The 139,801-nt window shown below is 44.6% G+C and overlaps 2 protein-coding genes across 3 annotated transcripts; both read left to right on the top strand.

Moving 5' to 3' along the window:
• The first annotated feature begins 20,377 nt into the window (after window positions 1-20,377).
• On the top strand, window positions 20,378-123,569 carry LOC133135152 (membrane-associated guanylate kinase, WW and PDZ domain-containing protein 2-like). The gene is made up of 23 exons (XM_061251946.1): window positions 20,378-20,884; window positions 52,918-53,034; window positions 77,523-77,642; window positions 78,599-78,814; window positions 79,400-79,619; window positions 85,228-85,307; window positions 90,822-90,879; window positions 91,691-91,809; window positions 93,388-93,522; window positions 97,620-97,802; window positions 98,308-98,946; window positions 103,920-103,951; window positions 104,359-104,551; window positions 107,706-107,747; window positions 108,120-108,235; window positions 109,067-109,259; window positions 111,522-111,782; window positions 112,783-112,968; window positions 113,640-114,000; window positions 114,625-114,844; window positions 115,476-115,619; window positions 117,848-117,986; window positions 120,079-123,569. The coding sequence occupies exons 1-23, from the start codon at window positions 20,587-20,589 to the stop codon at window positions 120,723-120,725; spliced, it is 4,719 nt and encodes a 1,572-aa protein (XP_061107930.1). The 5' UTR covers window positions 20,378-20,586; the 3' UTR covers window positions 120,726-123,569.
• Window positions 123,570-125,341: 1,772 nt separating this feature from the next.
• Window positions 125,342-130,452, top strand: LOC133134685 (uncharacterized). 2 transcript variants are annotated; one of them, XM_061250967.1, is made up of 3 exons: window positions 125,342-125,499; window positions 125,641-125,746; window positions 126,997-130,452. In XM_061250967.1, the coding sequence occupies exon 3, from the start codon at window positions 127,636-127,638 to the stop codon at window positions 129,454-129,456; it is 1,821 nt and encodes a 606-aa protein (XP_061106951.1). In that variant the 5' UTR covers window positions 125,342-125,499; window positions 125,641-125,746; window positions 126,997-127,635; the 3' UTR covers window positions 129,457-130,452. The 2 variants fall into 2 exon arrangements, with proteins under 2 accessions (XP_061106951.1, XP_061106950.1); XM_061250966.1 differs by having other exon boundaries at window positions 126,993-130,452.
• The last annotated feature ends 9,349 nt before the right edge of the window (window positions 130,453-139,801 follow it).

The raw sequence follows: 139,801 nt of genomic DNA, 5'->3' as shown, positions 1-139,801 counted from the left end.
GTTTTGAAAAACTGAACCGAATTAAGGGAAAGTGCTGTCTGTCAGAGCACAGAGCACAGGCACACTGCTGTTAGAGCACAGAGCACAGGCACACTGCTGTCTGTTAGAGCACAGAGCACAGGCACACTGCTGTCTGTTAGAGCACAGGCACACTGAAGTGTACTGCATGTGTTCCGTACAAAGGCAAGACTTGGTTTTGTGAGGTAGGAAAACCTTTCTTTATTACTCTTGTAGTTCCATAGTAATTTCAAATCATTTCAATCAAACACTGTGGTCATATTGTGATGGGAGTTGGGACAAACTGTATTGCTTCCAGGGGGACCAGTTCTCTGGTGATGGAGTTTATTGGTGAATATGGGGTTAAAAGGCGTTTCTGCAGAGCTTATGAGATCAGTGTCCAGACATCTGTCAGCGTCGCTGATGGCCCTGCGTTAAACGCCACGGGGAAAAACCCCGGTGCTGTAATGAATGTTTACAGTGACACCGAAGCGGGGCTGTAATTAATTAGCAGCATCTGCATTATCAGTGCAGTGCGGGAGCCGGAGTCCCCCCTGATCGATCATTCACCTCCCACTTCCCCGCAAGACCTGCGTGAGCCAAGCGCTGAATGCTAACCACCCAGGCAGTCCAGCGCCAACTGAAAACACCCTTACCAAGCCTGGTTCCCCCAGTACCTCCGACCCTCAGGTAGACGTTTCTCTGTCCTCCTGGGCAGGAATAATGGATAGACACTAATTCATCCCTGCCGTCATATATTTTTTAATTAGCAAATAACCACTCCAGTCAAAGTTTAATATTTTCAATGTAATACAATGTTTTGTATTGTTGTTTGTTTCTTAGACTTGTTTGGCTGCAAGACACGTTTCCCCATGAGGGATAATTAAGATTTTTACCACTACTACTTAGAGCAGTGTTTTTAATAATTTCTCTTTATGAGGACAGTCTGCTAAATCATTCTACAGAAAGGGAATCTTCCCCCAATGTCACACTGTTCCAATTGTGTCAGTATTGGTATAATTGGTAACGTTCAGCTCTCTGGAAATGAAGTTTGAGAGAGAGATTGTGTGTGTGTGTCCATATTTGTGTGCAAGAGATTGGGTGTGTGTGCATACGTGTGTGTAAAAAGAGAGATTGTGTGTTTGCATGCGTGTTCGTGTGTGTGTGTGCTATGTACATACACTCCCTGGCAATTTTTTTTATTTTTTTTACTCTTTAGTTTTCTGCTGCTGTAGCCTATCCACTTATAGGTTTGATGCATTGTACCACTGTTGTAATGTGTGGTTGTTTGCTTTACTTGCTTTTCCTGTCAGCTCTGACCAGTCTGGCCCTTCTCCTCCAGTCTGACCTCTCTCATTGACAACACGTTGTTGCCCGCAGAACTGCTGCTCACTGGATGTTTTTTGTTTGTCCCTACCATTATCTGCAAACTCTAGAGACTGTCGTGCATGAAAATCCCAGGAGAATTTCTGAGATACTCAAACCACCCTGTCTGGCACCAATAATAATTCCCCAGTCAAAGTCACTTGGATCACATTTCCTCCCCATTCTGACATTTAGTCTGAAGAACAGCTGAACCTCTTGACCATGTCTGCGTGCTTTTACGCATTTAGTTGCTGCCACATGATTGGCTGATGAAATATTTGCATTAACAATCTGGTGTAAAGGACTACCTAATAAAGTGCTCACTGAGTGTATGTCACAATATTTATTTGATTGGTCCACTATGAAAGGACTGCAATAAGAAGCGTACACAGAAAGTTTCATTAAAATAAAACTGGTCTGTTATTGGCCCCTGCCCAGTGGGGGAGGGGCAATGTAAGAGAGGGAATAGATTAAACCTCTTCCGTCCTGTCAGAGAGGGCAGTCACAAAGCCAACGCATTTCTCTATACCTCTCATCCATTATTCATACATCCTCACAATTCTTGCCGCAAAGCTTGTGTTCATTTTTATGCTTCTCCTGTGCATTTCAGCATAATCACCTGTTGGCATTATTAATTTTCCACCGCGATGCTCAGACTCCGTGTTTGCCTTTGAGATCTGAAACATTACACTGTTGTTACCTGGGCATCAAATCTTCAATTACTTTCTCAAATGTGTTTGCAAAGTGTTCTCAGTTCTCAGAATGCAGTTACAAGCAGTTAAACTCATTTTATTTTACCGTCTGGTGAAAAAGAGCAAGTTGAGAAGGCCTCTGTTTTTGAAAGTGTGTTGGGATGCAGATAATAAATAAATACAGAATGTGTGTTATTTGCTTGGTAAATGTGTGAGTGATTTCTGGGTTACACAAATGTACCAATCTCTGGTTAAAGTAGCGACTGATCATGTTTGGTTGCATTGCAGTCCAGCTGGGTGCTCATGCTGGTAGTTGGCTTAGAGACCAGAGTGACCTTGCCACGGGTCTGCCACGGTTGGCTCCCATAAAACCATCTGCTGGTGGAAATGGAGTGTGACTCTCAGAATGCCAACATTGGCTGCTGTCTGATTGTGATTGTTGAGAGATGTAGTGTGGCAGTACTAGACCAACACAAGCTGCTGATAGACTGGTGAGTATGTGCTGCACTCTCTCTGGTGTTCTCTCTCCCTTTCACACGCTGTCTCAATCTTTTCTCTGTCTCCCTCTCTCTCTTGCTCTCTTCCACACACTCTCACTCTGTTTTGCTTGCTCTCTCTCTCTTGATTCTTGTTCATGGTGGTTGAGGGCAGAGGTGAGCTCTCTCCTTTTCTTCTTCATGTGAAGAGCGGCTTCAATGGGAGACCACAGGTCCTCCAGCCCTAATGACTTATTCTCTCCAGAGCCTGAAAACACATCTCACTGCAGCCAAATTCTCACTGCGGCCAAATTCTCACTGTAGCCAAATTCTTTCTGCATCCAAATGTCACTGCAGACAAATCTGACTGCATCCAAATCTCTCTGCATTTGTCCTGAGTTTCGGAGAAGCAGGTGTCTGCTGTTTGAGATGGGTGACACATACTAATGAGAACTATACTATCACTGTATAGTAATGCCAACATTGCAGCAGAACAATTCATTTAATAAACCGATCCCATCTTGCAATGTTTTTTAAAGGGGCCTTCATCCAAAAATGAAATGTTTCCACTTACTCAAATTATTATCTATCCATCCAGATAATTTGTCAAGTCTCAGTGAAAATGTCTTGATTTAGATATTCACTTGTTCAACAGAGCTTTTAGGTGAACTGCCCATTTAAACAGATATATAAAAATTGTGTGGGCATGAACTAGGCACATTTTTAATAAGTAAATTTAACAATTATCTGTATGATATGGTTTTACTCATATAGAGTATTATTCATCATTCAATCAAGGACATTCATCAGTAGGGAATTTGATTAGTATTTAATTAAATGTGGAATTCCACTCTCTGCCACCAAGCAGCTGGTGGTGGAGCTCTGAACTGGGTTTATGGATGGCAGTTACTGTGTGGCTGGGGTACACAACTCCGGTCCTGGAGGGCCGGTCTGTGAGCTGGTTTTTGTTCCAACCAATTACCTTAATTTTATTTTTCTGACAGCTCTATAAATGGTTCTCTCCTGTACTTGAGCACAGTACAATCTTTAGGCTACACTAGCAGTCTCCATATACAAATGTCTGCTCAATACATTATTTAGCTAATTGCAAAATTAAGAGCAGAAGTTGGCACAAAATCCTGAAGCGGATCAGCCCTTGCTGTGCTCCCCTGGTGTATGGTCATTCAGGTGTGGAATGGTTGCTCTCATCGCATTTAACCTTCCTGTCAAAACTCAGCAGGCAGGTCAGCAAGTATAAAAATAAACAAAATGTTATGTTTGCCATTTAAATTTGGTCAGCTGAGCACAAGATTCACAGCAATGACACAGGGAGAAAAAAAGGAGTGATATTTGAAATATCACGTTTGACTGCAGCTGGCTTCTATTTTCATTGGTATTCATGATCAGAATGTTCCTTTGATTGAAATAGACTTGTTCCCTGTAGAGTTTCTGCCCTCTAACAGTAGAGGTTTAATCTCTGTTTCTGCACTCTAACACCAGGAGTTGGGCCATGTCTGAAACAGGCCAACTACTGTATCCTCAAAATAACATACTGCCTACTTATTGTATATTAGTACACAATGTGGTCCCGAATGCAGAGCAAGAGAGATACATAGAGTGTATCATCTAGGGATTTTAAGTACAATACATTTGGAGAAACCTTTGCCTACTTAATGACTTTCTCATCCAGTGAACTTGATTTATGTATGCTAACAGTTAATTTCTGTTTCTCTACACTAACACCAGGAGTTAGTCTCTGTTTCTGCTCTTGGAAAGCAGGGGGTTAGCCAGATTGCTTATCTAATAGGAAGGAGTAAGTCTACTAGAAGTTAGTTGGTCCATGTATATATTTGAGGTTTGTCAATCTGTTTCTATAATGGGGGTTAGTCTGTGTTTCTATACCAGGGGGTAGTCTGTCTGTGTCTCTTACCTTGTGCTGTTTGATGCTTTCCTGTCTCATTATTTTCCACAGATTTTCCACTATTTCTTTCCACAGACAGTGCAGTGACATCCACAGACACCAAAAGCATGAGAATGAATTAAAAGCATGATCACTTTTTACAGTGAAGCACAGTCGAAGAGAAATGTTGACTGAATCCTGACCAAAGCCTTTAAATTAGCCGGATAATTACAGTGGCAGATTTGGCTCTGCTGTCTCCCATGTTCAGTTTTTCAGTGCCTGAGCATCAATCATATTTCACATGGATACTATGTTACTCCACTCAATTTCCCTCTGCTGTGTGAGAAATCAATTGGATATTAAAGCTGATATCAAATGTATGGTTTTATTTATGAGCTCTGAACCAGAAGAGTGGACCCTGGTCTTCACTGCCGCCCTTAAAGACAAGCTGAAATGACGAGCTGAACTTTTTCTTCAATTTAGTCAATTGTTCATTACCATACGAACACATCTTAAAGTATACAGTACTGTGCAAAAGTCTTAGGCACCTGTATAACATTCTGTACAGATAAAATTCTTTCAAAAATAATGCAATGAAGGGTCCTAAATAAACATACTATACATTTTACATTACATTTTATTAATTTGACGGAATAGTTAAAAACTGAATCAAATCAAAATTATTTGTGACTACCCTTCGGTGTTAAAATTGCATCACTTCTCTGAGATAGCCAATGCTGTCCTGCAGTTCTATAAGACAATCAGCAGGGAGGTTGTTCCAAGCATGTTGGAGAACTTGCCACAGTTCTTCTGCAGATTGGCTTCTTGCTTCTGATCTCAGGCAGCCTTGATTAAGTTTTAATGTAAAAAGTAATCAATTGCTTACAGTAATATGTTACCTTTTAAAATTAAATACAAAAATGACTAAAATTAAATCTCTTGGAAGATAAATATTTGGAAATCTCAAATGTGTTCTTTTATACTAACACACATGCAAAAATTAATATATATATATAATCAAGTCTAGGGTGCCTTCTGCACAGTACTGTATATTCTAACAAATGTGTGGAATTGTAATACTTGTCCATTTTTGCCCATCAATCTACACTCAATAGATTGCTAATTTATAAAAGTCAAAAACTGAAATCTCATTTATATAATGATGAAGGGTATTCAGACCCTTCAAGGACCTCTTTGCATTAAGCTGCATTACCCTTCCCTCAATTCTGACCAGTCTCCCTATCCCCTGAGAAGCACCCCCATAGCATGATGCTGCCACACCATGCTTCACCGTAAGGAAGGTATTAGTCAGGTGATGAGCAGTGCTTGGTGTTTGGCAGACATAGCGAGTTCAATTTTTGTCTCAACAGGCTTCATGCTCTCAGGCTTCTGTCTAGCTACTCTATCATAAAGGCCTGATTGATGCAGTGCTGCTGAGATGCTCATCCTTCCGGCAGGTTCTCCCATCTCTGCAGAGGACTTCCGAAGCTCTGTTAGAGTGACCGTTGGGTCCAAGGCCCTTCTTGCCAGTTTGGCTGGAGTTCTGGTAGATCCAAACTTCTTCTATTTCATGATTATTCAGGCCACTGTACTTTCTGAAGCCGCTGTATGTCAATATCAAAATGGCTGTAAGTTTTCCGTTCCCCTCCAATCAATATCCTTTTCTGACAGCGGTGTGCATCCTCATTTGACGTTCCCCTACTCATTTCTCCGCCCCTCAAAAATTCCACCAAAAGGTCAATATCACTCCTGTATACGTCATATCTTGGAAGCTAGTGCTGCTCTAACTTTTGTTTCAGCCTTTAAGACTGCTAGTCTGATCAGTTAATCCATGTTTGATGTAGAGATGAAATATGAAAATAATCATCTTGTATTAATAAGAGGAGCATACTGGAGGGCTACATCTCTGCTGTGGGGCAGGGAAATGAGATCTGACTCTCACCTGGAGCAGAGATCAGGGCCCTGTGGAAGCTGTACACCCATCAACACCTCTGCAAGTACACCTGCTGTGTGTGCGTGTGTGTGTGTGTGTGTGTGTGTGTATGTGGAGCTCTACAACCCTAAACACACAACCCACCCCCCTGAGCTCTCTCCATTATTGCATCCTGCGTCTTATTTAATAAAAGCCACCGATGTGAACTAATGAAACCAATGAGCTCTGCAATGCTGTATGTGGACTTCTGCCTTAGCAACCCGACCCTCCTGCCTTAGCAACATGTAACCTCCCCCCCTAATGATTAGGCTCTGTGTGTCTTTGTTTTTTTTTTTGAAGGATTTTGTGTTGAAAGAGCCGTCAAGTAAAGGGCCTTATACAGCTGGGGGGCTGAAACCATGAAAGCATTTTAATGAAATTAATTAAGTATTAATTTTATTCCCTTTTTTTCAAAAGAAAAAGAATAAACGGCCTTCGCCTTTCCCTCCATCTGCAGGCTCTGTGTCGGGGGAATTACCGCAGCGCCTGAAGGGGTTAAAGCAATCTGTCAGCTGCATTACGGCTCCTCAGTCAGGGGAGGGAACGCACTGGGCATGTGCGGGAAGCCAGCTGCAGAGGCAAGTCGGGCTAACGTATGGAATCACACCGCAGATCCGGCCGATTCTCCAAAACTCACATTCAGAATGATGCCCTGAAAGGATCTGCAAATGCAGAACAAGGGTCAGTTATCACATGCAGAGCAGGGGATCAGTTATCACATGCAGAGCAAGGGTCAGTTATCACATGCAGAGCAGGGGATCAGTTATCACATGCAGAGCAAGGATCAGTTATCGCATGCAGAGCAGGGGTCACTTATCACATGCAGAGAAGGGGATCAGTTATCACATGCAGAGCAGGGATCAGTTGTCACATGCAGAGCAGGGGTCAGTTATCGCATGCAGAGCAGGGGTCACTTATCACATGCAGAGAAGGGGATCAGTTATCGCATGTAGAGCAGGGATCAGTTATTACATGCAGAGCAGTGATCAGTTATCACCTGCAGAACGGTGATCAGTTATCACATGCAGAGCAGGGATCAGTTACTGCATGTAGAACGGGTCAGTTATCGCATGCAGAGCAGGGATCAGTTATCGTATGCAGATCAGGGATCAGTTATCGCATGTAGAGTAGAGGTCAGTTACCACATAATCGTAACAGCTTTTTCCACACATTAAAGCATCTCCTTTGGGCTGAGGAGAATCTCCTTAGATCCTGCACAGGCCCATGTGTGTCCTCATCAGCCTGTTTCTGTGGGAACGGGATCTGGTGCTTAGCAATGATATGATGACACTCAATAAAGTAAACACTGTGGAGGATAATTACAGCTTAAATCACACATGCATTTACTCACAGATCTCATTCAGTCGGTCGGTTTAGCCACAGTGGCTGAGTCATGTGGACACGTCTGATGAGCTCACCTCCCCTCCCCCACAATTATTTATGATCTGTGACCTCTGATCTTTGAGAGGATGGGCAAGAGGCATGAGTCACGAGTCACTGTACATGTGTCAATAGTGCTGCGGCAGGGCAGGGGTAGAGGCAGGGATACAATCTCTGTCCCTGTGATTGACTGCTTGTGCTTTCCCTGTTGTGTAACTGTGTCTGTTCTTCATTGACTCGGTGCTGTACTGACCCTTTCTCTCTCTCTCTCTTTCTCTCACTCTCTCTCTCTCTCACATACACACACATATACACACACCTGTGTGAGAGAGAGAGAGCAGTGTGTGTGTGTGTGTGTGTGTGTGTGTGAGAGCAGGTGTGGGTCACTACAACACTGGCAAAAAGGACAGCCACTGTGGCACAGAGATGGGAGCACAGGCATTCAATCACACTGACAGAAATGTTATATCTGCCACCTTCCCCTTATCCATGCCACTCCCCTATTAACACACGTACAATTGGGGGGTAATTGAATTGGCCCCCTGCTTCCAAAACGTCACACACAGAGGAAAGCATGATTTAATATTTGGGTCACCTGAACAAATCTAATCTTGGCAAGGAAAATATTTATTGAACAGAGAGGTGACTGGCTGGTGCGGCTTGTCGCTGTAGCTGGGATATTGCGGAGCGTAATTGAGTTATCTGACAGAGTGCAGACTCGCATTAATCTGCTCTGGTGCCACGAATACCGCGGGATGCCACACCTCCGATGTCTGGTGTCACTACCCAACAGCAAGCAGGACCGAAATAACTGCCATTGCAGGAAGGCGTCACAATTCCTTCGACAGGGAACGACAGAGTTAATAAAACCACGCGTTAAATTGGTGCAAATCAAGTCTCTTGCGCACCAACCTATTTTCAATATGTCCAAGAAAATATGATACCCTTTTCTTGGCTATTTTCAGACACAGATGTAGACAGCGCAGTGTGGTTCTAGACTTTTCCAGACTGAAATCTCTCACATATAAAGGGACAAAAAACACAAATTTTTGATCAGTTTCTGAGAACTGGAATGTTCTGGGTGTGAACCAGACAGGGGAGGGGAGTCCTCAGTGTGGCCTGTGTGTCTCTGTCCTTTTGAGGGAAGGAGAGACTCGCTTTCTCCTCTTTTAGCAGGATAAGCAGCCGTATGAGAGCAGCTCTACAGAAGAAACCGTATTACAGATGCGGTGAAAGATTTACGGACTTCATGACTCATCGCTGAACAGAGGAAAAATGGAGTAACTGAACAGGCAGTTCTCTCACAAACCACACTAACAACACATTTCAACTAACAATTCACAACGCACTGGTAATTACAGTTACAATGACAATGCATTGTCAGGTCATGATTATACTGTCGATGTTTTATATGGTCTGAGATATTCATACTTTCACAGACTATAAATGTGCTAAAGGGGAACAGATTTCAGGGCAAAATGGACAATGTGGTATATTTTCAAAAATAGCAAAGGCAGCTGACTGTAGTCGCACAGAGAATAGGAGAGCAGCATTTGTACATTACTTAAAGGTACAATAGGTAATTTCGGACTTCTAACAGTCAAGAGAGGAATACCAGAAACAAACACCTTCAAACAACAACACTGTTATCCCTCCCCCTTCTCTGTACGTTGACGTTGAAACACCATTGGCTGTGGAAATTAGAACCAATTTTCAGCCAGTGAGCTTGAATTATTGTAGTTCGGCAATATTTTGGTCCGGCCGTGAACTGTATATTTTTAAACCCGAATTTAAGGACTATAAACACTGGCAGAGGGTGAGTCAACATGTCAGTGAGCCTTTTCCAATAATAGGAAGGGATTTACAATGGTCTTGTAACAATGTTTTAACACAAAAATCTTACCTATTGTACCTTTAATGTTATTTGCACACTACACAACAATGTTTGTGCATTTAAGTACAGTTACACTGGAGAATGGCCTTTTGCTTTTTGAAGAGCAATATTTGGACTGCATAATATTTTTAATTGATAATAGAGAATCTGAGAACAATATTTGTGCATTAGGGGAAGACACAAGTTTTTGCGTTTTAGGTAATTGGATTTGAGATCAGTATTTGCACATTGGAGAATAGTATGTGTGCCTTTGAGAACGGTATTTGCTTACTGGGGAACAGTATTTGTGAATAAGAGATCAGTTTGTGTAATGTTTCTGTATTTGTTCTGTATGTTTTCATGTTTATTCTTGTTTATCATTCAGTTCTCATAATACCTGGTTTATGTTTTCCCATTACAGTTCTCCATTGCCCTCCCCTGTTATGTCTACGTCTGAATGTTTATCAGTCTAGTCACTCCCCTGTCTGCGTGTTCCACTATTCGGGTGGTTACGGTAGTTTTCGGGGTTCAACATTTTTTCTAAACTCGCGATTCTTACTTCCTGCTTTTTCTTGATAGTTAAATGTTGTAAAGCACGATTCTTACTAACTACTACTAATCTAGGTTTTGTACAGTACTAATCCGATTAATACACTTACTGTCTGTCTAACTAACTAACTAACAATCACTTTTATTGGGTAGTTTAGAAATATTCACGCAACTAACTCACTAACGCTATCTCTTAGTATTTCTGCACTGTTCTATAACTCCGCCTCCCTATGCTATCCCTGCTTACTCGTTTAGTTTCAGCGAAGTGTTCGCACCTGTCTCTAACTATCACTACATCTTCTAACTATGCAAATGTCTACTCCCTAATCCGGAGCCGTATGTTTTACATGTTTTGTTTCGTGCATCCAGTCCGCGTTTTCGTCTCTCTCCCGTTATTATGTTATTACCCTATTGTGTTTCCCCACCTGTTGTCCATTCGTTTAGCCCACCTTTTCCTCTGCCCCGCCTAGATTGTCACCTTCCCTCTTGTATTTAAACCTCAGTCTCTGTATGCTTCGTTGTCAGAACGTTGATCTTGATAAGTGCCGATTGTTTGTAAGCCTTGTTATAGAGATTCTTGAAAGACACCCCTTTGCCTTGACTTCGACTTTGCTTTTGCCCTGCTGTACCTTCGCCCTGTGATTTTCTGGATTTTGACCTCTCGCTTGTTTTTTCGACCATTCTTTTGCTTTTCGTTTTTGGCTGTGTATTGGATCTCTTGGCTTGTGACTACTGGACATTAAAACTACTCTTTTGGATTATCCTGTGGTCTGCGTCTGGGTTCCCTGCACCGTACATAACAGTTTGTGCATTAGAGAACAGTTTTCATGCATGAGATTTTTCTCCTGAAGAGGAGGCCACAGGGGCAGACTCATTGCCCTTTATAGATTGATGCATTCCTCCTCAAACATAGCTGTGCTTATTCAATATTAACACTGAAAACACACAGACCTATGCATAGGCACATGCAGACACATTAACATTAACACACAAATTACCATGGTGACCACTGTCCTCCATTTTGAAGTTAATATTTAATCTGGACATTATTCTGCTTAATCTTCTGCTGCTTGAAATTTGCCCTCATTTAAACCCATTTTGCACATTGAGACGAGATGGAACACATTGCCGTTACCTGTGGGATTTCACACTAAAAGTCGGTCAGTTCATTCTATCTCTGATTGGCCATCCAGGATGGGAGTGACCGTGTCATTTCTGCATATGCAGTCCTCTGATTGGCTGGTGTGTTGTGTGGAGCTGTGAGATTTCTGTACCTGTTGTCCTCTGATTGGCTGGTGAGGAACATCTCCTTTGTCTCTGGGCTATTTCACCTTCTTCTTTTCCTTGCTCCTTTTTTCCACCTAGCTCCACCCATCATGGGAGGCAAAGAATGAAGTGAGAAAAGGAGGTGAAGACAACTTGAATTAGGCAAATAGAATATCCTTGCTCCTTCAAATGTCAATTCGAAGCCACGTCAGTTACAGACATGGCAGACGCATATCAATTAAATTTACATTTTTATTTGCATTGCACTTTTAACAAAGGGGCTTTACAGAGGATCGGCCCCCAAGAGTACGCCTAGGGCAACAGTGGCATGGAAAAACTCCCTGGCTGACAGGGAGAAACCTTGAGCAGAACCTGACTCAGCAGGGGAACATCTGCCGCTGGTTGACACCGGTTTGTTGTGAAAAATATTTGTACATAGAAACAAATGAATTATAGCACATAAATGTCCAATCCGAATGAATTAAGTCCAAGCAAAGATGACTCCGGTCACATAGAGGCATGGCAGGAACACCATTGGGTGGCACTGTCAGGCAAGGGGACTGGCTCGGCGCTACAGCTGAATCAACAGTGGCAGAAGGGGGTGGCAGGGTGCGCAGCTGGTATCTGATGTGGAGTGGTGGATCCAAAGGATGATCATTCATTCCAAAAAAAAACTTCCGCAAAAGATGGGCTCATGTTTTCTTGCTCAGGAAAAGTTTGGGAGCCTTCTAACTTTGCCTTCTTGCTCTTGGAAGGAACCTTTAAAGCGTGGTATTTTCTTTAAAGAAGGTGGACCTCGATTGATTTCCAGGTCAGGCAAAGAACAAGGACATAAGCGATTTGAAAGAGCCCGGTGTCTCTTTGTTCAGGTTGAGGGCGCCCTGATGACTCTGTGTCTGACACAGGATCATGAACTGCCCTCAGTGACAGATATTTCTCAGCGTTGATGACCCCCTCTATAAAGGCTCCTGATCCATTATGTCTCCCTCATTAGCTTCCATAATGCTTCCTGCACCCAGGGTCAGCCTCTCTGATAAAACCTGCCACTCACCAAAAAAACAGATTGTTCGGTATACATTCACTGGAAATTGCACATTCAAACGCTAGTGCTTATAATGACGTCTTTGACCCATGCCAGCTTAACACAGAACAGAGAAATAGACCGGCATTTATAAAACCCATGACACTTTTAGAGCACAGGATGAAAAATGACTCACGACTCGCTGGCGGTTTTAGGAGTCCAAGCAGGAAAAGACTGCGGAAATGATCTCTGTTACTTGAGCAATATAATATTGCACAGGAAGTATTCAAGGGCATATGGAACTAATGCACTTATACAGCTCGCAAACCCCACCCACTGCTTGTATGAAATTAGGCCAGTCTCAGATCTGAGATGCAAAGAACAGGCATACAGTTCAAACAAAGATATAGCAATGCAGACCCACCCTGCCTGGCTCCCATGGTAAAGGTGTAGAATGGGCCAGCCTGGTCCCAGTTCTACAGTGGGAATGGGCCAGTCTGGTCCCAGCTCTACAGTGGGAATGGGCCAGCCTGGTCCCAGCTCTACAGTGGGAATGGGCCAGCCTGGTCCCAGCTCTACAGTGGGAATGGGCCAGCCTGGTCCCAGCTCTACAGTGGGAATGGGCCAGCCTGGTTCCAGCTCTACAGTGGGAATGAGCCAGCCTGGTCCCAGCTCTACAGTGGGAAAGAAATATAATGAGCCAGCCTGGTTCCAGCACTGCAGTAGAAAAGGGATATAATTATTACCTTGTCTGGGTCCAACTCTGCAGTGGGAAAGGGATATAATTATTACCCTGTCTGGGTCCAACTCTGCAGTGGGAAAGGGATATAATTATTACCCTGTCTGGGTCCCACTCTGTAGTGGGAAAGGGATATAATTATTACCCTGTCTGGGTCCAACTCTGTAGTGGGAAAGGGATATAATTATTACCCTGTCTGGGTCCAACTCTGCAGTGGGAAAGGGATATAATTATTACCCTGTCTGGGTCCAACTCTGCAGTGGGAAAGGGATATAATTATTACCCTGTCTGGGTCCCACTCTGTAGTGGGAAAGGGATATAATTATTACCCTGTCTGGGTCCAACTCTGTAGTGGGAAAGGGATATAATTATTACCCAGTCTGGGTCCAACTCTGCAGTGGGAAAGGGATATAATTATTACCCTGTCTGGGTCCAACTCTGCAGTGGGAAAGGGATATAATTATTACCCTGTCTGGGTCCAACTCTGCAGTGGGAAAGGGATATAATTATTACCCTGTCTGGGTCCAACTCTGCAGTGGGAAAGGGATATAATTATTACCCTGTCTGGGTCCCACTCTGTAGTGGGAAAGGGATATAATTATTACCCTGTCTGGGTCCAACTCTGTAGTGGGAAAGGGATATAATTATTACCCTGTCTGGGTCCAACTCTGTAGTGGGAAAGGGATATAATTATTACCCTGTCTGGGTCCAACTCTGCAGTGGGAAAGGGATATAATTATTACCCTGTCTGGGTCCAACTCTGCAGTGGGAAAGGGATATAATTATTACCCTGTCTGGGTCCCACTCTGTAGTGGGAAAGGGATATAATTATTACCCTGTCTGGGTCCAACTCTGTAGTGGGAAAGGGATATAATTATTACCCAGTCTGGGTCCAACTCTGCAGTGGGAAAGGGATATAATTATTACCCTGTCTGGGTCCAACTCTGCAGTGGGAAAGGGATATAATTATTACCCTGTCTGGGTCCAACTCTGCAGTGGGAAAGGGATATAATTATTACCCTGTCTGGGTCCAACTCTGCAGTGGGAAAGGGATATAATTATTACCCTGTCTGGGTCCCACTCTGTAGTGGGAAAGGGATATAATTATTACCCTGTCTGGGTCCAACTCTGTAGTGGGAAAGGGATATAATTATTACCCAGTCTGGGTCCAACTCTGCAGTGGGAAAGGGATATAATTATTACCCTGTCTGGGTCCAACTCTGCAGTGGGAAAGGGATATAATTATTACCCTGTCTGGGTCCAACTCTGCAGTGGGAAAGGGATATAATTATTACCCTGTCTGGGTCCAACTCTGCAGTGGGAAAGGGTTAAGGTGGTGTTGATATTGATCCCTTTGACAGCAAGACCAACGCATTAAGGGGAAAATGGCAACATGAAAAAACAGGAGATAAAAGAGGGGAAGATGTAGAGAACAGCAGAACCTACATCAGAGAGGGCAAAGGGAAGAACACCTGTCTCACTCGTCTCCAAAGCGCCTCGCGTCATGACGTGTGACTCCGCCTAAATCACACTGTTTCGGGTCTAAATATATCCCCTCACTCCAAAAGTCTGCAAGCTTGCCTTGGGTTCACGGTTTGAAACACCAGCCCCTGCAATACAGCTGCCGAGTGATCTATTTTTATATATTTCAGTTACCTGTCACTCTTCAATTTCATTCTTTCTAATTCTGTAGACACTAGAACAGATTGTACAAACCACATTATGATTAACATAATAGTAATTCGAATACGCACAAGAACGAAGTACAGAAAGTTAAGCTACCTGAATGTGTGTTTTGAATGAACAATATAATATCAGCATGACAAAATATAACATCCATACACTAATTACAGATCTTCAATATTGCAAAATGAATGATTTTCCACATGATATACGGCAGTGAGAATGAATAATCCAGCAAACAATTCTAATAAAGATGATACAGGGCCCTGTATCACAAAACAGGATTACTGAATTAGGTGTATAACTGCACTGAGTATAAAACCCAGAACCTGTTCTGGTTTTTACTAGGTGCAGCTATCCAGTTAGTAATCTTGCTTTGGGAAAAAGGATGCAAAATACAAGTTGGCCAAACATAAATGAGGGTTCCAGGGAGATGTAGAAGAGAGTGGATGTCTGTTGCGAAGCGTGTGTTTTACACAGTGTGATGATGTAGGATGTGCATTTTCATTCACAGGCAGAAGCACTAAATCACGCTCTTATGCAGGATTCATGCTGAACTGAGTCATGCGCTGTGCTGTGATTTGCTCTTCAACTTTTATGAATCATGAGTTTCCATCTCTATAAATGTACTGAATATAGCACTTTTCAAAACGGTGTTACATTACATAACAGTTTTTTAGCTGATGCTTTTATCCAAAGCAACTTACATTGATTAGACTAAGCACTAAACATCACAAATTAGGTTCCATATTGGGAATTAACTAGATTAAAAACTAAAAAAAACAATTAGTCCATATTTTGTTACTCCAAATTATTGAGTGACCAGTAGGATTGCGATTGGTCTGTTCTTTGGAATTCGCTTGAACATGGAGTGCTCTTCTTCTCTGTAGTGAATGTTTCCAATCAGCACTGTTCGCTCTACTGCCCCCTACCTGTGCTGTGCAGTCACTGCATCAAAGGTGACCTGCTGGTTCAGCCAGATGAGGGGTGATTATTGCACAGTGAGCCAGGCCAGTCCGGCAGCAGACTCCGACCCTCCCCCCATACATGTGTGCAGTAGACCACGGAACTCCTGATCACAGTGAAAGATCCTCTGTGCAAAGTACAACTGCTTTAACTGGACACCCAGTGGAAATTAGAAGTAGGCTGCTAATTTTATTTGTCATTTGATTGGATTTGTTTTAGTCCATCTGTTCTGGGAATTATAGATTTGGCTTTGTTGCTAAAGAATTTAGCTTAGCGGTGCTTCTGCTATCTGTCAAATCTGTCTCTGCCTCAGAAGGTCTCCTGTGGTCCGTCCTTAGGCTGAAAGGGTTCCGGTGGAGAAGATGCGGCCCTTATTAATGTGGCCAAAGGTCTGTGCGCTTCACGGTCCCGGCGAGTCTTACTGCCACACAGAGAGAGGCCGAGTTCTGGAAGGTTCTGGCAGCACTGAGGTCTCCTTGGCAGGTCTGAGCCCTCAGGGCTTGTCAGAGAGGGCGGAGCCTGTTTCAGGGAGCGGGGTCGAACAGATGGCATCGAAATAAACACACGTCGCAGAGCACACCGGCACGCCCACAGACCGGGCCAAACCGGGCCAAACCAGACCAAACGAGATCTCGTTCAATTGTGCTGCTCTTCCTGGCTCTGCTGAAGTGCCAAAAAAAAACTGATGCTGCCAAAAGATTAACAGACATATGTAACACTCTGAAGTGACAAGAAACACAACTGTTTCCTACAACACAAAGCAGACACCGTGTGCTGTGATCAAAGCTCCTGTTTCAACTTGTTCTATAGCATGAGAACAAGCTGAATGCATCCGTTACTCTGGTCGTCTCAAACCACATAAAGGGGCTTTGATGTGAGCTCTGTGTTGTAGGGTGGGGCACAGGGTACCCCAGAGTGTGCTTCACTGTACGTCTACACATCTGCTTCCACTGAACTGTACTGTGGGAGTGAATGTGTGGGAGATCCAACCGTTGGCTGTCTAGATATAAATGTACAGATATACTGTATCTGCACAGTAAAAATGCTTAGTGTTAAATCAACTGTGACCAAGTTTATATGGGTCCACTATGGCCAGAGAAGACTCTTATTAACTTGATTAGAATTGAATTAACACTGGCCATCTTTCTGTGTGTGCTGTGACACACGTGCCTGCTGTCTGTTCACATGGAAACATTACTGTAAATACAGCAAAAGAAGAGGTAGGTTAATGTCAATGGTTATTTATTTGACATTGCAATTTATTGAACCAAGGAAATGAAAATGGTCATGTTTTCAAATTTAGTTTTGACCTTTTTTTTTTACCACCTTTGGATGCAATTTTGAAACTTCTAGATATAGTACAGTTGAACAGTTCTACAGTATGTTAAAGAAGTCATTTAAAAGTTTTATTAAAAGCATTTACAAACAGTGCGCTTTTAGTGCCTAAAAAGGTACAAATGCTTGTTGCTGGAGCGGTACCCTGTAGGTACATAAAATTTTACCCCTAGCCAGCAATATATAATTAATTTGTACCTTTTTTGCTTGGCAAATGTACTCATTTGTACTCAAAGAGAACATTACTGTACTTTCAGGGTTGGGAAATGTGTTCCTTGAAGATCAAAAATATACCTCCGCTGTGACATTATTACTGAGATTGTGTTGTTTGTGCAGTTTCTTGGCCATCTCTGATTGCAGCAGTGTTTCTGACAAACCAGGGGTTACCAGCTCCTACCACCCTCAGGTCCACTATCGCCCTCACTGTGGACCCACTGAAACCCAAAACATCTGTTGGCTTGTGACACACCATGACTATCTCATTACTATCTCCTTACTCCTGGTGTTTGTAATGGTTTACTCTCCCATTACAGCCTCATGTTCCCAAATCACACTGGTTTTTATTAACAACGTTTGTTCACCTCTCAGAACACGGCCAGAGCAGAGCTTAGCACTGTTTCTAGATCACCAGAGAATGCACTACAAAGTTAATAATCTCCAAAGGGACAATTAGCTTGTGCCACAGTTAACAAAATTGCTTAAACACAGACAATCAAACAAACAAACCCATAGAGGGAGGGAGGGAGAGAGAGAGAGACTACTCAGTGAATTCCTCTCTTCTTGTTGAAATTCTCTTGTTTCCTTTTGACTCCACCCCCGATTCACTGCCAGGTCTGTGAAAATGAGCTCTTCTGCCTGTTTGATAGGCATTAAAGTAGGGCTCTCATGTTCCACTATTTCACTGGCATGCACGCTGATACTTTTTGACAAAATTACCCATAAGCACAGCATGTATCTGTACTTAAGGAACACAGCCTTCATAACCAAACCATGAAACAACAACTCTTCCCCTGATGCCATTTTAATATTCCCAAAAAAACACTTTCTCTGGGTTTCATATCCCGTGCTTAATATCAAACTCCAATAAGACTGCAGGACTGTACGCTTTCAGTATTTACTGCAAAGAAAATAAACTACCAACAATAATGAACCTGGCAGAACTTCCCTTATGCCATCGCTGACTCACTCATTTGAACCAGTCGTTGTGATTTACTGCAGCGATACAATCTTTTGATTCATATGATAATATTGCTCCACCCCCAATGGGATTCATGAAATCGAATTGTCCAATCATTAACAGACAGTGCAAAGGGGTGGGTTGTGTTCCGGGCTGCCAGGCAGAAATAACTGCGTGGAATGAGCTTGCGTCTGACCCAGCTCCGGCACCACTGTAAGGGTCCCATCATTACCCCTGGCACCGGCCACCAAAAGGTAATCCCATAATCCAGCCTGAAACCAGGATTACTGTCTATCCAATTTGCTGTAATATTTAATCCCAAATCTACACTGCGATATCCTGCTTTAATCTGCATTATTAAATTACTGCTCATCTCAGATCGGTTTACTTGATATTAAGAGTCGATGGTGGAATATGGAGACCCACAAACGTGCAGATCCATGCCCTCCCAGATTTAGTTCACCTGGACTCACCTGGATTTTTGGGTAGGATTGTCGCATTTTGCGCCATAACTTAATTATGATAACATAATTTCTGAGTGGTGGCACAGATTCTTTAGATGCACCAGATAGTAAGTGCTTCATTCTTAATATTGAAGATTCTGTCTCTGAATACAAACATTAGAATTTGAGAGAATCTCTTTAGCCCGTAACCAAGTACCATACAGTGAATGATCTGTACTGCAGTCCTGCTATGGGCTGAATATGAAGCAAGTCTGTAGAGTCTGTGGAGTGAAGCCACTTCCTGTGAAAAGTGTGTGTCACAGTTCCAATCCTAGCACATAACAGCCCACTCACACATCTTTAACCTTCCAATAGTCTGGCTCAATATACAAACCTAAAACCTCCTGGGAACTGAGTGGGCCAGTTTCCCACACACCCACTGCTGGGTCATTATTAGGACATGCCCAAAACTGACTCAATATTAGTGCATAATATAACATTACAGTAGACTACTGGATCATTATTAGGGCATGCCTTCTTCTGGGTCATTATTAGGGCATGCTCCCTGCTGGGTCATAATTAGCACACACCCACTGCTGGGTTATTATTAGAACATGCCCAAAGCTGGGTCAATATTAGTACACACTGTAATATTACTGTAGCTTGCTGGATCATTACTAGGGCATGCATTCTGCTGGGTTATTATTAGAACATGCCCAAAGCTGAGTCAATATTAGTACAGGCTGTATTGTTACTGTAGCTTGCTGGGTCATTATTAGGACATGCCTATAGCTGGTCACACCCACTGCTGGGTCATTATTACAATATGAGAAATGTTTTTCTCAAAAATAGTCCCTCATTAATCCATATTTGCTTAATGCTAGTCATATAACTACAGAAAAAGTACTACTTTATTGCAACACAAACATGTGAAACATAAACAATCAAAACACCTTGGAACCATATTTCATATAATAACCCAAAAACTGTTGAGGGTTTCTGATTAAATTAACTTCAAAAAACAAAGGAGACAATTAATTCTGGTGCAATAAATTCTTGACTCCATAATTATAATCTATTTCTGCCATGCCAAATTTACAAAAAGACATATAGAAGAATTAATGTAGCACATTTATTAAAGGTACTTATTAGGTAAATGACGGGTAACATTTTTAAAATAATTCTATGGGAGGGGTGATGCGCATAAATAGCTACACACGAATAATAATGTAGGCTATTTTTTCCTCTTTGACGGGAAGCGTAGAAGCCAGATTAATTACATAGGCTATATAATTGGTTTCCACTCTCGGTTTTTCGAGGCGTGATGTAGCAGGAAGCTCGACAGAGGTAAACTCGAAGATGGTTCGTCTGGCTGACGTTCCTCTGTGCGTTTTCCGCGGCGCATGCAGTGTCGGGCTGGTTGCCGTGGGTTACTCTTCCCGCCGCTCAGCCTTTTTTCCTCCGCTGTTTTCCCTGTGCGGTGAGATTCAGAGCCCTGTTCTCCCCTCCTCCAGACATCACATCCGGGTCACTTCCCTGCAACTGCAAGAGAATCTGCTCCTCCACCGTTACAGGGAAACGCAGCCGTAGCCAGCTGCTGTGTGCGATAGCTGGCATGGATATTAACACTGGCATCCAGCGTTTTTAAAAACGTCAAGCATCTATTCAGAGGGCAAGCGATACCCGGAGCGAGGGGAAGGCTAAGAACTTATTGCATGGGCGCCCTCATGTAATATTCATCTTTTTCCAGCAATGTCCAAAACCTTGAAAAAGAAAAACCACTGGACCAACAAAGTCCACGAGACCGTCCTTTGCAGGAATAAAGAAGGCGAGCTCGGGTTCGAGCTGAAGGGAGGCGCCGAGAACGGCCAGTTCCCGCATCTCGGAGAGGTGAAGCAGGGCAAAGTGGCCTGTCAGAGCGGCAAGCTGTCCCAGGACGAGCTGCTTCTGGAGGTCAATGACACGCCGGTGGCCGGACTAACCATTCGGGATGTGCTCGCCGTCATTAAACACTGCAAGGACCCTGTCCGCCTCAAGTGTGTCAAACAAGGTGAGCGAGCGAGCAGCGTAAACACGGCTGCTACAGGGGATCTGCCAGTGTGCCTGCGCGACCCCGCCGTGCCAAGTAGCCTATCATTCATGACACGTAGTACCATTGTTTTGTTTTTCCCCGAAAAAACTCTCCCGAGTCAAGAATCCAAAATGCTGCGTAGCGTTATGGATATGATAAACTTTGCCTATTGTCTACCGCTCATTGTTGTTATCAAGGGGCGTAGTGCTGCGGAGCGGCGTTGGGGTGTCCCTCTTGCCGCTTCATCATTCGACGTTTAAACTCGATTGTAAAGTTGTTCATTGTTGCCAAGTAGCGGGATCGATGCCCTGTGCAAAAGGGGGTGTGTTCAGTTTGTGTGGTGTAATCCGATCCCGACGGGAAATCTCCGAGGAATTCCTGTTTCCAACGTTTTGTTTTGCGTTGTTGTAAATCGCACTGTCTGTGATGTGTGCGTACCTCCGTCCTGATGTGTGTTTTATTTCGTTAACTGTCATAAAACGGAAAAGTATCGGACTCTCTAGCAAGTGTGCTATTGCTTGACACGTTTGCTCGTGGGTGTGGCATTTTATTTAATTTGTTTATTTGGACAAGTTTTGTGTGGATTTGGTTCACTCCGTTTTAAAATAGTAGCGCTGCTGGCTAGCTGCGTGATTCTTTGACTCGGGCCTAAAACGACTGCCCTTTTTACTTAACAGCCATAGTGTGTAGGGTACTGTTTTAACTGGCCATTAACCAAGAGCATTTCACATGTCATGCGTTTATATAGCAGGCTGGATACGGTTATTTAGGCTGCCAAAGGAATTCAGAGGAGGAACAGTAATGTGATGTAGCCTACCCTGTGCACAAAAGCAGTGTCTCAACTGGCGGCTGCAGTTCCCACTCCGCACTGTTGCCCGAACGGGGAAACATCATCTGGCAGCGTTTTGCAAAGCACTTGAGACAAACGTGTTTAAAATAGACACCTTTCTGATGATAAAATTCCAAATGCGGTTATTATAACATTTTGAGAAGTTTCCGGGGATTAAGATTATGGGTGACATATTTCAATTTACATTATTGATAGTTAATGTTTTCAGAGGTCTAATGATTATGGGCTGTGACTCAGTTTTTGTGGGTTTAATTCCCAGTTGGACTGTTGCAGTCTTACCAGTGAGATGAGTGATTAACCTGAATTGTGTCATTAAATATCTATCTGTGTGATAGATTGTATGTAAAGAATGTAATCTGGTTATGGGCTCAGGATAAGAGTATCTGCTAAATGTGAATGGAAATATCAGATAAGCACCATTTCCAGTACAGTAGAATACAGTGTGGTGATGAGTTTATGGGTGTTGAGTGCAGTACAGGGTGGGGATGAGTTTATGGGTGTTGAGTGCAGTACAGTGTGGGGATGACTTTATGGGTGTTGAGTGCAGTACAGGGTGGGGATGAGTTTATGGGTGTTCAGTGCAGTACAGTGTGGGGATGAGTTTATGGGTGTTGAGTGCAGCAGAGCACAGCGTGGGGATGAGTTTATGGGTGTTGAGTGCAGCAGAGCACAGCGTGGGGATGAGTTTATGGGTGTTGAGTGCAGCAGAGCACAGCGTGGGGATGAGTTTATGGGTGTTGAGTGCAGTAGAGCACAGTGTGGGGATGAGTTTATAGGTGTTGTGTGCAGTTGAGTGCAGTGTGGGGATGAGTTTATGGGTGTTGTGTGCAGTTGAGTGCAGTGTGGGGATGAGTTTATTGGTGTTGAGTGCAGCAGAGTGCAGTGTAGATGAGTTTGGATGTTGACTGCAGTATAGTGCGTGGATGAGTTTAGGGTGTTGGTGTGGAGCGTTTATGCAGAGGCTGTGAGATGTAGGCGCGTGTTTGGGCTGTGGGTCCGTGCTGACTGGCACTGATCCATGACATGGATGTTTGCAGTCCAGCCAGGGTTGTCATGGTGACCCACTTCTGTCAGTTTCTTTGCGCAAGAATAATATTATTGGGACACAGGCACACACATGCAGACATGCATACACATGTGCACACACATTTCACAAGCATACACACATGCACCCACACACATACATACAAGCAAACATACACAGTTTTGATTAAACTGGAGGATGAAGAACTCCGCTTTAACAGTCTGGCAGTTTCTGTAGCTGGACTGAAGGCGCTGTGCTACTATTCAGGGAGAGGCTCTCGGATGCATGGTATTATGTGCATTATGGAAAGCAGGGGCACTGGGATGTGTGATACTATGTGTATTATGGCGGGGGTGAGGGCACTGGGATATGTGGCTCTATGTGCATTATGGCAGGGGTGGGGGCACTGAGCTGTGTGGTACCATGTGCATTGTGAGAAGGAAGGACACTGGGGCGTGTGGTACTATATGCATTAAGGTGGGAGGGGTACTGAGATGTGTGATACTATCTGCATTATGGGAAGGAAACCCCCTGGATTGTGTGGAGCTACGTGCATTATGGGAAGGAGGGGCACTGGAATGTGTGGTACTATGTGCATTGTGAGAAGGAAGGACACTGGGGCGTGTGGTACTATGTGCATTAAGGTGGGAGGGGTACTGAGATGTGTGATACTATCTGCATTATGGGAAGGAAACCCCCTGGATTGTGTGGAGCTACGTGCATTATGGGAAGGAGGGGCACTGGAATGTGTGGTACTATGTGCATTAAGCAGGGAAGGGCACTAGGGTGTGTGGTACTATGTGCATTTTGTATGTGTAGTGCGTTTCTCAGTATGAGAGGAGTTACAGTCTGGAGGACAGCGGAATGTTCCACAGAGTCACAGAACAGAGAATAAACAGGAACTGCGGAGTTTCACCCAAATCACGTCACTCTCTCTCATGGGACAATATACCTGACCACAGTTGTGCTCTGATTGGACAATATACATACCCATTGCAGTTCTCTGCTTGGAAAATATCTATTCTTATTTGAGTTCGCTGATTGGATATAGGTTCTGCCACTCATTATAACTTGTGTCTTTCATGCAGTTTTAAAAAAACATTCATCTAAAGCAGCATTTACATGAAACAACGTAATGCTGATATAATATAATATAAATTAGGTTATTTAAGGTAAGGCTCTTGCTGTGATTGGGTGTTGTTCATTTTCAGTTGGGTTGTCTGGAGATGGTAGGAAGGTGTGAGTTTTATTGACTTTTTCTTTCTATTGATTATTTATAGTTTTCTGGAAGAAACAAAAATATTTTACCATGATGTGTCCTAGACCCGTCGTCTCAGTGCAGATATCCTGAGACTAGGCAAGTGCCGGCAGGGGTTTAGTTACAGGAACAGAACAAAGTTATTTGAATTTAGCACACAGTGACATTTTGTAAATAATGTATCTTCACGTCACGATAGGAGAGAGCTGGCGTTGTGTTGGAAAGAGATATGTAATCATTCTGTCTGTCTCGCAGCTGAAAAATACAACCGTTGCTGTATCAGTCTTGGGAAGTTGCTGTGCAGTTGAGAAGCATATCATGTCACCCCTGGGTATTTACCAGTATTAAAGAAGATGAACCATGTTTCCAGTTTGGGTACCTCGGTGTTACACTCTCACTGTCATATAAATGTTGACTTTTCTAAGGCTGTGTCTGTTTCTATGAGTCCTCTCTGTTTTGTTATCTTTACACAAACGGCTGAAACCTCTGTTGAGCTGCTGTTTCATTAAAATGCACAGAGTAAAAATGCTCTCCAACTGCAAAGCCACAGGCACAATTTTTTCCTCTATTGAGAGAAAAAATGGAATTAATATTTTTATTCTGATTAATGGTTAATTAGTCTATATTATAGAAACATTAAGCTTCTATAATATAAGTCATATGAGGACATCACTCCTCATCATTCCTCATATCCACAGCAAATTTGAGTTATGATAACCAGCCTATAGCCACTGCACAGAATAATGCTAACCAGCCTATAGCCACTGTACAGAATAATGCTAACCAGCCTATAGCCACTGCACAGAATAATGCTAACCAGCCTATAGCCACTGTACAGAATAATGCTAACCAGCCTATAGCCACTGTACAGAATAATGCTAACTAGCCTATAGACACTGTACAGAATAATGCTAACCAGCCTATAGCCACTGCACAGAATAATGCTAACCAGCCTATAGCCACTGTACAGAATAATGCTAACCAGCCTATAGCCACAGCACAGAATAATGCTAACCAGCCTATAGCCACAACGCTGATTAATGCTAACCAGCCCATAGCTACAACGCAGACTATTGCTAACCAGCCCTTAGCCATATCGCAGAATAATGCTAACCAGCCCATAGCTATATCGCAGAATAATGCTAACCAGCCTATAGCCATATCGCAGACTAATGCTACCAGCCCATAGCCATATCGCAGAATAATGCTAACCAGCCTATAGCCATATCGCAGAATAATGCTAACCAGCCCATAGCCATATTGCAGAATAATGCAAACCAGCCCATAGCCATATCACAGAATAATGCTAACCAGCTCATAGCCATATCGTAGAATAATGCTAACCAGCCCATAGCCATAGCACAGAATAATACTAATGAATCAAAAGGTTGCTGAGTCTAGTTTTTTGTTGAAATAATAAGAGGTCAGTTGAGGAGAGTGGTGTATTGTCGGAGTGTGCGTTCTCTTGCCCTTCATTATGCAGACTCAGTCTGTTGGCCCTCAGTGATTCACTGCGTGAATAAACTCACTTTCTTAGCCGGGAGGCAGTGCCTGCATCTGCCAGGCCACACGAGGGGTGTCTTTAAACTCGGACTCTTTGCGGCCTCTCAACCCCCCCTCTTATCTGCAGTATAATAGAATCAAATGGAATATCCTAGAGCAGAAGGTAAGAGAATGGAGCAGAGTATAATAGAGTGGTGCTTATTGATCCACAGGGGGAGTAGGGCTGTTGCTTGCAGCAGGTTTGCAGTTAAGAGGCATACGTGATGGTTATCGCCAGAGCCACCGATCAACGCAAAAAGGGTACGCACCACAAATGGCAAGTTCAAGCGTGCACTCCTGTATCCCACAAGGCACTGTATGGCACTGTGCATGGCTGGAGGATCTGCGGCCAGGGTGCAGTCAGGGTTTGTATGTGACTCAAAGGAGAACCTTACATTTGTGAAGTGTGAATTTGTGTACCACAGTGGACTATCTGCCCAAAGCAGAGTATCTGTAGCATAGTGCTAACCTCTCCAGAGCATGGTCCCAGTAGCATAGTGCTAACCTGTCCAGTGCAGGATCTCTGTACTACAGCATTACCTGTCCAGTGCAGGGTCTCTGTACTGCAGAGCTAACCTGCTCAGAGCAGGGTCCCAGTAGCATAGTGCTCACCTGCTGAGAGCACGGTCCCTGTAGCATAGCGCTAACCCATCCGGTGCAGGATCTCTGTACTACAATGCTAACCTGACCAGATAAGGGTATCTGTACTAATAGCTGCTAAACACAGACTGCAACAGCAGCACCAATGAGTGGTCTCAGCTGTTCTTATTGTACGCGGAAATGAAAGCGCAGGTAGTAAAGCTTGATTTGTGCTTTTATTATTCCATTCATTCATATTTTATTTTGATTTAGAGTGGCAAAATAATTGTAATAAGCCAATTGAATATTATAATCATTCATATCATAAAAAAAATGCAACAAGATTCAACTTTAATAAAATGGGTGATGAATTGGACGTACAGGTCATACTAGCTTAGACCTTTCTTTCTATGGCTGACCTATCTTTACATTACATTTACATTCATTGCTTTAAATACCGACTTCAGAAAGGGCACATCTTCAAAGACTGAGACGATTTCTTTGGTGAGGCTCACGAGCGGGTTCCAACCACAGATCGTATAAAAACACCTTCTATTTGAGTGCCCATACATTTTCTATCTTCCCAGACTTAAGTCTTCCCAAACCCTGGCAGTCCACTGCTTACGCTATTTTACAGATGCAGAACCTAGGATGCCGCACCACATTTTACACCGTTTGTTTTTATTCCAGTCCTATGTGGCGCATATGTAGTTTATGAAGCCTATATGCACGCACTGAGCACTTTATTAGGAACCTGTACACCTACTTATTCATGCGACTATCTAACCAGCCAATCATGTGGCAACAGTGCAATGCATAAAAGTATGCAGATACGGGTCAGGAGCTTCAGTTAATGTTCACATCAACCATCAGAATGGGGAAAAATGTCATCTAAGTGACTTGGAATGATTGACTGTGGAATGATTATTGGTGCCAGACAGGGTGGTTTGCGTATCACAGAGACTGCCCCTGTGATTTTCATGCACAACAGTCTCTAGAGTTTCCTGAGAATTCAGCAAAAAACAAAAAACAAAAAACAGCCAGTGAGCGGCAGTTCTGCATGCAAAAAAGTTAATGGTAGGGGCCAAAGCTGACAGGAAGATGACAGTAATGCAAATAACCACACATTAATACTGCAGCAGAAGACCAATAAGTAAAATAATAAGTCTAATAAATATGTAATAAAGTGCTCACTGAGTGTATATAAACAAAAGTAGCAAAAGTAGTATAGCTATGCATTTAATGGTGGATTGTGCAAATAAGGGGCGGAGATATTATAAGTGTGGCTGATAATGTATTTTAATCTACTGAAATTCACTCAATTAACGAGGGTTGATTAGTGCACAGAATTTATCTGTCTCTAAATAGCAGGCGTAAACCGAGGCGTAAGCAAGACAGAAACACAGGCTCTGAATCTTGAAACAACTTTCAACAAAAATCACACTATTTCAACACCAAGAAATCATCAAACAGATTATTAATATTAAATATGAATTAATGATTGCAGCCAAGCAATAATTATGGCTGGGTGTTGGTCACATAAAATATTTAGAAAATAATTTAAGATGTTTGAAGTTTAAAAAAATTGTGTAGACTGAATGCATTTAACTGCTGCTTTTAATAACTTTTGTCCATTGCGGAAAAATATACTTTTTGCTTTTAACAGAACATTGTTAGAAACAGAGCACGCTTAACTGGCGTTGCTAAAATAATAAAAACAGGGTTTGTTTGTATTAGTTATCCTCAAAAACTAAACTAAACACGTGTTTTAACTGCGCTGTTTATGATCTCTTTCGCAAAATGCGGTTCGTAGGCAGTCCCATTAGCTGATTGCTTAAAGAGCTGTAGCCTTCGTAAAATACGATGCTAATATCAGGCAGACTGCATTTTGGCCGCATTTGCACTGCGAATTTCATGTATGTAAATCTGGCCCTATGTTTAGATGTTAGTTTGGCACAACTCTTTGTGTTTCTCCACCAGGACAATCAGCATAATTTCCTCATCAATTTTTTAACAGAATAAACACCAAACAATAACAGCAAGTTCAAGTTTACACCTGCAAACATCATGGCATGATGTTAGCAAACTAACTAGCTCAGTAACATAGATACAGATACAGTTCATAAAAATACATTTTAAAAAAGCTGAAGGAAGGAAATTGTTTGCCTCCTGTCTAATGTCAAACAATTTTCTTTTTACCAGTTGCATAGTGCGTGGAATTGAGAAGGAGTTTACAACAGCTAGGCTATATCTTGCCAGACTTTAGTCTTCCCCAGCTCTGACAATTCAGTGCATACGCTACGGAATAAAATTTGTTTTTGGCCTGGAGTTCCATTAACAGAACTTCAATCTCTGCTTCAGAGAAGCTTTTTTCTCTTGTCTTTTTTCGGCTATCTTTTTAAATAGCCAAAATTCCAAGCTCCTTATTTTTGTGGGGTCAATTTATGGTAATCACATATTTTGTGAGCGCACTTTTTGTGTCTACGCGTGTTTGATAAATCCGCCAGACTTTGTTAGTTCAGTTCCGATCATACATAAATTTGCACACGGATTTCTGAAAATACTGATAAATGAGGCCCATTGTGTGTACGTGTTACAGGGTGTGTGTGTGTGTGTGTGTGTGTGTGTGTATGTAGGTATTTGCTCAGTCAGTACTCTTAGGCATTTAGTGCTTGTCTTGTGCACAGTGACAGCTCTGAAATCACTATTCATCTGCATGCTCAGTGTTAAAGGTCCCCTGTTACACGCTTTGCAGCATATATTGATTTTTGGTTCTCTGGGTGCGGGACTGCAGGTCCAGAAGGCCAGCCTTCCAGGGGCATTCCCTGTGTCCAAGCACTGGGGTCCCTTCAGCTAGCCTCAGAGTGGCCAGCCCCTCTGTGTGTGTATGTGTGTGTGCGTGTGTCTGTGTTTTATAGCATCCCTTCAGCTAACTTCAGACAGGCCTGCCCACTGTGTGTGCAAACACTATGTGTCTGTGTGCATGTGTGTGTGAGTATGATTGTGTGCTTCATAGTATCTTTTCAGCTAGCCTCAGACGGGCCTGCCAAATGTGCGTGTGCAAACACTGTGTGTGTGTCTCTGTGTGTGAGAATGTGCGTGTGAGTGTGTGAGTGTGTGTTTTATAGTATCCCTTCAGCTAGCCTCAGACTGGCCAGCCCAGTGTGTCTGAGTGTGCGTGTGAGCGTGCATGTGAGTGTGCGTGTGAGTGTGTGTTTCATAGTATCCCTTCAGCTAGCCTTAGACTGGCCAGCCCAGTGTGTGTGTGTGTGTGAGTGTGAATGTGAGTGTGTGTTTCATAGTATCCCTTCAGCTAGCCTTAGACTGGCCAGCCCAGTGTGTGTGTGTGAGTGTGAATGTGAGTGTGTGTTTCATAGTATCCCTTCAGCTAGCCTTAGACTGGCCAGCCCAGTGTGTGTGTGAGTGTGAATGTGAGTGTGTGTTTTATAGTATCCCTTCAGCTAGCCTTAGACTGGCCAGCCCAGTGTGCGTGTGTAAACACTCTGGGTCGTAACCATGGCAGCTGCACAGACACTGAGACACTCAGAGATTCCTGTGCTCCCCAAGCCATGCTGCCATGGCTCTCCCCCCTCCCCATTACAGTACCCAGTCAGAGTCCACTGTGACCTGTTGCCTGTGACATCATGTCACATCATGTTTCTTTAATGCAATATGTATTCACAAAAACATTACTGCATTCAAATATTTTCTATTTTTCTCCACTGTTTTTCTTCAGTTTTTCCTTTTGTGTCTATACATATTTGAACACACTTTTTAATATCTGTGTGGCCCAGGGTCTGGTCTGATTTATTGGATTTAGCGAATCTTGCTGCAGTGGCTTCATTAGTTTTCTGTTGAAATGTTTTTGTCTTACTGGATTCAGGGGATACTCAGTAATGTTATGAGATATGAATGATGATGAGATATGATAACATCTCTGTACTGGCTGGATGTTGCTGTGTGAGTGTGTGACTGGCTGCTTCTATAAATTTCACAATTCACAGCCAAATGTATGCAGTCATGCATCAGCCAAACACACCTCACTTTACACCACAGCAGGATATCATTGAGATAAATAAATAAGCACAGGACATCATTGAGATAAATAAGAACTAGAGACTGTTTCTGCTTACCGGTTCCATGAATTCCTATGGGAGCCAGTTCATGGAGGTTGCCATGTTTGACTGTAGGGCTTTTGGCACCAGATGTGCATGCGCTCTCAACGCACTGGGTCCCTAAATGCGAAGGGATGAATGGAAATGAAAAATAATCTCATATCTTCTTCTGTGCGGCTCAGAAAATAATGGTCCCTGGAGTGCAATTAGTTTGGTGTAAAGGAATTTTACGATGTAAAAGTACGGTCCAAAATAGTAGCCTATAATATGGGCAGGGTAAATTTATAGTTTTGAATAGGTTTCAATGGGATCATTGCATTTTGGCACTAGATGCTTACTAAATTGCAGTTCCTCCAATAACCATGTTGTATCCTCTCAATACATTTGAGCTTTGTACATACATTCAGTGAGTACTTAGGTATTAGGTATTAGATTAGGTATAGATTAATTTCTTAGACGTTTCTGCCGCTGTAGCCTATCCACTTTTGGCACGTTGTGTGTTCAGAGATGCTCTTCTGTATACCACTGTTGTAATGTGTGTAATTTTATTTGCGTTATTCTCACCTTCCTGACAGCTTTGACCAGTCTGGCCCTTCTCCTCTGACCTCTCTCATTAACAACACGTTTTTGCCTATGGAAATGCTGCTCACTGGATGTTTTTTGTTTCTCGCACCATTCTCTGCAAACTCTGGAGACTGCTGTGCTTGGAAATCCCGGGAGATCAGCAGTTTCTATGATATTCAAACCACCCTGTCTGGCACCAACAACCATTCAAGAGTCAAAGTCACTTAGATCACATTTCTCCCCCATTCTGACTTTTGGTCTGAAAATGAGCTCAACCTCTTGACCATGTCTGCATGCTTTTATGGATTTAGTTGCTGCCACATGATTGGCTGATTAAATATTTGCATTAACAAGCTGGTGTACAGGTCTGCCTAAAAAAGTGCTCACTGAGTGTATGTCACTCCTCCATGATTTGCCACACTGTTTGTTCTAAAGTCCACTCTGTGGTTGCTTTCACAACCTTACATTAAAGCACATCTTGGCTTTAGTTTAGGTTGACTGTTGGTTTCAATTGAAATGAGGCAAATGTAGAACCTTGTCATCTAGTTATACATGTAAACACATTCTTTTGCACGATGTAACTGTTAAGCAATTTCTTTAGTTTTGCCCATCCCTTATCTGGACAGGAACGGTGAGTGTTGTCATGGCAGCCTTGAGATTTCATCTGTTTGTGACGTGAACTACTGTGGCTGACTGTGACAGAACATACCAAACAGCCAATCAGGGAAGAGCATTTCCTGTTGTTGAAAGTGTTGCGCTTCCCTCTGATTGCAGTACGCTGTAAGGCTCTTTTAGATGGTGATTAGCACTGGGAGGGATATAATCACCCGTCTCTTCGCATCCCTGAGCTGCATATCTGCCTTTGAAAATGGCTGCCCACTGCAGGGCTCCTTCCTCGCAGTAAAGCCTGCTGTGGACCGGAGGATCAAACGCGATTATTCTCCAGAGATGCAGCTCGTCCCGTGTGTTTGATGTGCTTCCTGCTTGGGAAACGGGCGTGTCCTTGGCTGGCGGGATCCGCTGGAATCACGCGCTCGCAGCGGAGGAACTGGCCTGCTGTAGACACGCGCCTCTCTCGCCCTCTCTTTCAGTTTGTATCTCTCCCTCTCTCTCTCAGGGGGCACTCATTGTGTGTGTCTGTGTGTGAGATTGTCTGTGCTGTATACGTATATGTGTGTACTGTGTGTGATTGTGTGTGGACAGTGCGGCCCGTAAGTATTTGAACCGTAGTACAATTTTTGTTGTTCTGGCTCTGGACTCCAGCAGATTTGAAATGGAACTGTGAAAATGAAGATAAAGTGCAGACTGTCAGCTTTAATTTAATTTAATTCATATCCAGTGATCCATGTAGGAAATACAGCCACCTTTTTCCATAGTTCTCCCACTTTAGGGGACTAAAAGTTATTAGACAAATTATCTTCACTTAGATCTTAGATACGGTCATCATATTTCATACTTGGTTGCAAATACACTACAAAGTCCACTACAGTGGTCTTCCATGGTCTACCAGGTAATTGCTATTGCTGAGCTCACTAGTTTATTCCTTAATCTTAACAATGTACCAGACAGTTAATTTTGACACATGTCTTAGCTATATCTTTGATCAATTTATTCCTCCCCATAACGGCCTGCTTTACTGGCACTGAGACTTCTTTGGTCCTCGTGTTGAGAGACAAACAAATTCCACACTTAGAATCAGCTTGAGACCTTGTGTTAGCTTTCTTGTGCATAACTTTATGATGTAATAACCCACATATGGCCAAGAAAAAGCTGAGCAGGCAAATTGTCCAATTACTTTTCGGCCCCTAAAATGGGGGTCTATGTATAAAAAGGGCTGCAATTCCTTCATGGTTCGCCTGATATGGTCATATATACCTGCAAATTACAGTCTGCACATTATTTATATTCTTTATTTGAATTTAAATAATGGAGTACTGAAAAATGTTCCACTGTCCAAATGTGTATGGTCTGTACTGTATACACACAATATACTGTGTGTGTGTGTGTGTGTGTGTGTGTACAGTGTGCTGTGAGATTTCTTAGAGTAGAGATGGTTCCAGCTGAGTCTGTTAGAGTTCGCATTGCAGTTTATCTCTCTACTCAGGAAACTCTCATGCCCTGCATTACTGACACTTGAATGAAACTCTCACGCCCTGCATTACAGATGGTCAAACACTCATGTCCTGCATTACAGACACTCAAACACTCACCCTCTGCATTACAGACACTCAAACACTCACACTCTGCATTACAGACACTCAAACACTCACACTCTGCATTACAGACACTCAAACTCTCATGCCCTGCATTACAGACACTCAAACTCTCATGCCCTGCATTACAGACACTCAAACACTCACGCTCTGCATTACAGACACTCAAACACTCACACTCTGCATTACAGACACTGAAACACTGACACCCTGCATTACAGACACTCAGATGAGATGCTCCTTCTCTGGCTGCTGTTGTTAAGTTGAGCTGCACGTCTCTCTGTATTGACTGAAATAGACTTATTACAGCTATTATGAGCCGAGTCTGTCTGTTTCTCTGCATCCTCACTAAGTTCCCCAGCGGGACTCATCTCATCTCTGCTGTTTGTTTCTGGGTAGAAAAACAATCCCGGACTGCGGATCGCTCTGCATGCATTACTGAACCACAGGCCTGAAAGGATGCACACTTATTCTAATGAGGTCTGAGGGCAAATAGACCTCCTTAAGACCTCTGGGTGTGTGTATGTGCACGGGTGTGTGTGTTTGTGTGTTAGTGCTCAGGTGTGTGTGGTTATGTGTGTGTGTTTGTGTGTGTGTGTGTGTGTGTGTGTGTGTGCGCATGTGTGTTTGCAGCACTATCAAACTACCCCTCTACCAAAACCGGGAGAACCCAAACAATCTAACATAGCTGAAAGAATTTTGCTAGGGTCAGAAGTCATTTGTGCAATATTAAACTCTGTATTTCATCCTCGCATTTCTTCAATTCCATTTTATTTTTGCATTTCGTAGAATTCATCGAGGACAGGGAGGCTCCACTGAATGTGGGGTGTGTACTTGTGTGTACTTGTGAAGTGGGGACTTGGAGTGTTTTCCAACAGGAAGTGATCCTCAATTCGGAAGTGATCATCAGTGTGTACCCACAGGATGTGATCCTCGGTATATACTTGGTATATATAGTGTAAAAAGCCGCTCCCTTTCTGTCCTTGGTAGCATTCAGATCATTGCGTCTGGTGTGAAACTGGGGTTTCATACAGAGCCGAAATGGGTGGTGGACTAAGCAGATGAGCGCTGTTTCATTGCAGGGGGAGAGAAGGAGGGGATGTTTTTACAGCTGGAAAATTTCACACTGTTGCAAAATTTCCCTGGCAGATATCGCTTTGTGGATTCCATGGAGGAATGCTGTGGATGAAAATGTGAAATTTCCCTTTTCAGAGATGAGACTCCTGGGTCCCACAGTGCCTCCCCTGGTCAGTCAGCCTTACTGCAGAAAAAAAAAAGTATGAAAGCCCCTTCAAGGTTTCCATCAGTCACGTGTTTTCAGGGAATTGTTTGCTTATCTTTTTCAAGATGACCTCCTCCTTTAATATGGGGCAGGAACAGAGAGACTTCGTACATTTAGATAAATTTGACCTCCTGGGCAGAGGAGGGCAGTACCTGATGGACAGGTATGTGGATACTGCAGAGCACAGTTTTTACATATTGTTAGAAGAAGAATGAAGAACGAACACTTTACAATAAGGTCACATGAATTAATTAGCATAAACTAATGTAGTTGTTAACATGAATGAATGATTTACAAATGCATTAAGCATAAAATTCACTTTTGATTAGTTAATGTATTTCTTAACTCCTAACTAATGTAGTTACATGAATATTTATAAACATACAGAATAAACATACCATTAGTTAAGCATTAACAGATGCGTCTGAGCTGGTCAAACCATGTCGAGAATGGGGCTAACTGGTCATCTAGCTACCGGCTGTTTCAAAACCTAGCTTGAGCTGTTTTTTCAGCAGGGTTAGCTGCTAGGCTACATGCTGCCCCAATGTTAATCTCCTTTCTTCCTGCCCTTTCCATGTTCATTGAATTAACACAATTAAATGGTGGCTCATTAAGTCTGGGGCTGTATGGTCGTTTCTGTGGGCTATAAGACTCCGGTCCATTCCAGAAAGAACAGCGAGGACTTCCTGCCTGATCTCTGCCAGGGGATCAATTTTCCTTGAAGTTAATAAAGGGAAGTGCCCAAGATTTAGCGGAATGTTCTCTTAGATTATGCAGCCGATTCGCTGATTTTCTGAAAGCGTTTCAGGAGCTCTGGTGGTCACGGGTGCAACTGTGGCTGTTGTATTTCACTTTAAATTGGGTCAAAACCAGTGTGTTGAACCGGTTCTTTCAGTCTGCGGCGCATAGCCAGAGTTTGATTTGAGTCGCATGATTTAGAACTGTACACAGAAGACTGAGTTTAAAAATCAGTGTGTTCTCATCTTCTGTATTTCCATCTCTTAAAATAACCTGCAAAGCGGAGATGTGATTGTAAAAAAAGTTCCGCTCTGTGGAGGGAGTATATTTCTCCTTGATTCACTGATTTTCTGGGCAAACACAGCCATGAAGGAGTGCTGTTGCCTGAATGTATGGAAGCCCAGCAGTAAGTAATTGCGTTGTATAAGCTGTCTGAGAGAAGGGGAGAGAGGGAGGAAGAGGAAGAGAGGGAGAGGGAGGGTTGTCCTACCCTGTTCTAAATTTCTCAATCCCTACATCTCTGGTAAGGGTGACCCTGAAAGGCAACCAGCATGGCAATGATATGAAAACTGCATCTCCATACTGCACCTATAGAACACTGCACACTGCACTCTCCACCCACAGAACATTGAACACTGCACCCTGCACCTATAGAACACTGCACACTGCACTCTCCACCTACAGAACACTGCACACTGCACATATAGAACACTGCACACTGCATCTACAGAACATGTCACACTGCACCTGTAGAACACTGCACACTGTATCTACAGAACACTGCACTCTCCACCTACAGAACACTGACCACTGCACCTATAGAACACTGCACACTGCATCTACAGAACACGTCACACCGCACCTATAGAACATGGCACACTGCGCTCTCCATCTACAGAACACTGCACACTGCATCTACAGAACAGTGTGCACTTCGTCTAGAGAACACTGCATCTAGAAAGACTGCACACTGTTTCTGGACTCCTGCAGGTAGTCTTGCTGTATGAGCTGCACCTGTGAACAGATGGTTCAATTACGCACTGAACCCAGCTGCTAACAAACAAGGTAGCAGCCCATTTAACACAAATGCATAAATAAATGTTAATGTGTTTCTTACAATATCCCTGTAGTGCATTATAGGCACAAAGACACACATACGCGCGCATACTTGTGCACACGCACACGTACACACACAGATAGGTTGTGAGCCTTTATTGATTTAGTGTCTACAACATTGCAGTCAGGTGATGAGTGAGAGTACAAAGCCTGGTCAGACCACCATCTCATAAAGCTGAATGTGACTGTTACTTACTGTGCAATCTTTCTCACCCACGCAAAAACGGAACGTTCCGGGCTCATTAATATTCACAGAGAAACGTGCATCTCTGGCGGGGGCTCTTCTGACACGCTGTGACAAACCGTTTATCTGAGAGTACTCAATGAGCTAACTATGTGTGTGTATGCCTGTATGTGTGTGTGTGTGTGTGTGTGTGTATGCGCCTGTATGTGTGTATGTGTTTGTGTGTGTGTGTGGGTGGAAATGTGTGTTTGTACATGTGTGTGTGTGTGTGTGTGTGGGTGGACATGTGTGCTTGTGCACGTGTGTTTGTGTGCGTCCTTATGTACAGTGAATCGGGAAAGTATTCACAGCGCTTCACTTTTTCCACTTTTTTGTTATGTTACAGCCTTATTCCAAATTTGATTAAATTCATTTTTTTCCTCCAAATTCTACACACAATACCCCATAATGACAACGTGAAAAAAGTTTTTTTGAGATTTTTGCAAATTTATTAAAAATAAAAAACTAAGAAATCACATGTACATAAGTATTCACAGCCTTTGCCATGAAGCTCAAAATTGAGCTCAGGTGCATCCTGTTTCCACTGATCAACCTTGAGATGTTTCTACAGCTTAATTAGAGTCCACCTGTGGTAAATTCAGTTGATTGGACATGATTTGGAAAGGCACACACCTGTCTATATAAGGTCCCGCAGTTGACAGTGCATGTTGGAGCACAAACCAAGCATGAAGTCAAAGGAATTGTCTATAGACCTCTGAGACAGGATTGTCTCAAGGCACAAATCTGGGAAAGGGTACAGAAAAATGTCTGCTGCTTTGAAGGGCCCAATGAGCACAGTGGCCTCCATCATCCGTAAATGGAAGAAGTTCAGAACCACCAGGACTCTTCCTAGAGCTGGCCTCCCGTCTAAACTGAGCAATCGGGGGAGAAGGGCCTTAGTCAGGGAGGTGACCAAGAACCCGATGGTCACTCTGTCAGAGCTCCAGCGTTCCTCTGTGGAAAGAGGAGAACCTTCCAGAAGGACAACCGTCTCTGCAGCAATCCACCAATCAGGCCTGTATGGTAGAGTGGCCAGACGGAAGCCACTCCTTAGTAAAAGGCACATGGCAGCCCGCCTGGAGTTTGCCAAAAGGCACCTGAAGGACTCTCAGACTATGAGAAAAAGAATTATCTGGTCTGATGAGACAAAGATTGAACTCTTTGGTGTGAATGCCAGGTGTCATGTTTGGAGGAAACCAGGCACCGCTCATCACCTGGCCAATACTATCCCTACAGTGAAGCATGGTGGTGGCAGCATCATGCTGTGGGGATGTTTTTCAGTGGCAGGAACTGGGAGACTAGTCAGGATTGAGGGAAAGATGAATGCAGCAATGTACAGAGACATCCTGGATGAAAACCTGCTCCAGAGCGCTCTTGATCTCAGACTGGGGCGACAGTTCATCTTTCAGCAGGACAATGACCCGAAGCACACAGCCAAGATATCAAAGGAATGTCTTCAGGACAACTCTGTGAATGTCCTTGAGTGGCCCAGCGAGAGCCCAGGCTTGAATCCGATTGAACATCTCTGGAGAGATCTGAAAATGGCTGTGCACCGACGCTCCCCATCCAACCTGATGGAGCTTGAGAGGTGCTGCAAAGAGGAATGGGCGAAACTGCCCAAAGATAGGTGTGCCAAGCTTGTGGCATCATATTCAAAAAGACTTGAGGCTGTGATTGCTGCCAAAGGTGCATCAACAAAGTATTGAGCAAAGGCTGTGAATACTTATGTACATTCTTAGTTTTTTATTTTGAATAAATTTGCAAAAATTTCAAAATAACTTCTTTCATGTCGTCATTATGGGGTGTTGTGTGTATAATTTTGAGGAAAAAAATGAATTTATTCCGTTTTGGAATAAGGCTGTAACATAACAAAATGTGGAAAAAGTGAAGCGCTGTGAATACTTTCCGGATGCACTGTATGTGTATATGTGTGTCTGTATGTGTGTGTGTGTGTGTGTGTGTGTGTGTGTGTGTGTGTGTGTGTGTGTGTGGAAACGCCGCTAACTTTAATAAACACAGTGTGCCGAGTTCCAGGGGTTATGTGGCTATTGGGGATTTGAGTGGGAAACAGTTTTCTCATGGCAGCCCTCACTCTGATGAGGAGCGCAAGTGTTCTCTGTCCCTGGTGTGCTCACACGGATACTGAGCTGTTTCATTGATTTACATCTGTAGCCTGCGGCTGCCTCTGGCATCAAAGCAAACCTGCTCAGAATCTGCTCTTACCTTCGGAAAGAAGTTAGTGATTTACTGTCCAAAGGGGGACAGTGTTACTCTCTCTAAAGGGTCACTGATTTACTATCTAAAGGGGGACAGCGTTACACTCTGTAAAGGGTTACTGATTTACTATCTAAAGGGGGACAGTGTTACACTCTCTAAAGGGTTACTGATTTACTATCTAAAGGGGGACAGTGTTACTCTCTCTAAAGGGTTACTGATTTACTATCTAAAGGGGGACAGTGTTACTCTCTCTAAAGGGTTACTGATTTACTATCTAAAGGGGGACAGTGTTACTCTCTCTAAAGGGTTACTGATTTACTATCTAAAGGGGGACAGTGTTAAATGTGCAATTATGCTTTTTGAAGGGTTATAGTAACACTGTCTAAATGGTTACAGATTTAGGTTTAGCTCTCTAAAGGGTTAGAGAATTACACTTTCTAAAGGGTTACAGAGTTACTGTGTTTTCAGTCTGCGTTTAAATATGCAGAGGGATTCTGCTGTTCTGACAGTGGTAGGCAGGTCATTCCACATACACTGAGGAACCAGAATAGAGAACAGGCGTGAATGTGCAGCTCGACCACTTGGTGCTTGTAATGAGGGGACCACGAGGCGACCAGAGCTGCCAGACTGGAGTGATCTTGCTGGGGTGTAGGGAGAAATTAGTGTCTGGATGTACAGTGAGGCAGTCCCCTTAGCAGCCTGGAATGCCAAATCGAGCACATGAAGTGGATGTGTGCAGCAATAGACAGCCAGTGGAGCATGATGTGTAAAGAGTTACACAGCTATGTTATCTAAAGAGTAACAGCTACATTTTCTAAAGGGTTAACGAGTTACTCTGTGTGAAGTGTTAGGCTGTCGAAGGTGTTGCTTCCTCTGAAGTGTTATGCCGTAAGTGTGTCTGTGTGTGTGTGTGTGTGAATGTACTCGCTGGTGACCTGAGTCACCTGTGTGTGGCACATCGTATTCTCCTGTAGTCTGTGGCGTCTCCATGGAAACAGACTGAGGGCAGTGGTCCCGGGGCTGCAGAGGGAGAGGTGCGTCGGTTTAATCAGCCTGTAATTAGGGCTAAACTGTGAGAAATTATTGTCTGTGTGGGGACCTGCAAGGGCTTCTCAGGGTCCCCTTATCCGCCCCTCACGGGATGCAGGGAGCCCTTAGTCCCATCTCCAAATACTCAACCAACCAACCCCCCATGGTTTGGATATCAGCTGTTTGATTTCATTCCAGTGCTGTCAGCTCAGGGGCTGTTTCATTGGCCAATTTCTGTGTTGTGTGATGTCATCTGGTGAATGAGGAAATGGCTGACTACCTGTGACTGACTGCTGCTTCAGTGATTTCTGCAGTTCTGTTTCATTCATGTAAAGTGTTACATTGCCACTACCGCCCTGTATGTGTGCTTGTCTGTGTATGTGCGTGTGTGTGTGTATGTGCATGTGTGTGCCTATGTGTGTGTTTGTCTGTGTGCGTCTGTGTGCTGGATGTTTGTGCGCTCACTGCTTTAATTTAAGTACTGGGAGCGCAGAGACGTTTTGTTCGGCAGCAGCTGCGACAGATTTAAAGCAAAACATTTCTATTCTGACTTCTTGTTCCAGTAAATGTTTAATGGTGCTGGATGCTGGCGGAGTGAGTTCATTATCGCTCCAGTCTTGCACCTGTCACATACACCGCAACGCTTCATTTAACTGCGCACACAGTACGGTGCTATATTTACCTGCGCAAGCACAGTACAGTGCTATATTTACCTGCAAGCTCATCGCACCGCTGTATTTACCTGAACACCCCCCACCGCTTTGCCTTTCTCACTCATGCAGTAATGCCCTACTGTAATATCGAGCTTGGTTGTAAGCTGGCTACATTGGTTGTAAGCTTGCTGAAGCTGGTTGTAAGCTGGTCTAGCTGGGTATGAGCTGGTCAACGAGCATGGCCAAGCTGATCATTAAGCTGGTATAGGTGGGTATGAGCTGATTAATCAGCTACCAGCTGTTTCAAAACATAGCTTGAGCTGGTCAAACGATGTCAAGCTGGGAGCTGGTCTGGACTGGTCAACCAGCTACCAGCTGTTTCAAAACCTAGCTTGAACTGTTTTTTTTTTTCAGCAGGATGCACACCTGTGTACCTGTATGTCTGTATACCTACAGTCTCATAAGAAAATATGACAGCGTATCATGAACATGTAAAGTCACCATGTAGACAGGGGGTAGTGTCACGCAACCATTTTTCACAAAATTCAGCATTTTCCTCATATCAACCATTTCCAAAAGTATCACTCACTTAGCTTCTGAGGAAATCCGCTCACTTGTAACAAATAGACCTGGGTGAAATACGTAACTGTTTTGGATTCAAATATTTTTCTGTGATCGATTGATCTTGCCTGGTGTGCTTGAGCCAACCAAGAGCACCCAGCAGGTGGGGCTTGCACTTTTTGAGAGTATTTCATAGGTTCCAATACACCAGGCAAGCTCAGTAAAGCATAGAAAAGTGTTTGAATGCAAAACAATTATGTTTTTGACCCAGGTCTGGAAGGTTGAAAAACTTTCCAGTGACTCCCCACCAGTCCTGCTTCCTCTCTGCGTGACAAGGCTGCACACCTTCCTGCATTATTAGATCCTCCGGGCTCTTTGGCTTTCCGCTCTCTGCTGCGCACCTGCTCACAGATCCGTCTTCTGCAGGAAGGAAATGAAGTCTCTCCCCAAACCCATAAATAATAAAGGGACATATTAATCAATATGTCAACTGCATAATTAATATGTCTTCAACTGCGCTTTGTTGATCTGCATAACTCGATTGAACGCTTAGAGAGCGTTGTCTTTCTCCTATGCGGTTGTGTAGTCATGAAGGTTATATTACGGGATATAAAGGTGAAGTGAGGTCGTATATGAATGTATGCTGGAATGATGGGAGGGCGGGAATGTACAGCTTCACTCTGGCAACATAATGTCAGGCTTCGTTGCTCTGAAGGCAGAATGCACTATAAATCACTGCATTTTTTATTTACAGTGTGTTCATTTACCGATTTGCTAATGTGATAATATTAGAACAGAGCTGGTTGGAAAAGGTGCTGTATGTACATATACATACATTCAGTGAGCACTTTATTAGGTAGACCTGTACACCAGCTTGTTAATACAAATATTTAATCAGCAATCCTGTGGCAGCAACTAAATGCATAAAAGCACACAGACGTGATCAAGAGGTTCAGCTGTTTTTCAGACCAAATGTCAGAATGGGGGAGAAATGTGATCTAAGTGACTTTGACTCTTGAATGGTTGTTGGTTCCAGACAGGGTGGTTTGACTATCTCAGAAACTGCTGATCTCCTGGGATTTCCATGCACAGCAGTCTCTAGAGTTTACAGAGAATGGTGTGAAAAACAAAAAACATCCAGTGAGCAGCATTTCTATAGGCAAAAACATGTTGTTAATGAGAGAGGTCAGAGGAGAAGGGCCAGACTGGTTGAAGCTGTCAGTAACGCAAATAACCAGCATTACAACAGTGGACAGTGGTATGCAGAAGAGCATCTCTGAGCACACAATGGTTCAAACCTCAAGTAGGTAGGCTAAAGCAGCCAAAGACATTAAAAGTCTAAAAAATGAGTCAAATAAAGTGCTCACTGAGTGTGCATCAGTGACGTGCGGTGAGGTCGGTGACTGGGTAGGCAAGGGATATTCTTAAACAAAATTCTCAAAGATATTAGGCCTAGTTAGACTTTTTAAATTAGGGGCGCAAGAGGTAGTCTACAAATGCGTTTTCATATGACAACCATCCATTCAAAGTGTCATTCAAAGCACTGCGCAGAATCACACAAAGCTTTCCAAAAATCCACCAACACAATGTAGTGGGCGGGACCGAGGAGGTCTGCCACTACGGGGCTCATTCTAGATAGGCCGTGGCAGAAACGACTAGCTGGGGTCCTGCGTGGTGTTCAGGAAGAGCTGTGTATCCATGTGCTGAGGCATCCAAGCCCAGGTACGCTTGCTTCTAAAGCAGCTATTTTAAACTTAGGAATCTTTATCTGATAAAGTAAACCTAAAACAGATCAGTTGTGGTGGCCACTCACCCGCAGGACATTTAAATCTAGATAATTCACGGCGATCTCGCCCATGTTTGGATTATCAGTATTCTCTCCCTGTTTGTAGAGTCCATTACCCAGGCACCCAAGAAGGTGAAGACGTATGCGGATATGCCACCAGTTTGTGACGCAAAGAAGAGTTTTATGGAGTTTTACGCAAGCGAGTCTCCGTCTCGCCTTTGCATAACAATAGCTCCGTTTGTTTGTATTTTTAGATAGCCACGGTTGGCACAACCGGGCGAGCGACGCCAGTCGCGGTTTGTTTCTAGCTTGATTCTTGTTTCTTTTCTCTTTTGTTCCTTTCATTAATTTGTCTTTTACACTGGTTACATCATGCTGTTTAACTGTAAAACCACTTCTCCGTGATAAGCCTGACGAGTTAATAGTTGCCAACCTATGGAAAGCCGTTGGGGCCAAAACCGTCTGGGAAAATACGCCCTATAGGCAAAATAGACCACGTAAAAAATAAATGCGTTCAAAATACCCGCGTTAACACGGAAGTAATGGCCGCGTTTAGACGGCCAAAATGAACGCCTACTTACACAGCCAATAATACTGCAGCATTTGGGCATATATTTGCATATTACGTTAGCACGGGACAGTTTGGGAATTGATGTTCTGGAAGAAGTTTTAACTTTCATTAGGGGCATTCCTGAATCTGCATGAGTGCAGTTAGCAAGCCTAGTTAATGGCCTCTCTCCTTACACCTTTATTCAACATTTGTATTAAAATATTGTGTAATTCAGCTGAAGATTTCTTGTTATTTTTCTAATTGAATAGTCGTGTTGTCCTGACTTCTAACTTGATTGTTAGTGGTGAACCTTGAAGTCAAGGCTGTCACCTTTGAGATACTATACACTACACACCAGTCAGATCTTGGTCTTTGTATGTAGCATAATAAGCAGTAAAGCCATATAAGTCAGTGCATGTGTTTGGCTGAAAACAAGGTACAGGGTTCCCGCGGATCCTTAAAAGGCATTGAATTAATCTAAAGGCTTTAATTGGTATTAAAATGTCTTACAATCTTTCAAGTCTTAAAAATGTTAAAGACATGGGAAGTAGGATTGTGTGAATAGTTTTTTCTGACATTGCAAATTAAAATGTCATTGGTAACATCTATTTTTTAAATTTACCGTATGCCTCTCGCATTAACGTCACGCAGATCAGGATAGCGGAACCAACAACACATTGTTTCCGGCCGGGAAACTCTGCGTTCATTACGTGCGTACTTGTGCACGTTTTTTCAAAGCTTACGGATACGGAGGAAACGGAGCAGAGAGACACGAAGACGACTTTGAAAAAATGGTAATAATATGGGAAATAATTATGTTGCGATGTATTTCATGCTGTCTCCGCTTTTGCCTATTTTAAGGTACATTATTGACTGGTGTTAAATAAAGAGGTCTGCTGGCCCGTTGGCTCTCCTTCCTGCCTCGTCTGTCTCTGTCTCCCGCGGACCCGGAAGTAGCGAGCCTGGCTGCTACAGTCTGTTATATTACGAAAATAGTTAACTGAAATGTGTTTCTGAAAACATTTGAAGCGAGAAATAAGCCATACAGTTGCTGAATCTGTCTTCATTTTAGATCGACAACAGTTCGTTTAAAAGTAGCCGGCTCCTACCCAGACGTTGTCTCTCTCCCTTGAGAAGAGCAAGCACGGAAAACAGTATAGCCTGCTATTGCTAGCTGAGCCACAAAGCCTCTTCTTTCATACCACTCCTGATGGAAGGAGCGCACAATTTTCTGTCCCTTGCGTTGATGAAGTTCGGGAAGTGCTGGTGTTGGTCTGCCTTTTTTAATTAAATCCAACTTTTGTTGGAAATCCAACTTACTAAAGTTGTGAAATTGTTGCATCGACATGTTTCTGACTGTGTTGTAGGTTCTAAGCACCTTGTGGTTTCGCGCCGTTATGGCTGGAAGCCTCGCGCAGATGACACATATGATGACACATATGATATGACACAGGCGACACGTCATCCAGGGTAGGCTTGCCTACTGTAAAACACGCAAACCAGGCAATACGCATGCGCGGATTCTGAAGTCTCCTGAATGAATGAATCCTCAGCAGGGTAATGAGAGGCGGGGACGCGCGTGTTCCACGGAGTAACGAGAAGCGGGGACGCGCGTCTTCCACTACAATGAAACGGAGTGCTGCAGCATATCCTGTACAGCCTAGCGCCTCACGACATATTTTAACGCCGTTTTAGACATTTTGGGAATTTTGAGCAAAAAGAACAGGACCAATAAAACACATGAAATATTAGAAAAACTATTTACATTTACATGTAAAACATTTATTTTTATTTTTGTTTTGTTTAGTCATTTTGATTGGATTATCACAGGGTAGGCAGTGCCTACCCTGACCGCACGTCCATGGTGTGCATACGTGTGCTGGCTGAGACTGGGCCCATGGTCCGTGTGTGAGGACACACACCATTAGGGAGAGGGGTGACAGCGAGTGCAGCCTGAAGAATTGGCATTAGCAGGCAGCCACATTCACTGGCTCTCAGCCTGTTCCTGGACCCAAGAGGGCTTCTGACTAACAATAACTGCATCTCTTTCAATATTATACCGTATATCAAACATTGGTACTGTGTATGTTTGTGTGTGTCTGCGTGTATGTGTGGGTGTGTGTGTGTGTGCATGTGTGTGTGCGTGCATGTATGTGCATATGTATGTGCTTGTGTGTGTGTGTGTGTGTGTGTGTGTGTGTGTGTGTGTGTGTGTGTGTTTGAGGGTGTGTGTTTTCGTGTGGAGGAATCCATTTAATCCTTGTTTGTTTTTACTCCTGTGAAAAGCTGTTCTGGGCTTGTGCTGTTAGAAAGGGCTCAGTGTTGATCCGTCGGGAATACTGCTGTGTTTGTGGACAGACACGATTAAAATAACCCAGGTTTCATGGATCAAAGAAACATGCACAAGATGGATGCTGCATGGGATATTATATTTTTGAAGAAAATAAAAATAGTTACCTTCACAAGGGCATCTCTAAGTGTATTCAGCTCAGAGATTAATAAAAGAGTTTCATCTCTATAATTAACACACACACACACACACACACAAACACAAACATGCACACACACACACACGTTTAATGCTTATGTCATTTTTGGCCCATTGATTTACTGTGCATTTTTCTCTCTGCAGAACTGAGCTATTTCTCCCAAGATAATACTTTGACGGTAATGCTTAGCATTTCTTAACATAAGAAAGCTTTCAACAATATTAGTCTGAAACCTCATGTTTGTCAGTACGCAGCTTTGGAACAAACACGCAGTGTACCTTCGAGTGAATTTGTGTTTACCCAGATCATACCAGCCTTTTCCCTGCTTTGGCACAAACCTCTGAACACTGTTTTGTTTGTTTGGGAATAGACATGGCGGTTGCTGTGAAGAAAAACAAATATCAGTTGTTGTGGCCGCTATTGCAGTCTTTTTTTTGTGAATGAAAAGTATTGTTGGAAATGATCAGGTGACAATGTGGAGTTGACTCTCTGGGTCCCTCTCTCTCTGTTGGGTCTGTGTGCTACAGACACGTGCAGGGGAAGCACAGGTGAGACTCACCTGGTTTGCAGGTTAGCGCGTTCCTCTGATCCACATTAAAAGGGGAAAGGGACTACTAATGGGCAGACACGCTTGTACATTCAGAAATAAAGTGATGGTGGAGGTACATTTTTGTTTTTCAAGGATCAAATACATTTGCCGATCAAAATATTTACAAATTAATTATATATTGCTAGCTGGGGTTACAATTATATGGTAAATGGTTGGCATTTATATAGCGCCTTTATCCAAAGCACTGTACAATTGATGCTTCTCATTCACCCATTCATAGACACACTCACACACCGACGGCGATTGGCTGCCATGCAAGGTGCCGACCAGCTCGTCCGGAGCATTTGGGGGTTAGGTGTCTTGCTCAGGGACACTTCGACACAGCCCGGGCGGGGGATTGAACCGGCAACCCTCCGACTGCCAGACAACTGCTCTTACTGCCTGAGCCATGTCACCCCATGATATATGTGCCTACTGTATAGGGTACTGCCTCATTTATACCTCTTCAGGTACAATTCAGGCTGTCAAGAACTGTCCTGCTTTGCGTGTATGTGTGTGTGTGTGTGTGTTTTGTGTTAGTTTTGTTTGTGCATGTGTATGCATGCATTTGCGTGTTATGAACATGTAATCCTCTAATATTTAAATCACATCTCATTCCTTTGGAGGAGCGGGTCAATAAGGCAGATGCTTGTTCTCATTAGAAAATATTGACTACATTCTTATTTGTATGATTTCATAGAAAGCTCATTATCATAAACGATACAAATCCAACACGCCACATAGCATCAATATTTACTTCATCATGTGCATATGAATGAGATCAGATTTATCCCCCCTCCCCCTTGAGGTTTCCCATCAGCCCCCGGGGGACCAGACCAGCAGAGGATTGTGTTGTGTTTGATCGATGGAGTGTGAGTTTGTGTGGTAGAGAGAATGTTGTGTACGTCATTCACAAACATTCTCTCTATCACACACTCTCCCTTGTTTATGTGTGTGTGTGTGTGTGTGTGTGTTTGTTTGTGTCGGAGAGAGGGAGTGTATGCATGTACAGGCATGTGTATGCGTGTGAGAGGGAGAGACATTGTTAGCCTAGTCTTTGTTGTTACCACACTGTTGTTTGCATTCATGTTGTAATGTATTCCTGTATTTCTGTATGTATGCCAATATTTACGATGTAATACATGTCAATTAAGCATTTTACATTTGAATTTGAGAGCGAGAGAAAGTGTGTGTGTGAGAGAGAGAGAGAATGTATGTGTGAGAGTGAGGGAAAGACAGTGAAAATGTGTGTGTGTCTGTGAGAGGGAGAGTGTGTGAAAGTGTATATGTGTGTGAGAGAGAGAGAAGGAAAGAGTATAAAAGTATGTGTATGTGTGTCTGTGAGAGAGAGGGAGAGAGTGTATGTGTGGGAGAGTGAGGGAAAGTGAGTGAAAATGTATGCGTGTGTGTGTGTGTGTGTGTCTGTGTGAGAGGCAGAGTATGTAAAAGTGTGTGTATGTGTGTGTGTGTGTGAGAGAGAGAGAGAGAGGGAGAGGGATATATCACTAGCCCTGATATGCTCTATCTCCTGCCCTTACACATTGATATCATCCAACCGTTAGCCTAACACACCGATAACATCGATCTGTTGGCCTAACACACTGTACGAGCAGATCACATTCTTGAAGAATAAACTTTATCTCGGACTATGTTGATTATCCAATAGGGAGGCTGTGCCTTCGTGCTCACAGGAAGACAGATGGGTAGAGCTGACTGCTGTTAAATTGCTAATTAACCTGTCTAGAGCTGCATAAAATCAGTACTCCACTGTGTTGCATGGTTAATGTAATACGTCCACCGAACGACACTTCATTAGGGAAGGCGATTTACTCTCCTCACCCTGTTTGACTTCATTACCTTTTCATATGACGACCGCTTCGGTTGGGTAATCAGGACATCGGGGTTTTCTGATTGGTTCTTCTGAAGTCTCGGCCTATCTGTCTGTTTGCGTGTCTGTAGTATTGTTGCGCGTTGCTGTGACTGCACAGGATTACACACTGACCAAATACATCAGCTGCATCATCGATGAATGTAAGACAGGTCACCGACCGTGTTACAGACCACTGACCGTATCACAACTCTCTTGACATATCAGAGATGACTGCCCGTATCACACCTCGTTGACCGTATCAGAGATCACTGATGGTATCACACCTCGTCGACCGTGTCAGAGATCACTGACGGTATCACACCTCGTCGACCATATCAGAGTTCACTGATGGTATCACATCTTGTCGACCGTATCAGAGATTGCTGACGGTATCACACCTCGTCGACCGTATCAGAGTAAACTGGCCGTATCACACCTTGTTGAACATAGCAGAGATCACCGACCGTATCACAGCTTGTCGACTGTATCAGAGTTCACTGACGGTATCACAGCTTATTGACCGTATCACAGCTCATCGACCGTATCACAGCTTATCGACCGTATCACAGATTTTATGCGTGTGTGGGTATGCGTGTGAATGCATTTACATATGTGTGTGGGTGGTTGGGTGCCTGTGTGGGTGTGTGTATATTTGTGTGTGGGTGAATATGTATATTTTTTATACAGTGGACTCTAGAATTATTGGCACCCCTGACTGGCAATGCTTCAACCGATGCTGTATCTGAGCAAAATGTACAATTTGGTCACATCTGACCACTGCACCTTTGTTCAATCATACTTTAAATAACCAAATGAGACCACATGCGACCAAAATTGAATGTTTTGGTCAGATATAGCTTTGGCATGTTTGGCATACATCGCAATGCATAAAAGGAGATGCACCTCATGTCCACAGTGAAATATGGTGGTGGGTCAGTGATGTTTTCTGTTTCACTTGGAGAGGGTGATAAATGTAGCATGCTGTAACTTTAGCTGTAACGGTAGCTGTGACTTTAGCATTGTGGAGCTGTAGCTTACGGGTGGTGTGGCTGTAGCTTTAGCTGTAGCATATTGTAGATGTAGCTTTAGCATTATGGAGCTGTAGCTGTAGCTTTAGTGTGATGTAGCCGTAACTTAGCTGTAGCATGTTGTAACAGTAGCTGTAGCTATAGCAAGATCATGTAGCTGTAACTTTTGCTGCAGCTTGTTGTAGCAGAGCTGTAGCCTTACCATTACGGAGCTGTAGCTTTAGCGTAATGTAGCTGTGACATTAGCTGCAGCATATTGTAGTCAAAGCTTTTGTTTTAGCTGCACCTATAGTGTTTGCTGTGTAAAGATGACTTGTACATGCAGGCAGTGCTGTGGGCTGACAGCTCTGCAATCTTCCTGCTTTTGAGAAGGACGATGTGTTTTCTGCCGCCAGAGTGCTCTGAATTACCATCTTATTTCCCTTCCTAAACGGTACAAACTGCCAGTGCTTTGATCCGCTCATATTATAAGTGAATAAATAAATACAGTATGCCTGGCGTTGAGAAAACAAGATGCGTCACTCTACTTAACCAGGACTCCGAGTGCCTTTCAACTTCTCCATTGATTAATTATTTATTGGGAACATTCCTAAGTGTAGTCGTGCTTGTATTATTCATTGGCATGCTGGTTGACTCCATGCAAACTCACACACCGAGTACACACACACACACACACACACACACAGGAGCTTAAGGAGACTGGTAAAGCCTGACTCCTTATACTGTAAGGCATTTGGTGTGAATTTTTAGATACTTGTAGGCCTATCTGCTGGAGAGGTACATATGTCATTTGTGACTTGTTTTTGTGTGTGTCTGTGTGGTTTATGTGCACTTTAAATGGTAGCGTGTTGAAATTAGGCAGAGACGACCAGCTGTTTTTAATCTAATGAGCTAATGAACCACTATCCCCATTATTATCTACATAAATAACTCTAATTGATTTCACATACACACATGCAGTGGCCTGTTCTTCTGTTTTACTGGGAGAGCTGAACTCTGGTGACCTTTTTATTTGTGTCTGTAGATGACTCCTGATTGGGGGTGGGCAGTACAGAGAAGCGACACTGAACTGTGTGTTCGATTGGATAGCAGATAAACACCCTGACCTCTGTCTGAACCCTACTGCCACCTCACATCGGTGTGACTGACTCATCTCACACACGCACATAGATGCAGACACACATACACAGGTGCATACACACACAAACGCACACACACACAGGCATGTACACAGGCAAAGTAGCACATGCACGCACGCACACATGCGCACATGCACTCACACACACAGGCACATATGCATATACGCATGCAAAAACACAGGTACATGCACACACATATGCAGACATACACACATGCTCACATGCATGCATGCACACATAGACATAAACACACGCAGGCACATATGCATACACACACACACACAAGCACACACACATGCATGCTCACACGGGTGTTAAAAAGCTGTACGATCTGAATGATATCTTTGAGTACAGCATCTGAGTGCACTGTGCTGTCCTACTGAAGAGTTTCATTGAAACAGTGCTGTGCATGTATTGTTTCACAAATCGTCATGTTGCTTGGTCATCTCACAATCGTAGCATATTTGTAACGCGAGGGGTTTCCTACGAAGTCAGCAAGCAGAGGGCATTTGTGAAAGCTGCCATATTCACTGCTTCTCAGACCGCAACCAAGTCACTCGCAGGAATGTGGTGCACTACCACTCCTGACCAACAGAGGGAGCTGCAGGACCTCAGAATCCCATCCACCAATCAGAGGCTGAATCTCATTGTGAAAGGGCACCCCTTGGCAGAGTGATGTTCCTCTGTTCCCTCGTCGCTTCGCTCTCTCTCTCTCTCCCTCCCTTCCTCTTTTTCCCAGTGTCTCTCTCTCCCTCCCTCTCTTTTTCCCGGTCTCTGTCGGGCTCAGAGGAGATCGCTGGCAGAGCGGAGGTTGTCTCGTTCGGCGGTAGATAGAGAGGTGGAGATTGAGACAGTCCAGACAGGAGAGAGGCAGGCGCTCGCTGTCAGTGCTTTGCTGGATCAGTGCTGAGTCTGTGCTGGGTCTGTACACGGTCTGTACACGGTCTGTGGACTTATACCAGTGGGAAGTGGATGTACCAACATCTGTACCAGCTACATAAGAGGTGATATTACTGCCTTTCAGTGAGCACTGAGTGAGTGTATTTTTATGGACTGTAATTGTAATTGTGTGTGCTTTTATCTATGTATGTAACTGCCTATGTCCTTGTATGTGTGTATGAAATATGTCTGTTTGTTTGTATGTCTGTGTTTGTATATCTGTATTTTTCTGTGTTTGTGTGTATGTGTATTGTGTGAGGTATGTGTATGCCTGTGTGTTTTTATGTGTGTGTGCTTGTGCTTGCGCGTGTGTGCATGCGTGAGAGTGAGTATGCGTATGTGTGTGTTTGTTTGAGCATGTGTGTGTGGGTGCGTGTGATAGTCATCACACAGTGACCGGTCTGTGGGCTTCATTATGGCTGTGCAGTGCTTCTCTCTTTGTTTATATGAGGAAGCTGAATGAGGCTCAGTGGAGCTTTGCAACTGATTAGTAAAACACATGCGCTCTCTCTCTTACCTTTTACCATAATGAGGATTTATCGCTGTCCTCGTGAACATTTCTGCTTCGATTTCAAATCAGTCCAAAGTTTGGAGAACGTGTGTGTGACAAGGATAGATAGATAGAGATTAAGAGATAGCGTGTGTGTGTGTGTGAATCCTTCATGTGAAAAGATATATCTGTTTAGCTTGCTCATTAAAAATGTTTTATTCATTATGTCATCATTCATCTCCTGCTGATATAAGGATGCTCAGAAGTGGAGCAGGGCTGGATTTTTCAGCTGTGGAGTGTGAGGCAGTGTGGAATGTATTCTGATAGCATCTCAATGTCATCGCATTTCCAATGACCCAACGTGCTGGCCTGCTGGAAAGAACCAAACAAGTGTATTTTACTCCAGATCGAAGATAAAAGAATAACGTGTTTGTTCAGGGTCAGGGCTGGACTATCCAGGGGGCCCACAGTCCTGTCTCTGCTTGTAGTGTGTGTATATGCTACAGTGTGTTACTGTGTGTGTATGTGTGCTCGTGTATATCTGTTGTCTGTGTGCGGGTGTGTGTATGTAAGTACTGTGAGTGTGTGTGTGTGGACAGTATGTGTTTTGTGTGTTTTGTGTATGTGTGTGTGTGTGTGTGTATGTGTATGTGTGTATGTACTGTGGGTGTGTGTGGACAGTATGTGTGTGTTTGTGTGTGTGTTTATTTGTATGTACTGTGAGTGTGTGTGTGTATGTGTGTATGTATTGTGAGTGTGTCTGTGTATGTGTTGTGTGTGTATGTGTGTGTATTGTGAGTGTGTATTGTGTGTGTGTGTATTGTGAGTGTGTGTATGTGTGTATGTATTGTGAGTGTGTGTGTGTGTGTGTGTGTGTGTGTGTGTGTGTGTGTATGTATGTATTGTGTGTGAGGGGACTGTAGAGCTGACAGTAGTAGTGCTGGTTTTGCCCTTGCCTCCTGCTGAGGTAGCAGTATCTCTCCCCCTCCCCCTCCCCTCCCCCCATCCCCTCCCAGCCCATTCATTCACTGGGGGAAGGGCCGGACAGAGTCTGTGCTCGTGTGTGTGTGTGTGTGTGTGTGTGTGTGTGTGTGTGTGTGTGTGTGTGTGTGTGTGTGTGTGTGTTTTGATGTAGCTGACCCGGGCTGTGTGTTTTTTGGCTCTGCAGGTGGTGTTGTCGATAAGGACCTTCGTCACTACCTCAACCTGCGCTTCCAGAAGGGTTCAGTGGACCACGAGCTGCAGCAGATCATCCGAGACAACCTGTACCTCCGCACTGTTCCCTGTGAGTATCCCAACTCCATATGCTGACATTCCCCTGTATCCCAACTCCATGTTGTTCCCTGTGAGTATCCCAACTCCATATGCTGACATTCCCCTGTATCCCAACTCCATGTTATTCTCTGTGAGTATCCCAACTCCATATGCTGACATTCCCCTGTATCCCAACTCCATATGCTGACATTCCCCTGTATCCCAACTCCATGTTATTCTCTGTGAGTATCCCAACTCCATATGCTGACATTCCCCTGTATCCCAACTCCATGTTGTACCCTGTGAGTATCCCAACTCCATATGCTGACATTCCCCTGTATCCCAACTCCATGTTGTCCCAACTCTGTACATTCCCTGTAAGTATGGTTAGGGTGAACGTGGCTTTTGGCTGTGATTTTTTTTTTCTTCATGCTAATATCTTTTTATTGGTTATTCAGTGACACACACACAAAATTCATATAAAAGCATCCACACGCATTAACCCAAATAACCCATGACCTAGAATATACACAAAAATACAACACTGATTAAACAAGATTATAAACATATAAAATTGCATCTAATGTGGCCAGTTAGGCCTTTTCCATTTTTTTGGCTGTGATATTGTATGGTTGTTTGTTTTGAGTGTCTGTTTTGGCTATGTGTTGTAAGGGTGTGGGTTTTGGCTGTGATATTGTAAGTGTGTTTGTCTTGGCAATGATACTGTAAGGCTGTTTGTTTTGGCTATGATATGGTGATTTTCAGGCTTCGATTGTAATTCCATGGTATTAGATTCCATTTCTCCTGAGCCTTATTTCATGTTGCTATTTTTGTTTCTTATTTGGTTGAGGTGGGGGTGGGGGGTTCCTTCTGATGTACTTGGGTATTGCCGATTGACAGATGGGATGGGTCATATATTCTTAACCAGCAGTCATTGATTAAAAAGTTTGAGTAGTGTAATATTATGAAGAGCTTAGTGTGTTCTAGGCCTCACAATGTGTGTGTGTGTGTGTGTGTGTTTAGTAATACACACCCTATGCAGATGATGTGTGTGTGTTTGGTAATAGACGCTCTGTACATGTAATGTGGTGTTTGGCGGTAGAAGCTCTGTGCAGATACTGTGTGTTTGTTTGGTAATAGAAGCCATGTACATGTAATGTCTGTGTTTGGTAATAGAAGCGCTGTGCATGTAATGTGTGTGTTTTGGATTAGAAGTGCTATGTATGTAATGTGTGTTTGTTTGGTAATAGAAGGTGCTGGTATGCTGGAGTACCTTAAAACTAAAATGAGTAGAACAGAAATATGGTAGGTGGTAATGAATTCTGGAGCAGAACATCGCCTCCTTCTGGTCAGGCCCAGAAGTGCAGTTTCATCTACAGGGCCCCTGTGTGTAGTCCTACTGCCTCTGCCTCTGCCACTCAGTCTATGTTTTTCATGAGAGAGAGATTGACCTATAACCCTGTGGAAACAAAGAACATGGTGTATGTGGGACAGACATGGGTGATTGTGAGACAGTATGGGGGTGTGTGTGTGTCAGAGAGAGCGGGAACAATACAGAAAGTCAGAGAGATGAGAGAGAGCGAGATGAGAGCGTGGGAATGAGACAGGGGGAGTACGACAGGTCCTTGGTGTTCAGCTCAAAGTCAGAGCGATTTAAGGAGAGACAGCCTGGAAGCTCAGTAGTGATGTCTGGTGGGGTTTGTTGTGAGCTCATTGGTCAGGTGTAGTGATAGCAGGCAGAGTTTACTCAGAGTTCATTGGTCAGGTGTAGTGAGTTCTGATGGAGTTTTCTGTGAGCTCAGCGGTCAGGTGTAGTGAGATCAGGTGCGCTTTGCTGTCAGGGCATTGGTCAGGTGTAGTGATATCAGGTGGAGTTTGCACTGAGATCATTGGTGCCTTGGAGGTTCAGCAGAGTTTTGTGCCCTAAATACTTCCCTACATACTGCAGATAGCACAGAGATATTACATTTCAGTAAACCATAATTACATTTAATTTAAATCTCCATCTAATATCAGGACAGGTTGACTGAGCATGCATGCTCTGGATTACCCAGAGGTTAGTGTTCCTGTGTTTATGAATGCACACATTCACACACATGCGCACACATTCACACACATTAACTCCCAAACACACATATTCACACATGCATGCACATGGACATACAGTGGGCTCCAGAATTATTGGCATTCTTTATAAAACTTTTGAAAAAAGGCTGCATATATTAAACAACATGGATAACTAAATAAAATCAAACAATATAATTTTTTTAATTTAGTTAAATCCCTGTCTAAAGGAACTATATTGTGTCATTCCATCACTGGATAAAAAATGAGGTAACAAGCATGTAAAATTCCTTTGTCAACCATCAGCATGGGAAAAGCCAAAGAACTGTCAATTCAGAAGACACAGATGTTAATTGACCATCTCAAGTCGGGTAATGGGTACGGGGTTAAACATACCACTTAGCACTGTAAGGGCAATAATAAAAAGGATGGTCAGGAAGATGGTGTGGGAGGCCATAAGTAACCCTAGGATCACAGTTTAAGAATTGCAGAGTTTGGTTGTTTCTTGGGGTCTCAAAAAAACATAAAATGGCACCTCCATACCAGCAAACTCTGCTGGCAAGAAGGCAGATCTTACTGAGCACAATAAACAAAACCAAGCATCTTGAGTTTGCCAAACCTCATTGGAATTATGACTGGAAGAGAATGCTATGGTCAGATGAGACCAAAATTTAAAGTTTTTCGCCATACACACCATCAACATGTCTGGCACAAAATAAAATGCACCTCATACCTACTGTCAAATATGGCAGTGGGTCATTGATGTTTTGGAGATGTTTTGCTGCCAGTGGTCCAGAGGCACTATTTAAAATCAATGGCACAATTAATTCAATGAAGTACCAGGAAATCTTGGCAGAAAATCTGGTTGCCTCTGGTAGTAAGACTTGATCGTAGGTAGATTGTCCAGCAGGACAATGACTCCAAACATACGTCAAAATCGACACAGAACTGGTTAAGTAAAAACAACCATGTTCTGCAATGACCTCTCCAGACTTCATGAAAAATCCCATGAAAAACCAGTGGTCTGAACTGAAGAGAGAGGTATCCCAAAGATATCAATGATTCTGAAAAGTTCTGCATGGAGGAATGGTCAAAAATCCCTCCAAATGTGTTGTCTAACCTTATCACAGATTATAGGAAAAGACCCATGGATGTCATTTTGCCAGGGGTGTTTGCACAAAGTATTAAACCAGGGTTGTCAATAATTGTGGAAACTGTTTATTTGAAAATGGTAAGACTTTCGTTGAAGAAACTGTATGTGAACAAACACAGAGAAACACACATACGAACACACACACACACACGCACACACAAACAGTTCAGCACCATGGACAGGGATTTGTCATTAGGGTGCAACAGTAAAAGCTGAAGATCTCCAGGTGTACTGTGTGTCTGTGTGTAATGAGTTTAATGTGTGTGCACTGCGTGTGTGCCGTGTGTAATGTGTGCAAATTGTGTGCTGTATGTAATGTCTGTGCAGTGTAATGTGTGTCTACTGTGCTGTAATGTGTATATTGCCTGTGTTATGTGTAAAGTGTGTGTACTGCCTGTGTGCTGGGTGTGTTGTATGTAATGTGTGTGTTGTGTGTAATATGTGTAATGTGTGTAATGACTGTAATATTTGTGGGCTGGTTGTGTGCTGTGTGTAATGCTTAATGTGTGTGTCGTGTGTTTGCAGAGTGCTCTGTGTATTGTGTATGTAACGTGTGCAATGTCTGTGTAACGTGTGCAATGTGTATCTGCTGTGCTGTTATGTGTGTAATGTGTATTTGATGTGTCTAATGTGTGTGTGTAATGTGTATTTGATGTGTGTAATGTGTGTGATATGTATTTGATGTGTGTAATATGTATTTGATGTGTGTAATGTGTGTATGTAATGTGTGTAATGTGTATTTGATGTGTGTAATGTGTGTATGTAATGTGTGTAATGTGTATTTGCTGTGCTGTAATGTGTGTGATATGTATTCGATGTGTGTAATGTGTATTTTATTTGCTGTCATATACTCAGGTAGTGGTTTTGAAGCAGGGATGAGCAGGGAGGCATTTATATTGTCTGTCTACAGGTCCTGCTCAATCATCTCTTATGTTTTGCACTGTCAGTGTGATGGATGAAAGCAATAATGCTAATCACCCTCATCTCATTCCCACATTATTCATGCTAGCTACATTAGCAGAGAGCTGCCTAATGCAACCTCAATAAGGCCATCAACACTGGGACCTGTCATCAGGAATCATGCCAGTCAGAAGCCCGCCCAACCAGCTACTCTCTCTAGCTGGAGCACTGTCATCCCCATTTTTTCTCTCTCTCTCTCTCTCTCTCTGTCTCTCTCTTTGTCTCTCTCTCCCTCCCTCTCTCTCTCTCTCTCTCTCTCTCTCTCTCTCTCTCTCTCTCTCTCTGTCTCTCTCTCTCTTTTTCTGTCTCTCTCTGTCTCTCTCTCTCTCTCTGTCTCACTCTCCCTCTCTCTCTGTCTCTCTCTCTGCACTCCACAGCTGCCTTGTTCATCCCGCACTCCGAACCCCAGCCAGGGTTTCTATGGCAACTTACGTCCCCTCTCACAGCCTGCGTCACTGACATGCAGGCAGCAGACTCTCTATAAGTGATCTGATTGGTGCAGAGGTTTGGCTGTTGGCGCGCTGTATGAATGATGGGATTAGTACAGAGGTGAAGTGTGTGTAATTGAGTGGTTAGGCAGAAGCACTCTGATTGGTGCAGAGGTGCTGTGTGTGCAAATGAGGGGTTAGGCACTAATTGGTGCAGAGGTGGAGTGTGTAACTGAGCTGTTAGGCAGCAGCACTCTGATTGGTGCAGAGCTGTTGCGTATGTGATTGAGGGGTAAGGCAGCAGCGCTCTGATTGGTGCAGGGATGCTGCGTATGTAATCAAGGGTTATGGCAGCAGCTCTCTGATTGGCGCAGTGGTGTTGTGTATGTAATGGAGGGTTATGGCAGCAGCTCTCTGATTGGCGCAGTGGTGTTGTGTATGTAATGGAGGGTTATGGCAGCAGCACTCTGATTGGCGCAGGGATGTTGCGTATGTAATGGAGGGTTATGGCAGCAGCGCTCTGATTGGTGCAGAGCTGTTGCGTATGTAATGGAGGGTTATGGCAGCAGCGCTCTGATTGGTGCAGAGCTGTTGCGTATGTAATGGAGGGTTATGGCAGCAGCGCTCTGATTGGCGCAGGGATGTTGCGTATGTAATGGAGGGTTATGGCAGCAGCACTCTGATTGGTGCAGAGCTGTTGCGTGTGTGGGTTTTGGGGCCCGTGTCCCTGTGGGAGTAGATGCAGTGAGAGGGCTGGGGGCTGTGAATAGAGCCTTATCCCAGCGTAGGACAGCTGGGCTCTGAGGCTTCCTGCACACTGCGCCCTTTCAGACCCGCTGAGCCGGCCCACTGAAAGGCAGCAGCACTGCCCATTGGTAAGAAAGAGCTGAGATTGTTCCACAGCATTAATATTCATGAGCTCAGTGACACATGAGCCAATCCGCATCCTCCTCCCCATGGACATGGGGGGGCAGAAATATACATGCTGCCATCCATTATTCAAATGCACGGGGCCTGCTGCACACACACACATGTGCACACACACACACATGTACACACACACACGTAGACACATGTACACATGCACACGTACACACATGAACACACATGTACACACGGACAGGTACACACACATAAACACTTATATATTTACACACATGAAAGTTAAGACAGGCAAGTATGTGTTAGATGTGCATGTTAGTTAGGTCTGTGTTCATGCACACGTGTCTGTGTGTGCAGTGTGTATGAGTGCCCGAGGCAAACCCAGGGCAGGCTTTTCTCACACAAACTTCAAACACTGACTGAACATCAAAGCTCAGCCACATAATCTCAGCATCGCATCACTTCCTGAATCACCCGTCCCAGAACAGGAACTCTTCAGATAAGGCTGGAGTTCTCTCCGGGGCTTGCCCTCCTCCCAGGGCTGAACCCACAGCTGAGAGCCCGGCTGGTGGTGGCTGAATTTGGGGTGAGGTGACCTCCCAGACCCTCAGGCCTCCCTCACACCTCTAGGCCCTGGGGGGGGTGAATTGAGCCCTGGGTATAGGCCTCTGGGGAGGGGGGCAGGGGCCTGTCCTCTGGGCATAATTACAGGCAGTGTGCAAGACTTAAGGAGTCCCAGTGGGGGCAGATATTCAGTGTTAATTACAGTCGCTCCAGTATAACAGATTTAACCACACCCTCGTCCCTGGGGGGGCCGGGGCAGGGACGTCTGGGAGGAGCCAGCCCTGTGTCCTATATGTCCTTCATTATCCCACAATGCATTGCTTTAATCATACATTTCAGTTATAAATAGACTGTAAAAGAACCTGAGGCGGATTTTTGCTAACTGCACCGTAAACCGCACTACCTTCTCCATTCGTTATCCAAGTTCAGTTGTGAAGGACTCTGGGTAATGTAGTGCGCAGCCATATCCAGTGGCCCACACTCGCATGCAACATGACATTACATTACATTAATGCCAGTTGGCAGACGCCCTTATCCAGAACGACGTATAGTTGATTAGGCTAAGCAGGAGACAATCCTCCCCTGGAGCAATGCAGGGTTAAGGGCCTTGCTCAAGGGCCCAACAGCTGTGCGGATCTTATTGTGGCTACGGATCGTATCGTGACTACACCGACCTTGCGGGTCCCAGTCAAGTACCTTAACCACTACGCTACAGGCTGCCCTCCTCTCACTGAGCTGCGCAGTCCCCGTGCCGGAGGTCTGCGGAGACGGTGCAGTCGGCAGACGGACCGCAGTGGCCCGAGCAACAGTAGCAGAGCGGCGGGCGGGCTAACGGCTCGACACGGTCGCCGGTCCGCTCCGTCACACACGGGCCGTAATCACGATGCGGCGCGGCTGAGATTATTTACTCTGAGCGGAGGCTTGTGGGAATAAATAGCAGTGTGACAGATTGATCTCTTCCCTCAGCGCACTCCTGCTTTCTGCCGGATAATTGCGGGTGTAAATCTCCATGGATATCAGGCTGGCTGCACACAGAAAGTCTTTCTGATGAGTGTTTTACATTTCATTCTGTGAAAAAAATCACTGCCGTTTGAAGAATACATACCTTGCGCACTACCTTACTTTGAATTCATTAAAAATACAAAAATAAGCCTGTTTAAAAATCTAAAATTCAAAATAAAACTTGCAGTTAAGCGACACTGAGACTGCTTAGGATGTTTATAGACCTGTCAACGGGTGTCCATCAATCACCACACATCACAGTGTGTCTGTCCAGAGTACTGCATTGTGATTCAGAGAGAGAGAGAGGGAGAGAGACAGAGATGTCTTGCATGTCTGTGGGTATTAAAGCATATGCGTATGTGTGTCTTTGTGTGTGTGTGTGTTTGGGCCTGTGTTGCGTGTGTGAGCAGATAATGTGCTGTAAATACTGAATATTGTTGAAAAGAAAATATTTCTTTGATTTTGGCTGCATATGAAACTATTCGGTTTGCAGTAATGAACAGTAATGACAGGCTAAATTAAGCTGGTTAGGGGGTTATGCAGCTCAAGTTAAAAGGCTAGAGGCCCGTTTCACAGACACAGATTAAGCTTGGTTCTGGACTGAATTCAATTTTGAATGGAGATTCTCCATATAAAAACACCTTAGTCTAGAACTAAGATTAATCTGTGTGTGTGAAACCAGCTCAAGGCCTTTTAACTGAAGCTCACATGCAGCATTAATGTGTGCAGATCAGCACTTCCTGCAATGAGCCTGGGATCTGTACAGTATGTCTGTGCAATATATGCATACCTGTGTGTGTGGAGTTACACAGCCTGAGTTGCACACTGAGTACAGTGGAGTTAGACAGCCCGAGTTAGACACTGGGTACAGTGGAGTTAGACAGCCCGAGTTCACACTGAGTACAGTGGAGTTAGACAGCCCGAGTTAAACTCTGAGTACAGTGGAGTTAGACAGCCCGAGTTAAACTCTGAGTACAGTGGAGTTAGACAGCCCAAGTTAAACTCTGAGTACAGTGGAGTTAGACAGCCCGAGTTAAACTCTGAGTACAGTGGAGGTACACACTGAGTACAGTGGAGTTATACAGCCCGAGTTAAACTCTGAGTACAGTGGAGGTACACACTGAGTACAGTGGAGTTACACACTGAGTACAGTGGAGTTGCACAACGTGACGCTCTTGGTCTATTCTCTTGCCTGCGGCTCCTGAGGCTTTGACGTGAATTGAATTTGAGTGGAAATTAGAGGAGGAAGTGACACAGGGAGAGAGTTCCAGTCATTTTCATAAAAGGAGTCATTGTTCTCCAGGAACCCAGAATAGACCGATGCACTCCTGAAAGTGGGTCAGAGACGTTAAAAATAACACACCTTGCTCCTGATCCCAGAACCCTGCAGGGAGGCTTCAAACATCCCGGACGCGCACTGTACTTCCCAGGAATGACAACCTTCGTCAGGTTAAATATAGGTCACACACAGAGTCCTACAACTTTTATGTCCTGCCAAACCTGTGTTATAAAGATAGTATTGCGAGATTATTGGTTCATTTCAGATTTGTGATCAGTAGGGTGAGCTTTTTTTCTAAAGCATGTGAGCATAGGGATTTCAACTCAGGGTGGGACAGTTTACTATTGAGTACTTGCCTGCAGATTCTTAAATTCTTAAAAATATAATCGGAAAATACGATTTTTTGGTGGCATTTTTCAAGAACAAGTTCCATAGTAACGGGTCAAAATGTGTTCTTGTTGCACCGAAGGCACAGCAAATGTAGTCCTCCAGTAAAGACAAATCAGCTTGTAATCGTTTAGAGAAGATCATACAATGTCCCACCCCTAATTTAATCTTGCACTACAATCAATATGTTTGTAGGGTGCACATCATAGGCACTAGATTAGCAGGATAACCTGACTAATGTTACAAGCAGAGGTTAATTGTGACCCTCATTAGAGTGCTTTGACACATGGAGAGGAAGGAAAATGAACATGGATGGAGTCTCAAACAAAAGGCCTTTGAGTGCCTGAGTGCTGCAGTATCTGCCTGGCACTCAGAACACAGGGGTTTCGTACACACGCGACATTAGCTCAGGAGGCAAGAGCGGTCATCTGGTAGTCAGAGGGTTTGGCTGTTCAATCCCCCGCCTTCCGCTGTTTGTGTGTGTGAATGAGAGGTATCAATTGTGAAGCAATATATAAATTAATTCAATTTAGCATTTTACATGCACAGAAATCATGTTTGTGTGTATGAGTGTGAGCGTATAGACTGATCTATCTATATTCAGACCAGGATCCGACAGAAATCACATGAATGCACATCGCCATGGAGACGGAGAGGACGAGATGAGCATGCCTGTAATCACACACAATCACACGCAAGCCGCAGAGACCAGAGGCTGCTTAGTCCTGACTGCACATCTCTGCACCAGGCTTGCCATTGGCCACTGGCATTTATTAAGGTCTTTCATTGGCTACTCAGGGACTGACCAAAGCCTCTTATTGGGCAGTGTGGAATTGGTGTTCAAGTGTAGACTTGTCTTTGCATTATTGATAGCTGAGGTGGGTTGAGGTAACGGGAAGACAGGTGTAGAGCTGTGTATGTGTGTGTGTGCAAGCCTACAGTAAATGTGTGCGAATGTGTGTGTGTTTGTGCATGAGAGAGAGATATAGTCTCACATGGGTTTTTTCTGGCTCAAAATCAGACAAATGTGGTATCTCTGCCAAAATAGTGCAGACACAATTCAGAGGATGAATGTGTTGTCCTGAAACTCATCAGATGGAATAGGCTTTTTGCTTTTGCCATTTCCCTTGCTTTACTGTGTTTGAATCTTTTACCTTCACAGAGGAGCGAGATTTGTGACCCCCAACATGCAAATAAGGGTGGATATACAGTAGTTAAACCCAACCACAATTCCCGGGTCGCATACATTATGTGAAACGCATAAGATTTATATTGTAGACATTCTGAGTAATCCATTCTGCCCCTTGTTACTGAGTTAGAATCCTTTGCTTTTGCAGGAGAAAAAGATTTTATTGCATTATATTCAAATGGCCCCAAGTTTTGACTGTCCATATAATAATTATAGCCCAGCAACACAGGGGTGTTGCTGTTTAACTTTTTTTAACACAGGGATGTGAAACTCATATGATTTAGAAACTAGATATGTATAATCAGATTCTCTGCACCTCTCTTTATTTAACATCTCTTTTTTATAATAAAACATTTTTATTATTTTCCCACTGTCTATAGGCACAAATTGGAATGCTGGGTTTATTTTCTTTACTTTAGCTATTTTTTGTTTATCATTTAACATTTTTATATTCCTATTTCTTTCTACTGTAGCTCCGTAAAACATGTATATATTTGTAGTGGGAATTAATACTACTGGCTGTGCTCCTGCCCTTGAAACAGTGTGTCATTAATTCAGATATATATATTTTTTAATACTTCATTATGGAAAATTATATAAATTATATCTTTATATTCACTTTCAAATGTAGTTTTTATTCTGAAATAGTTGATAACCGAAATTCATTTGTTGTAGGGTGTAGCTATGTTGTTTAACAAGCTGTAATCTGGCTTTACATACAGTTTCTATTTCAAGTGGATACACTCAGTGCTAAATTCCATAAATATGTAATGTGTGGCATCAGCTGTGGTTAGAATTACAGTCTCCTAAACTACCAACAAGAACTTACTTTTATTTTGGACAAAAAAGTTTGCAAATAGAAACTGGCAGCCTACAAACTGAAGTCTTTTTGTACCTTAGTGCCACTAGCTTCGCCATAGAACTGTATTACTGTTATTATACAGTTCTGTGGGCTTCACAGTGCTTCACAGCAGCAAAGTAGCTTTCTTCTTCGTCGTCAAAGACTTGTCCCCGAGGTGCATTACGCTGCAGTGCCACTCTGAAGCAGTGCCACCGTACCATGCTCAAATAATAGTAATCCGCTGTGTGCAAGGCTTTTAAAATATTATTCTCACATTAAAAACCGCACGTAAAATGGCAGCCCCCTTTGAAATGCCCTTTGCGGGAAACACTGTCTCACTGATGTAGCGGAGTGTCGAGACCTTCCCCGATATTCTGTTCCCCGTGTCATGTGACCTCTGTCATGAGCAGGTGTTGATGAGCGCTCACTGTGGTTGGCAGCAGGGAGCTGCCTATTGCCATGGCAATCACATGGGCTGTTCAGTGTGTGAGTTTGGCTGCGGGGGGTGCGGGCAGCTTCACCAGCGATAGCATATCGCTAATGCTGTTTGTGCTCGGACCAGTTTAGTTCACGACTCTGAAACATTAACGGCGGCCGCATATTTCGCGTTTCTCTGAACCAGCTGTGCTTTGATGTGCCCTAAGGAGGGGAACGGGTGTGATTGATTGACAGACTGGTGGCTCCATGGGCGGAGTTCTGGCCTGACCTATATGCTGGAGTGTTGAAGATTATTCAGTTATAAACCTTCCTGCTTGGCTGTTATTGCTATGAAAGCACTTTCATTAGCTCTTTGCCTGGCTTTATACACCCATAAATAAATACACCTCCAACAAAAACCCATCTCTCTCCCGCTCTCCCTCTGTCTCTGTTGTTCTCTCTCTATCAAATTCAAATTCAAAGTGCTTGGCATAGCGAAATTTGCATATGTATTGCCAAAGAAGGGCAAGGAACATGTGAAATATATGAAACAAAGAATAATAGCAGAATAATATGGTAATATCTCTCTCTCTTTCTCTCTCTCTCTCACACACACTCACACACACACACAGAGCAGAGACAGCAGGTTAACTCCCTGCATATGTTGAGCAGAGATCAGTCTGGTGATTAATGAAACAGCAGTTAGGAGGTGGAGTAGGCGCACTGGCTCTATCCCTCCTGGCGGTTACGGCAGAGTGCTTCCGCGGTTTAATCATGTGTGGCTTTACGTTCGCGGTACGTACGTCAACCTTACGTAACGTCTCCTGGAGTTACAGCCGCACACTTTTTTAATCGCTGTGTGAGGTACACACTGAACCCACCGGCATGAATATGGTATTACATATCAGAGAAGGCTTTATTATCTGCCATTATCAACAGAAATTAACAGCTGGAACGAGCAGCCCTGGTGCTTCTCGTATGTTAATGGTTGAACTGTTGGCATGGCGTGTTGTTCTTTTCTTTATGGTTGAATACCTGGTCATACCCCTCAGTGCTCATACACACACACGTCATGGAGTGGCATTAAACAGTTTGGGTTTTTTAAATGCCGTCAGGAGACACCCCTGCAGATGACCGATGAGCGCTTATTACATCTCTGCCCCAGCCAATGACAAGCAGCAACGCAGTATGGTTATGAGCAGCCTGGTAAGGTAGATAGATAGATAGATACTTTATTCATCCTGAGGGTAATTTTAGGTCCATAGTACAGTAAGGTTATGAGCAGCCTGGTCAGGCTTGTGATACTGTAAGTTTATGAGCAGCCTGGTCAGGCTCATAGTACTGTAAGGTTATGAGCAGCCTGGTCAGGCTCATAGTGCTGTAAGGTTATGAGCAGCCTGGTCAGGCTCATAGACCTGTTATATGCCTGACAGGTGAGTGGCAATGACTGAAGCTGTTCTCTCTGAACTTAACCCAGAGATGTTGATTTTGATTGGATGCGAGAGCACTGATACGGGCAGGATAGGATGGAGATTGAGCGTGAGATTGTAGCTGTGGCAGTGTGGAATGGCTGTGGTACGAACCGTGGAGAATTAAAGCGCGTTGGACTGAGCGGTAGAGCTGTGCTCTGCGGTTGGTCTCTGTCTGTTCCTTTGTGGAGAATGTGTGGGGTGTTCAGGAACTTGGACTGGAAGCAGAGAGACTGAGGGAGAGGAAACTGTCTGTGACTCACTGGTGTCAAAGAACAAACGTTTTGCCATCTGGAGTTTCTCATGGTGGAATCCAGCTCTTTTCATTCTCAGTTTTGGAGCACATTTCTCAGTTTGGCCTGGTGTAGCGCACACACATACGAAGGCACACGCACACACACACAGACATACTCATGCACACATGTGCGTGTACGCACACACACACACACACAGCCATACACATGCATACATGCTCATACGCACATGCACACACACACAAATACATAAGCATACGAGCATACACACACATATGCATACACACTCATACTCACATCATGCATGCACACCCACCAACACCCACGTACACACACACGCAGACACATGCACACCCATGCAAACATACACACTGTCAGTGTGTCTGTGTCTGTACAATGTTCACATCTCATCTTTGTCTGACACCTCAGTGTGAGTTTTTTTCATTAAAAATAATCACAGAAGCCAAATCACAGCGGTGCTTTAACACACAGCCTAATGAAATATACAGTATTACAGTCCCAGCTTAACTGCTACCTAATGAAGAGTTAACGTGACGATCAGCAGGAATGTTGCACTGAAGCCATTATGGTCTCTCCTCTTATTAAACAACAGCAGCAGCGTAGCGCTAAAGTGGTTATGCTTTCTGCTGCTCTTATTAAAGAATGGCAGTAGTGCAGCGCTAATGTGCTTATGGTTGCTCCTCATCTGTAATGGCTCTTGGCTTGATGCTGATGCTGATGCTAATGCTAATGCTAGTGCTAATGCTAAAGACTCTGGCTGACCCTCACTCTCACCATCAAAGAGCTTCCTGTCCTGTGATCTCCTGCCCACCCACCACCTCCAGAGAAAAAACCTGGTCTTGGTCAGTTGCCCTGGCATTTATTGTTACCAGGGGAACATGCAGGCATTTCAGTCCTTTAGCAGGAGGTCTGGTTCTGTGCTAGCATCCTCTGAACCAGTTTATCAGGATATGGATGCTGTTGCCATGGGCGCCAGAAATCTCAGGCCAGAGATCTAATTGTGTGTTTGTGCCTGTGTCTGCACACAGGAATGGGTGTGTGTATGTGCATGTGTGTGCGCGTGTGTGCTTGTGTGTGCGCGTGCATGTGTGTGAATGTGTGTATTCTCAAATGTACTAGCCCTGTTTTGGCCTAATTTGTGTATTCTCAAATGTACTAGCCCTGTTTTGGCCTAATTTGTGTTGTTAAATTCTGAGGGGAACAGTGACATCAGCCTCTCAGCCTATGGGTCATGCTCCTAACCTCATACAATTATATTTTTGCAGTTTATGAATAATTAATGCACAGATATTGGTTTTAAAGCTTTAGGGTCCAGGGGCTATGTTGATAGGTGATGACCTCCTGCGGCTCTTCAAAAAGCATTACTCCACATCCTAATATCAGCTGCTGTATGAGAGTGTAGGGCCCGGTGTTGTATCAGTGCTGTTGTGTATAATAAAGCATAATAGAGCCTCTTCTATCTGTCATTCTCCTTTCTGGAATGTTCTACTCCCTAGAATTTGGGCTGAGGTTTCATCCAAAGTCAGCTATGTAATCAGTCCCCTGCAAACCTCTCTCACAGGCTTACAGATGGGAGCGAGGAAAAATAACATCCATCCATCCATCCATTATCTGAACCCGCTTATCCTGATCAGGGTCGCAGGGGGGCTGGAGCCTATCCCAGCATACATTGGGCAAAAAGCAGGAATACACCCTGGACAGGTCGCCAGTCCATCGCAGGGCACACGCACCATTCACTCACACACTCATACCTACGGGCAATTTAGACTCTCCAATTGGCCTAACCTGCATGTCTTTGGACTGTGGGAGGAAACCGGAGTACCCGGAGGAAACCCACGCAGACACGGGGAGAACATGCAAACTCCGCACAGAGAGGCCCCGGCCGACGGGGATTCGAACCCAGGACCTCCTTGCTGTGAGGCGGCAGTGCTACCCACTGCACCATCCGTGCCGCCGGAAAAATAACAATTTTACAAAATAATAATTAAACAAAAATACAAAAATATTCCTGGGCACGCAAGTTCAAGCTTCCCGGAAGTTTCTACTTTGCAGCACCACTGATTCCCCAAGCATGCCAGACAGCAGAGGTTCTCCTGTATAATAATCAGCTTTGTAGATTTTCTTGGACAAATTTGTCTGCCAAATGAATAATGTAAATGTAAATGACTCACATCTGTGCGCTATTTTCCATTTAGAAACGAGTGTACCTTTCTCTCAGAGGTCATTCCAGGTCATTCCTCCTGCAGAATTATTATTCGTGTTAGTTCTACCTTCCGTGTTTAATTCATTCTTTACTGATGTGGAAATGGCCTCTGTGCCCTGGTCTGTCATTCAGAGGAACACCCTGAGCCTCCAATCTTCCTGTTGCAGTCTTGCACTGACAACACAGCACAACTGCATCATGTACCTTATTACAAATGCATCAATTTTTAATGCCATTTAAAAATAATATCCTTTTTCATATTAGTATTAACAGCTACATGCTTCTGTTCTTTATGACTGCCATGTTTTGGTCAGTAATAGTATCCATGATGACAGGGATCTGCCCAGATCTGACCCAGGATCGCACCCAGATGTGATTGACAGGTGCTGGGAGGATGTGTCAGTGAATGGGGGGTTTGGTTTATTTATATAGGCTATGCGCTCATTACAATCGCTCCTTGTCTCTTCATTCCTTGACTGACACGGAAAGCAATTGAGGCCATTACAACCTGTTAAATGCTCCTTGAAGGAGCTTGGAGCAAGGAGCTAGGATGCTCCCGAAGGATGGAAACATGAGCACATCCTTTGCAGAAATATTTTTTTAAGAACACACAACGTGACCTTTATTGACCTGTTAGTCTGGTTAGTAGCTATAGATTCCAGTTGCTTTCAAGAAAGGAAAGAGTCTTATCGAATTTGATGGTGAACGATAAAGTTCAGCTCTTTATTTCTTATTTACGAATATGCATGGTATTACAAGCGTCTCGAGTCTAACACAAATTATACAATTAAGTACAATTCATTGCACTAGGATGAAAGGCTTCTTGCATGTGACAATGCACTCCTACCTCAAACAAAGGGGTATTTACTTTCATACTTCACGCAGTTCCGTCCTGGCTAGATCAATGACATTTCACATATTATAATTTCTATTTAACCAAGGTTTCCTTCCGATGACTCTAGACACCAATGGCTCGGGCCATCGGTTGGCTGAAATTCGCATGTGAAAAGAGGTACTCAACTGCAGACATTAACAGGATGAACGTTTGAACTCAAATAGGAAACTAATTAAAATATACCTAAAAATATTAAACTCCAACATCTCCCCTCCCACATCTGTAATTGGCGTGCCTTCAAACGAATGCTTGAACGAGCATCCTCACTTCCTTTCCAGGTGACTCTAGGAGGGAGGAGGGAAGAAAGTGAGGAGGTAAAAATAAGCTTGGAAAGAGCTCCATGTCTGTGATTCTCTTCCGTATGCAGGCTGGTGTGGGTGGGAATGGCAGTCTTCAGCCACCGTAGTTTGAGCCAGTTCAGGTTTTACTATGAGCAGGTTAAGCCCAGTTTCCACTAAACAGCAAAGACAAGATGCGACAAGAGAAGACTGGTCTGGGAACGTCCGTGTTTAAATCTCAAAACGTCCGCTCGTATGGACTAGGCAGTCCACACCAAAGCACAGAGTAAACGAATAAACGGCTGTTTCCATGACGACCCTAGTTACCCGTTAACTCGGGTCTTAAGACTTGACATGCTCAGTTTTCAGAACGCCAGCCGCCGAGAGCCCACATTCTAAATCTGGATAGTTCACACCAATAAAACTTTCTTCAAAAGACGTTCTGAAACCGTCTCGTCACGTCTCTGCTCGTCTCGGCTGTTTGGTGGAGACTGGGCTTTAGAGCACGAAACAGAACCTGGCAGCTACACATAGCTGCATCATGAAAGACCAGGAGTGGCTCTAACGTTGGCTCCCTGGGATTCAGTTTCCAGCAGTGTCACAGGGAACGGGTGGGTGAATAACGACATCGGTAGAAGGGTCGTCCCCACAGGTTATGACAGGTGGAAAGTGTGCGGTCGTGGAGGTGTAGAAACACCGCACTGTGCACACTGTGTTCAGCTGTTTGAATGCCTCCCCAAACAGGGTGTATTATTGAGAGCTCTTGACAACCCTGCTGAAGAACAACGCTCAAGCTAGGTATTGAAACAGCTGGTTGACCAGATCAGACCAGCTTGTAGCTTGACATGGTTTGAGCAGCTCAAGCTATGTTTTGAAACAGCTGGTCAGACACGCTACGTTTCGAAACAGCTGGTCAGACCCGCTACCAGCACTAGCTGGTTGACCAGCTCATATCCAGCTAGACCAGCTTCGTGACCACCTTGGCCATGCTGGTTGATCAACTAATTCCAGGCTAGATGGTAAATGGTAAATGGTTGGGATTTATATAGCGCCTTTATCAATTGATTTGTACAATTGATGCTTCTCATTCATCCATTCATACACACACTCACACATCGACGGCGATTGGCTGCCATGCAAGGCGCCGACCAGCTCGTCAGGAGCGTTTGGGGGTTAGGTGTCTTGCTCAGGGACACTTCGACACAGCCTGGGCGGGGGATCGAAGCGGCAACCCTCCGACTGTCAGACGACTGTTCTTACTGCCTGAGCCATGGCACCCCTGATCAACTTATGACCAGCTAAAATTTGTCAAGCTGGCATAGCTGGATTTTACAGCAGGGAAAGCACAGATTTTGGGCGTTTTCTTTTGTTGGTAGGACCGCAAACAGCCGCACTCTGTGAGAATCCTGTTCTACACACAGAAACACAATGAGCTGTGATTTTCACACCTCTGCTTGAGCTGCTAATAGGATCACTACAGACTGTGTGGCTCAGGCATCTAGTAAATCTGCTATCTATGCAGTGCCTGTGCAGACCTCGTGAATACGTCCAATCTTTAACTCTTAATTTATTGACTGTATTTTCTGTGAAATCGTTCCAGGGAGTTTGTTTGGTTAATACTGCCATCGGTAGTAATCTGGAGCACCACCATTGGATACCAACACACCTCCACCTGCAAACTCATGCCTCCACCTGCAACCATACATCTTCACCTGCAAATACATGCCTCCACATACAAACACACACATCCACCTGCAAACACACACACCTCTAGGGTGAGGAGATCTAATGCCACATACCACATACAAATCTGCGGGCATGTTTATAGTCCCACTCTCTATGGTCAGAGAGATGGAGAGTGAGAGAAAGACAGACAGACAGCCAAGGATAACAGCTCTGCGATGCACTTCAGAGGAGAAATCAATGAGGCCAGATACTCTGCGCCGTTCATTTGAAAGCCCTGCAATAAAAGCTGCCATTGAGCTGAAAGGGAGATGAATGTGTAAGGAGCACTGCATTATCTCACTGTGGTGTCTGAGCAGTGAGGCAGGCTCTCTAGGAAACGGAGAGAAAGGTGATTACAGCGCTGGAATGGTGGTGGTCTGCTCTAGGAAAGCAGGCAGATGTGCTGAGCTGGTGCTCCTAATGGGCTGGGGGAAGTTGGGGCTAGGAACAGAATGGGTGGGGTTTGAGAAACAAGAGGGTGGGGTTTGAGAAACAGAAGGGGGTGGAGTTTGGGGAACAGAAGAGGGTGGAGTTTGAGAAACAGAAGGGGGTGGAGTTTGGGGAACAGAAGAGGGTGGAGTTTGAGAAACAGAAGAGGGTGGGGTTGAGAAACAGAAGGGGGTGGAGTTTGGGGAACAGAAGGGGGTGGAGTTTGGGGACTTTACAGCACAACACATCATGTACATCATGTCACAGTAATGGCATAGCAACAGCCGTTGTGTCATAATAACAGCATAGCAACCTCCCTGTACAAGCAACAGCTTAAGGAGGGTCAGCACACAGTGTCTCTGCTGTCGTATTATCAGCCTCTATCCGCATGAATATGATTGATCTATATTTATATTTATGTTATTCTTAGGCAGTCAAATGCTAGATGCTTACAGATTAATAGCAGCTTGTGTGGGTGCCTTGTGTGGGATCAGAGAGTTTCTCTCTCGCTCCTCTGTAGAGGTATCCAGCTGAGAGTGCAGTTGGATTCAGGCGCTGGTACTCCAGTTGAGCTCTCGGTTCTCACAAATTACGAGGCTGCGATTGGTTGTAATTTATACTCGAGGACAGAGTGTGACGGCTTTGCTGGGAGAGACTGAAGTGGCGGGTCAGGAGGGCAGTTTTGAGAGGCAATGAGAGAAGAGATTCTACCATGAAATTGGTCAGGAAAAGCGCTGTTTGTCGCAGACGCTGCTGGCGATATGATCCGTTTTCTCCCCAGAGGATATTTCTGCTTGATTCGGTGCATGTTTGCCTGTTACCGCTGGTTCACGTGTGTGTGATAGAGTGATTGACAGTGTTATTGAGCGGAAGGGAGCAAGCGATGGCATGCCCAGGGGCATTGTGGGAAGCGGGGGTCTAGGAAGGTTGTAAAGCTCCAGAGACTGAATTCATGCTTCAGGCATCTGGAAAATAACCTGCTCTCTTTTCCCTTGGATACAGAACATGTTGTCTTAGATCCTCATTTGACCCTTGTACATTACATTTCTAAACACTTGTTCCTTTAATATTGCAGCTCATTAACAATACGAGCACATATTTTTGATGTTGAACAGTTGGCAATTAAGCACTGCTTTGTTGAAGTGCTTTTTGTTTTATAAGGTCATGAGCAGTCTAATCATGCCTAATGTTGCAGATGCCCTGTGGCTGATTGTGCCTGCAATCCCCCACTGTGTCTGTACAGCTGAGTCACTCCAAGTAACAGCATTTTAAATTGCATGAAAAGTTTTCTCTGAATTTCTTAATAAGTAATTTACAAACAGCTGCTTCCTATTCATCAGGTACTGGCGTACAGTAGCCTACTCTGTTAGCTCCGCGGTAACTCTGTTAGCACCACTTCAGCTCTATTAGCTCAGCATGTAGCTCTGTAGCGCTGCTGCAGCTCTGTTAACACCACTTTAGCCCTGTTAGTGCTACTGTAGCTTTTCTGTAGACCTGCTATAACTCTGCGAACACAGCTGTAGCTCTTCTAGGCCTATAGCTCTTCTATAGCTCTGTTGCACCACCACTGGAGCTGTGTTCCCTGCTGAAAAAAACGTCTCAAACTATTTTTTTAAACAGCTGGTAGCTGGTTGCTCAGCTCATACATAGCTAGACCAGCTTATCACCAGCTTGACCAGCTCAATTTTCAAAATGGTCAAGCTGGCATAGCTGGATTTTACAGCAGGGTTAGTTTTACTGTAGCTCTGCTGCAGCAATTCTATAGCTCTGTTAGCACTACTATAGCTCTCTTAACGCCATTGTATCTCTGTTAGTGCTGTTGTAGCTTTGACGTAGCTCTGTTACCTCCACTGTACCACAGCTGGAGCTGGTAGCTCAACTGTAGCTATGCTGCAGATTTGCTGTCGCTTTGTTAGCTCTGTTGTATCTTTGCTCTAACTCTATTAGTACCACTGTAACGCTGTGAGCGCGGTGATCGATAACTTGCTGGCTCGAGCGCATCGATGTGCGGACTTCAGCAGAGGGCCTCTGTGCCTCTCTGTGCTGCTCTGTGAGCACATTGATATTTGCAGCAGTCTGGACTGTTGCTGACCTGAACATTATATGCTTATATAGTTCAACAGTAGTTATTTTGGCTCATTTATGTACTAAAATCCGTTAGCATTTGTGCATACTGTGTAAAATACGCATGGAGAAAAGGAAAGTCTCGTTTCCAGTGTTCCTGCGGTCTGTTCTGCGTCGCTGATATTAGCGCAGGGGGGATTAGCACAGGCAGGTAATGAGGATGAGTGGGATAAGCCAGCGGATCAGCCCTGCCGCCGTTCCAATGAAAGGAAGTTGCGATGGAAGCGTCTTTCTTTGGGTCGGAACTTCCTCCACCGGCCGCGCCAGCGTGTGGGTAATCCGGACCTTTGGTACGGCCGCATTGGAAAGCCCTGCGGTTCCCTAATTGGATAATGCTTAGATTAGCATTAGCACAACACAACTTGCTGACATCACCTCTCTCTATCGCCAGCAGGGTGATTTAGAGACTTAACACAGCCGCCCTATTGGTTCAGTGCTGTGAAAACACGGCTCTGTTTACCCAGAGCCTAATATCAGCCCCCCCTCTACCACACCCTCCCAGAGCTTTATCACAGGAACTGGCTGATGGATATATCTGTCAATCAAAGCAGCCGGAGAGCAGAGGGCTCTGCGATTTAATCCAAATATGCAATATGCCTGAAATATTCATATCAACTGTGCCGCTGAAAATCAGTCATCATGTCATTGCCTGAAAGGTATGAAATATTTGACCAAATATTATTGAAATTTAATGTCGGCGGAGGTTTTCATCTGTTGGGAAGCAGGGCCTGTCAAGTGCTTGGGTGTTTCCAAGACATATAGGTGTGCTTGAAAATAGGTGTGCAGATTAGGTCCCCATTGGCCAATGATGAGGAGGTTTTCCCCAGAGTTTTCAGACAGGGAGAAGAAACGACAGCCAAAGGGAAACTCAGAGCTGATTCAGGAAGAACTGGGATCTGTGAATGCCATAAATGTGCGTGAATGCTCTTGAAATGTTTAAGTAAATGATGAGCCAAGATTGATTGCTCTTGGCTAAATGGCTTGTTCTCATCATCATGCATTTCTGTATTCCTTTGTTCTTGATTGGTTGAATGGCCTGTTCTCCTCATTATGTATTCCTAGGTTCTTATGTTCTTGATTGGCTGAATGGCCTGTTCTTCTCATTATGTATTCCTGTGTTCTTATGTTCTTGATTGGCTGAATGGCCTGTTCTCCTCATCATGCATTGCTGTATTCCTATGTTCTTGATTAGCTGAATGGCCTGTTCTCCTCATCATGTATGCCTGTGTTCTTATGTTCTTGATTGGTTGAATGGCCTGTCAGACAGTAATAGCATGGGTTCACTCAGACAGAGAGTTATTTGGAGGCAGAGAGGTTGTAGTCTTGTTTGCGCTGGACTTTGCTCTAAAACGGATCAGTGAAATTAACCGCGTTGGTGAACCAGGTTTTTCGGATGCTGAAGCCATGCAGATGGGGCCCCAGGAAGTCACAGCAGGGGTCCCTGAGAGGCCCATAATCTGCACATGATTGACGCAGAGTAATAGACTCATTTACAAACAAAGCGTGCTGTTTGGCACCAAGGTCTTCTTCAGGCCAGTAGATCAACCAGGGGTGTCTGGTTTTGTCAAGCAATTTGCTTTTCCTATTAAACTGATTAATCAACAGATGAGATTTCCAGGCCGCGTTGCCAGGCGGTGTTGCCAGGCAATTGACGGCTGTAGTGGATTCATTTTCTGCCCAGTTCATTATCTGATGATGTGGGACAGGAAACAGACTCAAAATTAGCTCAGTATACAGCAGAGTGGAGTAGCAGAGGAGTGATCCAGTTTCACCCTGCCAGTGATGCTGTGCTAGGGCTCACACACATGGGTCACATGTCACAGGGGCTCCCAGCTCTCCACCTGTCGAGGGTTTGGGCCATTTGACTGGGACACAGGACAGCTCACCAATGACAACATACGACAGACACTTCATCAATGACATCATATGATGGACACTTCATTAATGACATCATATGACAGACACTTCATCAATGACATCATATGACGGACACTTCATCAATGACATCATATGATGGACACTTCATTAATGACATCATATGACGGACACTTCATCAATGACATCATATGACGGACACTTCATCAATGACATCATATGACGGACACTTCATTAATGACATCATATGACGGGCACTTCATCAATGACATCATATGACGGACACTTCATCAATGACATCATATGATGGACACTTCATTAATGACATCATATGACGGACACTTCATCAATGACATCATATGATGGACACTTCATTAATGACATCATATGATGGACACTTCATTAATGACATCATATGACAGACATATTATCAGGGATGGTCAACTGTGGTCCTGCTAGTTTTTGTTTTTGCCTGAAGCTCAACAACCACTTAGACCAGGGGTTCCCAAACTGTGGGTCGGGACCCCCTGTTAGGTCGCTCGATTTTAGGATGGGGTTACCTGAAAATATTTCATTTTTGTCTCATTAAAATATGTCAAAGGCGGCACGGATGGTGCAGTGGGTAGCACTGCCGCCTCACAGCAAGGAGGTCCTGGGTTTGCATATTCTCCCCGTGTCTGCGTGGGTTTCCTCTGGGTACTCCGGTTTCCTCCCACAGTCCAAAGACATGCAGGTCAGGCTGATTGGAGAGTCTAAATTGCCCGTAGGTATGAGTGTGTGAGTGAAAGATGTGTGTGCCCTGCGATGGACTGACGACCTGTCCAGGGTGTATTCGTGCCTTTCGCCCTGTATGCTGGGATAGGCTCCAGCCCCCCTGCGACCCTGTTCAGGATAAGCGGGTTTGGATAATGGATGGATGGATGGATGGAAAATATGTGAATGTAGGCTACTACATGTTTAACATTACAACAACCCAACTATAATAAAGCAATGAGGCAAGAGAGTATATTTCCAGTATTGTCGTGGCTAAAGGGGGTTGTTAGGCACTAGATATGTGTGGGTGGGGTGTGGGAGTCGTGTAAGTTTGTGAACATTCATTTGGGGTCACATCAGGAAAATATTTGGGAACCTGTGACTTAAGTCCATAATCAAGTGCTTAATTTGTCAAATAACTGCTGCGTAACAACAAATACCAGTAGACCCTGTGGCTCTCCAGGGCCAGGGTTAGTCACTGCTACACTTTGTCAATGGCATATGACAGATACTTCATCAATATCATCATTTGACAGACACTTTATCAATGACATCATAGGACATGCACTTGATCAATGATATATGACAGAAGTTTGGCACTGGGAACATGTTGAGTTTAGAGACTCAACTCACTGAATCCTGATTGGGCCAGGCGACTCATGTGGTGCATCTGAGGCAGTCAGAAAACCTAAGTTGACTAGCATGTGAAAGATGTGGTGCCATGCAATGGTCATGCCATTATTCATCGTAATAGACGTGTGCCATTATTCATTGTAATAGATGTGCATCATCGTGCTGAAGTGAGATGTTTAGAGATGCCAATTTTCAGATTTCCAGGGGGTGGTAATGGTGAGGTGGGGGATTCTGTCTCTCTTGAGCCGAATCATGTTTTCTCAGCATTAAAACGTCTGGCCTTTTAAATAATGTGTTCCCATACACGTCTCTCAGCGTGAGATCCCTTCACTGCCTCAGTCATGCTGGGTGGGGTCTGCTAACCAGCTCATTGTGATTCTCAGAGCTGGAGAATAACGGCTATCTGGGCTTAAGGCTTATATACAACATTCTGTTATGACAAATTCTGCTGTCCTACAAACAGTTGTTTAGCAGACTGGTAGCAAAGCTGGTTTTCATGGTAAACAAACAGCCAACATGACTGTGAGATGCAGCATAAAGCTTGCTGTTGTAGTGAAGTTGTAGTGTCTATGTGCACTTAAAGGCTGCAGAGCCAGGCTGTTCCCTACTGTGTTTCCACCGACTCTGAACGAATGTAGAACCATGGTGCCGTGTTGCTTCTAATGGGTTCGCTCTCTCTTTCTCCCTCTGTCAGGCACGACTCGGCAGCCCAAGGAGGGGGAAGTTCCTGGGGTGGATTATAATTTTGTGACGGTTGAGCGTTTTATAGAACTGGAGAAGAGTGGAGCCTTACTAGAGAGTGGAACATATGAAGGTGAGGACACACACATACACACACGCACACAAGCACACACAGATGGTAATCTTTATAAAACTTAACATGATTTAAAACATTTGCCAAGAGGGGACCTATGGTTTCTATGTCTCCTCTTGGTGGATGTGTAATGATTCCTGTTAGATAGGTAGACAAGTGCACACACACTGGCTCCATGAGTCCATTTAGAGTCAGTTTGGGCACTCCAGACCTCTCAGTACATTCAGCACTAAGCATTATCAGCATTATAAACGGGAACATTGAGTCCTCATTGGGCCCTGTGTTCATTTAAAAAGCAGCCGTATGAACAGCATGACCCATCTCCAGAGAGAGGAGAGGAGCCGAGATAGCAATAGATGCTTTGTCTGTCCAGGCCTCTCTACTGAGCACAGAGCTACAGGGCTGCTACAAACATACGTCTGTGTCTATCTGTCTGTCTGTTGGTCTGTGTGCCTGTATGCCTCTATGTCAGTCTGTCTGTCCAGGCCTCTCTACTGAGCACAGAGCTACAGGGCTGCTACACACATACGTCTGTGTCTATCTGTCTGTCTGTTGGTCTGTGTGCCTGTATGCCTGTATGTCAGTCTGTCTGTCCAGGCCTCTCTACTGAGCACACGCATACAGGGCTGCTACACGCATGCATCTGTCTGTCTGTCTGTCTGTCTGTCTGTCTATAGGTCTGTGTGCCAGTATGTATGTTTTTCTGTATGTATGTTCTTCCGTCTGACTGTCCGGACCCCTCTACTGAGTGCTGCTACACACATGCATCTGTCTGTCTGCCTCTCTGACTGTTTATTTGTCTGTCTGACCAGGCCTGTCTACTGAGTGCAGTGCTGCAACACACATGGCTCGCTAACTGTCTGCCTGCCTGACTGCCTGTCTATCTGCCTGTTAGCCTCTGAAGTGGAACTTATCTCTGTTCCTATGTCCTAAATAATGTGCTTGTGTGTTTGTAGAGAACTATTACGGCACACCCAAGCCCCCTGCAGAGCCCACTCCCCTGCTGCTGAATGTGACAGATCAGCTGTTGCCGGGCGCCAGACCCAGTGCGGAGGGCAAGAGGAAGAGGAACAAGTCTGTGAGCAACATGGAGAAGGCCGGCATCGAGCCCCCAGAGGAGGAGGAAGAGGAGAGGCCTGTCGTCAATGGCAACGGCGTCGCCATCACCCCAGGTATGGAGCCCCATGGAAATGGTTAAGCTTAGCAAACAACCACATTTTAGCCATAGTCACAGTGTCACTACAGGAACAGCATAGTAACAGCGTTGTCACAGTGTCACTACAGGAACAGCATAGTAACAGCCTAGTAAGAGCATAGTAATAGTGTCGTAATAGGGTAATAGAATAATGGACTGGGTAACAGGAGCAGGTTCAGCAGCATACAGTCTTTCTCTGGAGAATCACAGAATTTCCTACATCAGGGATGTTTTGCCAGGATCCGGTTAAATCAGACAAGCGATATTATTGTAGTTCTATGAAAGTAAAGCAGTCTCTCTCTATTTGCACACAGAGAGAAAAGGGGACTCAAATTAAAGTGGAAGTGTCTGTGTACTGTGTGCTCATTAAAATCTTTTATTAATATGCTGTACTGTGTGCTAATCATACCATGGGTTTCGGGTACATCTGTAGGGCTTAAAAAAGCAAAATTGAGAAAGTATGGCTCTTTGGGCTCCCTTCTCCCTAAGGCACCCTGCTGAAGAGGTCAGCTTTGACTCTGCCCCCCCTTCCCCCCCCCCCCCCCCCCCGGTGTGACCCCAGAATCGAGCGAGCAGGAGGACAAAAGCACCGACGTTTCAGGAGACATGGCCCCCCAACCCTGCTCCCTGGAGGCCCCCACCTTTACCCCCACAGAGGCTCCCAGAGAGGAGGGGGAGCCCCCACAGTCACCGCTCAAACCCGATGAGAACGATGACCTGGGACCCCTGCCCGACAACTGGGAGATGGCCTACACTGAGAAGGGAGAGGTGTACTTCATAGAGTAAGTCTACTCCATCACTATACTAACCTGAGAGACTGTGTGTATGCTCTCATAAGCCTACTCCATCCCTACTCTAACCTGAGAGACAGTGTATATGCTCTCATAAATCTACTCTATCCCTACTCTAATCTGTATATGCTTTAATAATTCTACTCCATCACTACTCTAACCTGAGAGACAGTGTGTATGCTCTCATAAGTCTACTCCACCCCTACTCTAACCTGAGAGACAGTGTATATGCTTTAATATGTCTACTCCATCACTACTCTAGAGAGATGTATAAAGATTAAAATATTGCTGTGTTATGATTGTTTTTACTGTAGGAGTGAGAGAGGGGGCAAATCAGAGAGACAGAGAAATAGAAACCCTTTTTTAACACTTAAAAGAGTCAACTTATTTATTTTTACATTTACAAATACACTCTTAAGAGCAAAACACAAGAGAAACAATAAACATCACAAAAAACACAAAGGCACCCACACACATAAAAATAAAAAAACACCCCGACTGCACAAAAAATATTTTGTAATAAGAAAAGTAAGAGAAATAGAGAGGGTGAGAAAAAAAGATATCGAGGGAGGGGAGAGAAGGAGAGAGAGAGAGGGACAGAGTGAGAAAAGAGAAGAGCGAGGTGAAGATATTTGTTTTTTGTGTTTTATGTCTGGCTGTCTCTCTCAGAGAGAGAGATGAAGGAGTTGTGAGTGTTTTAACGAGAGACGCTTCGTTAATTAAGCCATAGCGATTGGGAGACACCCCCCACTGAGTGTGTCAGACTCTCTCTAACGCGATGCCACACGGGTCACACCACCAGGATGGTGTATTTCTCCAAGACGCTTTGGGATTGATTAAGGAGCTGTTTTCAATGGGAGAACTCTGGGTTATCAGTCAGATAAGGGTGATATTGATTATCTTCAGGCAGTTCCTAAACTCTCAGATCACCCTCCGATTCTGTTACTAACAGCCCTGGAAATCGAGTTTACAATTACAGCCACATTTTATCGTTCTCGGTTCTATTTATTTATCTGTCTGATTTAAGGTCTCTCCGCTTTCATTGTGATATCGATTAGAACTGAGGGCATTCTGTCAAGTATTCGTGCACTTAATATCTCCTTTAATTTGCATGTTTGATGGCCGAGTCTGGATATTGTTTGCTCTGGTTTAGCCAACTGGCCAAAAAGACAGTTGGCAAAACAACATTCTGTAATGATACATTTTAGTTTTTTTATTTGGACAAATTTGACACTTGATGACAACATCAGTCATACTGCAAACAATTTTATGCTGTGCCATGATTGGGGCATTTCACAAAAATGACCACCTATCAGATTTGTTCGTATTGCTATGCCACAGATTCTATAGACACACCAGATACTCAGCTCCTGTGTTCCTTACATTCTCTCTGCTCCTTAACCAGAGAGGAACAATAGAGAGGCCCAATCTAGAGGCTAAATTGCTCAGCGCTTAAATCTGCGCATGCAGACCTTGGCGATGATTTTACAGTGGGTCTCTCTGGGAAAGTGTCTTACGATGAGCTGTCGATCCATCATCCATCAAGTCCTTATTGGGTTCGCACGAGTCGTTGGATAGCCTAGATTGTTAGGTACAAAATGGCAGGTTTATTTGGGCAAGATGTTTTCTAGTGCATTAACACAAGAAAATTCATTCATCTTGCAGTTGTTCACCATCGCACATGCGCAGTGTCTTGAAATTGAAAACTTTCTCTGGCTTATCTCAGAGAAGAACAGTAGACTTAGGTAATATACTCATCCCGGCCTCTCGTACGGCTAGGCTAAAACGGAATTGAAGCTGATAGTTGAGATTGCCATTTTTCTCCATCTTTGGCTTAACTATAGGTTCTGGTTGGTAACAGGAATTGGTGCTGTATTGCAGAACAGTGACTTTTCATGGTGCATCACACGGTAAATGGACGGTTACACTCGCTGAGCACTTTATTAGGTAGACCTGTACATAAACTTGTTAATGCAAAGCAACTAAATGCATTAAAGCATGCAGACATGGTCAAGAGGTTGAGCTGTTTTTCAGACCAAATGTCAAATATAAGAAAAGTGACTTTGACCGTGGAATGATTGTTAGTGCCAGACAGGGTGGTTTGAATATCTCTGAAACTTTTGATCTCCTGGGATTTTCATGCCTCTAGAATTAGCATGGAATCGTGCAAAAAAAACGTAAAATTTCTAGTGAGCAGCAGGTCTGTGGGCAAAAAACTCTGGTCAATTGAAGGTGACAATAATGCAAATAACCACAAATTACAACAGAGCATTTCTGAACACACGACATGACAAACCGCTTATGTGGATAGGCTACAGCTGCAGAAGACCAATGTGTTTCAGCTCCTGCAGAAAGGGAAAAAGATCTCTCAGGGTTAATAGTACAGAGCTGATTATCTGGGCCATGAGTGTGGGGGTGTTCAGGCTGAATTTGGGGAGGCAGATCAAAGGTGTCTGTCACTCACCACTCCTCAAAGGATGTGTTCTGTGTTCTGAGGAGACAGGAGGATCAGAGAGGATCGTCGCTCTGGATAAGAGTGTCCGCTAAATGACTGTAATACAATGTAACGTAATGTAACGTAATGAGGACCAAACTCTGCCTGAAAATTCTCTTCTCACCTCAGCGAAGTGTAGATGAGCTCTGTCTATCTATATTCTCTCTCTCTCTCACTCTCTCCCCCCCTCTCAAATTAAGATAAGCTTTACTGGCATGACTACACATCAGCGCTGTATTGCTGAAGCGATTGTTTACATAATACTACAAAAGCGGCTATCAATCTTTGCCATTCCCCATCACTTGCTTTTTGTGTCACTGTCCCTCAGATGCAGTGTTGAGCCAGAAAAAAACATCAAATACCTGATAAACCCAACATTGTTTTTTGCAAATCCAAAAAAAAAAAATTCTATCTAATAGTTGGGTGGAAAACCACATGTTTAAATTTAAAGGAATACACCAACATTTTGGGAAATCTAGCTTTTTTCTGACTTACCCAGACTGTTCGATTTCATTTTGGGGCATTCACTGGCTCGGTTTCCATGTTGGCGTTACATGGAACGTCTTCTGCTGGTTGAGCGCAGTCAAGAAGGTGGTAGCTCTGCCTTCAGAAGGTACGTGGATCACTGCGCTCAAAGTGTTCGGCGGTTATAGTTTCAACCGTCTAACTTCTCAGAAAACGCATCTCTGAAAACACGTTTAAAAACGTCTCTTGTTAAAAAAAAAAAAGATTCCTGAAGGTATCAAATACTTGTGATACCTTGTGTAAATAAGACAGCTTCGGAGTTGCTGTAAGGTGTATTTCTTCACTTTGAAGGAGGAAGGCTACTGACTCCGATAGGCTTCTTCGTGCTAAGCTAACATGTTATGCTATCTTTGAAACCGAGCCAGTGAATGCACAAATATGAAAATGAAATCGAACATCTCATTCTGGGTAAGTTATAAAAAAGGTAAATTTCCCAAAATGTTGATGTATTCCTTTAAATGTCTATGTTTGTAGCAGAAAGAAGTGAGATTTAAATGTGCTTTCATATGTGTTATGTGTCTCTCGATTCGCAATCTCACACAATCTCACCTTTTCGCTCAAACACCTATTTCTCTTTCTCTCTTTTGTCTTTCACTCATTTTCTTTGGCTTGCCATATTTTATCAGATTCACTGAGCATCTGTCGGTCAATGGAACTTTAGTGTGGAGAGTGAGTTTGGCCTGAGTTGTGTCTGTACTGAGAGTTGTGCATTGGCACTTAGTGGTGTGTGTCTGTAGTGAGAGGTATGTGTGTCTGTACTGTGATGTGTGTGTCTGTAGTGAGAGGTGTGTCTGTAGTGAGAGGCAAGTATGTCTGCACTGAGAGGTATGTGTCGGTTCTTAGAGGTGTTTGTCTGTAGCGAGAGGTATGTGTGTCTGTACTGTGGTGTGTGTGTCTGTAGTGAGAGGTGTGTCTGTAGTGAGAGCCAAGTATGTCTCCACTGAGAGGTGTGTGTCGGTTCTTAGAAGTGTGTGTCTGTAGAGAGAGGTATGTGTCTGTGCTGTGCTGTATGTGTCTGTAGTGAGAAGTATGTGTCTTTCCATAGAGGTGTGTGTGTCTGTAGTGACTAGTGTGTGTCTGTACTGAGGGTAGCCTAATCCCTCTCCTCTCCCAGGGCTAGTACGCACTGTGAGCTAATGTCAGACTGAATAATACTTTCTGTAATGTATGTAGTCACATGTATGTGTGTTTGTAGTGTGAGGTGTGTGTCTTTAGTGAGAAGTGTGTGTCTGTACTTCAGCTAATGCTATCGCCCAGACTGAATAGTACTGTCTGTAATCTGTTGTCTCATAAAGATGTAAATTGAATTTTCTGAGAGACCAGGCACACCTGTTATCACACCTGTTCCAACAACACATAGTTACTGATTCATGTTTAGAATATATTCTTATGTTTTCCCTTGAATGTGGTGTTGTTTTGTATTGTGTTGTATAATCAAGTCAAAAACGATTTCCCACAGAAATAAAACAGTAATGATAGTAAAGCGTTTTTTTGAATGTGCACTGAATTTGCGTTCCCGTCCTGTGTGTAGAGAGGCACGTTGTAATGTGTGGAATGTGTTCTCAGACCGGGAGACAAAGATGGAATATTGATTATGTCTGTGCCAAATTAAATTCTGCCCTGAAGCAGGGAGTGGAATTAGACATCTCTGTGTCTACGATAAGTACACAGATTCTACACCTACCTGTGATTACACAGAATCTGTATTGATGAAAAGTACACAGAACCTTCGCTTACCTGTAAATACCCTCTCTGTATCGACGATAAGTATGCAGACTGCACCTGCCTGTCAATACATAGACTCGGTATTGACGATAAGCACACATACTCTACCTGCAAATACTCAGACTATATCTACGATAAGTGCACTGTTCTGAAGTAGCTCAGAACAGGGATATTTTGTGTTGCTAAGCAATTCATCCTTTCATCTCACCTGTTTAGTCCGTCATGTGTATTGTGCTTTCAGCTCAAGGAATGGTGAGGAGACTTCGTAAGACCCGTGTCCCTTGCCTGATTCATCATCCGGCACATTATAATACCTCCTGTTGAGTCATTTGTTTATTCTGTGGAATAGTGTAATTGTACTGTTTGTCGAAATAGATTTTTCTCTGAACAAATATGACTTACCAGAATAAGAACTCTCTCTCTCTCTCTCACTCATCCTCTCTCTGTCTCTATCTCTCTCACATTCTCTTACTCATCCTCTCTCTGTCTCTATCTCTCTGACACTCGTCCTCTCTCTCTCCCTTTCTCTCTCATACTCATCCTCCCTCTCCCTCTCTCTCTCACTTTCTCTCTCTGACTCTCACTCATCCTCTCTCTCCTGCTCTCTCTCTCTGACACTCATCCTCTCTCCCTCCTGCTCTCTCTCTCACATTCATCCTCTCTCTGTCTCTATCTCTCTCACACTCGTCCTCTCTCTCTCCCTTTCTCTCTCATACTCATCCTCCCGCTCTCTCTCTCACTCCCTCTCCCTCACTCATCCTCTCTCTCCCTCTCTCTGACTCTCTGACTCTCACTCATCCTCTCTCTCTCCCTCTCTCCCTCTCTCTCTTTCTCTCTCTGTCTCTATCTCTCCAGTCATAACACTAAGACAACATCGTGGTTGGATCCGCGGCTGGCGAAGAAAGCGAAGCCACCGGAGGAGTGTAAAGAGGATGGTGAGTGTGTGCGCTTGTGTGCGTGTGTGTGTGTGTGTGTGTGTACAGCTCAGTTCCCCTGCTCTGGGTAGATTGATGCTGTGATTGGTGTTTCAGGAGAGTTTGGAGTGCTTTTTTACTGAAGCTCACTTTAATAACTGAGCACTGTGTTCAGACTGAGGCATGTCGTGGCTCCTCTGTCTGTGTTAGGTTCCAGCCGGGCGAGGATCTCTGCTCTCAGACAGAGACAGGCTTCATGGATACGGCACAAGAGAAATCAGCCTCTCTCTATCTTTCTCTCTGCCTCCTTCTCTCTCTACCTTGCTCCTTCATTCTTTCTCTACATCCCTCCCTCTCTGCCTCTCTCCTTCCCTCTCTTGACCTCCCTCCTTCTCTACCTCCCTCTCTCTCTCTCTCTTATCTCCAGAGCACACTCTCTCCTGTGAAAGGTTCACTTTAACATTAGCCCAATTATATAGTCATAATTATAATTACATATATACTCATAGTTCTAATTAAAATCATAATGGACTTGAGAAGTATGAGAAGATAATGCTGGAGAGAGGGAATAGGTGACCCCAGCAGGTTTAACAGGGGGCGCTGTGTCTGCCGGTTTAATTGCAGTACTGGAGGGGCACTGTATCTGCAGGTTTAACTCCAGTCCTGGAGGGGGTGCTGTGTTTGCAGGTTTAACTCCAGTCCTAGAGGGGGCGCTGCATCTGCAGGTTTAACTCCAGTCCTGGAGGGGGTGCAAGTCCATCTTTATGTGTTCAAAAAGCAGTGTGTTTCTGTTTTAGACATACAATGGCTTTCACTTGTCAGCTTTATGTTAGAGTTGGTAATGACATCCAAGCTGGAGTTAGGCTGGAGAAAGGTATCACTGAACTCAAGTCACGACTGCTAAAGTGGAACAGGGTTTCACCTGAGAGAGGCGTGATCATTCCCCATGTCCTTGAGCCTGTCTGTTGGAAGGGCGTGTCTGTCGGTGTATGATTGAGGGGAGTCTTCTGACAAGGTCCCCAGGGGAGCGTGGAGGGAATCAAGGATAATGATGACAGAGCGTGTGCGCACACAGGGAGTGTGTGCAGGGAGTGTGTGCAGGCAGGGAGTGCAGGCAGGGAGTGTGTGCAGGCAGAGAGTGCAGGCAGGGGGTGTGTGCAGACAGGAAATGTGTTCAGACAGGGAGTGCGTGCAGAGAGTGTGTAAACAGGGAGTGAGGGAGAGTGTGCATACAGGGAGTATGTGCAGACAGGAAGTGAGGGAGTGTATGCATACAGGGAGTGTGTGCAGGCAGAGAGTGTGTGCAGCCGTGTGTGCACGTTTAGTGTTCAGAATTCAGGAGTTCCACTCTCAGCTTCCAAAAGTGATGTGTTGACTTTCAAACAGGAAACTCAAGATCTAGCTCACATCTGTGTATGTTTAGGACATTGTTAAACAATGTGATACCTCATTTTTTGCCTTTATATCTCAAGCTCTACTGCTTTTTAAAACCCTCAATAATGCCTTATGTCCTGCTGTACAGTACTGTCCTTTATCTCCCATTCACTTCCATGAATTAGCATCATATCTTATGATTACACAACACCATGCATTTGCTTAGAAACTCAGCAGAAGTATCATTGTGTGAAATGGGCAAAAATCTAAACCGGTAGTTGTATTTCAAATATCTAAAAAATAAACAACAAACAAATGTCTCTCTATCAATGAGGTGGTTGGTTACATCAAGTGTTTTGTATCTAAAATCCCAGTATTCAAACCACACACTCAAAACTTAAGGCCTGACCTTTTGATGCAAAATTGAGTACAGTTCTAGAAAATTCTATTTCAACAAAATGGAATAAAAAATATACATCAAAGGTCAGTCCTTGAGTTTTTTGAGTATGCAGTTTGAATTTTGTAGTTTGACATACAAAGCATTCTTATCTTTTCATATTTCTTTAATATGATATTTTAATATTTCAATTCAAATAACCCATGTCTGTAGTATATGTTTTCCATCCATGGTATTAACCATTAAAACATATCACGAATAAGTAGTGAATTAATATAATGAATATGCAATATGATATGAAGTATCATGAAGTAGTTGGAGTTAAAGCCTGCTGTTTGCCCCTCTCCTCACCCCAGCCGATATTGACTGGTTCTGCTGTGTGTCACTGCCTCTCTGGTACTTTCAGGGTTAGTACTCCTGGGTTTGAGCGGGGCTCTGTTGTGCACAGAGATGGGCACAGCAGCCCACAACACACACATGCACACCCACAAATACCAAATACACAGGGATGTATCTGCACTGTGTGTGTGTGTGTGTTTGTGTATGTGTGCATGTGTCCATGTGTGTGTGCATGCATGTGTGTTCATATGTGCGTGTGTGTGTGTGTGTGCAGGGGGTGCTGATAGACTATCGGGGGCTCAAAGAGTCTTCAGTTCAGACTGCGGCTTCCTCCTGCGGTTTCCATGGAAACTGTCTCCCTTTGCTAGAGGACAGGTCTGGTGATTTAAGGTGGCTCCAAACAAACAGCGAAGATTTAAGGCGGCCAGCTCTTTACTTAATCCCATTTTCTCTGTGCGTTATGCCGGGTTTATGAAATCAGCAGTTTTAGCTGAACGTTGACTGTGTTCTGGCCAGAGGTATACAGCAGGGTAAAATGAGGCAACCAACTGATATTAAAAATACAAAACATACACCCAGAATCCACTGGGGTGCAATTTTGATATAAAAGGCTGTTAGGAAACTAGGCTCTCGTAACTCCAGAACGGCGTAGACTTGTGAGTACTGCTTAGAACCCAGCCATGGAGAATGTCTGAAAGCTGACTGGTTCCTGCATACGGATGCCTGTCGAGCCAGGGTCCGCCATCTTGCAGCCAAATCGATTCTGCAGCTTTGTTCCAAGGTGAAATGCCATTAGTGAACCGGATAGATCCGGTCCAGCGCCACACCTGGGTCCCAATGCTCCCCACAGCTAACGAACAGGCTGTAGAGAAGGTGTCTTTCAGTCGTCTTATCAGGGCCCTGAGGTTATTGCGCCCCGCTATCACAGAGGAACAGATTCAATCTAACCACACCATGCCCCGACCTTCATTTTCTGCGTCTCACACAGCGTGAGATCGGAGGTCAGTGCGACGAATTAAAATTTGGCGGCTCAGTGTCGAGGGTGAAGCGCTTCACGCTTTCGCTGCGTGTGGCCTCAATCCGATTCGCCAAGGCTCAGTTCGATTTCATCATGAATGAATTCCGTTTCTGGTGTGAGGAAGTGCTTCCCGCTGTGTTCCACAGATAAAATTAGCAATGGGAAGTAAAATATTAATGAGGTTTTGGGGCAGGAAGCGTATTTAAGTCTCAACGTCGGGCAGCGCTTTATTCAGTAAGATATGGGCAACTGGGAGTGAAGTGACGTGGAGAAGTGTGTGTGCGTGTCTGTGCACTTTTGTGTGTATGCAAGCAGGTGTATGTGTGTGTGGGTGTGTGCGCATGTGGATGTATGTGTGCGTGGATGTGTGTGTGTGTTTCTGCGTGTGCTTATGCGTGTGTATGCAAGCAGGTGTGTGTGTGTGTGTGTGTGCGCGCGAATGTGTTTGTGTACTGATCCGGTTCTGCAGTGAGTTTCTGTCATAGCTGTCTCACTCTGTTGTCTTCATCTTTAGAGATGACAGAGATGTGGATCAGGTTGCTCTCTGTTCATTAGATTTCCCATCAGGCAGCGAGGGGGGGGGGATCTCATTCTGAAGCATGAAGCATGTGAGAGGACGTTTCTTCTTCTACAAAGATGCTCTTTGATCACAAAGAACAAGAGCCTGACAGCCTGAAGTAGCCTGTAACACAGTGTGTGGTGATGTGTTATGTGTGTCTGTGGAGAATGGCGATGTGCTATATTTGTGTGTGGATGGAGAATGGTGATGTGGTATATTTGTATGTGGAGTTTGTTGATGTGGTATACTTGTATGTGGAGAATGGTGATTGATTGATTGATTGATTAAAATTCTTTATTAACAATAGAAAAAATATATGACATACTGTATATGAATAAATAATATATGCACAACCAGGAGGCATCATATCTTTGTACAGTATTTGTCAAAAGGATAAAACATAATAGAGCCCAAGAGCTTATTTCCATTTTGGTCCTTTGGGTGTAGGTGTGTGTTTGACTGTTAGCGTTTGAGTGAGTATATGAGGATAATAAGTATAAATTAATGTGTGTGTGCGTGCGTGCGTGTGTACTGGTGTGTTTGTATTTGTAGTATGGTGATCTGCTATATTTGGATTGTAGTGAAGTGGTATGGTTATATTTGGAGTATGGTGATGTGCTATATTTGTATTTGGATTGTAGTGAAGTGGTATATTTTTATGTAACTGCTTTGATTGAGTGGCATTTGACTGAGTTGCTATGCACGTCACGTGCACTACTTATATTTTAATGCATTTCGTAATTTTGTTCCACTTATTTTGAGCCAAAAGCTACAAGTGCTTCAGGTGGAAAGGCAAACAAAACAAACACAAACATGTTACATAAGCACCATCACTGATTACTGATCTCTGTGTCTGTAGTGGAGGTACTCCTAATAACCCGCTAAATGCTAAATGAATCCCTGCACGACGTGATTTGTAAAATGGGGCAGTCCATGCCAAGAACATCAAACGCTAATGGAGAAATTTACATATTTGTACAAACGTATCATACCACCCAGTCTCTCCAAAAATAGAGCCGTAATCCATATTGTAATTAGTATAAGCCATATCATAAGCCGTAATCCATCCACAGCACGTTCCTAACCGGCGAAATATCAGCCATATCTGTGAATCGCCATTTTATATCCTGTTCCAAACGTCCCCCCATTTCAGCGGAGGTCTATACTGGAGGCTCTCAGATAGTGTTGTGTGTGTATCTGTGCGGTGTGTCTGATAGGTGGCATGTTGTAATGATAGTTTATATTCACACTATGAGTATAAGGGGTAGGTCTGATGTTTTATATATCCATAACACACGCATGCGCCCACACACGTATGCACGCAAACAGACAGTCACACATACAGTATATACACACACATTCATACTCTCCCCCTCCCACCACACACGCACACACACAAGATACGCACAGATACACCAATGCTTGGGCCAAGGTATGTGCACATCTCTCATTTAAATACAGAATAGTGGTGCTATTGCTGCAATCCATCATATTTCAGTTCCATATTTGAGCCACAGTTCACCAAGAATCAATAGGCTCATTTATTTAACATTGTGCTAAAATCAATACCAGTAATGGAGTTCATTACTTACTGATAAAAATAAGGTTTACTTAACATCACATATGTCAGTACAAATAATGGTGTTAATTGAATGTATTAAATGAGAAAACTAATTGGACAAATAAAAAAGAATTATTAATTGAAAGATGGTTTCGATGCTACAGATATTGTGTGAATAGCATTCCAGTAGAAGCCCAGATGTATGTTGTGTGGCTTTGGGAGTTGGTTTATTTTTTCCCAGGTAATGTCAGTCCAGTAATGCATGCTGTTTGTCTTTTTTTCCACAGAGCTTCCCTACGGCTGGGAGAAAATTGATGACCCAATTTATGGCAGTTACTATGTGGAGTAAGTATCATACTCTGATTGTAATTATGGTTGTGTGTGTGTGTATTTGTGTGTATGCATGCATGTGTGTGTGCGCGTGTGTGTGTGTACGTGCGTGTGTGTGTATGCACAGGTGTGTGTATGCGTGCATGTGTGTGTGTGTGTGTCCGTGTGTGTGTGCGTGTGCCTTTGCGTGCGTGTGTTTGTGTGTATGCGTGCATGTGTGTGTGTGTGTGTGTGTGTTTCCCGTGAGCTGCTCTCTGTGTAGTGCGTCTATTTTTAGCATGTCCGGGGAGCATGTGCAGGACAGCGAGCAGCGCTCTCTCCTGTCTTCTCAGCAGGAAGCCCCTGAACAGCACACGCTACCGTCATACATGCAGCTGCCTGCCCTCACGTGTGCCACACTCCTCGGCTTGTGCGTGCTGGTTGTGCGGGTTTCAGTGTGGACGTGTGGCTGTTTGTCTGTCTGCTGTTTTAATTGAAGCATATGTAGCTTGTGACTCATTTCCTATTCATATTTGTCAAACACTCTTTTTCAATGAGGAAATTTATGCAATGCTGTAAACTTAAATTAGCGGCCAGTTCCACATACACAAATTCCTAGACCTAGATTCTTGAATAGAGATTCTACATACAGAACTCAATTTAGTCCTGGACTATGCTTAATCCGTGGCTGTGAAACCAACCCAAGAATGAGAAAAACACAATGTATACCCTGTTGTTGAATTTTGGCGTGGAGAGTGGGGTGTCCAGTGCCCCCCAGGTCTATGGCCCTGATTGGGGCTGATCTGAGCTATTCCTGTTTTTGACTCTGTTTCCGTTTGTCCTGCAGCCACATAAACAGACGAACGCAGTTTGAGAACCCCGTCCTGGAGGCCAGGAGGCGTCTAGACCAGCAGCAAATGCAGAGCCAGGGGCTGTCCTCCCTGCCCCTCCCCTCCCTGTACAGAGGTAACTAACCACGCCCACTGCCACTCCCCTCCCTGTACAGAGGTAACTAACCACGCCCACTGCCCCTCTCCTCCCTGTACAGAGGTAACTAACCACGCCCACTGCCACTCCCCTCCCTGTACAGAGGTAACTAACCACGCCCACTGCCACTCCCCTCCCTGTACAGAGGTAACTAACCACGCCCATTGCCACTCCCCTCCCTGTATAGAGGTAACTAACCACGCCCACTGCCACTCCCCTCCCTGTACAGAGCACGCCCACTGCCCCTCCCTTCCCTGTACAGAGCACGCCCACTGCCCCTCCCTTCCCTGTACAGAGGTAACTAACCACTCCCACTGCCCCTCCCTGTACAGAGGTAACTAACCACGCCCACTGGCACTCCCCTCCCTGTACAGAGCACGCCCACTGACCCTCCCTTCCCTGTACAGAGGTAACTAACCACGCCCACTGCCCCTCCCTGTACAGAGGTAACTAACCACGCCCATTGCCACTCCCCTCCCTGTATAGAGGTAACTAACCACGCCCACTGCCACTCCCCTCCCTGTACAGAGCACGCCCACTGCCCCTCCCTTCCCTGTACAGAGCACGCCCACTGCCCCTCCCTTCCCTGTACAGAGGTAACTAACCACTCCCACTGCCCCTCCCTGTACAGAGGTAACTAACCACGCCCACTGGCACTCCCCTCCCTGTACAGAGCACGCCCACTGACCCTCCCTTCCCTGTACAGAGGTAACTAACCACGCCCACTGCCCCTCCCTGTACAGAGGTAACTAACCACGCCCACTGCCACTCCCCTCCCTGTACAGATGTAACTAACCATGCCCACTGCCACTCCCCTCCCTGTACAGAGGTAACTAACCACGCCCACTGCCACTCCCCTCCCTGTACAGAGGTAACTAACCACGCCCACTGCCACTCCTCTCCCTGTACAGAGCACGCCCACTGCCCCTCCCTTCCCTGTACAGAGGTAAATAACCACGCCCACTGCTCCTCCCCTCCCTGTACAGAGGTAACTAACCACGCCCACTGCCACTCCCCTCCCTCTACAGAGGTAACTAACCACTCCCACTGCCACTCCCCTCCCTGTACAGAGCACGCCCACTGCCCCTCCCTTCCCTGTACAGAGGTAACTAACCACGCCCACTGCTCCTCCCCTCCCTGTACAGAGGTAACTAACCACGCCCACTGCCACTCCCCTCCCTGTACAGAGCACGCCCACTGACCCTCCCCTCCATGTACAGAGGTACATATTGTATGTACAACCATGCTCACTGACTATAGAGCCAGTTACTTCTGACTGAAGATTCAATCATGAGTGTGTTTGCTGTGTGTTGGCCAATGAGTGAGGGCCTCTCTGCTGTGTGACACTGCTGCCAGCCAATGAATGAGGGTACCTCTGCTGTGTGACACTGCAGCCAGCCAATGAGTGAGGGTTTCTCTGCTGTGCGACACTGCTGCCAGCCAATGAGTGAGGGTTTCCCTGCTGTGTGACACTGCTGCCAGCCAATGAGTGAGGGTCTCTCTGCTTTGTGACATCGCTGCCAGCCAATCAGTGAGGGTCTTTCTCCTTTGTGACAGTTGAGGAGACCCCCTCCTCAGCGACGTTACCTAGACCCAAACTGGCTCGCTTGGGCCCTGCCCCTGAGCGTTCCCGCAGTCTCACCGACCTATCAGAGTTTCCCGAGGACAAGGCAGGAGTGTTCGGCCTGCATGGTACGTCCCCTCCCACAGACATGCCCCCCCTGGTGGAGCGGGGGTATAAGTGCTTGTGATCGCCAGCAGCTTTGACTTGCCCTCGCGTGTCTGTATCTCTGTCGCCCCATTCCTGTCTGTCTGTACGCAGGGCGGGTGGTCTGGCTGTTTGGCCCACTGTCTGGGTGCGTCCCAATACTCAAAAAAATGTATCCTCCTTTCCTTCACTGGCCAAACCCGGGTGTCTTTTTTGTTGCTAATTTCCTGGTCTTCTTGAGGGATGCTGCTCACTAGCGTCACTGCAGTTGGCTCCAGTATAGGTGTTTCAGCTACGCTTTCAATATAAGGTAATAATGGTAATAATTTGGTAAAAATACTTTTTTTTTCCCACAGGAAAATGTAGTCGCAATCTTCTGTTTTTTTCTTCTGCTAATGTGCCAATTTTTCTCCCCATGTGCCAATTTCCCAAAGTTATTGGGTTATTAGGATGATACAGCAATACTTTGTGGAGGAATCGGGGACAGTTTGCTTCACTGACGGTCACTTTAATTCATTCGATTAGAGGATGAGTCGCATCGGCTTCCCTGGCTCCAAATTGCACAACATGGTGCCTCCTTCCATAGGTTTCAATCGCTCCTGACTAGCCCATGGATAGTCAGTGGTGACGTAACAGACATTTGGTCGATATCTTTTCACCAGTTTATGGTCTCCTCCTCCTGTTTGGAAGTATGGGGGGAAGAGACGAGTGGAGGAAAGGAGGTTGCACTCTTTTTTTAGTACTGGGACGCCGAGTCCTGCATGTTCCCTCTACAGCTGGATCACATCACAGAGATGTCTGCCTGACTGCCCTGCTGTGCATCCCAAACAAATGCAAAACAGGAGAAAATCTGCTGGAATGCGCACGCGTCTGAAAAGATGGCGTCTCGATGAGAGGAAATCCAGGACCGATACGACCGAGCGCGTCTCTGATTGATTCCTCTCCGAGGGGAGAGTTAAACTGACGGCTGCTGAAACATGGCAGCTGTTCGTATCCCTATTTCTGGTTTGACGTTGATGAACGCCTTCAAAGCCAGTCTTTCCTTTCATGGGGAGAGTAGAAGGAGGTGATGTGATTATCCCCTCTCTCCGTCTGAGCTGCGGGGTGAGATATCCCTCCTGCTTCTCCTCCACCCCAGCGCCTCACCTCCGCGTCTTTCCATTCCTTATTTATTCATGTATTTTTGCTCCAGGGCAGGGGGAGAGTAAACGGGCCGGTTCGGGGCGCAAACGAGGGCAGAGCGGCCCGACCCGGGTAGAAGCAGAACTAAGATGGCCGCCGCTGCTTGTTTGGGGAAGACCAGGGGGGTGCAAACCTCTGTCTGGAGCAAAAACGCTAAACCCCACCCCCCGTCTGTGTGCTGGTTTCCCATTGGCTCTGAGCTGCTGTGTGTCACGTCTGCCTGTGAACGTGTGCACCTTCACAGCAGACCTTGTACTGTCTGAGCGGCTGTGGTGATGATGATGATGATGGTGATGATGATGATGGTGGTGGTAGTGGTGATGGTGGTTGTGATGATGATGCTGCTGATGATGACGATGATGTTGCTGATGATGGTGGTTGTAATAATGAAGATGGTTATGATGATGATGCTAATGATGTTGGTTCTAGTGATGGTATTTGGGTATTTGTCATGAAAAGTAGTGACTGAAGTCATGGTGCTGTCACAAAAAAGTTGGGAAACGATTGAAATAACATGTGCAACTGTAGCAACAGTAACCAGTGCTTTAGTATACAACATTTTATTTACATTTTAGTCATTTAGCAGATGCTTTTAATCTAAAGTGACTAACATAAGTACATAAGATCCTCGACAAGTGAAAAGCATGAAGTCTATTAATAGCAAAGCACGCATGTAGAGCAGTCATAAACAAAAGCAAAAAATCATAGTAAGTGTAGAAGAGGGAAATGGGGGGGGGGGGGGGGGGGGGTGTAAATCAGGAGGGAGTCTACCACTGAGGAACCAGAACAGAGAACAGGCATGTACGTGCAGCTCAGCCACCTGGTGCTCATAATGAGGGGACCACAAGGACACCAGAGCTGGGGTATAGTGAGCAATTAGTGTGTGGATTTAAGGTGGGGCAGTTCCTTTAGCAGCCTTGAAGTTGATGCATGCAGCAATAGGCAGCCAGTGAAGAGCGATGAGAAGTAGGGTCACATGAGCCAACCTGGGCTGACTGGTTGTCAGCCGGGCTGCAGCGTTCTGGACCAGGAAGGGTTGGCAAGACGCAAGCTAGAACAGAGACCAGCCAGGAGGGTATTGCAGTAATCCAGATGAGAGATGATGAGCACCTGGACTAGGAGCTGGGTGGCTTCCTCCCTCAGGAGAAGATGAATAAGGTATATGTTGTAGAGGAAGAACCTACAGGTTCTGGCAGTGGAGGATTGTCATCAAGGGTCAACTCAAGACTCTTGGCTGTGCAGGAGGGCGATACTACTCCTCAAAATCAGCGAGGGGGTTTGGGTCAGAAACTGAGACTCTCCAACTCACCTGGTAGGAATAATCTGACAGGTAGGGAGTTAACCACGCAAGTGCAGATCCTGTGACGCCCATCCCAGTCAGTGAGGGCAGAATTTCATGGTTGACAGGATCGAATGATGCCAACATGTTAAATAAGATGAGGAGCAGAGGGATTTGGCTCTAGTAGAGTGGAATGCCTCAGTGATGTTGAGTAATTCAGTCTTAGTGGAGTGGCCACTTTTGAAGCCAGATTGATGGGGATCGTGAATATTGTTCTGGAGGACATAAGTGGACAGTTGAGAGCAGACATAACTTTGCAGAGGTTTAAATTGTAAAGGTAGAAGGGAGACAGGCTTGTAGTTGTTAGGAGCAGAGGGGTCAAGATTGAGAAGAGGACAGATAGCATTGTGCCAGAAGAAAGGGAAGTGTTGATTAAGGAGGAGAGAAAAGAGAGAATGACATTAGAGATGGATTGTAGAAGGGGAGAGGGGATGAGGTCAAGAGGACAGGTAGTTGGACAGTGGGATGTGAGGAGTTTCAAGGTGTCAGAATCAGAGAGGGGAGAAAATGAGGATAGGGAGTTGGGAAAGGTAGGAGGGTCAGGAGGGCGGGAGGGTAGGGAGAAGGAGTTGCAGATGTCATCACCTTTGATGGATGAGGGAGGTGGGGGAGGGGGGTGAGGAGAGAGGAGGTTGAAAATAGTGTGTGAGGGTTAGGGTTAGTTGTGTTAATCTTAGAGTCAAAGAAGGAAGATTTAGCAACAGAAATGGAGTAAGAAAAAGTTGATAGGAGGGGATGGAAGGATACTTGTAGCGTGTCAGTAAACCCAGGACTAGGGAGGGAGGCCTGTGCTGCTTTTGTTGTGAGTACACAAGGCTGCCTCAACTGGCTTCCACTGGTGCGCTAAACAACTGCTTAAATATAAAAAAAATCATATTTTGCACCAGATGTCCCTCCCCCAACAATTGCTCTGGCCTGGCACCCAGTTACACTCAATTGCCTACCTCAACTGAAGAAAACAAACTCTGCACTGAACTACTATACAGTAACAAAAGACTACAACATCACACTACAATCTGAGTTTAAAAACAGCACAAATAAGCGAACTGGAGAACATAAATGCACGTATTGTAGCCTGCAAGGTTTGATCTTTGATGGAGAGCTTCTTGTCACTGATTTTACCGTAATGCCCTGGGCATCAACATTGGTGACAGGGGTCGTCAAACATCTGATTGTAACAACTGCCAATTTGTTTTTCCCAGCATTTGGCAATATTGTTGAAATGGGTATGCCTATACAAATAACCCTGTAGGCTACGTTAAGGTTGAATTATCATCCAAAAGTCTGGAAAATTACAGAAAGCACTAAAAACAGAAGAAAATTGTGGAAATGACAAAAAATGAGAAAAGTCATGGAACTCTCAAAACATTATTGTGAAAATAATGGAATTTGTGACACCTGTGACTTCCATGACAAAAGCCAGCCTTAAAGATGATGGTTGACATGATGATGATGGTGACGATGGTAATGGCTATGATGATAATGGTGGTTGTGTTGATTATGATGATGATGTTGATGATGACAATGATGTTGATGATGTCGATGACCCCCTCCCCACAGAGAAGCCCCTGTTCACACGGGACGCGACGCAGCTGAAGGGGAACTTCCTGTCCACCACGCTGCAGAAGAGCACCATGGGATTTGGCTTCACCATCATTGGCGGCGACGAGCCTGACGAGTTTCTGCAGGTGAAGAGCGTCATACCGGAGGGCCCAGCAGCCCAGGACGGCAAGATGGACACAGGTAACCCTGCCCCTTTTCCTCTCACCTGTCTGTCCTACCCTACTGACCCAGCCGTGCTCTACAGGCTGGGCCCTATAGAGTGGCTCAGTCAGTAAAGGTTCTCACCTTCTCACCACGAGTGCAGGCAAGACTCTATAGAATGGCTCGGCCAGTAAAAGTTCTCACCTTCTCCCTACAAATGCAGGCTGGGCCTTATAGAGTGGCTCAGTTAGTAAAGGTTCTCATCTTCTCACCATGAGCGTAGGCTAGGCTGTATTGAGCGGCTCAGTCAATAAAGGTTCTCACCATGAGTGCTGCTCACCCTATGGAGTGGCTCAGTCAGTACTCACCCCGAGTGTAGGCTGGGCCCTTTAGAGAGACTTGATCAGCTCACTGCTGTATTACACTGTTGGGAGGAAACATATTGTTCAACCCGGCAACTGTGGCAAGACAAATGTTTTCCGATTTAACGTGCCCCAGGTTCACTGTTTCATTGTCTCTTTCTCATTTTCTCTCCCTTCCCCAGGTGATGTCATCGTCTACATCAACGACGTGTGCGTTCTGGGCACCACGCACGCTGACGTGGTGAAGCTGTTCCAGTCGGTGCCGATCGGTCAGAGCGTGACCCTGGTGCTGTGTCGGGGCTACCCCCTGCCCTACGACCCCGAGGACCTGAGCAGCAGCGGCGTGCCCCCCCCGATGGGCCTGGGCGAGAGGCCCCTCATCGTCAACGGCCGCAGCAACTACGACAGCTACATGGACTACGTCTCCCGGACCGCCCGCTTCGTCCAGGACCACGGCGACCCGCTCTCGGCCCCGTCCCTCTCCCACCCCGGGGACACCCACCTGGACGGCAGCCTCCCCACCCCCCACGAGGACAGCGTGTCCATGGCGTCGTCGGGGGCCACGCAGGCCGAGCTCATGACGGTCACCATGGTGAAGGGCACCGACGGGTTCGGGTTCACCATCGCCGACAGCCCCACGGGGCAGAGGGTGAAGCAGGTCCTGGAGCCGCAGGGCTGCCCCGGCCTGTGCGAGGGGGACCTGATCCTGGAGATCAACCAGCAGAGCGCGCAGGGCCTCAGCCACACGCAGGTGGTGGACCTGCTGAAGGACTGCGCCGTGGGGGCCGAGACCGCACTGCTCATACAGCGGGGCGGGGCCGGTAAGTGCTGCTTGCAATCGCACACCGCCTACCTGGGCCAAGTGGCACTGTAACGGATCTGAGTAACCCTTATGCCCAGGGCACACACCAGACCCGGGTCAAATACGCAATTATTTTCAGTTCAATTACTTTTCTGTGATAAGTAAGAGCACCTTACACATTGGATTCAAGGGCCACAGTTGATGGCCCTTATTACGCGTGCAGGTGTTTAGTGCCCTATATTCATATCAGAGTGTGAGGGAGATCCACACACACACATACATACACAGACACGGGTCAATTATGTAATTGTTTTGAGTTCAATTGCTTTTCTGTGCTCGGTTGAGCCTGCCTAATGCAACCAAGAGCGACCAGAAGCACAGGGCAGGGTTTGCACTTTTTGAGATTATTTCCTAGGTTCCAATACACCAGACAAGTGCAGTAAAGTACAGAAAAGTATTTGAATCCCAAAGCAATTACATATTGACCCAGATCTGGCAAGCACTCCATGTAAACATGTGCAGGTGCCCTCCCTACACACACACACACACACACACACACACACACAGTACAGCAGTGCAAAACCTTTAATAAGCCGTGTCTCTGAGGACAGAGGCAGTGAAGATGCTCACCAGCAGGAGGCTAATCTCTGGCCCCTGCCTGCCTCTGTGTATTGATGTTTGTGTTATTGCACAGCCTGCAGTAGAACACACCTCTGACTGAGCACAAGGTGATGTGTGTGTTTCTGTGTGTTTAACACTGGAGATTCTGTGGTCATTTAATTCCATGGCTCACGTTGAACAAAATACCCCGTTATGTTATTGAGTTATAGTACTGTATCGTACCAGAACTGCTACATTACACTGCCATCTCATTAAGCCAGATTTGGACTGGCTCCTAACAGGCTCACAGCTCACAGCAATACATGTGGTTTTTGTAGTCCATAGGTGTAGATTTTGTAGTCTGCAGGTCAGGTGTGGATTTTGTGGTACACAAGTCAGGTGTGGGTTTTGTAGTCCATGAGTCAGTTGTGGGTTTTGTGGTCCACTGCACAGATATGGGTTTTGTAGTCCATAGGTCAGGTATGGGTTTTTTGGTCCACTGGTGGTCAGGTGTAGGTTTTGTAGTCTGCTGGTCAGGTGTGGTTGTTCAACTGGATAAATATTATTCTGGTCCTGTAATCATCCTCATCACAGTTTTCACTCACCAGCAGTTTGCTCTAATCAGGCTGAATCAATGCACGTCTCATAGTTTTAACTGAATGCATCTTGATTTGACAAAGATGCATTTAAGCCTGTCACATTCCGAATTAGCTGAGCTGTTAGCCACGCTAATAAAACTGTCACTGTTCCATTTAAGTGATGCTTCAGTCTGAGTGTAATACACAGAGACACTGATGTTCGGGACTGGACTCCAGCCAAACATTCTAATTAAATATCAAAGTCTGTACCCTGCGCCCTGCCCTATTAGATAAAACTGTGTTTCGGGTGGGATACCATCCACAGGCTTTCTGTTATGAATGATCTCTGAAAAGGGGCATTTAATCACGGCAGTAGCACCTCGCTCCCAGTACGCTCCCGCAGACAGTGAGAGACGATGGGAGGGGAAGAGTGCTCATTTACATTTAGGATTGAGTTCATTTGTGCGTTGCCGTGGCGCTGATGATTTCCAGATGGCTGTGTGGGATGATCAGCTGTGCCACTGCTTTCATTAGAGCAGTGAGCCCCAGAGCTGTCTATCACTGTACACACACACGCGCACAAACACACACACACACACACACACAGACATACACACAATCACACACTCACATGCACAGTAACACAAACATTATAACACATACACAATCACACACACACATGCACAATAGCTCAAACATTATAACACACACACACAATCACACACACACACAAACATGCACAATAACACAAACATTATAACACACACAGACACACATATGCAATCACGCACACACCTACACACACATACATACTCAATAACACAAACATTTTAACTCACACACACAAACACGCATGCATACACGCACACATACTCATACTCTAACACACACACTATTACGCACAATACAATGCATGCAGTCACACACAATCACCCACACACATACACTCACACTATAACACACCCACTGTGTTGCACACCATAGCACACACAATCTCACATACACATTACGATAAAACACTATAATATACACTATAGCACTCGCACTCACATTCACACAATCACACGTGCGCATATGTACACATATAACAGGCGCCACCTGGTGGCATGGTTTGGTAAAGGCATCAAATTTGCAGTAAAGATCTGAAGGTGTAATTAATGGCCCTGCCCCCAATGGATCCTTTATTTCATTGTTCCCATGACTACCTCCCGTCATAGTAGAGGACATTTTGGCTGATATTTAGATTGAATGTACACTAGAATGGACAGGACGTCACAGAGATAGTGTACACTAGCAGGTACAGGACATCACATAGAGATTCTACAGAGAAAGTGTACACTAGCATGGACAGGACATCACATAAATAGTGTACACTAGCATGTACAGGACATCACACAGAGAGTCTATAGAGAGAGAGTGTACACTAGCATGGACAGGACATCACAGAGTCCCACAGAAAAGGTTTCTCATTTCCTATCAGGCCCAGCGATTTCTTTCCATGGTCATACGGAGCGTCCACAGTAGGAGACTTCCTCTGTTCTCACAGAATGGGGCCCTGTGGGAGCATTATATATGTAGGCCTACAGTGATCCTGCATTTCATAGATTCCGGGGGTTATTACTGTGTGTGTGTGTGGGCATGTGTATGTGTATGAGTGTGTGTGTGTGTGTGTCTGTATGTTTGTGTGTGCGCATGTGCGCATGTATGTATACATGTGTGTTTGTGTGTGCACGTGTCTATATGCATACGTGTGTGTGTAACATTATTATTGTAAGTGCAGAGCAGTTGCAGTGGAGGCACTTATTGTCAGTGCTACGTAGGGGTGGGTTTGTGGGTGACCTGCATGAAGCCGCTGTCATAATGATATTGTAATGAGTGTTTATTGGGCGCGTGGCTGATCCTGCTCTCTTCTCCGGTCATTCTTTCCTCCATCAGGGCTAATTGGTCGGGCCTTTGCAGACACCCTCGTTAGGAGATGTCTTATCTCTTAAGGGCTCGCACAATAATCACAGACAGCTCAACTCAGCAATGAAAATCCCTTCTGTAAATGAGCTTCATAAGTGGGGTTATTGGTGCTCCTCTCACAAACTCTCACCCACGTAGATAGAGAGAGAGAGAGAGAGGAGGGAGAGGGAGGGGATGGAGGGAGGAGAGACGGAGACAGCGGGAGAGAGTGTGAGGGAGGGGAATGGCTCATATCTGGTTGTTTAAGAGTTTAAGTTCTCTCCCTTTCTATCTGTACATTATATGCATTTCACAGGGTTTGTGTCAGTGTTATAGTGTGTGTGTGTGTGTGTGTGTGTGTGTGTGTGTGTGTGTGTGTGTATATACATATATATATATATATATATATATATATACTCAGTGAGCACTTTATTAGGTGTTTTTTAGACTTATTAACATAGCTGCCAACTCTCACGCTTTCGGCGTGAGACACATGCATTTGCATGTGCATGTGAAAACAGGCTCTTCTGCCTACTACTGTTGTAATGTGTGGTTATTTGCATAGTTTTCACCTTCTTGTCAGTTTTAACCAGTTTGGCCCTTCTTCGTTGACCTGTCTCACCAACAATGTGTTTCCGTCTGCAGAACTGCTGCTCACTGGACGTTTCTTGTTTTTCGCACCATTCTGAGTAAACTCTAGAGACTGTTTTGCAAATCCCAGGAGAGCAGCAGTTACAGAAATACTTAAACCAGTCTGTCTGGCACCAACAATCATGCCAAGGTCGAAATCACTGGGATCATATTTTTTCCCCATTCTGTTGGTTGATGTGAACATTAACTGAAGCTCTTCACCCGTATCTGCGTGATTTTATGCATTGGACTGCTGCCACATGATTAGCTGTTTAGATAATCGCATGAATAAGTAGGTGTACAAAGTAATAAAGTGCTCAGTGACTGTACTTATATGTGTGTGTGTGTGTGTGTGTGTGTGTATGTGTGTTTGCGCATAGACAGCCCTGGGGCTCAGTTAGAAGATATCTTTACAGATAGAGATAGGGATGAGGATAGGGATAGAGTCCCAACCACCCCACTTCATAATCATTCATGGCCTCTTACTGCTGTTTCAGCTGCAGGGTCTGTGCAGCACACAGCACCAGAGCCAGTATCTCCCTGGGCCTCGCCCATGTTTATCTTCTTTCAAAGCTCTGACCTCAGCCTCGCACTTAACCACTCAGCATAACCACACTGCAGACAACAAACACGGCTTCAACACCACGGTCAGCGCTTAGCAACCCTCTAGAGATCCCCTGCACTTACTGCTTCACTGGAGTTAGCATTCACACTCTGGACTGCTGTCTTTCTGTAGTTAGCATTAGCACTCTGGACTACTGTCTTTCTGTAGTTAGCATTAGCACTCTGGACTACTGTCTTTCTGTAGTTGGCATTAGCACTCTGGACTACTGTCTTTCTGTAGTTGGCATTAGCACTCTGGACTACTGTCTTTCTGTAGTTAGCATTAGCACTCTGGACTACTGTCTTTCTGTAGTTGGCATTAGCATTCTGGACTGCTACCTTTCTGGAGTTAGCTTTATGAATTGTATTCTTATTTGAATGCATTATATGATAGGTAACAGTGTTTAACAGATATGTTTTACTCCTTTTTGTTCTGGAATGGGAATGAATATCTCAGTATTCTGGGATAGTTGCCCCCCCAACAAATTTCCCTATGTCTTATTCCCTATCCCCTATTTCTTATGTCCTATTCCTTATCCCATATGCCATAATCCATCTCTGTTTTCTGTGCTATATGCCATGTACCCTTTGTGCTGTTTCCTGTTCCCTGTTCATTTAAACATATTTATTTTTGCAGGTCAGTTTTCACCCTGGAAGACACCTAAACAGGTAAACTTGTCCCCCCCAAATATAAGCTACAGTGCAGCATGATTACACAACACACATTATATCTGCATTGCTGTGAGGCACACACATAAAGAACATTATAACTGCACTTATGTAGCTCTGTTTAACTTCTCTATGACACGTGTAACCATAGTTACTGCGTGCAATGGGCTTATTATAGCTGTTCTATAACACATATGCAACCCTCGTTACAGTTTGAGTGCTAATGACTTGTTATATCTGTTCTATAACACACGTGTAACCATAGTTACAGTGTGCTGGTGTGTGTATATGTGGAACCCCAGGAAAAACACACACAGGTATAGGGAGACTGCCTCAGTGAATCACCCACAGAACTGTGTTTCTGCTGCTGTGTGCTGATATCTGAGGTCCTGGCTGTGTGTTCACAGGTGCTGGAGCAGTGGGACCTCCAGGGGAGTCCCCAGACCAGCATGTCGGCCCCCGTCCTGCCCCACAGCGCCCCTTACCCTGCACATCTCCTCCACCGAGCATCAGTGCCGGACTCTGCCGAAGCCTTCGACCTGAGCAAGCCGGACCCTTACGACCTGTACGAGAAGTCCAGAGCCATCTACGAGAGCCGGCGTGAGTAACACACACACTCCCACACACACACACACACACGCACACTCTCCCACTCACACACACATGCACTCCCAGACACACGCACACTCTCCCACTCGCACACACACACACTCTCCCACTCGCACACACACGCACTCTCCCACACACACACACACGTACACACTCTCCCACACACACACACACGTACACACTCTCCCAAACACACACACACACACTCCCAGACACACGCACACTCTCCCACTCGCACACACACGCACTCCCAGACACACGCACACTCTCCCACTCACACACACACACACTGTCCCACAAACACACACGCACACTCTCCCACTCGCACACACACGCACTCTCCCACGCACACACACACGTACACACTCTCCCAAACACTCACACACACACACATGCACACACACGCACACTCTCTCACTCACACATACACACACACGCACACGCACACACACACACACGCTCTCCCACTCACACACACACATTTCCACTCACACACACACCCACACACACACATGCAGTCTCACACACATACACGCACACACACTCTCCCACACACACTCACACACACGCACACACACGCACACTCTCCCACTCACACGCTCACACACACACCCACACATATACACACAGTTACACACTCACTCTCCCACTCACGCACACACACACGCGCTCAACCACGCACACATTCAGACTCTCCCACACACACACGCACACTCTCCCATGCATACGCTTACTCATGCATGCACTCACACATGCTCACATTCACACTCTCTCTCCCACACACACACGCACACATACACACATACACACCCTCTCTCTCCCACACTCACATATAGACACTCACCAGTCTATCAGCAGCTTGTGTTGGTCTAGTACTGCCACACTACATCTCTCAACAATCCCTCATCAGACCGCAGCCAATGTTGGCATTCTGAGAGTCACACTCCATTTCCACCAGCAGATGGTTTTATGGGAGCCAACCGTGGCAGACCCGTGGCAAGGTCACTCTGGTCTCTATGCCAACTACCAGCATGAGCACCCAGCTGGACTGCAATGCAACCAAACATGATCAGTTGCTACTTTAGCCAGACAATGGTACATTAGCGTCGCCCAAAAATAACTTGCATGATTGTCAAAGAAAAGAACACTGAAAGCCAGCTTGAGAGATTTTTGATGTGATGTTGCTGGTGGCCAGTATTGGGAGAGTCAGTGTACCCAACCCAGTCCTACCCACCATAGGACAGCTGTGCACTGAGCACCACAGCTGAGCTCTGCTTACCGTTCATGGATAATATCCAGCAATTTTGTTTTTCTTTTCCACTTGCGTGTTCATATTAGTGTACATCTTGAGGTAAGTTTTTAAGGTAGTACAGTGGGAGTGTGTTTTGGCTGAGACGGAGGGTGGTGTGTGTTTGTGGGCAGACTGCACACACACACTCCTTGTGTGTGTTGTGTGTTAGTCTGCTCCCTCCCTGCTGTCACACTTACTGTAAGGGGATTACTCATAAAGGTTTTACCAGCACAGAGAGTATAGGCCACCATAAAAGACACTCTCTCCAGTGCCAGTATTACAGATATTAAACAGCACCAGGAATGTGTACTGTGCTCATACTGGGATCTGGTTTCCCACTGTTTATGGGAAATGTGCTTTATTTTAATGAAATGTGCAGAACTGTGTGATGAACTCAGGCCATAATAATGTAAATGGATGTGGGCATGTGACCTGGTTCTGCAATCGAAAAACCCTGGCAGCATTATCACTCTTCAGCCAGGCAGTGAAGGGCATTTACTGCAGGTTCTGTGCTGCAGGTACCACTGTTTACATCTGCATGCCAAGCAGGTGTGGAGTGTGTGCTTTATAGTACTGACTAAGTTCTGTAGTATGGACTGTGTTCTGTGGTACGGACTTGGTTTCGTAGTACGGATTGTGTTCTGTGGTATGGACCCGGTTTTGTAGTACGGACTGTGTTCTGTTGTACAGACTGTGCTTTGTAGTATGGATTGTGTTCTATGCTACGTACTGTGTTCTGTGGTAAGGACTATGTTTTGTAGTACAGACTGTGTTCTATGGTATGGACTGTGTTTTCTAGTACGAATTGTGTTCTGTGCAACGGACTGTCTTCTGTGGTACGGACTGTGTCCTGTGGTACAGATTGCATTCTGTCGTACGGACTGTGTTCTCTGGTATGGACTGTGCTCTGTGGTACAGACTGTGTTCTGTGGTAAGTACTGTGCTCTGTGGTACAGACTGTGTTCTGTGGTAAGTACTGTGCTCTGTGGTACAGACTGTGTTCTGTGGTAAGTACTGCGCTCTGTGATACAGACTCTGTGTTCTGTGTGTCTTCTATTTCGTCATAACACCCTCACCCTCACTCTTGGCAATAGAGCAATTTCCTGAAAAACGGCAAAACCCAAAATCCCCAACGAGCCTTTTCTCCCAGAGATAAACACTGTTTGATCTGTTCCCGGACACAGAGGGGCCATGAAAGGGAGCGGGTCCTCTGTGTGCAAACTCTGTGTAAAAACTAATGATGTAATCTATCCGCAAGCCCTGGGAAAGGTTTTAGTGACTGTTCTCCTCTAGGGGGTGCTCACCAGCCTAATTAGCACTCAGAGGAGCTAGCTGGACAGACGGTGAACATGCACGTGTGCGGAATAGTCATCATCTCCCAGACGCAAAGTTATTTTTTACATTTTAGGTGCCACCTTTCTGTGAGATTCGTGCAATACATGAGCCTATTCTTATTGGCACAGATGAGTTCGGAGTCTGCAGTTTTCTGATGACTTCAGAATAAAGATGAAAAGTCTCTATATTCAGGGTGTTAATATTAAAAGCGTTATTGTTCACGGTGTTAACGCTCACAGTGTTAATGCAGATGGTGTTAATAGTCAGGGTGTTAATATTCAAGATGCTAATGTTCACAGTGGTAATATTCAGGGTGTTAATGCTGACAGTGTTCAGGGTTTTAATGTTCGAGGTGTTAATAATCAGGGTGTTAATATGCAGAGTGGTAATGCTCACAGTGTTAATGTTCAGGGTGATAATGCTAAAGGTGCTAATACAGACAGTGTTAATATTCCGGGTGTTAATTCTCACGGTGTTAATATTCAGGGTGTTCACAGTGCTTCCTCGGTCTCTGTTTAGAACCTGGCCTACCAAACACTGCCGCTGGAATTGCCTCTGCTGGCAAGTACACCTGCATGCCACATGCGTCACCCCTACCTGTGTGTAATGTCTGCAATGTTTGTGCATTGCTTGTCTATTGTTTGCGTAAGGTTTGTGTAACATTAGTCAGCTCATCTCTTTTGGTCTTTTTTTTCATCTCTACGATTTTGAAACAGACTATAAGCTTTCGCTGTGTGTCTGAGCTGTTAGCCAGTGTCCTGTGTGATTTAACTCTGCAATGCACAGGTGATTCGCTGTTTGTGTCATATGTGAAGATGATAATCAGGTATGTGACAGTGAGACAGGGTCTGTTTAACAGAGTGAAGGGGGTGAGTGAGGCGGGTTTGGACCCCGGTTCTGTTCTGACGGGCTTCTGTTCTGACCCAGCTTCAGGGCTGGAATACCAGGAGCTGGAGGTGCACTTGAAGCGGCAGAAGTCCGGGTTTGGGTTTCGCATCCTGGGGGGTGATGAGTCCGGCCAGCCTGTGAGTCTGGAGACTTGTGACAAGGCTCGTATGGGTCGGGTTCAAATCCCGCCATTTTACTCACTAACCTCCCCCGCGCAGCGCTCACGTGACACGGGTTTGAATCTCGCCATCTAACACATTAATTACTCACACACGGGATGAAATCCCTCCATTTTGTTCACTAATCTCCCACATACCACTCATTTCAGACGGGTTCTAATCCCTCATACACTGTGAGAGAGACTATGATCATTGTATGATCAATAATGTTATACTGTTAGCCAGTGGTACCCAACCCTGTTCCTGTTGGTTTTCACTCCAACCCTAAACAAAGCACGCATCATTGAAGAGCTAGATAGCTCATTGAGCTGCTAATTAGTAGAATCAGGTCTGCAAAAATAGGGTTGAAATGAAAACCTGCAGGATGGTAGGTTTCCAGGAACAAGGTTGGGGGCCACTGCTGTAAGCTAATGTTATACTGTTAGCTAATGTTACACTTCTAGTCTATGTTACAGCACTAAGGAATCTTGTACTGCTTGTTAATGTTACAGAATTACACCGTAAGTTACACTTATGTAATTACACTTTAAGTTTTACTCTGGTAATTAATGTTAATGTACACATTTAGTTAATGGTCCATTGTTCATCACAAATTTGATAATTGTCACACTGCTGGTTAATGTTACACATACCTAATGTTCCAACCACTCTAAAAAACGGTTATTCATATAAATTTGTACAAATTTTCTAACTATTATGTGTATTTTTTGCTGTTATAAATAGTTTTGATTTGTACACATTCCCAGTATTCAGTCCATATGACCCATGACCTCTGACCCTGCAGGGAGCGCTGACTGTAGTTTTCCTGAACAGATCCTGATCGGGGCGATCATTGAGAACAGCCCTGCCGATCGCGACGGGCGTTTGAAGCCGGGGGACGAGCTGGTGTCCGTAGACAGGATCCCCGTAGCGGGACAGACGCACAGATACGTCATTGACCTGATGCACGCTGCTGCCCGCAACGGTCAGGTCACCATGACCGTGAGGAGGAGGATCCAACCTATCGGTGAGTGTGCCCAGCACCTGCAATACGCTTACCTACCTGTGCTTCTGTGCTGACTGGCACAGTAGATCTTACCTGTACACACTGACACAGGAGACCTTACCTGTGCACACTGACATAGGAGACTTACCTGTGCATACTGACACAGGAGACCTTACTTGAGCTCACTGACACAGGAGACCTTACTTGTGCTCACTGACACAGGAGACTTACCTGTGCTCACTGACACAGGAGATCTTACCTGTGCTCACTGACACAGGAGACTTACCTGTGCTCACTGACACAGGAGACCTTACCTGTGCTCTCTGACACAGGAGACTTACCTGTGCTCACTGACACAGGAGACCTTACCTGTGCTCACTGACACAGGAGACCTTACCTGTGCTCACTGACACAGGAGACCTTACCTGTGCTCACTGACACAGGAGATCTTACCTGTGCTCACTGACACAGGAGACTTACCTGTGCTCACTGACACAGGAGACCTTACCTGTGCTCACTGACACAGGAGATCTTACCTGTGCTCACTGACACAGGAGACTTACAGTACTGCGCAAAAGTCTCAGGCACCTGTGTAACATTCTGTACAGATAGGATTCTTTCAAAAATAATTCAATGAAAGGTACTATACATTTTACATTACATTTTTGTAATTTGGCAGAATAGTTAAAAACTGAATCAAATCTATATTTTTTGTGATCACCCTTCGTTGTTAAAACTGCATCACTTCTCTGAGATAGCCAACGCTGTCCTGCAGTTCTATAAGAGAATCAGCCGGGAGGTTGTTCCAAGCATGTTGGAGAACTTGCCTCAGTTCTTCTCCAGACTTTGGTTGGCTCCTTGCTTCTGATCAGACAGCCTTGATCAAGTTTTTTATGTAAAAATTAGTCAGTTGCTTACAGTAATATGTAACTTTTTTTTTTTAATTAAATATAGAAATCTTGCTGTAAAATTAAATATTTTGGAAAATGAATATTTGGAAATCTCAAATGTGTTCTTTTCTGCTAACACACAAAACAATAATATGTATAATATGTATATGTGTGTAAGACTTACATATGTATGTAAGTCTAGGGTGCAGGAGACCTTACCTGTGCACACTGACACAGCAGACTTACCTGTGCTCACTGACACAGGAGACTTACCTGTGCACACTAACACGGTAGACCTTACCTGTGCTGATTGATACCGGAGACCTGGGCTGTGTTCGAAACCTCATACTTTGTATACTACTCGTACTACATTTCAATAAAAATCTGCCTGAAATTTAGTACAAGTGTGTTAGTATGCGATATGGTTTCTTTGTCTACCTGGATTTTGGTTTTGCCTATGCTATGCAAGACAAAACCAATAAAAGCCAATAAAAGCCTTTGCGATTAGTAAATTTGGTATTATCCAGGCTGCAATTGGTTGGTCTGCAATTAGCCTGTCTGTGCTTTGCTCACCTGTGATTGGCTCATATGCAATTACCGTGTATGCGATTGGCCCATCTGCTATTAACCTGTTAGTGATTGGCCTGTCTGTCTCCTGTTGGTTGCGTGCCTTCAGTTCCTCGGCGAGGGCAGATGAGAGAGCTCTGTTCTCCGAGTGTTTTATCGGCTGCTGTAAGCTCATTAATCTCTGCGGTATAATGAGGGTTAGACAGGCCTGATTGGACTGATGTCTCTACTTCTCTCTGTCAGAGACCATTCTCCCGTTTCTGGTGCAGAGCACTTTATCCGAGGGGATTTTTTCCGGCTCGTGTTTTACCTGCATACAAATAAGCAGTGTCTGCCGGCCAGGGTCGTGTGAGGTGAAGGCTTGAATTAGACTGAAAGAGCTGTGCTGAGGAGGCGTGACTCACTCAGGGACTTTTCAGGTGAAACTAAGCTGGTACATAAATGCTGTGCAGGAAGGTGATGCTTATGCTCCTGGGTGCATAGCACAGCAGCTCCTCATATTGTAGTCTGTCACGCACAGATGCATGGGACTATAACACACAGTAACACATAAACACGCACCCACAAGTATCTGCAAATACATACACACAGATGCTCGCACACTATAATGCACACGTGAACACAGGCACAACACATATACACACACAGTAACACACAAACATACATGCAACATTTTAATTCTATTTTAATTCTATATGTTGTCATATTTTAAATAAAACTCAGGTGAAGAAAGTGTTTAGTCCTTAGAGCAGTTATGAGAAGACTGACGTTAGACCCTTCTTCACTGCCCCAACCTGTGACACACCCTCTCTGTGGCCCCCTGCAGGTGAAACATGTCCAGAGAACGGGCGGAGCCCCGGCGCGTTGTCAACGCAACACAGCTCGCCGAGGAGCGAATTCGCAACAGCCACGTTTCCCAGCAGCACCAGCGCTGTCCCGCCCCCTGCCCCCAGCTCCTCCCCCCCAGAGAGGTTTGCTTCCCACAGCTTGCAGACGAGTGATGTCATCATCCACCGGAAAGAGAACGAAGGGTTCGGATTCGTCATCATCAGCTCGCTGAATCGACCAGAGACCACAACCACTATCAGTGAGTGTTTACTACTCCCTACCAGAGAGCCCCATTATCAGTGAGTGTTCACTACCCCCTACCAGAGAATGCTACTATCAGTGAATGTTCTCTACTCCCTACCAGAGAGCTGCAATATCAGTGAGTGTTCTCTACTCCCTACCAGAGAGCCCCACTATCAGTGAATGTTCACTACTCCCTACCAGAGAATGCTACTATCAGTGAGTGTTCACTACCCCCTACCAGAGATCCCCACTATCAGTGAATGTTCACTACTCCCTACCAGAAAATGCTACTATCAGTGAGTGTTCACTACTCCCTACCAGAGAATGCTACTATCAGTGAGTGTTCACTACTCCCTACCAGAGAGCCCCACTATCAGTGAATGTTCACTACTCCCTACCAGATAATGCTACTATCAGTGAGTGTTCACTACCCCCTACCAGAGATCCCCACTATCAGTGAATGTTCACTACTCCCTACCAGAAAATGCTACTATCAGTGAGTGTTCACTACCCCCTACCCGAGATCCCCACTATCAGTGAATGTTCACTACTCCCTACCAGAGAGCCCTACTATCAGTGAGTGTTCACTACTTCCTACCAGAGACACTTTGTGGTGGAAAATTGCCTCATTATCCCATTATTCCCCTTATTGTTTAAATAATTATTGAGGCCTGTGTTGCTATGGATTATATGCGTACAGAAGCAGATTAATGAGATCAGGGTGTAGTGAGCCCTTTTGGGAGATTTCCTGTTTGTACAACAGCTGTCGAAAAGCTTAGTAAAATATGTGCAACATGTTTTCCCCAAACTTCTTCATTATAAACTTATACATGCAGTGACTTTCAAGGCTGGAGTAAACTGGGGTGTATTTTGAGGAAGATCCTCAAGTGTACATCATAGTGCAGAGCTTCCATGTCATTCACTCACCGGACATTCTGTGTGTGTGTGTGTGTGTGTGTGTGTTTGTGTGTGTGTGTGTGTGCGTGTGTGTGCGTGCATGCATGTCTCCTCTCCAGCTGTACCCCATAAGATCGGCCGCATCATCGAGGGCAGCCCTGCCGATCGCTGTGGGAAGCTGAAGGTGGGCGACCGCATCCTGGCGGTGAACAGCCAGTCCATCATCAGCATGCCGCACGCCGACATCGTCAAACTCATCAAGGACGCGGGGCTCAGTGTCACTCTGCACATCGTCCAGCAAGAAGGTGCGGGTCCGCCCAAACCCTCCCGAAAGGGGAATCTCTCTGACCCCTCTCTAAAGGGGAATATCTCTGAACCTTCCCTAAAGGGGAATCTCTCTGACCCCTCTCTAAAGGGGAATATCTCTGAACCTTCCCTAAAGGGGAATCTCTCTGACCCCTCTCTAAAGGGTTCAGAATTTGAGTGTATCTCTGTTGGACTCTTTTTAAGTGCTGATAGAGCCCTTGGGAATATGTGTCTCCAGCTGTGGGACTAGGTTTAGGTTTATTTATTTAGCACAAATTTTAGTACAAATCTGTGCAAGGTGGGAGCGAAGCCCTTACAGGCTTGTACAGAGCTCCACACCTAGCCTGAAGTGTTATGTAGTTCTATTTAATTCAGTTCAATTCAATTTTATTTGTATACTGCTTTTTACAGAGGATTATCACAGAGACACTTTGCAGAGTAATGGAAGGTTCTGGTTTCGTCTCTCTCTTACTCTGTGTGTCTGTATGTCTGTGCCTCTGTGTGTCTTTGCGTCTGTGTATGTGCGTTTGTGTCTGTGTGTCTTTGTGCCTGTGCTAATGTGTGTTGGTGCCTCTGTGTGTCTGTGCTTCTGTGTCTGTGCCTCTGTGTGTCTGTGCCTATGTGTGTCTGTGTGTGTTTGTGTCTGTACGTCTGGGTGTCTGTATTTCAGAGCTGCACAGCCCTCCCTCAGGACCCAGCTCTGAGAAGCAGAGCCCCATGGCCCAGCAGCACAGTCCTGTAGCACAACCCAGCACAATAACCCAACCCAACACAGTAACCCAACCCAGCGTGGTGACCCAACCCAGCACGGTCACTCAACCCAGCACAGTGACCCAACCTAGCATGGTCACTCAACCCAGCACGGTCACCCAACCCAGCATGGGGACCCAGCCCAGTGCGGTGACCCAGCCCAGCACAGTGACCCAACAGAGCCCTGTTACTCAAGTCCCAACAGGCCCCGCCCCCGGTCCTGCCCCTGGAACTGTTGCTGGCTCTGGTCCACCTCCCCAGCTCTACGCCCACGACAGCAGGTAAAGTAACCCACGCACCTTCACCAGACAACCATAAGGGCCTCCCGGTACATGATAGGATATTACTGGACACATTGTAGTGATGCACTGCATTCTGGTACATCTTTTGAGTGGGTTCTGACTTGTGAGCACACCTGGGTCAAATGTATCAGTGAAAAACTGTAACTCCTTCAGTGCTAGTATGACATAAAAACAGACCTGTTGATTCTTGAGCATTTTCAGTCAGTCTGAATATTGTTGTTAGAAAGTTCAGTTGTCAGTAATGTGCAGATTACAGAAAGGTTTTCAGGGCAGAATTCGGTCTCCCGTTCTGAGAGGCAGCAGATATCTGCTACTTACAGCCAGACCACACATCGCAGTGCATCATGGGAACTCTTCCTGTTATCCGCTGGCTGTTTGGCTTCATGTGTTTTGAATGATTGTTTGTGAGATGAATCCTTCCACATCACGCTGTGAAGCTCTGTCTCATCTCCTGCTTTGACGTTGGTGACAGCTGCATCATATCACTGTTTCAGTCACACAAGTTCCTTAGCACACCAAGAAAGGGCTCTTATTACAGAGAGGGCGTTGTTGAGTCCAGCGTTGACCACGGTGTTGGCTTCCTGTAATTGGCTCATTTGTTAGCTACAGGTCCGAGGTGAAAGCCAGGCAGGATGTGAAGCCAGACATTCGACAGCCGCCGTTCACCGATTACAGACAGCCCCCGGTGGACTACAGACATCCTCCTGTGGCCGATTACCGTCAACCCCCCACCCTGGACTACCGACAGCCCCCCATGCTGGACTACAGACAGCACTCACCCGATGCACGCCAGTTCCCAATCCCAGACTACAGACAGCTACAGGTAGCAAGCCTGCTACTGATCTTATACTGCAGACACTATACGCTACTACAGGTTACAAGCCTACTACTGACCTCTTATTATAGACATTATACACTACCACAAGTAACAAGCCAACTGCTGACCTCATTCTACAGATATTATACACTACATATAAGAAGCCTACTACTCACCTCATTCTACAGATGCTATACACTGCTACAGGTAACATGCCTACTATTTGCATCATTCTACAGACACTATACACTGCAACAGGTAACAAGCCAAATACTGACCTCATACTACTGACATTATACACTACAGGTAACAAACCCAATTATATTGACAAATCACATGTAACATATATACTTCAGGCAGTTACAGGCAATAAATACTGTATGTGTACTTCATCCAAGGCTGGGGGACATCTCCATCCACTGCCTCGTATAGCAGTGTACATACCTGTATACCTGTGTGTGCATGTGTGTGAGCCACATAGAGCAGAGTACATACCTGTATACCTATGTGTGTGTGTTTGTGTACGTGTGTACATGTGAGCCTCGTATTGCAATGTAGATACCTGTATACATCTGTGTGCGTGTGTACGAGTATCATATAGCAGTGTAAATGCCTCTATACCTGTGTGTCTCCCCAGGACTTTGACTACTTCACGGTGGATCTGGAGAAGAGTGTGAAGGGGTTTGGGTTCAGTATTCGCGGGGGGAGGGAGTACAAGATGGACCTGTTCATCCTGCGCCTGGCCGAAGACGGGCCCGCCATCCGCAATGGCAGAATGAGGGTACGCCGATGTCATTTCCTGTCACTGCAGGAAGTCCTATTCTCTCAGCATGTTATGCTAGCTCCACATCCATTTCAGTTTATTCGGTGGTATTTTTCACAGGTCTGCTCTCTGCTTGTGGATGGTCCTAATAAGGCAGTATTGTGACTGAAAGGTATTTCCACTGTAAATCTGAAGCAAAGCCTCAGCACTGTGCTTAATTTATACACTTTTACTGATTTGCTTAATTATGGGTTTACTGACTCCAGAAGCTCTGCATGCTTCTCTCTCCTCTTCAGTGAGAAATATCCCTCTGTGAGCTGTGGTGTCAAAGCTTAGTTCCTGTTCCTACAGAGATAATTTTCCTGATGTTCAGGGAAAGGTAGAAAATACTCATTTTCCTCCCTTAACAATAAGTAGGTTTATTATCTGTGGCTTGTGTTACATCTGAACTCTTGATTACCTGGCTGTTTCTTCAATATATTCTCAGACAGAAACAGAATATTGGCATGCTTGTGGCAGCAGTTCAGGGGATGTTGTGTGGATTTAATTAAAGCCCTGCAAGCCCCTGTCTTTGTCTTCACTCATATCCCCTTTCTCCACTAACTCTGAATGTGGATTTTCCCAAGTCCTCTTGAATGGTACGAGCAGAGAAAATGGCTGTTTACGAGGTGAACAGAGGTGTGTCTGTCCATATCCCTGCACCTTCAACCGACTGGTGAAGTGCTCAGCTCTTTCCACAGCATGGGGGTTTTAGTTTACATTTTTTTAATCAGTTTTTATTTCAGGGCGGCACGGATGGTGCAGTAGGTAGCACTGCCGCCTGGGTTCGAATCCTGGCTGGCCAGGATTGGCCGCACCAATTCACTCACCCGTGTGAGTGAATGGTGTGTGTGCCCTTCGATGGACTGGCGACCTGTCCAGGGTGTATTCCTGTCTTTCACCCAATGTATGCTGGGATAGGCTCCAGCCCCCTGCGACCCTGTTCAGGATAAGCGAGTTAGGATAATGACAAAATTATTTGAAATACATCCTGGAGGTTTTGTGTCTTTGTAGACAACAGCTGTACTGACCATTCCTAGGTACGTTCAAATTAGACCTGCGAAGCATAGCCTATTTGAACTGTTCTCTTTGAAGCTGTGGATGGTTGTGATGATAATAATTTAAAAAAGAAAGTTTGTTTCTCCATTTATGTTCAGCACACCCTGAGAATATCCTTTCAACAGCTCGACACCACACATTTTGTTTGCAGTAATAACTACTGTATGCACTTGCTTTTATTAGTAACATTAGTGTATTCAAAATGTTCCCAAATGCTACATTCTCTTTTACGACCTCCAGACGCTTGAGAGCTCGTGGCTGTCTCCGTTATGAAAGGTTATGGCCCAGAGATTGCGCTCTTTTTACAAAAAAAAAACAAAAAAACATCTTGGTTGACTAAAAGGAAAAAAGAAAGGGAATGCAATGTAATATTACTGAATCTGACACAACTGACTGCGATCAACTCTTTTAAAGCTGGTGGAAAAGGGATCCAGCTCTATCAAAAGGAAAACTAGCACCTCATCCCAAGCTGGCATTAGTTCTGTCTGTAACGTCATTAACAAAGGCTAAAGCAGTCAGACATGTATTTAATGCAAGCAAAAAAATTAATTTCAGGCAAATAAAATGCATGTCAGTGTCCCTTACAAAAGATTTGACTGACTGCCGTGTTCCAGAAATACCAGAGCACTCGTCCCTGAACCTGACATACTTTCATAATATTTTCATATCGGAGTAAGAGATCTGCACAATGAGGTGATTGACGTATTTGCCCTAAGCGTGCGTTTGTGAATACGGTCAGCGATGCGTGAAATGAGCACTAAGGACCTGTCAGATGACCTCAGGGGTTAGTGATTAAAGGCCAACCGTTTTCTGTCCCTAAACCTCCTCTCAGATTACTGTAATAACATGTAATGGCCGCTCTTTTGTCTTCCATTGTAACCCTTGCTCTTTCTCAAATTACCTCCCATTAACTGGGCCCAGTTACATTTATCCTAGTAATTGGTTTCTTCATTTGGTGCTTTGGCATATGAAAGACCTTCTGCACACATGCCTAGTGTTCACTGCACTCAGGGACACATCAATTATGGCCTTTTCATAGGGCAGCTGAGTGGCTCACCTGGGTAAGATACAATGCTCTTCGAGTGTGTGGGCGGCTGGCAATTGGGCGTAGCATGGTCTCCGTGACAGCCCGGGTTCTCTGCCTGCAGGTGGGGGACCAGATCATCGAGATCAACGGCGAGACGACGCGCGACATGACGCACGCCCGCGCCATCGAGCTCATCAAGGCCGGCGGCCGGCGGGTTCGACTGCTGCTGAAACGGGGGACGGGCCAGGTCCCCGAATATGGTGGGTGTCCCCCCAAAATCTCACCTGTTCCTTATAAGACCTGCTTCCTAACATCTACTATCTGTCCCCTGTAATTAACCACACAAAACACTGTCTGCTCTCTGTATTAATAGTACTTTTACATTAATATAGTACCTCCCTCTGTTTCTAGAACTTGTCTCTGTCAGTAATAATTTTCTATATAATAGCAGCTGTTCTTCTTCTTGATTAACAGTAGAGAATGTGTGCATCTGATTTAGTGTGGGATAACTTTCTAACAGTATGTGTGTGTCTGATTAGCTTTGGGTTAACTAATGATTTGTCTAACAGTGTGAGAGCATCTGATTGGCTGTGGGTTTACACTAATGATTTGTCTAACAGTATGAGTGCGTCTGATTGGCTGTGAGTTAATTCTGATGATTTGTCTAGGCTGTCCCTCCGCTTCCTTTAGGAATGGTTCCTTCCAACCTCTCCATGTGCATGAAAAGTGACAAGCATGGCTCTCCCTATTTCTTCATAATGGGCCACTCTAAAGACACGGTTTGTAACCACCGGCATGCATACTTTCTGTCCGTCCTAACTGTTTCTACTGTGTGCTGCAGTTCTATTTCACTGGGGTGTGTGATGTATCTGGGTGGGGGGTTTGGGGAGGGTGACGTGTGTAAGGTTAATTTGTGGGTGAGGTATATATAGAGATTGTGGGGTGGTGGGTGGAGTTTTGGGGGAGTGTGCTGTGTGTTTAGAGGGGTGTTATGTTTGGACTGTGTGAACTGTGGGGAAGAGTTGATTTGACGAGTGTCCTAGTTTCATTGAACGTGCAGCGATTAAGGTAAATAAGCCAGGCTGAAGTTTCTCTACTTCTCAGTACCAAACTTCTGGTAGAGCAGTCTCTCTAGTTCTCTGACCAGCAGGAGGTAATTTCTTACCTGATTGGTTGTCAGAATACTGGCTCCTCCTCCTTCCTGTTATAATGACATCACTGTGAGAATTCTGGGGGGTTATTTTCTGAGATTCCAAATGAGGGCAGTGTTTACACTGGACCTGCTATTTTAGCTCAATTCAAAATCGTTGAACAGCATTTTTTAAGTAGATTTTTTAATGGACATATTACTACTAGACAGTATTGGTATTCAATGGTTAACATGGGCATCCTGCACACAGCACTCTTGTGCAATTGCCCTCTGGTCGTCAGTTCTAAATAGGCTGTTCTAGTAGATTTGTCACACTAAAAGGGCAGTATCCATAGCAGGCTGCAGCGGAAAGCTATCAGGAATAATTTGAGTGGCCTCAAAGTCGATGTGAAGATGAAGTTTGAGGGCTTTACCCAGCGATCTCAGCCGCTGTCGTATCTAAGCCCATATTACGCTGAACAGATATTGATCCGTTTCCTCAGTCTGAGAACCCACAATGCTCCACTCTGAAACCCGCCATCACTTCACCAAGGTCTCTGCCAAAACTAAGATGAACAATATTACCCAGCCGGGCTGAGTGTCAGTTCCATTTTAATCCAGGAAAATTGAAGAATAAATCATGAATTTCAAATCATGAATTTCAAATCACAAATTGAGTGTCAGTTAGTGGGAGGTATATCCTGTGCAGAGCCCCACAGAAACACAGCAGTCCTCTCACTGGCACTCTATGCTGCCCAGGGGAGATTCTACTGCTTCCTGTTTATTCATTAGGGCTTCTGGGAGTGGCTGGGTTGGTGTTTCTAGGTGATTACATCATAACTGTTTAAGGAAGAGGCATTCAGAGAGTAGTGTGTGTGTGTGTGTGTGTGTTTTTGTCTGTGCGCGTGTGTGTGTGTGTGTGCATGCGTGTGCGTGTGCATGGGTGTGTGGCTGCAATACTTTAACCCTTTGGATGCTGGTAACATTTGAAACTATCCTGCAGATCCTGTTTAGATTGTAATCTAAAAATCTTACTTTAAATCTTAACTTGAAATGTGCAATTATATGAAATGCGAATTTTGTGCTGGTTATGGGAAGATTGTTAGTATTTTATTGTAAGTAACTTGCAGGAATTGTGTGCAAATGGTTAAAGTAATTGCATTGGTCGAGTTGTGGACAGGTGACGAGTGACATGCTCAATAATCTGTTTCCTTTCTCAGTAGACAGCTCCGCCCCCCGAGACTCTCTCCCCGCACCTTCCCCAGGCCTGTCGGAAGTAGCCCCGCCCCCCGACCATCTTCTGACCACTCCTTCGCCTTCATCTCATCCCCTGGCCCCGCCCCCTGACCCCTCCCACCCGCTGCCCCCGGACGCAGTGCAGGAGTGCCGAGTGGAGCGTGCCCAGAGCCCCGCCCAAGACCCGCCCGCTTTGGGGAGGCTGGGCGGGAGTGGGCGGGGCCGGCACCGGGAGAGTGGCAGGTCCACCCGGAGAGGGGGCGCGGCAGCGAGCGATCAGACAGGGGACCCCAAATCCACAAAAACCACCAGGGGGAAGTCCCAGGACACAGCAGGTGCTGGAGAGAGCAACACAGCCCCCTGCAGGGAGAGGAAGGAATTGACGCGGTCCCCGAAAGGCGGCGACCACAGCCTGAACGGCAGCACCCACGGCAACAGTCGCCATGGCGTCGATAGCGGTCGGGGGCCCCCCACGGAGCCTCGGGCCCCACAGGGCAGCAGGAACACTAGCGGTGGTGGGATTAGTGGTGCAGCCAGCCGGAAGGCCACAGTGTCCCCCGGCCCCTGGAAGATTCCGGGGTCCGATAAGCTGCCCAGCTCGCTTCGGCCTGGACCTTCCACTGTGAGCAGATAACAGCATAACCCCATCAATAGGGGGCAGCGCTGCACCCCTCTCTCTGGCCTGCTACCCCACTCCGACAACCCACTAGAAAACACATGAGCTCCATTCCTCCTTTTTTTTAAGCATTGTTTTTAATTTATATTCTATTTTAAATTATTTGATTTGAATGAGATTACACCCACCACCTTAAAGCAAAAGCTTGTACGCCTCCACTGAAAAACAGAAGAGGAATACGAAAAACGAACGGGACACGTAGCGTGTTGGGGTGGCCCTTTCCGGGATGTTTGGCCTAAACGGAGGAACTTTACTTCCGGTCTGGGGAGTAGGAAAAAGTCCTCGTTTGGCAGGGAACTGAGCCTAGCGTAGCGTTGACGTCACAGCCAGATCCCTCACCACCGCCGTTTCTTTTCTCGGCGTCACGGAATGTGTTTCATGAGGCACGGGAGCGGAGGAGAGGTTCGTGAAGGAAAAGAGGAACTGAACGAAAGAGGATATTCATCAACAAACTGCCTTAAACCTGTACTGATATAGCACTGACATGGAAGATATCTCCAATCATTCAGCTGATAATATAGATATATACATATATTATATAAATATGTGAAAAGGTATGTAAATACAATCATCTCTAAATATATCTGGGTGAGCTAGCAGTAGTTCTGAGAGATACAGTACGTTAGGTCTGCTGCAGGTACTTAAGGACATAAACTGAAAAACCATCTCATATCCTGTGGGTTCTGTGATTCAGCTTCGGGTCAGTGTGGCTTTGTCTTGTTCAAACTCAAAAAACTACAAAAAAAAAGAGACACAAACTTCATTTGTGGAAGGTTTCTGAAGGTCTTCTCTCTCGTGTTCTCCCCCGTCATACTTCACGCACCAAGCCACTGTGGAAGGGTGCTGTCTCATTGGCTGGACTGGAGAGCAAGATTGTGGGAGTGGGCGGGGCTGAGTGCCTTACAATGTAGTCTCACGTGACGGTGGCGTAAGCCGTCGCAATTCTCCAGGTCTGGAGTTTGAGGTCTGTTATGTCTGTAGAGCTGAAAGCTATACCCAGGCTGCTATTAGGTCAGGCACAGTCAGTGATACTGTGGTGGACTCTAATGTCAGTGTAAGTGTTTTTTAACCACTCAACTCTTGTCTGTATTTTTGTCCGGGACTTTTAAGATATATCTCTCCTCATGAGGTCAAGTTGCACCAAAAAAATATATATGATATCATTTGAAGGTCATTGTTTTTGACAGACATTGTTTAAATATGTTTATATGTAGGCGGTAGTTTTGTTTGTCATTTCCTTTGCGAAGGAAACGTAGATCTCATGCATGAATGTGGAATTGCAGCGTAGCGTCTTAGTGAGGACGCAGTAGCTCCTTACGCCTGTCTGTCCAGACGGAACCACAGGTAAGTTTCCCGCAGGTCCTGCGCTGTTAGAACCTAGGAGGGGAGCTTATCACAGGAAACCGGGGCGCAGAGAAAGAGCCGGTCAAAACGCGGTCGGCTTTTAGCCGAGCTAGCCGAACTTTGCCAAAATTCAGAGGTGTGCCACGGTGTTTAATGCCACGTCCGTGGGGAGTTGAAACAGGTGGGGGGGGGGGAAGGCCTCCGGGACTTCGATACCCAGCATGCCATCAGAGTGACCTCCATTTCAGAGCTCCTCCCACACGATTATGCCGTCTCTGTTAGCTGGGCTGTCGGGTGCCTTCAAACACGCAGAGGACAGGAGCATTCTTTGCCAAACAGTAGTCCATGTTGACAGTGAGATTATCTGGAAGCAGTTTCCAATTGTGGTCAGTCAAATGCTCAGTCACAGATTTTGAGATTGGAAGGAGAAGCGAATGGACTGAATTTGTTCAAATGATTATTGTTATATTCCAGTCAGTACTCCAGGGAGCACTGCAACTGCGAATGCAGTTTTCAGAACTTCTGTCACGGTTAGCGACCCTACCCATTATGTCGTGTGAACATTAAATAGTTTTACATCCCAGTTACATTTCAGTAGAAGCTTTCATTGAACTCTGTTGACACTTCCAATTAACATAATTTCTGGGCATCGCTTGAACAAAATACAAAATGACTCTGTCTTCACCTATTGGTAAGCCTCACAGCATCTTGTCAATTGATTTGTCATTTCAGCTGTAGTTTCATGCCAGCTCATTGCACACTAAGACCAGGAAAGTTGAGAATGCAGATGTACTTTTGACTGTGACTGATCATGACCTGAAAGTCTCAATGTCCCAAGTAGCATCGCTTCAAACTGAAGAATTAATTTTCTGCATATTGCACTAACCGGGAGGCAAAGAAGGAGACTGATCGAACAAAAAACACCTGCTTTGAGCTTATATGAAATTACTCGATCCATTTCTAGTATCATTTGGATACAAGCGTCATTATATTTGAAACGGAGTAAATCGGACAAGTGGCTACACCTGATTTTAAGCAGTCACCTGACAACTGTGCTGTACAGGGGAGCTGATTGGCTCTCCTTCGCCTCATCGTTTTTGTATACAAGAGGCAGAGGGTTAGGGATTGGGCGAGAGGATACCGTCGGCATTGGCAACCAGAGCGGATTTCTGCCTGCTGTAAGTATTTTTATATGAAGTAGGAATAAACCCCTGTGAAAGATGGCTCGTTCATGAACCCCCCATTCAGAACAATATGACTGTGTTAGCTGTGTATTTACCCTGTACAGCTGTATCTCTATAAATATAATTACATGTATTATTAATAGTCACAAAGACTGTAAGTGAGCAACTATTTTTATGAAATGCAACACAATGGATATATTAACTTTTGCAGAAATCTTGTTTACTGTATGATACTCTGAAATAATGTCAAATAAAATCTTGACGCCATCTAAAAAAAAAAAAAAACATATTAGGAATGTTTGTGGATTTATTTATTGGGGTTTTTGAGATCATCAGAGAGCTGAATGAAGCCCTGCTCTCCAGTTGAGTGGGACCACACTGTGCCCAGTCTATGGTGGTGGCTTTGGGTGTAGAGTGACTGAACCAGCCCCCCAGACACTGCCTCTTGCTCGGTGCTCGTCGACTGGCTTTGGTCTTCCTCTCCTGATTACACGAGTACTGTACCCCAGAAACGCATCACTGTAACACAAAACATACTGAACCCCTCAAACAAACAATGACTGTATGATATGTTTGTATTTAACATTTAGCGCTCATTTTCCAAAACCGAAATGGACTGATGGCTTATTCTAAAATTCAGTAATCGGATTTAATCAGATATCAAAACATTATTCAGTAGATTTAGTCCCTGCACATGTGTACAGAGTCCAGCCCCTCTCCACACAGCATGGACAGGATCTCAAGGCGCAGCCGAGGTGAGGAGAGTGTCCGGTTTGGTGACCTCAGAATCGCATCTCTGCTTTTTGCGGATGATGTGGTTCTGCTGGCTTCATCGGACCGTGACCTTCAGCACGCACTGGAGCGGTTTGCAGCCGAGTGTGAAGCGGCCGGGATGAGAGTCAGCACCTCCAAGTCCGAGGCCATGGTTCTCTGCCGGAAAACGGTGGATTGCTCCCTCCGGGTTGGGAACGAGTCTTTGCCCCAAGTGAAGGAGTTCAAGTATCTCGGGGTCTTGTTCACGAGTGAGGGTAGAAGGGAGCGTGAGATCGACAGGCGGATCGGTGCAGCGTCAGCAGTAATGCGGGCGTTGCACCGGACCGTTGTGGTGAAGAAGGAGCTGAGCCGGAAGGCGAAGCTCTCGATTTACTGGTCGATCTACGTCCCAACCCTCACCTATGGTCACGAGCTTTGGGTAGTGACCGAAAGAACGAGATCGCGTATACAAGCGGCCGAAATGAGCTTCCTCCGTAGGGTGGCCGGGCTCAGCCTTAGAGATAGGGTGAGGAGCTCGGACATCCGGAGGGAGCTCGGAGTAGAGCCGCTGCTCCTTCGCGTCGAAAGGAGCCAATTGAGGTGGTTCGGGCATCTCATCAGGATGCCTCCCGGGCGCCTCCCTTTGGAGGTTTTCCGGGCTCGTCCAACTGGGCGGAGACCCCGAGGGAGACCCAGAGCCTGCTGGAGAGATTATATATCTCTCCTGGCCAGGGAACGCCTCGGGATCCCCCAGGAGGAGCTAGAATGCATTGCTGGGGAGAGGGACGCCTGGAATACCCGGCTTTGCCTACTGCCCCCGCGACCCGACTCCGGATAAGCGGGTGACGATGGATGGATGGATGGATGGACATGTGTACAGTCTCTGAAGCAATCAGATATGTTTTCATATAATTTTGCAATATAAAGATGAACCTCTATAAATAGTTACTGATCAATAGACAACAGCCATTAAATAAATAAATAAATAAACTACACCTGTAGTGGTGTTAATACCAGCGCTGTCTACTTGTTTTACCAGAATTTTGGTGTGGATTTGAAATGTACTGGATGGGCAAACTATCTTTTCTCTTTTTCTCATTCACAATCCAGCTTGGTTGTTGGAGATGTTAATCTCTTTGTTCGATATTTCCCATCTCGTAAATCCATATGAGAAGGAACCTCCCGGCCAGGAGGGGGCGCGCACTATGATTGGCCGTACACGATGTTTCCAGCAACCGGAAACACAACAAGAAGTTCACTTCTGGTTATTGTAGTTATTAAAAACCCCAAAGGTGCTGCATTTTCTTGTCTTACGGGGTTGCGGATATGGGCGACAAGCACCGGGATCTTCCGTCCTGGATGATAGGGGGAGACGCGAAGCTAAGTGAGCAAGGAAAGCCCGGAAAAAGCGCGCAAAAAACAGAAAAAAAGAAAAAGACGAGAGTCCAGAGGTTGGTCCGCAGTTTGCTGCATAGTGTTTGTGTGGACTGTTTTTAAGGAGATAATCGATTGTCCAGCCGGTTGGCAATATATTGAATTGTTTGTATCTGTGAATCAGTTTGCAAACCGCAAGTATGTTTGTCTGAGTCCAGGGAGACGGTGTATTTCATGAACGAGGCTGAGCTAGTGGGTGCGGCGTTGAGGGTTCTAACCGAAGAAGGTCGGGGCAACCCTGGAACTGGAACACTTGCACTGCAGGTTAGTCACCTAAAATAGATGGCCTTTGGCGCATTAGGTGTTTGACACTCACAATCTATTTTAATGTACTACGGTTAGTTTGTATTGTCGAGTCATTTCTCATGGAAACTAGATTACCGTGTACTACCTAATTCGCAGAAATTGAGAATGAGATGGAATTACCCCCGTCTTTGATTGCAGCTTTGTAAGTAGCAGTATTAAATTCGTTTAAGGTGTACATTTCACTGCAGTACACTATGAGATACAAATCCCTTAAAATGGCATGAATTATATGTTATTATTACTTCTACATTAATTTACCCCTCAACCATACCCACCCCCTTAATTTAAATGAAGTACCCCTTAAAAGGAAACCAAGATTGCTTAATGAAAAAAAAAAAAGATCCATTAAAAACCGCCTTCGTCATTAATTGGAAGATTAATGGTATTTTAAAGTAAAAAATGAAGGGATCTGGTTTCCAGGTGCTAGGAGAGACCAGGGCTGGACACACGGGTTGGTTGGCACACAACTATTTTCAGGTTCTTTGAAGGTCATAGACACAAAAATGTAACATTAAAATGTTTGTTCTTGAACTTTACTCATCTATTATGTTAACATTTCAGTTTTATAGTATCAAAAGTAAAATGTATATATATATATATTTTACATTAACATGTTAGTTGGAGATATTAGAAATGTCTTAAATCCAGTTAAGAGATGGAAAGAAATTAGCTATTTTGATATAAGATTTGAAAGTGTTTTGATTGTGATTTGAGTGATGTTGGCTGGGTAGCATTATATTTTCTTAGCGGTGGCTCCCAATGTGAGTGGTGTTGCTCGGCACAATTTCGGGGTTGGTTGGCACACTGATAATGTGCTAGTCCATGCATTATTCATATGTTAAACATTATCAAATGTAATTCTACACAAGTCCACATGCCTGTGTGTGTGTGTGTGTGTGTGTGTGAGTGTGTGTGAGGGGGCTCTGAGCATAATATTGTGGTTACTGTCCCATTAGTCACACACACACAAAAACACACATTGGTGCAAGCACACACTGTCCATAGGTCTAATACACACACACACACACACAGACAAGCAAGAGGAAAGAGAGGGGGAGAACGATAAAAGGAGAGAATAGTGTGCCAACCATTCCTGGTCTCCCCAACAATACATATTTTTTCTGACATGTATAGGCTATTTTCTGTTTAGACAAATATAGCTCCTTTATATTTTGTTTACATTCTACTTTGTATTTACCATAAGACAGAGGCTGAAAAGAATCGGCGAGAGTGTCTGGTGAAGGCAAACAGCCTCTTTCATCAAGAGAAAAAGGAAATTGATGTTCGAATCGGACACGGAGGAGGAATCGTCTGACTGTGAATTGAGCGAGAAAGCGGACATCTCCAAGACTGACCTGGAGGACTTGGCGGAGAAAGCGACGCTGCCTTACGTGGCACAGGAACCCGGAAGCCCAGGCCTGGCAGGTGTCTCGGACCGGAACCAGGAGCCGGTCCTCCCTAGCCGCGGCACTGCACCAGGACTGGACCGAGGGGGCACGTCACCCGGGAGCTCCGACGACGAGGCTCTCCGCCTTGTGCGGGAAATCTTCTTCACGTAAACCGGGGATCATCCAATCACGGCCCTCGAGGACCGAGAACTGCTGGTTTTCCACCCTCCCTTCACCTTGGGAGTCAGGTGTGAAGACAGTCTGGCCAATCGGTAACACTAATTGTTCTGCTGATTACCTGGGAGAAAAGAAAACCGGAGCCAGATTTGGAGTCGGGGTCCAGTTTTGATGATGGCTGATGCAAACAGTTTTCATGGAAATTGCTGACCAACGTCACCTGGCTTACAATGTTTATTACTTATTACAATATGTTAAGCTAGCCCATTTTTTAAACAGAAAATGGCACCAGGTTGGAATAAGTTGAGAAGGCAGGAAGAGGGGAGCTCTGCATTTATAAGAAAGAAGTATAACCAGTGGAGCGAGGAGAGGATGAGGGCAGCAATGTGTGTATATAGGGAAACAACAGAGGCAGGCCAGAAGCCAAATTTGCGTTTTTTAGCCAGGGCATGGAATGTACCCAAGTCCACCCTTGAAAAGAGGGTCAAAGGGTTGGTCAGTGGGCACACGCATTCTTCCGGTAGAAAACCATTTCTCCCAGCTAATGCAGAAAAGGAGCTGGCTGAATTGCTGAAGACATTAGCAACGAGAGGTTTTCGTTTAACCAAACAAGATGTGCAAAACATTGCCTTTGACTTTGCCAAAGCAAACAACATCAAAGGGTTTTCAGAAGTGAAAAAACAAGCAGGCTACTATTGGCTTAGAAACTTCAATAAGAGGAACCCTGGGGTGGGTATAAGAGAGTCAGACGTTGCAGCAGCAGCAGCAAGGGCTCCAGGTAAGAATCCCCAAGTTGTGCACAGCTGGTTCGAGGAGTATAAAACCCTGCTGAATGAACTTGGACTTGAAGATATTCCATCTCATTTATGGAGTTGTGAAGAGTCTGGGTTACAAGATGATTTCACCCCAAGACAAGTTGTCAGCACGGCTGGGAAGCCTTGTCATGACGTAACCGCAGGGCACAGAGGAGAAACTACAACGGTGCTCGCTGCCTTTAATGCAGTGGGAACGTTCGGTCCAACAATGGTCATTTTCAAGGGGAAAAGGCTGAGGAATGAATGGCTTCTTGACTCACCTGTGAATGTTTTGGCAAAAGTCTCGGAGAACGGGTGGATAAACTCTAACCTCTTCCTGGAATGGGGGGAAATGTTTATTAGACAGCTTCCCAAAGATGACCCCAACCCCCATATACTTCTTCTAGATGGTCACAGCAGCCATGTTTATAACCTTGAGTTCTTGAAGCTGATGAGGCGTAATAACGTGCATGTTATGTGCTATCCTGCACACTCCACACATGCCCTACGGCCTGCAGATAAGCCATTATTCACAAGTCTTAAGTACAACTGGCAAGAAGAAGGAAGAAAATGGAATCTGAATGCAGCTGGGCAGAAGCTGCCAGTAGCTGAATTTTTCACCCTGTTCAATGAGGCCTGGAAGAAGACTGCTACCATTGAGAATGGTCAGGCAGTTTTTAAAACAACGGGAATGTTCCCACTAAATGAAGCCATCATCACTGCTGTTGGCTTTGCACCGAGCCTGACAACGGAAAGATCCTTACCAGCTGAAGCAAGCATGGCAAATCCAACTATAGCTCCAGAGAGTCACACTACGGAGGTTTTGGAGAACATGGTAGGGGAGGTGGTGCTCACAAAAGAGGAGGCACTGGAAGAGGGGTCAAAGTTTGTGCTTTTCACGCCAACCTCGTCAACCTCTCCTGGGCCTTCAACGTCAGCAGGCATTTCCCTGTGCTGCGTTCAAAATGACCCGCCACCCTTTCCTTCAACATCTTCAAGTGTTGCACCGGAGTCAAGGCCAGTGACCTTTTCAGACACAATTCAGATTCAGAAACAAGAGCAACAGGGCAACAAAAGGGCGAAACCAGCTACCTTTAGGCTGACGGATCAACAGCATTTTGAGTACCTTGGTTCCAAAACCAAAAAACCTGGAAAGTATCTTTGTAAAAGATACAAACAGCTACATGGGGACTCAACTGATCCCAAAGCCAATGAGGACTGGGTTAGCTTCCATGAGTCTTGCGGGGAAGAAGATGGGATATTTGAGGATGAAAGCTTCATATGTGAAGACTGTCAGTGTAGAGTGTAGAGAACGTTCACATGCGGCATGCACAATTTGATAGTTATTCCACTCCATTTTAAAATCTTAATCACATATGCGTACACGCACTGCATGACTGCATAATGACTGCAATGCATTTACTTGTTGGACTTTTCTCAGTTTTGTTTAAACTAATTGCATTGTATTCATGAAGTTCTTCTGTTTGAACACCAGTTATGAATTCAATGAATTGACTACCTAAACAAAGTTTTAAATGGCACGTGTAATTGCGATGAACATTATTGCATTAGTAGACCATTATTGCAATGAGTTTTGTTTGAAAAACTATATACATTGCATTCATGGTTGAATTATTGTTTAATGTATAACTTTCATGCATAAGTGTACTGAAAGTGAATTTCCAACTTTACCTGAAGGAGGAATGTGAGAGAACTTCAAATATCTAAAGGACCAGATGGTAAAGAATTAATTAATTAACCTTGAGAGTGTATGAACAGTTTCTGACATGTTACCAGTAGTCACCAACCCTGTTCCTGGAGATTTTCTATCCTAGGTTTTCACTCCAACCCTAACAAAGTGCGCCTCATGCAACAGCTTCAGATCTCAGATCTTGAGCTGCTAATTAGTAGAATCAGGTGTGCCAAGTTAGGGTTGAAGGGAAAACCTTCAGGATGGCACCCCTACATACCTGGAGCAGGGGTGCATATCTCAGGGCCAGTCTGCGTAATGGTTTTTGTTTGTACTGGTTCGTACTGCGTACTGGTTTTTGTTATGGGGCGACATGGCTCAGGCAGTAAGAGCAGTCGTCTGGCAGTCAGAGGGTTGCCGGTTCGATCCCCCGCCCGGGCTGTGTCAAAGTGTCCCTGAGCAAGACACCTAACCTCCAAATGCTGCTGACGAGCTGGTCGGCGCCTTGCATGGCAGCCAATCGCCGTTGGTGTGTGAGTGTGTGTATGAATGGGTGAATGAGAAACATCAATAAAGGATAAAGGCGTTATATAAATGCCAACCATTTACCATTTACCCTTGTTCCAACCAGTTGCCTTGTTTTTTATTTGCTGACAGCTCTATAAATTACCCTGGTTCAAGCCGGTACTTGAGCACAGTAAAATCATTAAGATACACTTGCAGTCTGCAGCTGCAGCTGTAGCCGGTACTCATACACGTCAGATAATTATTTAATTTACTCAATCATAGCTTAAGACCAGAAGTTGGCAGAAAGTCCTGAAATGGATCGGCCCTTGTTGTGCACCCCTGCTCTGGAGTAAGAACAGGTGGCCACAAGTGTGACTACATAGTTAACGCTGATGGGGAAATGGTTCCTGAATACTGACACTAATGAATAAAAGGGACGCAATAAGCCTTGTTCTTGTCTGTGTGATGACCATGGTTTGAGCTCGGCTCATGCAAGGATTTTAAAATCAATTCAAATGTTCCGTTTCGCCCTATCCATCATTTGTATGGATGGATGATTGTGACATCGAAATGTTCCACAGATCCCAGTCAGTAGGGGAGACTGGGGAACAACCAAACACTTTTAGGTTTTCGCTTAATTAAACAAATAAAATAAATAATCAAATACACATAAGACCAAAATCTCTTTAATCCAGAAAGAAGGTACTTGGCTTACCTTTGACTATAGACCATGGGCACAGTTCTAGGACATTCTTTATGATTACAGTTCAGTTAAAAGCAGCAGGAGTGAAACTGTTCCAACATGACCTGTGTATGGGGCAAGTTAAAACTGCATCCAGAAAAACTGACTATAAAAACCTTCGTTTTAATATAAGTCAAAGGTTGGTGAATCCAGCATTTCTTGTGGTTTACATTTTTCATCTGATAATTGTCCTGTAGAAATGGTCTATACTAACTGCATATGGCAACATTAACATGTAACAAATGTTTGGGAAGAAATCTATCACATGGAATATGCAACATTACAAGTTATTGGCTGATGCATTTATAATAGGCGGGGGCATGTTGGAACACAGCGTTCAAACATGCCTTGGCTGTGCTAGTTGTACTCTCTATGGCTCACAGTCTGTTTGTTAGGGAAATGTGCTAAAACTATACTGCTCTCTAACCCACCAGAGTTTAATTATGTATATTTGGAGTCTGTGGCCTTATCAGATAATCTAAAAACCCCAAAAAATAAAAAATAAATACTTTCACGGTGCTAAAACTGATTTCTTAACTTCAAATCACTGTGCCACTTACGACAATCGGGTTCCTATAATACATAAGTGAGAACAAACCCATCATTCTTGCTCAACTGCAAATGTTTCAAAATGCCCCCTACATGAATCATCCAGCAGTTTATTAAAAAAATACATTTTAATAAGGATTAAAAACACATTCAGCGAGTTCTTATGCATAAAAGGCTGAAAAAAGCTTTTAGCACTTAAGTACACCCCATTAACAAATTGGGGTTTGCAGTCATTTAAATGGTTTTCAACTTGGAGGTTTCATAGTAACAGAAACACCCAGCAGGCTTGCATGGTGAAGGGTCAGCTTGACGATCAGGAATCTTGATCATTAGCTTTAATTACCCGTCACACAAAGGATCCAGTGAGCTCATTCCGGCTGGTCAGTCTATGAACGATTACCCAGCAGAGAAAGGCGGCCATGCCCATCTCCACGCACGCACATACACTCAGGTAGAATGCCAGGGTGAGCCCTGGGAGCCGTACCAGGCGCCAGTGTCCCGCAACCGTGGTGACGATACCGCCAAGCATCGCCATGGCGGCGAGGGCCTGGGCGACCAGGCTGAAGCCAAGGCTCGGACTGTCCGGCAGGCAGACGCCATACAGGAAACCCAGCGCGGCGAAGAGCGTTAACACGAGGGGACCGTAAACACAGAGAACTAGCGCTACGCGGACCAGAACGAGGTCGGAGATTACGCTGCATTCCGGCTCGGTGTCTCGGACCGCCACACACAGCCAGGTCGGGCTGAGCACCACGCCCTCGTCCCGGACGAACTCTCCGTACTCCACGAAAAGCGAGACGAACAGCTGGGCACAAACGGCCGCCTGTAACATCAGCACAAGCACAGCGAGGCAATGCCGCCGCCGCTCCATTTTCACGGCTCTGATTGGCTGGGTGGGGCCTCCTGCAAAACACAAAAGGTTTGAGAGGTACATAAATACTTCTCTCCACAAAAATGAGGTGACCCCACAATGAGTCTAAAGGTAAAGCCATGAATCCTCGGACAACATTGGAGAGGGTTAAAATGGTATGTATTGAGAATCAGCATTAGAGATGTCAAATGTAATGCAACAGACTGGGTGGTTATTTGTGTTACGGTCGCCTTCCTGTCAGCTTTGACCAGTCTGGCCATTGTAATCTGACATCTGTCATTAGCAAGATGTTTCTGTCTGCAGAACTGCTGCTCACTGGGGGGTTTTTTTCTTTCTTTTTTGCACCATTCTTTGCAGACTCTAGAGACTAGTGTGTGTGAAAATCCCAGGAAATCTGCAGTTTCTGAGATACTCATGCCACCAACAATCATTCCACAGTCAAGGTCACTTAGAAGTAATTTTTTTCCCCCATTCTGATGGTTGATGTGAACATTAACTGAAGCTCCTTACCCAATGACCCTGACACAATTGGCTGATTAGATAATCGCATGAATAAGTAGGTGTAACAAAGTAAAAATGTTCCTAATAAAGTGTTCGGTGAGTGTATATTCCAACGTGGGGATTGAGTGGGTGCAATTTAATTTATTACCAAACGCTGAGCCATTTGGTTAGGGTCCTTGATGACATCAAGAATTCCCTGACCTATAGTTGTTTGGTCTCAATGCATTGCAGTTCCACAATTGTTGGCAACCCTGGTGTAATACTTTGTATTTTCCTATAATTTGTGACAAGGTTAGATAACACAATTGGAGCGATTTTTGACCATTCCTCCATGTAGAACTTTTCAGAATCATTGATATCTTTGGGATACCTCATGGGATTCAAGTCTGGAGACTGAGATGGCCATTGCAGAACATGGTTGGCATTTTAACCATTTCTGTGTGGCTTTTGATGCATGTTTGGAGTCCAATTACCAAATAAAAACATAAAATGAAAAAGAGAAGTATATTGTTTTCCCATGTTTTAACAAAATATTGATCATTATCCATGTTGGTTAATATATGCAGCCTTTTCTCAATTCTACATTTTGCCATTTTTTAGCTCTTAATCCCTGTACCTAACATATCCTTCTCCCAATCTCCCCCCTTCTCCTTTACAATTTACTTGGGGTGGTACATTTTGTGAGGACTTGAGGAGAGAGGTGGGGTACAATCCTGACTTTGTTCTCAATACAGATTTTATAAATGCATGTTCTGGTTATTTACATTGCTTTGGATAGATATTTGGTGTATGTGTAGTGGATACATCTCTGTGATAATGTATGGTCATTACTTTTCAACTATTTCCAGTCACTTTAAATGGCCTTACTGAATGTAAGATCTGACGAGACTTTTGTAAGGCATCAGACAGCCGCCAGTTTCTTAGACTATAGATTTGTAAAAAATAGTTTTGCTCATTTTATTTTAGTGCTTATGGAATGCACTTTGAGTTGCAGTTTGTGTATGGAAAGTGCTACACTACACATTTGTATAATTTCTGTAGAAAACAATAAAAAATAATTAATAACTGCGTCATCATCCACGCAGCAAATGTCTTTAAACCTCCCCCGATTTCACTTTCGTTATTACTCAGCTTGGTCGAGTGTAAACAGAAATTAAACGTAAATAAGTAGCCTTTCTGCAAAGGTGAATTTATTTTTTTACTTTTTACGTGACCCACAGATTACACCAGAATGTAGCCTACAGAACAGCACTGGCGACACAATTCACTAACAAATGATACGTCAAAAAATAATCTTAACTAATAAATACATAAGCTAAATCACCAGACAAAGTTTTCAGAACTGCCTCCTTGAGAACGCCAAATACTATCCTAAATCGCTTGTTTGCGATTAGAGCGCAACCCTTAACGGTACTTACCTCCTGTACTTGTAGTTTATATTCACTTGACCCTAGTAGCATTTGTGTTCCGTGTGCAATGCGAGTTTATATAAGGAGCTTCTCGTTAATTATTATATAGACGCAGCTGTTTCAAAAAATCGGCATGGTGTTCTTTCCAATTGCAATCATTTAACATTTATCACTGCATAATGTGTCAAACTGAACGGTTTTCAAACTGTAGCCTACCCATCAATTTTGTTTACACACATCTAGTGTTATTATGACTTCACACGTGATTTATTTAAATAGCCCACACGGAAGTTGCTTCCATATCGCTTCAGTCACTATAGAAACAGGACATATTTATTTAAATGGTAGAAGCGAAAGTAAATGTGAAAGTGGCCAATGAGCGCTTTCAATAGTGGAATTTCATCTTTTTTATTTGTTAAAAAAATATAAAAAACAATGCACAAACGCACGCATTCGTATGAACTCAAAGTGAAAGTTGAAGGCGAAAATTGAAATATGTAGCCTATTTGGGGGGAAAAATTGTATTGTCAGAAATTTGCCAAATAAATATGTGCAAATAAGATAATGACATGTACAATCAAGCTTTTCAGTTACGTATTTCCAAATACATATGTGAATAATCTCAATTTACGATTACGACTACTTCCACTTCGTTGAGAGACCAGAGTGCAATAACTCCCTAGTGACCAATAGGGGACGCACGTCACCATATTAATGACTAACGAGAACGTTCTGTGCTGTGAACAAACTACTAAATTGTCAGTGCTTTTTGTTTGAAAATAAAAACTTGATACTAATAAATGCACATTATATAGGAATAATAGATAGATTATTAAACTGGAATAGTAAAAGCAACTAATCTCTGAGTCTATATTGTTAGAAAGAAATGCCCTCGGTTGACCTCCGTGTTGACAGGAGGTTGTTAACCTCTTTCTGTGCTGAATGGCAGAATAACACCAGTTCCTCCCTCCTGTATCTCAATCCTGTGCTAAAGATAAACCCATCAGTGATGTGTGCTTCTGTGAGTGCCCATGAAGTGGTTAGGACAGTCACACTTGCATCCATCTCCCATAAGGACATTTATAGTACTTAGTTTAGTATTTGATGACTTAGCTACCTACAGTCAGTACTTTGCCAATATGTTATGTATTGAACATAATTCACAAGCTCGTTATTAAAACTAGCTGACATGAAGCCAAAACCTTAACCACAGTTCATATTAATATTTATGAATAGATTTTAGATGGATTAATTTTTTGTAGCACTGAGCTACATATAATGATAATGTGTCTGTTATGGTCAGTTAGACTGCTTGCCCCTGTCCATATGTGATGTCACAGTATTGCCAAGTGAATGAGTGAAATCCAGAGATTAAAGAATACAGACAAGCAGAAGACTGGTGCCAAGGATTCAGTCTGTCTGAAGTTGTCTGCCCACAGCTGGGTGGTGTTGGATAAGAAGGCGTCATATTGCTAGCGCATTGTATAATTCTGTCTCCCCGCTGAGCCGTTCAGTATATCAGGCAAAGAGTTCCGAACAGCCGGAAGACATTTCCTGCGGTCTTTTTCAGGATGAATAACTTCCTGATTGGCTTCAGAGCTTGTACATGCACATACGTATATGTCAAACAATAGACATACTATTATCAAACACTAAAAATAACAATGTGTGTGTCTGCTTTTTTTTCCCCTCCTGATTTATAAGGTGTGGAAGGAATGTTACAGGTAAATCCCGTTTTCTAGAACGGTGCAGTGGTAGCTGTTTGCCCACAATTTTTTTTTAAAATTAGAAATTGTATTCTCAGTCCATAGTGGGCTCAAGAATTATTGGCACCCTTGATAAATATGCACAAAAAGTGCTGTAAACATAAAAATTCAATGGAATCAATGAGTCAAGTCTTTTCCCCAAAAAACATTTTCCCTGGTTTAATACTGGTTCATTGTGCAAACACCCCTGGCAAAGATGACAGCCATGAATATTTTCCTATAGTTTGTGATAAAGATAGAGAACACATTTGGAGGGATTTTTGACCATTCCTCCATGCAGAACCTTTCAGAATCATTGATATCCTTGGGATACCCCCCCCCCCCCCTTCAGTTCAGACCCATAGTCTGGAGACTGAGATGCCCATTGCAGAGATTTCCTGGTACTTTGCTTGTAAATTTTGCTGCCAAACACATCTGGTGTGTATGGCAAAAATGTTCAATTTTGGTCTCATCTGACCATAGCACTCACTTCCAGTCATCATTCCAATGAAGTTTGGCAAACTCAATATGCTTGGTTTTATTTATTGTGCTCAGTAAGGGCTGTCTTTGTGCCACCTTTCCGAAGTGTTTGCTGGTGTGGTGGTGCCATTTTATGTATATTCTTAAGACTTGGTGACCCCAAGACACAACCAATCTCTGCATTTCTTAAACTGCTTACTACTTATAGCCTCCCTCACCATCTTCCTTACCGCCAGTGGGGTTAATATGCACTTGCATCCTCTTCCATATGGCTTGAAACCTTTCCATATATTTATGCCTTTTTATCATTGCTTTTACAGTGCTAAGTGGTATGTTTAACCCTTTATGTATTTATTTTTTTACCCATTACCCAACTAGTATCTGTGTCTTCTAAATTGATCATTCTTTGGCTTTTCCCATGCTGATGGTTAATGGTTGACAAAGGCATTTTGCATGCTTGTTACCTAATTTTCCCTTATGTTTGAACATAAAATATAGATCATTATCCAGTTTGTATTGGCCTTTTTGATATGTGCCAATAATTCTGAAGCCCACTGTACATACAGCAAACATACAGTTCCTGTACGAACCTGAACAATACGATTAACCACAAATACCAAAGAAGCAGGGTGTGCGTCACACTTATCTAAGCAGGTTGTTGCATCATTTAGCACATTCTTGTCTGCTTCCATCAGAACCTATTGATATACTGAAAGCAGACTGATGTCTCCTGCACTTTTAAAGGCAGCTGTAACATAAACTCCCCCACCGCACTTTGCGTCCCCCCCGTCCCCCCACATTTGAAACTGAAATTATGGCCCTGCCACCACTATTAGTGTAGGAACAGTTTGAGCCCTGCCAATAGTTTGGCCAATCCATTCAAAAGCATTTTAAATGTATTTGTATTTTGCTAGTGAGCATGTCTCAGAGTAGGGAACTCAGACTTGGCCTTTTCGTTTTGTTTTCTTTTTGGAGGTAGTGGTAGGCATACTATAGTAGGCATACTAGAATTTCATTTTTGTGTGCTACTTTGTATTTCAGCTGTTCTTCCTTCTGATACCCCGGGCATTTCCATTGGTGCGAACAGACACACACATACACGAACAGACGCACACTTTTTGGCTTCACCTCAGAGTAGTCCAACCTGTGTTCATCTACAGCCCCCGTAAGCACTCTCTTCTCTGGTCTTGCAGGCTTATGGTGTTCTTATTCCTGATATTTCAGGATGTTTCCGTTTGAAAAGCAGCTGACCCCTGGAAGGTTGCAGATTGGCAGGCGGGGCGGCCTGTCCTCAGAAGACCCTGGGTATGGTATGTGTAAAGTTTAATGTACAATAAAAACCTAAGGGAAAAAAACTTATATTGGTCCATAATCCAGGTAAAGAGTGCAAGGGCATGCTTCATACTGTTAGCATTGTCCTTGTGAGAAACCCTATCAGCTTTGAAAACATCAGTGAGAGCAGAAGAGAGAAATTGTGCAGCATGAATTTCTCTGGCTCCTGTCCAAAGGCTTGCACCTGGAGCAGGTTCAGAGCAGGTTTCCTCCTTCCACCCACCTTTCTTTTACCTCCCTTCCCTTGCCCCCCCCCCCCCCCCCCCCCCCAAATCCCTGAAGGCTCTGTCATTGTCTAGGTTGGGCCGGAACATTCCGCTGCACCTCATTCCTGCTTCGTGAAGTCTGGTGCTGAGAGCTGTAGTTAACTTGAGAAGCTGGGGTTGGTTCAGTGTTGTGGGTCTGGCCTGGGGCAGATTTTGGATACTTTCAGAAACATCACAGGAGGTGAGGTTTAAGGACAGTTGGAAAGGTTTCACCACCAGTGCACAGAGCATAATCTAGAAGATGTATTCAAGAGTCTCATCAGATGGCAGATTTTTCAGTCTTTTTGAGAATCAGTCATACAAACATGTAGAACTGCCAATCACAGGACCTGCGTCACCCTTATGAGTGCTGGTCTGTTTTCTCCAGCATGGTTATGTTAACTGAGAGGTGCTTCAGCATCCCACCAGCTTTCATTAGTTCAGATTTATCACCTTTAAATATCAGGATATAATAAAATCAAACAAACTCATTTATTTGAGTTGTTATTAAATTGCATTACAATCTCATAAAAAAGGTATGACAAAGTGTCTACAAAGATAGAATCTTTTGTTTTTGGGGTGGTACCCAATAGGCATTGTATATAAAATTGTACCTCTATAAATAATTCATTTGTACCTTTTTTTGCTTGCAATAGGTACTCATTAGTATCAAAATATAACATTATTGTACTTTCAGGGTACATTTGGCAAATCTGTTCCTTTAACAAAATAATACCTCCACACTGTACCTTTATTTCTGAGAGTGTATACAAAATAACAATTTACTCGATAAATAATGAGGGTGGTCAATTTGTTGTGTCAGTTGTAGTTTTCAGCTGCAGGTGTGAAAGAGGTGGACATTGTGTAATAACTTGGTTTTGAAACTTGAGTCAGTGTGACGCAGTTGCGGATCTAAAGCTTAGGACAACCAACGAGCAGCTCTTTGAAACTGACGTAAACAGGTTTCACAATATCATTCATGGAACATGCAAAATAGGTCTCAGGTAAGCAGTGTCACCCCACTGTTGGTATGCTGCTACTTGTTTTTCAGGTCACTTGTGAGTGATGTCATTCTGAGGTGCATTCCTGTACAGTGACTGTGTCACGTGCGAGCGCACCTGTGATTGTAAAGTCCCCCATCTCTCTGCGTCAGTGTGTCTTTCAGTCCTGTCTCATCGCTCAGTTATTCCGCTTCACAGCCTAAAGATTCTCCACAGACACTTTTTTTTATATTGGAAATATAACAACAAATTACAGAGCATTACAGGACAGAACAACATGTTTACAACACAGATACCTAACCAAAGTGTTCACAAAAGAATAAAACAACATGTAGGGACATGACAGACAGCGGGGACAGGCATGGGGGGGGGACCAGTCGCGATAAACTGTGTTTAGTATGCGCATTATGGGCTCTGGTGCCCAAAACTTCACCCCACCCTTTACTACTTAAACTACATTTATTTCGGCTCCAAAAATTGCAATCATCAGTATACAAACTCTTCGCTCACCATGACAACACCGTTTCAAAACCAAAGACAAATGAACATCAGACTTGAATATACGTCAATCAGACATTCATT

The sequence above is a fragment of the Conger conger genome, chromosome 8, assembly GCF_963514075.1.
Source record: "Conger conger chromosome 8, fConCon1.1, whole genome shotgun sequence".
NCBI lineage: Eukaryota > Metazoa > Chordata > Actinopteri > Anguilliformes > Congridae > Conger > Conger conger.
This window is presented reverse-complemented; position numbering and strand designations above follow the sequence as displayed.

Coding starts and splice junctions, on each gene's coding strand:
- LOC133135152 (XM_061251946.1), top strand. CDS start 20,587: ATGTCCAAAACCTTGAAAAAGAAAAACCACTGGACCAACAAAGTCCAC. Junction 85,308..90,821: donor GGAGGAGTGTAAAGAGGATG/GTGAGTGTGTGC, acceptor TTTTTTCCACAG/AGCTTCCCTACGGCTGGGAG. Junction 98,947..103,919: donor CATACAGCGGGGCGGGGCCG/GTAAGTGCTGCT, acceptor TTATTTTTGCAG/GTCAGTTTTCACCCTGGAAG.
- LOC133134685 (XM_061250967.1), top strand. CDS start 127,636: ATGGCACCAGGTTGGAATAAGTTGAGAAGGCAGGAAGAGGGGAGCTCT.